General features: G+C 45.4%; 2 protein-coding genes and 1 non-coding gene across 3 annotated transcripts; 2 read left to right on the top strand and 1 right to left on the bottom strand.

Annotated features, from left to right (window-relative positions):
• Positions 1–23682: 23682 nt before the first annotated feature.
• LOC138774622 (U2 spliceosomal RNA) lies at positions 23683–23880 on the top strand. The gene has a single exon (XR_011360346.1). It is a non-coding gene; the product is annotated as a U2 spliceosomal RNA (small nuclear RNA).
• Positions 23881–30142: 6262 nt separating this feature from the next.
• On the top strand, positions 30143–60097 carry LOC138774454 (calpain-8-like). The gene is made up of 20 exons (XM_069955343.1): positions 30143–30379; positions 32942–33011; positions 34041–34159; positions 36999–37132; positions 40920–41085; positions 42768–42851; positions 42929–43014; positions 43930–44004; positions 44310–44467; positions 44563–44720; positions 47058–47263; positions 47891–47927; positions 48980–49042; positions 49252–49309; positions 50450–50514; positions 51158–51226; positions 52065–52143; positions 52471–52587; positions 59040–59098; positions 59809–60097. Exons 1-20 carry the CDS (start codon positions 30143–30145, stop codon positions 59830–59832), a joined length of 2064 nt encoding a protein of 687 aa, XP_069811444.1. The 3' UTR covers positions 59833–60097.
• Positions 60098–66237: 6140 nt separating this feature from the next.
• On the bottom strand, positions 66238–117024 carry LOC138773957 (calpain-2 catalytic subunit-like). Its single transcript, XM_069954465.1, has 13 exons — positions 116742–117024; positions 115669–115738; positions 111194–111312; positions 109569–109702; positions 102406–102571; positions 99233–99298; positions 99067–99152; positions 88985–89059; positions 85305–85462; positions 78909–79051; positions 70854–71065; positions 67923–67959; positions 66238–66473 (listed from the first exon to the last, which is right to left on the bottom strand). Exons 1-12 carry the CDS (start codon positions 116976–116978, stop codon positions 67950–67952), a joined length of 1476 nt encoding a protein of 491 aa, XP_069810566.1. The 5' UTR covers positions 116979–117024; the 3' UTR covers positions 66238–66473; positions 67923–67949.
• Between the last annotated feature and the right edge of the window lie 22665 nt (positions 117025–139689).

Genomic DNA, 139689 nt, shown 5'->3' with positions numbered 1-139689 from the left:
GAAAGGATTGTGGGCTGCTTGGGGGGGATTTGATCGGTCGCAGGGAGTTCCTTTTGTTTGTTGGCTTTTGTGGGCTTTTTTCGGGGTTTGAGAGTGGGTGAGTGGGGTCTCGCGGGGGTAGTCGGCGGGAGGCTGTTACGGAGGACGTGGTGCTGAGGATGGTAGGGTGTTTTTCGGATTCGTTCGCTCAAGGAGGATCAGGACGGACGGGGGCGTCGGGTTGCGCTCTAGGGGCAAGTGGCTGGTTCGCGGTGGCGGTGCGGTGCTGGCGGGGAGTTTTGGAGGGTAGAGGTTTGCAGGAGTGGCCCATTGCTGACGCCATGGGGGGTGGGGGTACATTCCTGTCGAGTCAGTTTTCGGACATTTTCCGGAAGCAGTGTTTGATTCTTTGGGTTGGACGGGTCGGCGTTGCTCTCATTCGTTCAGGATCGGGGCGGGCGACCGAGGCAGCCGAGTGGGGCCTCAGTGCTGAAGTGGTAGGCAGGAACTTGGCGGGTGGGATGTCGGGGCGCTATAGATCATTGTGCGCCAGCAGTTGTTTAGGTGGTCTGGGCTTAGATTCTAGTGGGTGACGCAGCATGTTGTTGTTTTTTTCCGTTCAGGTCCCCTTTTTAGTGTGGATTTTGGGCCATTCTATGTGGTTCGGGGAGCGAGCAGAGGAGCGGAGGTCAGGCCGGATGGTCGACAGCTCGGTTTTTCCGCAATGTTGCGGTGCTCCGATGGTTGGGGAAAGGGGGGAATGCTGTGGAACCAGGGCGTTGCAGAATTTCCAGCGGTATGTGCGGGTTGGATAGGGCCTGATGTGTTGTGTTGAATTTGGGGGGAACGATTTGGAAGCGCTTCAGGGAATTGATCGGGATATACGTTATGATATCCTGCGTTATGGGTGGCATGGAGCACGTGCGGGTGTCTGTGGTCGGATATGTCCCGAGGCAGTCTGGCGGACGGAACTCGGTCGGTTTTTGAACGTCTCTGAACAAGGCACGAGTTAAGGTGAACAGAGCAATTGGAGGTTTTTTGGCCCGGACTGGCGGTGTGGTGGTGCGGCATCTGGATTTTGAGGCCGGGGCAGGGCAACTATGGCTGGGGGATGTGTTCACCTCAATGCGGGGGCTCCGATTTGTGGGGCTGAGAGTTCAGGAAGGGATTGAGCGGGCCATGGTCTGGTGGGGGGCTCACATACTTGAGGTTTCAAGGTATGTTCTGTGGTGGCGGGTGTAGAGGGTCCTTGGGGTTGGTCTTGGATTCTGATTTGGGGGTACATGGGTAGCAATCCTCTGATGTACTGGTATCATCAGGGGAAGTCTGGGCTCCTGCCAGTGTGGTGTCACGGGGAGCGGAGTTATAGTTATGGTCAATACAGCCATCTGCTGAGCTTATATAGAGGGTGTGGGGCCTTGAGCCGGTAGCGGGCGGCTGGAGGTTAAATTGATGGGGAGCAGATTGGTTGGGAAATTGGAGCCCCAAGGACCCCCTGCACATAAGAAGGCTCGATGAGATATATACGTATCTAACATTACTTGTTTGGCCGTTGGATACGTATATATGTATATTTATTTCTATATATTTAGTTTTAATATTTGGAGTTAATATTTGGTGCATATTTTTGTATGTTGTTTTTGTTAATAAAATGGCTGCTGTGGCCAATTTTTTCAAGCAGGTTTCCGTGTCTTATTCGGGGACGAGAGGGTTGGTCCAGCCGAAATGGGTGGAAGGGAAGTTTACTGTAAGTTAAAGGAATGGTCTGGGCTACACCCCCCTGTCAAGAAAGGCTGCACGCGACCCCCGTGAGCGGTAAGCCGCCATGACGGGGTGTCCAGCCATGAAGGGGTTAACAAGTGGTGGAAAGGAAGAAAACGCGGGGGAGTTGCTAGGGGAGGGGTAGGGGAGGGGACCAGGGAGGGGACAGAGGTTATTTAAGGGAATGGCTCTTCCTCATGGTAACACTCGGGAGGGAGAGAGCAGGGTGAAGAGTCCCGCCCACCCTCCCTTGTTAATTGAGCGTGGGTGCTTGTACGTTTGGGTATGGGGGAGGGGGGATTTGTTCTCTTGTCATGGCAGCTGTGGCGGGTGTAGAGGGTCCTTGGGGTTGGTCTTGGATTCTGATTTGGGGTACATGGGTAGCAATCCTCTGATGTACTGGGTATCATCAGGGGAAGTTCGGCTCCTGCCAGTGTGGTGTCACGGGGAGCGGAGTTATAGTTATGGTCAATACAGCCATCTGCTGAGCTTTATATAGAGGGTGTGGGGCCTTTGAGCCGGTAGCGGGCGGCTGGAGGTTTAAATTGATGGGGAGCAGATTGGTTGGGAAAATTGGAGCCCCAAGGACCCCCTGCACATTAAGAAGGCTCGATGTAGATATATACGTATCTAACATTACTTGTTGGCCGTTGGATACGTATATATGTATATTTATTTCTATATATTTAGTTTTAATATTGGAGTTAATATTGGCTGCAATATTTTTGTATGTTGTTTGTTAATAAAATGGCTGCTGTGGCCAATTTTTCCAAGCAGGTTTCCGTGTCTTATTCGGGGACGAGAGGGTTGGTCCAGCAGAATGGGTGGAAGGGAAGTTTTACTGTAAGTTAAAGGAATGGTCTGGGCTACCCCCCCTGTCATGTATGACATCCGCACTTGCACTACATACCTACCCATACCCTGCATGCTACCTTCCCCCAACACTACATCATACCTGCCCCTACATGACACCTGCCCCCGCAACTACATCATCTACTCCCTGCACTACATCATACCTGCCCCTACATGACACCTGCCCCTACATGACACCTGCCCCCACACTCCATCATACCTGCCCCCCGCATACATCATAACTGCCCCTACATGACACCTGCCCTAAATGATACCTGCCCCCCCACACTACATCATACCTCCCTACATGACACCTGCCCCTATATGATATCTGCCCCACACTACATCATACCTACCCCTACATTACTATCAGTCCCCAGCTAGTGACTACTTTAGCAGCTTTGATCCAGGGTCCTCGGAACCGATCGCCTATGTTTGGGGGTCAAGAAGGAAATTTCCCCCTGCGACAAAGATTGACCCCGATGTCCAGAGGTTTTCGCCTTCTTTTGGATCAATAGCTTAGGGATCCCATAACAATAACATAATACATTTCCAATAAAATTTTCATTTTACCCCTATCTTATGTGTCGTTCGTTTTTTGTTTCCTCAAAAATTATTTCATTTTCGCACACTGACATGTTTCCTATAGGGGGAGATTTATCAAAGGTGTAAAATTTAGAATGGTGCAAACTTGCCACAGCAACAATCACAGCCTCCTCTTTCTTTCACCAGAGCTGGAAGCTGAGCAGTGATGGTTGCTGTGGGCAGTTTGCACCAGTCTAAATTTTACACCTTTGATAAATCTCCCCAATAGAGTTTGGGGAATTGTTAAAGGGGCAAAACAGGATTAGAAGAAATGGCTGCTCTCTCACAAAACGACGCCGCACCTATCTTGGCCTCATGACTTTAATACGGCTCGAACCCAAAGACTGGGGTTGTTTATTTCTCGAAGAAAGCCGCCACGTCTTCTAATCCTGTACAGCCCCTTAACAATTCACATTTGGTCTATGGGATCCATCAGAGTTTCCAATATTTTTGATGGGAACGTCGGCCCAATGTGCGGTTCTGTTCTTTCCATCAAAAATACTGAATTTCAAACACTCCCCGTGATTCTTCCTGTAGGGTGTTAGCCGCTCCGGACCCCTACTGAAATAATCATGGATGGATATATGGTGGAGCTGGGAGGACTGTGGGGTTTATGAGCGGTGACCGGCATTTCATGATGCGTGTGGCGGGCGTAAAGGGGGATTCCCATCTCAGCTTGTTGTCCTTTACCCATAGGATAGGGGATAACAAGCTGATCGCTGGGGATCCAATCTAAAAATGGAGACGCAATCATCCCTGCAGTGAATGGAGCGCTGACCGTGCCTGAGCGGCTTGTGCTCCATCCATTCTCTACAGGGCCACTAAACGCTTCCAAGCACTGAACTCAGAAGTGTTATGTGTCCCCATAGAGAATGGATGGAGCGAAGGACACGGTGAGAGCTTCATTCACTGCAGGTCCAGCAATCAGCCTGCTCTCCTCTATCCTAGAGATAGCGCATAACAAGCTGACATGGGACACCCCATTAAAGGCAGATCTCTGATTGGCTGATCCACTTGAATGCGGATGAGCTGTAATACCAGATACAGCCTCTGGATAGATGTGGCGCTGGAGCAAAAAAAAAACAAAAACAAAAAAACATAAGGATAAAGGATAAATATAGTCACAGCAGTCACAGACATTGATCACCGGGGTGGGGCCGGCGCTGGACTTATTGGCCCGATGTCGGGTTACAAGAACTCAATCCCATAGTCCAGCTCTACATCCAGACTCCGGCACTATTCATGGGGATCAAGGAAATCATCTCGGCATCAAGAAAGATTCTCGGGGCCCTATTACAGGGAGCCATAATCTCTCCAATCAGGCCGATTGGGCAGATTATCGCTCTGTGCAAGGCTAGGTTCACACTGCGTTTTTGCAATCCGTTTTTCTTCATCCGTTTTTTGCAAAAACGGATGAAAAAAACGGATGCATTTGTGTGCATCCGTTTTGATCGGTTTTCCCATTGACTCCCATTATAAAAAAAAAAACGGATCAGAACGGATCCGTTTTTTTTTTTAACAGACACAAAAACGTAGCTGACCCTACTTCTGTGTCAGTCAAAAAAAAAAAAAAAAAGACGGATCCGTTCTGATGCGTTTTTTTTTTTTTTTTTTTTTTATAATGGAATTCAATGGAAAAACAGATTAAAAACTGATGCACACAAATGTATCAGTTTTTTCATCTGTTTTTCATCCGTTCTTGCAAAGAACGGATGAAAGAAACTGATTGCAAAAACGCAGTGTGGAACCTAGCCTTATAAAGACAACCATCGGCCGGGGGCAATGATCATCTGCTGATCGTCTCTTTTGGGTCCGACCTAAAATCACCGTCTGCCGAATGATGGACGTGTACAGAAAGAATAAAGTATCTACGTACCTGTCCACGCTCCCCGGAGGGCTTCTGCCCCCTCCGGGTGTCTCCTGGCTTCTACCGCAGCCGCCGGTGGAACTTCAGAGCCGGACTCTGAAGTAACAGGCCGCTCACCAATCACTGTCCGACGGAGCCGCGAGCAGTGATTGCTGAGCGGCCTTTCACTTCAGAAGCTGTCCTTGCAGTTTTCCTGGCTGCTGCGGGCAGTGAGCAGAAGCCAGGAAGACACTGGGGAAAAGTGGCTCTTAAAGGGACGGTACCAAAGTCGCTCTAAAGTAACTGGACCAAAAAGAGTGACTTGGTGTAGTCCCTTTAAGACTGTTGGTGCCGTCCATTTGAGAGCGACTTTGGTACTGGTTTTTCAAGAGAAAATTTGTTGCCTCCACTTGATGAGCAACTTTGTCTTGTCCCTTTTAGTGCAACTTGGTCCTTCCCTTTAAGTGCGATTTTGGTGCCGTCCATTTAGGAGCAACCTCTTAAAGGGACAGTCGCTCTTAAAGGGACAGTACTAAAGTCGCTCTTAAATCGACAGTACCACAATTCACTCTTGCAGGGCTGTGGCAAAAAATCCTCTTAAAGGGACGTGTGCCAAATACGCTCTTAATGGTAAAGGGCCAAATTCGCTCTTAAAGTTATGGGTGTGAGTGAATGTACCAAAGTGAGTGTAACAAAGTTTCTTTTCAAGGGACTGGGACCACAGTTGCTCTTAAAGGGATGGGACCACTTAAAGTGATTGCACCAAAAATTCTCTTAAAGGGCTGGCAACAGGTCGCTCTTTAATAATTGGTAGCTATCTATACATAGCTAGATAGACACATAAACACATAGATAGATAGATAGATAGATAGATAGATAGATAGACAGACAGATAGACAGACAGACAGATAGATAGATAGATAGATAGATAGACCCCCCCCCCCCCCCTAGGTGCGTAGCAGACTTTTCATACCACCCTGCGCGTGTTGTAAGCACCTTGGCCGGTGAGTGCACATATAAGGCTTTACATTTACCATGTGTGAATGGAGCAAAAGTTGTTTACATCTAGCATACACAGAGAAAACATCCTTGATGATGTCATCAAGGCTGTGATGTCACATATAACTGCCAGGCAGACAGACAGACCCTGTAGTTGCAGCCAGGCAGCCAACCAACCACCCAGGTAGGGAGGTAGCAAGGAAAATGCAGGTAGGTGCCGTTCAAACCATTTAATTGGATTTTTTTTTTTGGGGGGGGGGGGGGGGGTAGGCATAAAAGGGACTGGACAAAAGTTGCTCTTAAAAGGATGGGACAACTTGACTGCGCCAAATTTTCTTTTTAAGGGCCGGCACCGAAGTCGTTCCTAAAGGGGCAGCACCAAAGTCGCTCTTAAAGGGGTGGCACCAGTGCTTACGCGTACAGCACCAAAACTAGCCGTTAAAGGGGCGGCACCAAATTGCTCTTAAAGGGACGACAAATTTGCTCTTCAAGGGGCGGTACTAAAGTCGTTCTTAAAGGGATGGTACATAAGTCGCTCTTTAAAGGAACAGTACATAAGTTGCTCTTAACCCTTAAGGACAGAGCCTGAAATGACCTTAAGGACCGGGCCAATTGTCACTTTTGCGTTTCCGCTTTTTCCTCCTCGCCTTCTAAGACCCATTACACTTTTATTTTTCATTACTAAGGGCCACGTGAGGGCTTGTTTTTTTCAGGAGTAGGTGTACTTTGTAATGGCGTCTTTCAATCTGCCATAAAATGAATGACGGAACCCAAAATATCATTTATGGGTGAACTTGGGTCAAAGAATGCGATTCCGCAAATTTTGGGGGGGCTTCCATGTTTACGTAATGCACTTTACGGTAAAACTGGCATTTTTCCTTTATTCTATAGGTCGGTCTGAACACAGCGATATGCAGGTTTACTAGGTTTTTTTACGTTTTACTATTTTTTATTAGCAGTAATACTTTTTTTTTTTTTGCAAATAGGCATATTTAAAATGCTCCTATTGTGACTCCTATAGCGCACTTACTTTTTCACCTACGAGGTCGTATGGGGTGTCATTTTTTGCGTCATGATCTCTAGTTTTTATTAGCAAAATTTTTTTCTACATCAAACGTATTGATCGCTTTTTATAAAAAATTTTATACATAAAGTGTCATAAAAAAAAAAGCAATCTATACGGTATATAATATGTTAATTAACTTTATTAGTTTTTATGTGTTTTATGTATGAAATGGAAGGGGGGGGGGGTGATTTTCACTTTTATTGGGGGCGGGGCTTTGGGGCATTGTGTAAAACATTTATTTATTTTTTTACACTTTTATAGTCCCCTTAGGGAACTATCCTGTACATACAATAGATCAGTAACACTGATCCCTGCTATGCCATAGCATTGCAGGGATCAGTGTTATCTGCGATCTTCTGATTCAGCCCGCTGTGGCAGGCTGAATCAGAGGACCGAGCAGAAGACTGCACGGAGGTAAGGAGAAGACCTCCGGCAGTCAGAAAATGCGATCGGGACCCCTGCAGACATGGGATTTATAGGGGAGTGATTGGTGCAACTAACCAATTAAGGGCGGACTGGCCCTTAAATCTGAGACAGCCGGCGCTGCCGCGCGCCCTAGGAGGCGGGGACGCGCGCGCCGGCCGGCACAGCGACAGACCGGAACGTGGAGAGGTGAGGCGCCCCCGGGGCCTGAAGTAACAGCAGCGCCGGGTCCCTGACTATGGACACCGGCTGCTGCATGGGGCAGGAGGCGGTCGCGGCGGCGGCCCGGAACGCGGGACGCCGCCGCGGCCGTGACAGTACCCCCCCCCCTTTGGCCTCCCCCTCTTTCTTGCCTGCAGATGGCACAGGAAGCCACAAAGTCTTTGACATCTTGGAACAGACTGGACCACCAGTAGTGACGGGAGATCCGTGGCCGGTCTTACGGACTCCAGAGTGCCGGCCTCAATGAGGAATGTCCCACTTCAAAATACCTCTTCGAAGCGCAGGGTGAACATGGGTCTTTCCGGGGGGAATTCTCTGAAGAGTAGAGGTGACGACTGGTACTAGGCGATCAGGATATACTGTGGCGAGGGGATGTGGGTTTGTGGATGAGATCCTTCTCGGCAGAGAAGGCATCCGCCAAGTCTTGGTCTTCTGCCGGTAGGCCGGATAGAGGCTTGGCGGGGTCAGGTGACGACACCGAGTACTTGGTCTGAGGTGACTTGAGACATGGTTGGAACAGTCCTGTCCCCAACTGATAATCTCCCCGGTTCTCCAGTCCAGCTTAGGAGCATGCAATTGCAGCCAAGGGAGTCCCAGGAGGATGGCGGGGGATGAATGGGGCAGGACGTAGAAGGATATCTTTTCCTGATGTAAAGGACCCACCTGGAGGACTAGAGGTGCAGTCTGGAAATATATCTGGTCGGTAAGAATCTCGCCCGTGACCGAGGAGATAGTCAAGGGCCTGGCTAGTTGGATCACGGGTAGCCGCCATTTGGACCAACGTTGCCGCAATAAAACTGCCTGCTGACCCAGAATCGAGAAAGGCAGTAGTCTGGTGATTTTGTCCAGGGTGACTGGATGGAACCGGCATAGACAAACTTGGAAAGGTAGCGTTCACGCCTAGGGACACCTGTCCCACCGGACCTAGGTGCGAGCATTTTCCGGACGTTTGGGGACGTAGGGGACATCTCAGCCGAAAGTGATCCGAACCACCGCAGTAGAGGCAGAGATTCAGCTCCAGACGACGGATTCTTTCATCAGGCGTCAGGTGAGCCCGTTCCACCTGCATGGGAATCTCAGGAGAGGGCTGGGACATCGGAAAGTCAGGATTCTGGAAAACCGGCGCCAGCTGGGGATAGCGACGGAAACGGCTTAGTAGATGTTCATGCCGAACCTCCTCCTCCTCTCCGAAAAACGAGTATCAACTCTGGCGGCCAGTAGGATGAGTTCGTTCAGGGAGGTAGGTAGGTCTCGGGCGGAAAGCACGTCTTTCACTTGACTGGATAGGCCCTTCTTGAAGGTGGCTGTTAGAGCGGCTTCATTCCAGTCCAATTCAGCCGCCAGGGTACGGAATGGATGGCGTAATCGCCAACAGAAGAGCTCCCTTGAGAGAGGTTGAGGAGAGCAGTCTCGGCTGAAGAAGCACGGGCAGGTTCCTCAAAGACGGAGCGAAACTCGAATAGGAAGGCCCGGAGATTGGCAGCAACAGGATCATCATGGTCCCACAGTGGCGTGGCCCAGGCCAGGGCTCTACCCTCCAATAGGCTGATGATGAAAGCCACTTTAGAGCACTCGGTGGAAAACTGACTACTTAAAAAGTTCAATATGCATGGTGCACTGAGTCAGGAATCCTCTGCACAACTTGGAGTCACCAGAGTATTTGCTTGGAAGAGCAAGTCGGAGTGTAGAAACAGCGTCAGGGGGTGGTGTGCGCTGTAAGGCGGCAGTGAGTTGCTGGATCTGCTGCAACTGTTTCTGGATTTGTTGCGCCTGTTGAGCGACCACTCTGGCGACGTCACGGAGATCAGGCACCTCGCCGGGATCCATGGTTGGAGCCTACTGTAACGCCTGGAGTAGTGGATCCACTGGACCGTCACCAGCGATGGCACTAACCTCACCAGGGAGCGGAGTCTAAGGGGCCGCTGGTTTTCACCAGAGCCCGCCGCAAGGCGGGATGGACTTGCTGTGGCAGGTGACCCCCAGGTCGCTACCCCTGGCTTGGTTGCTGGTGATGGCAGGCGAGGCGTGGCAGGAGCAGTAGGCAGGAGATGGTAGTGGCAGAGGTCTGTAGTCGTGACCGCAGGAGACAGGCTGAAGACAGGAGCAATGGAGTAACGGGGAAGCAGGAACCAGGAACAAGGGTGGGGACCAGGTAGCGGACAGGGATCAGGAACAATGGGAAGGCAGCGGGCAAGGATAGGGACAAGGACTAAGGACAGGAACAAGGGACAAGGACTATGGTCAGGAACAACAGGGAGCTGGGCCCAAACGCTATGGGAAGCATGTAGAGGCTCCAACACAAGGGACAGGGCATGCTGGGATTTATAGGGGAGTGATTGGTGCAACTAACCAATTAAGGGCGGACTGGCCTTTAAATCTGAGACAGCCGGCGCGCGCGCGCCCTAGGAGGCGGGGACGCGCGCGCCGGCCGGCACAGCAGACAGGACAGGAACGTGGAGAGGTGAGGCGCCCCCCGAGGCCGAAGTAACAGCAGCGCCGGGTCCTGACTATGGACACCGGCTGCTGCATGGGCAGGAGGCGGTCGCGGCGGCGGCCCGGAACGCGGGCCGCCGCCGCGGCCGTGACAATAATATTGTTTTATTTTAATAGATCGGACGATTACGCACGCTACGATATATAATATGTTAATTAACTTTATTAGTTTTTATGTGTTTTATGTATGAAATGGGAAGGGGGGTGATTTTCACTTTATTGGGGGAGGGGCTTTGGGGCATTGTGTAAAACATTTATTTATTTATTTTTTTACACTTTTATAGTCCCCTTAGGGAACTATCCTGTACATACAATAGATCAGTAACACTGATCCCTGCTATGCCATAGCATTGCAGGGATCAGTGTTATCTGCGATCTTCTGATTCAGCCCGCCTGTGGCAGGCTGAATCAGAGGACCGAGCAGAAGACTGCACGGAGGTAAGGAGAAGACCTCCGGCAGTCAGAAAATGCGATCGGGACCCCTGCAGACATGCTGCGTGGGTCCCGATCGCTAAGTGACCGGAGATGCTCCGGTCACTTATACTTAAATGCCGCGCGATCGCTGCGTTTAAGGGGTTAAAGGCGGGCGGCCGCGAGATCGCGGTCGTCCGCCATTGAGGATGAGGGCCTGGCTGCATATAGCAGCCGGTCCTCACCCGCTATGGGGCGGGCTCAGCTCGTGAGCCCGCTCCGTAGCACGGGTCCGCGCCAGGGCGTACATTTACGCCTCTTGCCTTAAAGCCCAGGCAGGGGGGGCGTAAATGTACGCCCGCGGTCCTTAAGGGTTAAAGGGAGGGTATCAAGGCTTAAAGTTCAACTTAAAGGGAAGTCACTGTTAACGGGGCGCTCTTTTTTCAAGCACTATGGGGGAGATTTATCAAAACTGTGTGAAGTAGAATTGTCTTAGTTGCCCCTAGCAACCCATCAGATTCCACCTTTCATTTTCTAAAGAATCTGTGAGGAATGAAAGGTGGAATCTGAATTGGTTGCTAGGGCAACTAAGACAATTCTACCTTTACACCAGTTGGATGAATCTCCCCCTAAGTATTTTTTCTGGAAATGCTCGTCTAATTAATATTTCATAGTTGAGCTGTGATTGGTTGCCGTGGGCAACAGGGAACATTGTTACTATATATATTAGAGGATAAATCAGTATGTGGTAACATAACATTGTACCTAAAGTTAAAAAAAAAAAAAAAGCATAGTGTGAAGGGGGCTATACATGTCAGTGTCATCAAAGCCATGGTCAGTGATCAGCCAATAGGATTGCAGGAGACAAACACGCAACACAATGAAAGCCAACGCGTCGCTAGGCAACCTTGTCTGTTGGATCTCCTCTGTGGGTTGAAGACAGACTTCTCTCTGCGACTGCTGCTCTTTTGCTCTTTTTGGACCGCTCTCTTGGTGATTTTTTTGGTTGGATTACTCGGCATACGACTTTTTGGCTTCGGATTCTTGGACTACGATTTTTGGATTTCGATTTTTGGACATGGACTTCCTGGACCTGCATCTGCGAGACATGAAGGCGACACCTGAGGACTACTGGAGGATGGCCGGCGCCCGGGCTTTCCTGCCGGTCAGTGTATTTATGGGATGGAGCCAGAGACCGAGGGCCCCAGGTGGCACTGCTAATGGAGGAGACCGGGGAACCAGTCATAGGGAACCTCCACCATCCCCAGGGTCACACTCCTCCGGTTCCTTGGAAGCCATGGCATCATTACCACTATGTATTGCCATATGTAGGGATAGTAATGGGGTTTTTTTTAAAGGTGTTGGTCGCCCCCTGCCCACCCGCCCTCCCATAGGACCCCTATGTAACTGTCCGGGGTTACATGTATAATATGTCTGCCCTTATTCCTGCTATAGGAAAGTTTACATTCACTGTATTGTTTTCTCTTTAGATCTTCTATCAACGCCTCCCGATCTTCTATGGACCCGCCCGTCGATCTGAAGACCATGGATATGAAGGCCCTCCAGACGCTCGCCTACGCCGCCAAGTTCCTGCCTTCTCCCATCTTCCAGAAGGACGTAAGTCACCGCATTGGCTGCTAGGATCCCTGTAACAATAATATCTAGATCGTTTCAAAGAATCTCTGACTGACTTCAATTATTTTTTCTGTTTTTAGAGATGTATGCCGACCAACGAGGAGGCCCAGCGGAGGTATCGATCAGCGCCCAAGGCCGAAGAAAGGACTCTGCCCAGAAGATCGGAAAGAGCCAGGATTCTCTGCGCCTGCATGGATGAAGATTTCGTCATTCCACCTCACCCTCCGAAGGAGACTCATCCTGAAGAGGAGCCGACGCTAGGAAGCATCCGCTGGGTAATGTATGACATCCGCACTTGCCACTACATACCTACCCATACACTGCATGCTACCTTCCCCCAAACACTACATCATACCTGCCCCTACATGACACCTGCCCCCCGCACTACATCATACCTACCCCCTGCACTACATCATACCTGCCCCTACATGACACCTGCCCCTACATGACACCTGCCCCCGCACTACATCATACCTACCCCCTGCACTACATCATACCTGCCCCTACATGACACCTGCCCCTACATGACACCTGCCCCCACACTCCATCATACCTGCCCCCCGCACTACATCATACCTGCCCCTACATGACACCTGCCCCTAAATGGATACCTGCCCCCCACACTACATCATACCTACCCCTACATGACACCTGCCCCTATATGATATCTGCCCCCCACACTACATCAATACCTACCCCTACATTACTATCAGTCCCCCAGCTAGTGACATACTTTAGCAGCTTTGATCCCGGGTCCTCGGACCGATCGCCTATGTTTGGGGTCAAGAAGGAATTTCCCCCCCTGCCGACAAAGATTGGACCCCCGATGTCCAGAGGTTTTCGCCTTCTTTTGGATCAATAGCTTAGGGATCCCATAACAATAACATAATACATTTGCCAATAAAATTCTTCATTTTACCCCCTATCTTATGTGTCGTCTCGTTTTTTTTGTTTCCTCAAACATTATTTCATTTTCGCACACTGACATGTTTCCTACTAGGGGGAGATTTCTCAAAGGGTGTAAAATTTAGACTGGTGCAAACTTGCCACAGCAACCAATCACAGCTCCTCTTTTCTTTCACCAGAGCTGGACGCTGAGCAGTGATTGGTTGCTGTGGGCAGTTTGCACCAGTCTAAATTTTACACCCTTTGATAAATCTCCCCCATAAGAGTTTGGGGAATTGTTAAAGGGGCAAACAGGATTAGAAGAAATGGCTGCTCTCTCCCAAAAACGACGCCGCACCTATCTTGGCCTCATTGACTTTAATACGGCTCGCAACCCAAAGACTGGGGTTGTTTTATTTCTGGAAGAAAGCCGCCACGTCTTCTAATCCTGTACAGCCCCCTTAACAATTCACATTTGTGTCTATGGGATCCATCAGAGTTTCCAATATTTTTGATGGGAACGTCGGCCCAATGTGCGGTTCTGTTCTTTCCATCAAAAATACTGAATTTCAAACACTCCCCGTGATTCTTCCTGTAGGGTGTTAGCCGCTCCGGACCCCTACTGAAATAATCATGGATGGATATATGGTGGAGCTGGGAGGACTGTGGGGTTTATGAGCGGTGACCGGCATTTCATGATGCGTGTGGCTGGCGTAAAGGGGGATTCCCATCTCAGCTTGTTGTCCTTTACCCATAGGATAGGGGATAACAAGCTGATCGCTGGGGATCCAATCCTAAAAATGGAGACGCAATCATCCCTGCAGTGAATGGAGCGCTGACCGTGCCTGAGCGGCTTGTGCTCCATCCATTCTCTACAGGGCCACTAAACGCTTCCAAGCACTGAACTCAGAAGTGTTATGTGTCCCCATAGAGAATGGATGGAGCGAAGGACACGGTGAGAGCTTCATTCACTGCAGGTCCCAGCAATCAGCCTGCTCTCCTCTATCCTAGAGATAGGGCATAACAAGCTGACATGGGAACACCCCATTAAAGGCAGATCTCTGATTGGCTGATCACTTGAATGCGGCTGAGCTGTAAAACCAGATACAGCCTCTGGATAGATGTGGCGCTGGAGCAAAAAAAAACAAAAAAAACCCCATAAGGATAAAGGATAAACTATAGTCACAGCAGTCACAGACATTGATCACCGTGGTGGGGGCGGCGCTGGACTTATTGGCCCGATGTCGGGTTACAAGAACTCAGTCCTATAGTCCAGCTCTACATCCAGACTCCGGCACTATTCATGGGGATCAAGAAAATCATCTCAGCATCAAGAAAGATTCTCGGGGGCGTGGCCTGGACATGGAACGGGCCGGATGTACTGTGTGAGAGCTCCGGCATATGCAGCACCCCGAGCACCGACGCTGACTGCCCACGGCCTCCCAGAGAACCCCAGAGACCTCCCAAGAGATGTCAAGGAGATCTAGCCACCCTTCAGCAACGCCTGGCTCCTCCATCACCCGGTACCTGACAGCTGCCGGCGGCTCTGCAGCATCAGCGCCCGCATGAAAGATGGCGGCGCCGCGCGCTTCACAGAGGCAGACACAGAGGGGACTGATGGGGTCCCTCCGTCTCACTGCAGACAAGCGATCCGGTGAGTCTCCTACCACCCGATTGCCCACAGCAGCGGGCACTAGCGCTACCAGACTCGGTAGCCCACAACAGGCCCTCATGGAGACAACCCCTAGCCCACGCCGCTCAGACCAGCAGGGAGAGGCAGCTATAGAGAAGGGTCAGGGGAGAGCTGCTGAGGTGGCACATGCAGCACATAAAGCCCCCCTTCATGGACTCAGTGACATGACCCATGGTCCCGGTGATCAGGGAACCCCTCTGCCTGGGGGGGTCCCACAACGACAGAGGGGGCGCTGCAGAGACTTTTTTCTCAGGGTCAGTCGCCCATCTCCTCACAGGAGGGAGACACAGCCATTCTGCCTGCACTGCAAAACCAAACACACATTCCTGAGGCAGAATATGCATTGAACCCTGCTCTAGATGACTCAGAGAGGGCTTTTTCCAGCACCCCAATGATATTTCACACTCAAATGCAAAGGGACTCCTCCAGTGATGCTTGTTCCCTGTCAGGGGGATCAGACAGACCATCGGGTAGATAAAGAATGAAACTCAGGGACCTCTATTCCATCTAAGTGATCTGCCTACAAAGAAGGACCTTTCTGCTCTAATCCAACAAGTAGAATCTCGTCATGAGAAAGTGCTAAAGGAACTGAAAGTAGACATCGGGTCCCTTTCTCAACGATTGTCCTCACAAGAATCTGGTGCTAGTGCCTTAGACAAACGCATCACCAAGATAGAGGACACCCTTGCCTTGCAAACGTTCCCTTAATCGTACTTTACTGCTCCAAGTGGATGATCAAGAAAACAGGGGACGCAGGAACAACGTTAAACTAAGGGGTGTCCCAGACTCGGTCCAAGCCAAAGATTTGCAGCTTGCAGTCACAACTATATTTAACACGGTCCTGGGTAGACCACTGGACACTGAGATTAACATAGACAGAGTACACAGGATTTCTGGTCCGAGGGTCCCGGGTCGACTAGATGTTCTCTGCAGAATTCATTTCTACAAGGAGCGGAAAGTTATCCTGCAAAAGGCCTGGCAGAAGGGCTCGGTCCCCTTCCAGGACTCCTCGATCCAACTTCTTCCGGATGTGTCCAGACGCACACTAGCTATGAGACGCTTGCTCAAGCCCCTATTGCAGAAGATACAGGAGGCTGGTGCATCTTATCGTTGGGGCCATCCATTTCATGTGATAATATGTTGTGGCAATGATGCCTTTACGCAGCACTCCCCGGATCAAGCAGAGGACTTAGCAAGGTTCCTGGAGCTTTCATCTCTTTCTCTCCCTGAATGGCTGGACTTTCCATTGCCGCAATCTGCCTCTGCCCCTCTACCTCGGAGGAAGAATCGACGTGCTGGGGGATCACGGCCCGGTGGAGAAGTCGCCCTCCCAGGCAGAAGATGGCTGATGAGGATATGCAGACTTTGTTCGTCTCGCTCCATTTGATGTCTCTTTGTTCTTGAGAAGGCCCTGTTATCTATTTGCCCATAGCGAGCTAGTTATTTATTTATTTCTTTTTTCTTCGTGGTTGTTTCTCTCTCGGGCTTAGTGTATGGTTCTTGACACTACCTCTCTCTCATATTCTCTCTGGTGGTTGGGGCTCACTGGGTAGAAGGCCCGTGGGTTGCCTTCAAGTTTTATACATGTTGTTTCTCCATAGGTGCATTGGGGTGTTTATTAGCCGTTCCTGGTTTCTGTTCCAGTCCCTCATGACCCCACGTTAGTCTGACCTCGGCGGGTGCATTCTGTGCGTCCCCAAAGAGGTTCCAACATAGTATTTTCTATACCATCCCTGGATTAGCCAGGTTTGGCAAATAGTGTTCCTACACTAGATCTTTCTTCTCTGTAACTTTCTTCTTTTTCTTACTTTCCTTCTTCCTCTACTTCCTGCTATTAGATATCTCTATTATTATCTCTACTTACTGCTATTAGTTATCTCGGAGTTTGGATCACCAGGATCTTTCAGAATTGTATGTCCATAATTTCCTTACTTTGTATAAGACTCTCCATGAGGACTTAGCCAGGTGGTCTAAAGGCCTCTACACATGGTTCGGTAGATGTTCCATTTATAAAATGAATGTGTTGTCCAGACTCCTATATCTTCTGCAGACCCTCCCAATTAAACTTCCTAACCACTTCTTTCGTCTTCTCTCCAAGGACTGACCAAGTTTATTTAGGCAGGAAAGGCGCCCAGAATCTTACGCTCTCTTCTGTTCATACCGAAGTAAAGGGGTGGCATAGGGCTACCGAATGTAGGGCTTATTATGAGGCCTCTGTGATGCAGAGAGTCCTGGATTGGCATCGTCATGCCGGTCTTAAGCAATGGGTACACTTGGAACAAACTTTCACCCCAGTGCCTCTCACGTCTCTCCCCTGGATCCACCCTGCGCACCTGGGGAATTTGTCTAGGCATCCCTCTATAGGCCCAACCCTAACTACCTGCCAACGAGTGTTCCCTAGAGTGGATGTTTCCCCTAGACCTTCTCCGCTTTTTCCGGTTCTGGGGAACCCTCAGTTTGACCCAGGGCTGTCAGGACCATTCCGGTCATGGCGGACTGCAGGGAAATACAGAGCACAGGATTTTCTTCACCATGATAGGTGGCTTACAGCTCAGGAACTTTTGGAGGTGCGGGACCCGATTAGTCTCGGTGCCTGGCGAGTACAACAATTATCGCACTTTTTGGGGGCTCTTCCAACACCGTCAGGGTTCGCCCGCCCCCTTACTTCTTTTGAGACAATCTGCTTGGGGTCTAACCCATTGCGCCATTCCCTCTCAGTATTCTATTCCCTTCTGGTCTCGCCCCCGGGTGATTTTCGTCCTCCCTTTGTAGCTAAGTGGGAAGAGGACCTCAACATCACACTCACTGACAAACAATTAGAAAGGGTGTTCCAATTCACACATAAATCATCCATTGCTAGTAAATTTCAGGAAGCGGGCTATAAATTGTTAGCCAGATGGTATTATGTCCCTGTTAGATTACATAGAATCTTCCCAGAGGTGCCCTCTGCGTGCTGGCGGTGTGGAGTGGAGGAAGGCACGTTACTCCATGTCTTTTGGCCGTGCCCAGTGCTACGTCCCTTCTGGGAGGGAGTCCATAGTGTCATCAGTACCAAACTGCAACTTCAAATTCCAAACACTCCTGCCTTTTTTTACTACACCTGTCAAACATCCCCATTAAACGGTACAAAAAAATCTATCCTGAAAATTGTGGTTAATGCAGCTAGAGCCTGCATACCAGCTCATTGGAAGTCCAGAATCCCGCCTACAGTGGGTCATTGGATTCGCAGGGTGGAGGACATACAGAGGATGGAGGAGTTGACAACATCTTTGCAGGAACGGTCAGACAAATTTGCCTCTGCCTGGACGGCTTGGACTGTCTTTGAGAGTTCTCCCGACTACAAGCAGCTTTTAACCATCTGAGGGCGTTAGTGTGCGGTCCGGGAGTCCTGAGCCTTCTTCTCTCTTCCCATTCCCTGCCCCTCCCCCCCCCTTTTGTTTTTTGTTTTCTCTTCTTCTTATTTTCTTCTTCCCCGTCTTTCCCCTTTCCCTCCTCCCCGTTTCTCTCCACTTCTTCTCTTTTTACAACTAAAAATGGTTTAAGAGCTACGCCTGCTTTGCGGCGTTTATTATTTCTTTGCTGATGTTTGTTGGCTTTCAGCGGTTGCTACAATGTTATACGTTGATGTACAATTTATCCTTATTTGTCTGTAACCGCTTGGCTGATCTTCTTATTAAAAATTTGATAAATAAAGAATTTTAAAAAAAAGAAAGATTCTCGGGGCCCTATTACAAGGAGCCATAATCTGCCGAATCAGGCCGATTGGGCAGATTATCGCTCTGTGCAAGGCTAGGTTCACACTGCGTTTTTGCAATCCGTTTGTTTTTTTTCATCCGCTTTTTGCAAAAACGGATGAAAAAAACGGATGCATTTGTGTGCATCCGTTTTGATCCGTTTTCCCATTGACTTCCATTATTTAAAAAAACGGATCAAACGGATCCGTTTTGATCCGTTTTTTTTTTTTTATAATGGAAGTCAATGGAAAAACGGATTAAAACTGATGCACACAAATGTATCCGTTTTTTTCATCTGTTTTTGCACAGAACGGATGAAAGAAACTGATTGCAAAAATGCAGTGTGAACCTAGCCTTATAAAGACAACCATCGGCCGGGGGCAATGATCATCTGCTGATCGTCTCTTTTGGTCCTGACCTAAAATCACCGTCCGCTGGCTGATGGACGTGTACAGAAAAGAATAAAGTATCTACGTACCTGTCCACGCTCCCCGGAGGGCTTCTGCCCCCTCCCAGGTGTCTTCCTGGCTTCTGCCCGCAGCCGCCGGTGGAACTTCAGAGCCGGACTCTGAAGTAACAGGCCGCTCAACCAATCACTGTCCGACGGAGCCACGAGCAGTGATTGGCTGAGTGGCCTGTCACTTCAGAGGCTGTCCTTGCAGTTTTCCTGGCGGCTGCGGGCAGTGAGCAGAAGCCAGGAAGACACTGGGGAAAAGTCGCTCTTAAACTGACTGGACCAAAAAGAGTGACTTTGGTGTAGTCCCTTTAAGAGCGACTTTGGTGCCGTCCCCTGTGATAGCGACTTTGGTGCCGTCCATTTGAGAGCGACTTTGGTACTGGTTTCTCAAGAGAAAATTTGTTGCCTCCACTTGATGAGCAACTTTTGTCTTGTCCCTTTTAGTGCAACTTTGGTCCTTCCCTTTAAGTGCGATTTTGTGCCGTCCGTTTAGGAGCAACTTCTTAAAGGGGCGGCGTTAAAGTCACTCTTAAAGGGACAGTACTAAAGTCGCTCTTAAATCGACAGTACCACAATTCACTCTTGCAGGGCTGTTGCATAAGTCCCTCTTAAAGGGACCAAGTATAATTCCAAACAGAAGTAGTCACAGCGCCTGCACAGATATACACCAGTGAAAATTGGAGGGAAATGGAGTGGAAGCGGGATTAGTATGGTGGATCAGGGGATCGTGGTGCTGCTCACAATAACCACAGTTAATGTTATACAACTGGGATAGAAGAAAAAAGGAGCGCACTCACCCCGTAAAATCAGGTACTTCTTTATTCCTTAATCAAAGATTAAAAGCCATCCATGTGAACATCGGGTGGTAGGAACGCCAGAGCACTAGAATCACTGATGATGTGACAGCTGCTTCGCGCCTTGCTGGCGCTTCTATCAGACGTCGCTACCCCATGCACGTACACAGGTGTATTATAACCGAGTGACGTAGATGGGGGGCGTTACACAAGTAATTAAAAACAACATGTGATTTAACCCTGTGTTACAGAAACATACTGAGGTCTATTCTATCGTTCAGACCACTTGCTCCCTGCGCATTAGTGGCCAATATTAAACGTGCTTCTTTTTGTAGGAGTATCTTATTTACATCTTGCCCAGAACTTCCTTGTATCTTTTCTAGACCCATGAACTTAATTTGTTTTATGTCGTTGTTATGTACGTCTTTCATATGTTTGATGAAACAAGTCGCTCCTATGCCTGTGCGGAGTGATCGTATATGCTCACTGAACCTGTGGTTAAGGCATCTGATGGTTTTGCCTATATAGTATAAACCGCAGGTACAGGTCATTGCATAAACAACATTTTTACTTCGGCAACATATTAGATCTTTTATTTTCTGTGTCACGCCTCCTAATGTAACCATTTTGTTTTCCCCATAATATGGGCACCAAGAACATGATCCGCATTTATAATTACCTTTCGGGGTACTTTTTGTAAGACAATTTTCTTTATTTTTGTCTTCTTGTAGCTTACTATGGACTAAAAAATCTTTCAAATTTTTACATCTCTTAAATGTGACCATAGGGGTGTCAGGTATTTGCGTGGCAAGAACCGGATCCTCTTTTATCAAGTACCAGTTGTCATGAATGGATTTTTTTTATTATGTTGGCTAATGGAGAATATTTAAATGTGAATGCAAAATGAGAATTCTTCTTGTTAATGTCTATTTGATTTTTTGAACTGTTGCTCTTAAAGGGACGGTGCCAAATTCGTTTTTTAATGGTAAAGGGCCAAATTCACTCTTAAAGTTATGGTGTGAGTGAATGTACCAAAGTGAGTGTAACAAAGTTTCTTTTCAAGGGACTGGACCACAGTTGCTCTTAAAGGGATGGGACCACTTAAAGTGATTGCACCAAAAATTCTCTTGAAGGGCTGGCAACAAAGTTGCTCTTTAATAATTGGTAGCTATCTATACATAGCTAGATAGACGCATAAACACATAGATAGATAGATAGATAGATAGTAGCAAGGAATTGCAGCACTTCCAAAGTAGTGAAAACAACTGGTGGTTTATTTGGTGAAGCAAATAACAAAAAATCAGCAACGTTTCTGTCTCATCACGAGACCTTTCTCAAGCACAAAAATCAGTGACTCATATCCTTTTATATACTTAGTGAAATACAAAACAGGTGAATAATCACAGTGAAATCATGTGACTCAAAATACACAAGTGTTGTGAAAATTTTTTACAAAATAGGGTTCCAATCAGGAACACTGTGTAGTTACAAATTGCGTATACAATACATTTCATACAGTGATGTATATACAGCGTGTTACCAATGTTAAAATATATTAAATTAAATCGGCGGGGATAGCTTCCACTCACCACTGCTCAGAGAAGAAAAAGGTAAAATGTAGTTGTCTCCATGCTTGTTCGCCCTCGTTGTGAATGGTTTGTAAACAACATCATCCCGCATGCGCGGGTCCGTGGGTGTGTGTCAACTGGCTTACGTCATTGTAAGGAAGACATAACAACAAACACAATGTCACTACAGTCAAGTATGTACTTAATGTCCAGCCATAGGAACTTCTGCAGCTTCTGACGTATCTTCACACTGGTCATAGTGTTAGAAATGCTCAGTAAAATTGTGGCCCCTCGATCCATGAAAAACGCAGGTGTTAACAAAATCTCATGTGAACACTGACTATAATGGGGCACACAGGGAAGGAGCTGAGAATGGGTCTAAAGACGTAAAGGGATAGGAACTCATTCCAGTGTATCAGGGTTATCCGGTGGAGAGGAGAGCATTCCCGCATAGCGGAATCGCTTCTCCAGTCAAAAACCTGGGGGTCAACCGGGATCCACGATGTGGACCACGGGACTCCCAGACGGTCACCCAAACCCCTATGCAAACTTTTCCCTCATCTAACCCAAAGCCCCAGCACATACTGGTATGTCGCATTCCACACTGCAGTGTGACTGTGTCCATTGAAGACTGTGCAGTCATCAAAATCCGGGCAGTGTATGGAGAACAAAAAAACAACAATCAATCAGAGCAGTGATTGGTGGGCAGCCCTCCTCGCCGTTCCAAAAAGAAATCTACAAAAAAGAAAGGAGAAAGGATATAAGTAACAACAAAATACAGAGTGAAACAAGACAAAAAAATCTAGATGAGCTTTCGGACAAACCACTTCCCTGCAAAATTCATCTGTACATTTTAGTTGTAATAACAAATTCCGCATTTAACCCTTTAGGTTGCAATGTGTCAAGTCTGTGGATCCACATAAGTTCACGTTTTTTAAGCAATGTGGTCCGGTCACCTCCCCTTTTGAGGGGTGGTATATGATCCAAAATTTTTAACTTTAGATCACTTTCCCTGTGTCCCAGGTCCAAAAAATGTTTGGAAACTGGTAAGTCTTCCCTTTTTGTTCTAATCGAATACCTGTGTTGATTCAATCTGGTTCTCATGTCTCGGGTTGTTTCTCCAATGTATAAAAGTTTACATGGACACCAGAGGACATAAATTATCCAGCTGGATGTACATGTAAGGTAGAAATTGATGTTATACACTTTGCCAGTAGATGGATGTGTAAAGTTAGTCCCTTTGTTCATGTATGTGCAACTGACGCACTGTCTACATGGGAATGACCCTTTATTCTTCACCATAAGAAATTTTTGTCCACTGCCGGTTTCTTTTCTAGTCACTTCCCCTTTAACTAAACTGTCTCTTAAGTTCTTATTCCTTCTATAGGACATCAGGGGTGGTGTCTGTAGTTCCGGTACATTTTTATAACTCTCTTTCATGATACTCCAATGCTGTCTAACCACCTTTGCTATTTTAGGGGAAAGATCACTATACGTGGTGACACAAGGTATTCTCTTGTCCGTGCTCGCCATGTTGGATACCGGCTCTACTGAAGCTGTTTTTCTTTGTGTTCCCTCAGGAGACCCCGCGGGTACCCTCTCTCAACAAACTCCTCTGTCATGGTGTTGAGTGCTACCTCCAACTTTCTAGGGGAGTCTGTGATCCTGCGCGCCCTAAGCATCTGGCTAAAGGGTAAGGCTGTATATACATCACTGTATGAAATGTATTGTATACGCAATTTGTAACTACACAGTGTTCCTGATTTTGTAAAAAATTTTCACAACACTTGTGTATTTTGAGTCACATGATTTCACTGTGATTATTCACCTGTTTTGTATTTCACTAAGTATATAAAAGGATATGAGTCACTGATTTTTGTGCTTGAGAAAGGTCTCGTGATGAGACAGAAACGTTGCTGATTTTTTGTTATTTGCTTCACCAAATAAACCACCAGTTGTTTTCACTACTTTGGAAGTGCTGCAATTCCTTGCTACTATTTGAAGAGGAGACGTGGATCCAGTCTCCATTGCTGGCACTCCGAGCACCTGTTCCTGTGAGTGCACTCCGTTCTGCTGTTTAGATAGATAGATAGATAGATAGATAGATAGATAGATAGATAGATAGATAGACAGACAGACAGACAGACAGACAGATAGACAGATAGTGACAGAGAGAGATAAATGCTTCTATGTTGTCCATGGTAAAGCCGCCGCCAAAACTGAGACATGTATGCCATGTGTTGTCTGATTTGGCTTTTGTGGCGTCCCCTCAGAGGCCGCTCCCTTATAGCCTTTTGGCTTAGACCAGAGGTGTATGTATATATATATATATATATATATATATATATATATATATATATACTGTATATATGTACATGAGATGGATTTTTAGAACAGTGAGACGGAAAAAGACCGTGCTCTGTCCTCTCCAGGCCTTGACCTTGTACTGCAGTACTTCCAGGTTCAGTGCCCTCCCGAGTGCGTTTCCAAAAATCCGACATTAGTCACCCCCCCACAGGGTGCACAGCTGCACCCCGAATGCATTCTCAAAAAATAAACCGCCATATGGTGCACAGCTGCACCCCAAGTGCCTTTCCAAAAAATACACCCCCCACAGGGTGCGCAGCTGCCCCCCAAGTGCCTTTCCAAAAAATACACCCCCCACAGGGTGCTCAGCTGCACCCCAAGTGCGTTTCTAAAAAATAAACCGCCATTTGGTGCACCACTGCACCCCAAGTGCCTTTCCAAAAAATTAAATCCCCACCGGTTGCACAGCTGCAACCCAAGTTCCTTTCCAAAAAATACAACCCCCTCCCCCAGGGTGCGCAGCTGCACCCCAAGTGCGTTTCCAAAAAAATAAACCGCCATATGGTGCACCACTGCACCCCAAGTGCCTTTCCGAAAAATACACCTCCCCCCAACAGGGTGCGCAGCTGCACCCCAAGTGTGTTTCCAAAAAATACAACCCCCCACAGGGTGCGTAGCTGCACCCCAGGTGCCTTTCCAAAAAATGCACCCCCCCCCCCAGGGTGCGTAGCAGACTTTTCATACCACCCTGCGTGTTGTAAGCACCTTGGCCGGTGAGTGCACATATAAGGCTTTACATTTACCATGTGTGAATGGAGCAAAAGTTGTTTACATCTAGCATACACAGAGAAACATTCCGTGATGATGTCATCAAGGCTGTGATGTCACATATAACTGCCAGGCAGACAGACAGACACTGTAGTTGCAGCTCCAAGTGCCTTTCCATTTTTTGCAGTTTTTATAACTTATTTTATATCATACGTCATGGTGCTTGTTCCAGTAAAAAGTAATCTTTTATCATCTGCGGATTAGGAGACCTGGGCGGGACTTCATTGCCGAAGCGCCACTTAGCCCCGCCCCAGCATCACTTAGCCATGCCCCCGCTGTGACGTCATTGGCACATAGGCCCCGCTCCTTAGCGGCCATTAGAAGGGCTGGCCTAAAGGTCTAAGCCCCACCCCCACTAGATTGATCCCCACCACCAGGCTAAGTGGCGTTTCAGCGGAGCTTAGTGGCGCCTTTTTTTGTGTTTTATGTTTTCTCACATCCATATGGCTTTTTACATAATAGTTTTTATTTATGTAGATCCCATGTATGTGTTTTATATGACATATGTATGAGCTGATTGCCCTTTGACCTACAACAGGGGGGGGGATGGGCTTTTCAGCTCATGTAGGGTATTTAAGGAATGAAATGTCTTGTATTGTTATGCTTCAGGAAATGAGAGCCCGAATGCGTTTGATTTTTCAAATAAGTTTTATTATTTGGAACCTACCCCTCTGGATATCCTGTCTACACTCTGTGATATTGGAGCGACTTCTGATGCAGTGTCAGACTGCAGTATCTGGGGCCCACCAGAGGAAATGATCCTGGGGGCCCACCAATGAAGAACCAGTGAGAAACAACATGTCAGTCAGTGTCAGTGCAGGGTCTAAAGCTGGGGGCACACCGGAGGATTCTCCGGTCCTCTGGTGGGCCAGTCGGGCACTGTTCTGATTTTCTGTTGTGGTTTTATACACAAGGTTGTCCTTGTTGTGGGTCTGGTCCTCTGTGAGCTGCATAGATCTAACCCTGCAAAAGGGATCTGTAGTGTTGTGCCTATATTTGCACATACTGGATTAGTATTCCTCTCAAGTTTATAATTAGTCTACCGCGCCTATGTGAATAATGAAGAGAAGAGGCACGCGGCCTGTGATATCATTAGCAAACGGTCAGGATGGCACGCACGGCCCTTGACAGCATCGCCACATGTGTGAATATGGAGGTTGGCGCAAGCCTGCAGGAGGCCATCTGGCGCAGAATATTCATGGAGCTAAGGCTAGGTTCACACTGCGTTTTTTGCAAAAAATGGATGAAAAAAACTCATGCATCGGTGTGCATTCGTTTTGATCCGTTTTTCCTTTGACTTCCATTTTAAAAAAAAAAACGGATCAAACGGATACTTTTTTTTAACGGACACAAAAACGTAGCTGACACTACTTTTGTGTTCGTCCAAAAAAAAACGGATCCGTTAAACGTAAGCTGAAAACGCAATGTGAACCTAGCCTAACTAGAAAGCTGTCACTTTAGCACACTGTCAGGACCTCAGGTCGGCTCTAGGTGCTGACAGATTCCCTTTAAGAAAAAACAGAGGCCAAACAGGATGAAACAAGACAGCCATCCCCGGCATCCTGCTGACATAGACTCAGATTGCACAATAAACACATCTATCAGGGTCCAGTTTTTTGACAGGAGAGAAACATAAGTCTTATGGAAACTCGTCAAACAGATAGTTTTAACCATAACGGACGTCCCACTAAAAACCTATGGATCAGATAACAGCTCCTTTGAATATAAGCAATATAGATCAGAGAGGTCGCCCTCAGCTGTTGCAAAACTTCAATTCCCATCATGCCTGGAGCTAAAACTTAGGACAGGGATTGCAGTTTTGCAGCAGCTGGAGGGCAGTGGTTTCCCCATCCCTGCTGTAAATAATATATAATAGAATATCATTGTGGCGATGACATCTGGAAGTGATTTTATTTATTTTATGAGATCCTGATATAATGTATATGAGGAGAAGATCTTGTAGAGATGTTATAAGACCAACCCAGATGCTTGAACAACTTAAACAACTTGGTCTATTCTAATATAATACTAGTGACACATTGCACCCAATCAGCTATACAACAGGGTTATACAGTGTTCTCTCCTACTATGTGTATGTCAGTTCTCCGGCCGCTATTCATTGAATAGCGGGTGCAGAAAACCCTGTCAGTGCACACAGTGGAGCGAGCGGCTCCGGAGGCACGCTCCATAGTGTGCTGTGGGGAGTTCTGATGCGAGCGCGCACAGATGCGCCCGCATCAAAACTCTGCAGCGTTAAAGATCATCCAGCCGGTACTGCAGTACCGGCCGGGATGATCTTTTCAGAGACCGGCCATTCCATGACCCGGATGGGTCAAGGAACGGATGGTCTCTTACGTTGTGTGAACATAGTCTTATAATGATTGCAATTGGCGTACTCTGACCACTGAGCTTTATTGGAGTTGCACTATAATGTGTAGTTTTACTATATAAATCAGTACCATGTTTTCATAGATCCATTTTGATCACTTTATTTCATGTTTTGTGGGATAAGATGGAATCTAAAAAAAACAGCAGTCATGGCATTTTTTATTTTTTTTTTTACATTTATGCCAATCGTCGAGTGGTTTTGATAACATTATATTTTAACAGTTTGTACTTTTCCACACATTATCATACTGATCTAATGGAGCAATGCAGAACATAGGTATTACATTGATATGTATAAGTGACTGTTCATACAAGTATCTGAGGGCACGGATAAAATAAATAAAATTAGTGGAATTGCTTTTCTCTGCGTATTTGTCAAAATACTAAATATATATGAGATTAAAAAAAAACTGTAAAGAAATATATATATATTTTCCCCTCAAAAATACATAAAAACACATAAAACCCTCTAAAATAGATTAAACAACAGAGATTTGCACTGCTATTTTGAACAACAAAGAAATGGTTGTGATCAGGAAGTCAAGACCCTTTTACACAGGTTAACTATCGCAAGGAGTGTAGCCAGTAGCGGTCCTTTGGCTGATAATCGCCCTGTGAAAAAGTGTCAATGATCGGCCGAGGAGCAGGGAATTTGATTGCAACTTTTGCACAGCTTTCAAAATTTGTTCCAATTATCGTGGCAAAATAGCTAACTGGCCATACAAACGATACATTGATTGTTTGTGTGGCCCAGTAGCACTATTGATTCTGCTTTCTAAAGGCAATGCAAATGAGCGCTGATCTCGCCGATTGGTACTCTCTTGCATCCTTGCATGGTCCCATATCGGGCTGTGTAAAAGGACCCTCAGGCTGGGGTTACATGGCAATTTTTGCAAGGTCAGGACTATTTGTGGGTCGCCATTCATGGCAGCGAAACACTGTGGTTTTTGACCACAGACTGAACCCACATTAAAGGAGCACCGATCTGCTAGATCTGTGCTCGCTTACAGAGCTTATCACACAGCTTGATAAACAGGGCTTCACAGACATTGTTTGCAATATCCGCGTATCCCTTGCTGTAATTGGCTTTTGGCAGATGATTTTTTAAACCTGTTTAAAGTGACTCTGTACCCACAATCTGACCCCCCCAAACCCCTTGTACCTTTGGATAGCTGCTTTTAATCCAAGATCTGTCCTGGGGTCCGTTCGGCAGGTGATGCAATCAGGCTGGGTTCACACTGGGTTTTGCAAAAAACGGATGCATTTGTGTGCATCTGTTTTGATCTGTTTTTCCATTGACTTCCATTATTAAAAAAAAAAGGATCAAAATGGATCCGTTTTTTTTTTACGGACACAAAAACACTGCTGACACTATTTTTTGTCCGTTAAAAAAACGGATCCGTTAAACGTATGCTGAAAACGCAGTGTGAACCCAGCCTTATTGTCCTAAAAAACAACTTTTAAACTTGCAGCCCTGCGCCAAACTGGCATGGCCTAGAGTATCTGTGCCCTAACTTTGCACCACCCCTCCGTCCCTCCTCCCCTCCCTCCTCATTATTAGAAATGCCACTGGCAGGATATTTTCTATTCCTCTGCAGTGAACACTACACAGGTGCCTTAACGATCCAGCCCATGTGCCGTGTTCTCACAGCTGATGAATAGGAGAAAATGGAGCATTCCTAATGATGAGGATGGCGGGGAGGAGGGACAGAGGTTGTGCCAGCCTAATGCATACACACTCTAGGCCACGCCAGTTTGGCACAGGGCTGCAAGTTTAAAAGTTGTTTTTAGGACAATAACTGCATCACCTGCCGAACGGACCCCGGGACAGATCTTGGATTAGAAGCAGCTATCCGAAGGTACAAGCGGTTTGGGGGGTCAGATTGTGGGTACAGAGTCAGTAAAGACAGTGATCAGCTGATGATCGGCTCCTCGGCTGATTGCTGTCTGTATTACACAGGGCGATATCTGCCCAGTTTGGCAGGTAATGGCTCTGTGTAATAGTCCCGTAGCTGACATTGACTGGGTGAGGACAATGTTGCAATAGAATTAAGCATATTCTGTACCAACTATACTGTATACATATACTGTTCTCCAACATAGCGGAGCATGTTTTTGCCCTGGGCAATAGAGGTTGCCCCCTTTACTACCTAAATATATAGTGGAAAGTTACTCCCCCTTCAGACCCTTCATCTTTATGACCCTTTTGAAGTGACTGCTCCATAAACTCCTACACCAAGAGGAATTCTCCTCCAGACTCACATTCTCCTCTCAGCAGTCTCACTGCCAGATACTAGTTTATAGATAACAATAAAATCTAGAAAGATCCGGCTCAGACCTCCCCTGTATCAGCTGGGAAGGTCGTGTTTATGTATATGTATATAACTGATATCATGTATTATCTTATTGTGTGGGGGTGGGGTAGTCCTATATACTATACTATATTATACAATACTGTTCTATATTAAACAATGATATAATACACAGTTTTGCTAAACTCTTGCACAGATATAATGTAAATTATAGGTGGGTGCACGGCCTACACATACTAGCAAATTATATCTATATCCGAACAAGAAAGAAGTATGAAAGACACAAGACACTGCCACACTTCACCCAGTTTCCCAGAACTGGATCCATCTTTTCCCAGCACCCGGGGAGGAGCGGCAGGAAGCGGAGCGGACTTCAAAGCCCACAGCCTGATGAGCAGAATGCAGATAGGAAGGAAGCGCTCTACTTGGTTCCTACTGTGAATTTGTTCATCTTTAATCTTCACTGATGGTTTAAGTCTAGAGTTCCGTTTTGCGGGAGCTGCAGTTCCTCCACAACCACTTAATGGAGACAACATGTAGCTGCAGAGCTGACACTACATTCTTTAGATGTCTCCTACAGATGTCATAACTGCAGCTCTAGTCTCAATGGACACAACATAATAGCCTCCATATATCACTAGGTCTCCTTGACCCTTGAAGTACGACCCCCTTGGCAAGAAACAAGAGGAAGGTAATATGTAAGGGCAGCTTTGCTTTTGTTTTTCTGTATCTGGGTGACCTGACCTTTGCTTTAGGTGACAACCTTGCTCACACCCCTCAGCTATTATCTATCTCCTCCCTTGTGTCTTTGGATATTTCCTCACATCTGGTTCTCTGACTATATATTCACATATAGGGCTCCTTACTGTCGCACTTCAGCCCCTGCACACAGAAGGACGGCACTATGGCAAGTGTAGCTGCTAAACTAGCCAAGGACAAAGCCACCGCCTTGGGTATTGGGAGCTACCAGAACCCAAGGAAATACTTAAACCAAGACCATGAGGAGCTGAAGGCACAGTGCTTTGCCTCTAAGACCCTATTTCAGGACCCCGCATTTCCCGCTGCCCAGTCGTCTCTTGGAGTCAAAGATCTGGGTCCAAACTCCGAGAAGGTGCAAGGACTTGTCTGGAAAAGACCCTCGGTGAGGAAACATTTCATACATTCTTATTCTTTATACATACTCGAAGATTTTATGTTTTATTGTGTTCTATATGATCCCATTTTATGTTGTGTATTGTATCTATTGTGTTTCTCTAGTTAGTTACTTAGGGCCCTATTCCACCCGACGATTATTGTTCAGATTATCGTTAAATTGTTCAAATCTAAACGATAATTGTTCGGTTGAAATGCAGTTAATGATTAACGACCGAACGAGAAATCGTTGATCGCTTTATAAGACCTGGACCTATTTTTATCGTTGCTCGTTCGCAAAACGTTCGCATTGAATAAGACGTCGTTCGGTCGTTTGCAGTAGATACGAATGCAATAGCGAAGAAATAGCGAAGAAAAAACGATCGCAAATACGATCATAAGTAACGATTATCGTTCCATGGAGATGAGTGAACGTTTTCAGGTCTTTCGCAATAGCGGTCGTTTGAGATCGTTAATCGTTAACGATTATGCGAACGATAATCGTCTGGTGGAATAGGGCCCTTAGTTTTACATCTAGAGAAAGTATTTATCATGATGTTACTGAAGATGGTTATCTGAGGATCCAGCTATCACCTTCCATGTACATGCTTTAGATCACACATTGCATAACACATATACATTGGATACATTACACAGATGTAACTGCATAGTGCCAAGTCTGTATCTAATGATCTCATTTATACAACCAGTGACTTTCCACCAACTACAACTTTTAGCAGGATGAGGAATGTTAGTTTTGCTGGAACTTGTAGCCACACATTGGACTCACATGTAGCCATACCAGCTGCCTACAGCTGACCAGTGGCTCCAGAGCAGCAATCCAAACCTACAGCGGGATGTCAGGGCATACTGGGTGGTGTCCACTTATAGACCACAACTATAAATACATATACAGTGGTACCTTGGTTTAAGAGTAACTTGGTTTAAGAGCGTTTTGGTTTAAGACCTCAGTTTTTCAAAATTGTGACTTGGTTTTAAAGCATTGCTTTGGTTTAAGAGCTTCCTGTACTGGGTGGGAGAGAGCGGGGGAGGGGTATGGTCTGCATAGCGGGGCCTACAGCACTGTACTCTGAGCCAGGAAGTCTCCTTCACCTTCCAAATCATAACAGATCCACTTCAGGCTGGGGCTTACATCAGGGGACAGGACTATAGAGGTAATGTGACCACACTGACCTCTGACAGCAGCTGTCTGGTGGTGTTAGTGCATGGGCAGAATTTATTAAAGGGGTTTTCCAACGTGAGGTATAAAAAATAAAAATGCTGCATAAGCATACAACATTATTTACCTGTCTCCAAAATGTAATTGTTTTGTTGGTCTATACCTCTTGTATTATTTTCTGGTTGTGCAATAGTACAATCCCCAGAATGCATTGCTTCCCTTTAGCTCTTCATCAGAGTACCCTCTCCTCACCTACTTTCCTGCCAGGTCCACGCCCAGAGCTGTGACTTCAGCGCCCCACCCACCTCTGCTACAAATAGTTTGTTTGGGGTATGGTCACTTCAGATTTTCTGCCACTGACATCACTCGGGGGAGGTGGGGCTTAAGCTGAGAGACTAGATCCAGCCATGACTCCTGAGACAGCAGAGAATGAGAGAGGGAGGAGCTGGGAAACTGGAGACAACACCACCATGAAAATGGAAGGACTACACAACTTCCTGTCAGGCGTCTATCATGCATAAACACTCTGAAGCCAGTACTGTTAGTGATAACACTGTATTAGTAAGTTTTATGTCTTAGGCTATGTTCATACACTGTCATTTTTTTTAGTAAAATAATGGCTGTTATTTTCAGTCTTCGGTGATTTCCATTGAAGTGTATGGAAACAAGGACAATAGTTCACACAATGCATAGAATAAATGAATGTTCTGGACATTTATTGGCAGACATTATTTAGCGAACAACCAATGGTATTTTACGTTGTTCACACACATTTTTTTTTTTTTTTTTGCTATCCCTTCACCATCTTTTCAACAAAATTCAAAACAACATTTTTTCAATAATGGAATACCCCTTTAACCAATGTTTCAGATAGTCATTCTTGAGAAGGCTACATATACATTTATTACAGAGTTTGGTGGCTTATAAATCATTATTATTGAGTTTCACAGTAAATGTCTCCCTGTGGGTGTCCAGATCTAAAAGAAACTTCTAAAACAAGCTTAAAGGGGTTGTCCAGCAAAAATCAACTGGTGTCAGAAAGTTATATAGATTTGTAATTTACTTCTGTTTTAAAATCTCAAGTCTTCCAATACTTATCAGCTGCTATATGTCCTGCAGAAATGTTTTGTTTACATTCAGAAACAGTGCTCTCTGCTGCTACCTCTGTCCACGTCAGGAACTGTCCAGAGCCCATAGAACACCACTTCCTGCAGGACATACAGTAGCTTATAAGTATGGGGAAGACTTGATATTTTTAAATAGAAGTAAAATACAAATCTATAAAACTTTCTGACACCAGTTGATAGGTCATAGGGGAACGTCAGGAGCAGAGATTGCCATGGCCTGGAGATAAATTAACAATTTAACAATGTTATTCTTCATCTCTAACAGGAAATTAAAACCAATCCTCAATTTATCAATGAAGGGGCAAGTCGTGCAGATGTCCGTCAGGGATTGCTGGGTAAGTGGTGACATCTACACTAAACAGAAGGCATCTTCTTCCTACACTCAGATTGGTGTTTTATGGTGCGGCTGTACTGGTAACTGGTAACAATTCCCTTCATATGGGTTTCACATGAATGTAATACAGAAGAAAGTCTCAGCCCAGAACCTTTCCTGTCTCGGCCTTACTAGGGCCCTTATTCCAGCAACTAATGGCGCCATCTTTAAATAGTAAAAATAGTAAAAAAAGGTGTCACAAATTGTAAAAAATTGCTATAGATTTTCACCAAAGCCTACAAAAAATGATTAATAAATCCCTCCTGTGTTTTAATATATTTGGACTCCACCGGACCCAATGGGTTACATTGCTTGGGGTAAAAGATTATTAGTGATGATAATACTAAAGTGTACTAATAATGTAAATGAGCGCCGATCTGCTAGAAGGAGGACAGTGTGGTGCAAGGCCGGATTGTCAGTGGGTCCAGTGGCCGGTGGCAGACGATGGCAGCGGCAGGAGTGAGTATCGGGGTACCAGGCTAGCGGCTGGGGGGGGGGGGGGAGATGTACGGCCAGGCTACAGGCCATCAATCATTGGCTGATCGTTGTCTCTATTCTACGGAGCGATAATCGGCTGAATACGGCCGATTCGGCCGATTATCGCTCCGTGGAATAGGCCCCTAAGGTGTATGGGTACTGTCTGACTCTCCACCAAGAGATAATGTGTATGGAGAAAACAGTCAGAGATAAGCTAAGGCCAGAGATGTCTGGCAGCAGCCCACCTCTCCCTTGTCTTATAAGGAACACATGAAGGATCCCCAATGCCACGTTCATGTGTATAAAGAGAACGGATGAGAAGATATTGTTGGTATATAGGCATCTTAAGTCTACATACATCTACAGAAGATGGTGGTCAATGGATTTTCCCAATGCTATGGGCAAATGAATTATCCCAGATACCAGGAGCCTGTGAATCACATAGATCTGATATCTGTGATGTTCTGATCATATATACTGACAGTCTGATAACAATAGATTATTCTTTATACAGGTGACTGCTGGTTTCTCTGTTCTATCGCATCTCTGACTCTAAATGAACAATGTCTCTGCAAGGTTATCCCCATGGACCAAAGCTTTGACACCAACTATGCTGGGATCTTTCACTTTAAGGTAGCACACAAAAAAAATAATAAAGGACTGTGTTTCCACATTGGCATTTGAAATGCATTTCAATCATGGACAAAACCAGGCCCCCCATTTCTTTCTCAATAGCCGCACTATGTTGCCAGGATTATCGGTAAAAACGTGTATCGATTGGGTAAGAAATTGGGGCAGGCATTAGACACATTCTAAACACAAAGGTGAAAACATGCAAGCAAAGCATTTCTCTGTATGTTCTATTTAGTTCTTGTTCACTTCACCTTAACCCTTTAAGGACGGGGCCCATTTTTGTTTTTGCGTTTTCGGTTTTTCCTCCTTGTGTTTAAAAGGCCATAGCACTTGCATTTTTCCACCTAGAAACCCACATGAGCCCTTATTTTTTGCGTCACTAATTGTACTTTGCAATTACAGGCTGAATTTTGGCATTTGGTACACTACGAAACCAGAAAAAAATTCAATGTGTGGTGAAATTGACAAAAAAAAAAACGCATTTCTTTTATTTGGGGGAACTGTGTTTTTACGCCATTCGCCCTGGGGTAAAACTTGTTATGCATGTTCCTCAAGTTGTTACGATTAAAACGATATATAACATGTATAACTTATATTGTATCTGATGGCCTATAAAAAATTCAAACCATTGTTAACAAATATACGTTCCTTAAAATCGCTCCATTCCAAGGCTTATAACGCTTTTATTCTTGGGTCTATGGGGCTGTGTCATTTTTTGCACCATGACATGTTCTTTCTATTGGTACCTTGATTGCGCATATACGAATTTTTGATCGCTTTTTATTACAATTTTTCTGGATTTGATGCGACCAAAAATGCGCAATTTTGCACTTTGGGATTTTTTTGCGCTGACGCCGTTTACCGTGTGAGATCAGGAATGTGATTAATTAATAGTTCGGGCGATTACGCACGCGGCGATAGCAAACATGTTTATTTATTTGTTTACTTTTATTTAAAACCTGGGAAAAGGGGGGTGATTCAGACTTTTATTGGGGGAGGGGGCTTTTTACTATAAACAACACTTTTTTTTTTTTACACATATACTAGAAGCCCCCCTGGGGTTAGGGTTATTCCCCCTGGGGTTAGGGTTATTCCCCCTAGGGGACTTCTAGTATATATACTTTGATCTCTCATTGAGATCTTTGCTGTATAGATATACAGCAAAGATCAATGAGATCGGCACTCATTTGCTTTCGGCTGCTGTAGCCGAAAACAAACGAGTGCTGAGCCGGGGACGGCGCCATCTTGGATGAGTCCCCGGCCGGCATCAGACAGGGAGATCGCTCCTCCGGGACAACGTCCCGGAGGGGCGATCTCCCCCACTAGACCCCAGGGAAAGGTTGCCTCCGGTAATCAGAGGCAGCTGTCAACTTTGACAGCTGCCTCCGATTAGCTAATTAGCGGGCACGGCGATCAGACCGTGCCCGCTAATAGTGGCGGTCCCGGGCTACACACAGCACCCGGGACCGCGGCACTTCAAAGCGGGGTCGCTTTGAAGTACTAATGAGGACATATGACGTACGGGTACGTCATATGTCCTTAAGAGGGGTTGTCCAGCGGAAAACTTTTTTTCTTTGAAATGAACTGGCATCAGAAAGTTATATAAATTTGTAATTTACTTCTATTAAAAAAAAATCTCAAGTCTTCCCATACTTATTAGCTACTGTATGTCCTGCAGGAAGTGTTGTTTTATTTTCAGTCACAGTGCTCTCTGCTGACATCTCTAGCTGAGACAGGAACTCTGTCTCGGTTTTCTATGAATCCCCATAGAAAATCTCTCCTGCTCTGGACAGTTCCTGTCTCGGCCAGAGATGTCAGCAGAGAGCACTGTGTCAGACTGAAAATAAAACAACATTTCCTGCATGACATACAGCAGCTAATAAATATGTGAAGTCTTGAGATTTTTTAATAGTAGTAAATTACAAATCTGTATAACTTTCTGATACCAGTTGATTTGAAAGAAAAAGTTTTTTGCTGGACAACTCCTTTAAAAAAACTGTGTCAGTGCTTAAAGGGGTTATCCAGCGCTACAAAAACATGGCCACTTTTCCCCCTACTGTTGTCTCCAGTTCAGGTGCAGTTTGCAGGTCAGGTGCAGGTCCATTTACTTCAATGGAACAGAGTTTCAAAACCCCACCCAAACTGGAGACAAAAGTAGGGGGAAAGTGTCCATGTTTTTGTAGCGCTGGATAACCCCTTTAAAAGGGGGGGGGGGGGGGGATTTTGTGCAAACTCCAATTTTATGCTAAATCTTTGGTGCAAAAATTGATCTTAGAACAACATTCAATTGGTTTAGGTCTGGGTGCTGAGACCCCCGCTGATCACTACAATGAGCAGGGAGAAGCGCTTCTCTCCATCTCTCTCTGCACTGCAGAAGGTCTAGAAGAGAGATGTGGAGAGAAGCGTTTCTCCTTGATCAGTGTAGTGATTGGTGGGGGTCTCACCACCCTGACCCAAACCAATCAAAGTTTTTGATATGTCTCTATGATATGTCAAATGTTGTTTTTTTTTAAACCACGGTAATTGTTTTCAGAGGCATTCCCTTATTTATTTATTTTTGGATTATTTTTAAGAATGAGGTCAGGGTGTGCGTTGGGTTTGTCTAACACAATTGTTCTGTAGCAGCTGGTTGTCACTTATTTCTGCGGCCCTGCGGCTTGCTGGGAGCGGTGCTTTTCTAATAGCTTCAGGTTGGGGAACACTGGATGCAAATCCTTGTAACCATAACAAGACAAAATCTAACCTTAATGTTCTCTGTGTGACGATGTGCATGAGTCAGATGTCAGGTGAAACAATGTCCCATTCTCTTCTACAATAACCTATAACCTGTTTCCACCAGTTCTGGCAGTACGGTGAGTGGGTGGACGTTGTGGTGGATGATCAGCTGCCTACAAAGAAATCTAAGCTGGTGTTTGTTAAGTCCACCACTGCCAATGAGTTCTGGAGCGCCCTCCTGGAGAAAGCCTATGCCAAGTAAGAACCGAATATAACAACGTGACTAGATATCCATCATGTATATGTCCATGTATCAAGGCAAATACCAGATGGCCCGCTGTGTTAAATGGGCCAGTCCATTAACAGATTGATGCCTGGTTTTTCCCAGCACAGCACCCTCCCTGCACTTTGCAAGACATTGGTTATACATCCTTCATCTACTAGTTCCCAGCAGGTCCAACCTTCTCATGGTTGCTGCAGGTTTGACAGTGGAGGAAAAGGAGACTCCTTATCAGTACTGGTCGAGGCAGGGGTGACAATCAGAAGTGCAATTTAGTTTAAAGTGTCACTTTCATTAAAAAAATTTTTTGCAGAAATCAATAGTACAGGCGATTTTAAGAAACTTGGTAGTTGGGTTTATTAGCCGAAAAAGGCATTTTTATCATGAAAAAGCAGTTTGAAGCTCTCCCCCCTGTCTTCATTGTTCTCTATGAAGAGGGGAGGGGTGGAGGGAGATGAGGCACCAAAACAGGACAACAAAGAGTTAAGTTACAGCTACATCACCGTCTATCTCATCTGACAGTCAGCACTGACCTCTCTGACCTTTAAATACCTCTTTCACACAGTTGGGAGATGTGTAATCCTTTGTTCTCGGCTCTCTGGTGGCGACTAATCTCCCTCCTTCCTCCTCCCCCCCCTCCCCTCTCCATAGCACAGACAGCATCCGACTGATGTAAAACAGTGGAGATTTCCTGATAATGAGCAGTGGATGACAGAAAGGAGAGGGGGGGCTGGGAAAAGTCTTTTTGAATGGAGATAATGGCATATTTGCCTAATAAACACAATTACAAAGTTTCTTAAAATCTATTGATTTAAACTATTTGAACTATTGATTTCTGCAAAAAAAAAAAAAAAAACATTAACAACAGTGACACTTTAAAACCCAAGGGCTTAATGCAAAGGTGGGTGGGGGCTTAGCAAAGGGGTGAGGCTTAGCAGGAATGCAGACAGAGCTTAGGTGTGGACAGGAATCTTAGGTGCAGGGGTTCTGCCATCTCCTGCTTTCCTATTACAAGGTTCATCAGTCACCAACAACAAAAGCAGGTGAAAATAGCAATGTGTGTCCTGTGTCCTGCTGACTGATATGTGTAGTAAGAGTGCTAGATGTATTGTAAATAGTATATGTGTATAGTATTTATTTTTTTATATCATTGCTAGAATACCAGCCCTTTCTTCCGGGTGCCTTACTCAGTCTGGCCTTTCCCCTTTGACCCCCAGGGAGAATTACTCCTGCCAGCTCAGCTCATTGGATCACCAAGGCATGTAAGCTCCCTCACCACATCAAGGTGAAAGCCCCATGAGGGAGCCCCTCCACCCCAACGCGATTACTCAACCCAAACCTTAATTTACCTGTACTTTGCTATAATGTGGAGCCCCCCATGGCACCCTTTCAAGCCCCATTTGGCCCCCTAAAGGCTCCCAGCAGCCTTTGCAGCCTAGGCCTGCCCCAGCCCCCTAATGCGGACCCTCCCAGTGCCCTTCCCAGCCCAGTCCCACCCCAGGCCCCTAACTTGCACCTTCCCGGCACCTCTCCCAGCCCTGACCCACCCCTGCCCACTAACGTGGACCCTCCCATCGCCCTTTCCAGTCATTATAGTCTAGACCCTTCATTCCCGCTGTGCATTTTCCGCCGCGAGAATGTAGTAACAGTCATGGTTAACTACTTAGCTGCCGTGCCTGTTACAATAATTAACAACCAATGCTTACCCGCCTGCGTTCCCCCCCCTCCCGTGCTTGAGGCTGAGCCAATCGGGCTGTCCTGCAGTAGCCTCTGAGTGGCAGAGCGTGCCCTCAGTGAGCGGGGAACGCGCTGGGGAGGAACGCATCAGAGTCAGCATTGACTTATTATTTTTACCGGAATGGCAGCTAAATAGTTAAAGAAGCAGTTCACAAAAAATTATTATTAGCCCCCCCAGTAAGCGCTGGCACGTATACTCACCGCAGCTGATTGCCGCAGCCTTTCAAATCCGGCACGGGCTGACGTCGGCCTCTGCTGTGACTTCTCTTCTGTGTCCTGTGATTGAACGCCAGAAGCCACACGCTTCTATAGAGAATGCATTGAAGCGCGTGAGTTCCGGCGTACAAGTCGGCTTGTGACTTGCAGCTCCATTCATTCTCTGTGGAGCAGCCGTAGAGAGCCCAGCTCAGCACTCGACTCTTTTCAGTGGCTCCATAGAGAATGAATAGAGCTGCAGGTCACACACCAACCCACAACTCCATTCATAACAGAGGAGCAGGTGCGTCGATCTAGAGATCTTTTGGATAGGGGACAAGTAAGGTTAAATCTGAAAACTCCTTTAAACATGTTTAACATTAACCAGACAGCAAGTGGGCTTCTATGCTCTCCAATGCCAGGGCTGAATTATATTCCCAGTCCAGCCCTGATCTGTACTTGTGGTGTTTTGGGGTAGTTTGTCACGGTTGCCAGGAGTGGCGATACTCACCCGCAGACACACGGGCACTGCGGTTAGTACTATGTGTGGTTGCAGTGGCTGTGTAGGGGCCCTTGTCTAATGAGTGCAGTACTCTGCTGGGATTGTAGTGTAGATACTTGAAACTTGAAAGAGGAAATCCTTGTACTTGTGTATATATATATATATATATATATATATATATATATATATACATATGAGTTCAGTATATATGACCGCCTTCTGCCTAACCAGCTCGGAGAACGCCAGGTTGGGTAGCATGAGTCCTAGGTCTTTGTCTCTAGGTAGAAAAAACTCCTGAAGGTTTCCCCAGGTAGTTCAGCATAGCCAGTAGATAACTTTGGCTATCAGCAACTTTGTTCTACTTGGGATTAGTCCTTTCCTTTATGACTGTCCTCACATTAAGAAGGATCCCAAGCCCTAAGCCAGGCCCACTTAGTCACTGCAGCACTTTTGTCTGTCTCCCATACACAGGTGTTTTTGTCTCTCCTGTGCACCTGTCAAAAAGCCTTTTCTTTCAGGTTAAAGTGGTGATGTGGTATTCTGAAGTTTTGCCACTAGGTGTTAGTGTTTTCTATGTCCTTGTTTATATGCACAGCTGAAGTCAGTATTGGGTTGATGTTTTATGTGTGCCATGTGTTTATTATCGACCAATAGGAGATGCTCTTTTCTTCTAGCCTATCTCTTTTCTCCTTTCTCCTGCACACACTCATCCCCACCACTCATAGGCTGGCATACAGGCATACAAGCCCAGAGGTTACCGCCATTTGGGGATATAGACAGGTACCAACATCACACCTGTGCATTACTACAGTGCTGGCGTCACGACAAAGCAACATAACAATCACTGGCCGAGTACCACAACTAAAGATTGTTTGGACAGAGTTCTTCTTTTGGGTGTGTTCACACATACAGGATGAGCAGCAGATTTGATGGCCCAGATTTCATTTGCTTTAAATCTGCAACTTGAAATCTGCGCCATCAAATCGGCTGCAGATCCTTTGTAAGAGACTGGCTGTTCTGTGACCCAGCCGGTCTCAGAAAAGATCATCCCGTGATCTGTACTGAATTCAGGATTCCCCACTGCATGCAATGGAGCGTGTGGCCAGAGCCGCACGCTCCATTGTGTGAACTGACAGCGTTTTCATTGAATAGAGGCCGCAGAAAAACTAATATGTAAGTTTTTTGCGGAGCTTCTAGGGATCCCGACCGGAGTGTATATTTTGTGTATACACTCCGGCCGGGTTTCCCTCAGTACAAAGTAAGTTCCGTGATTAGTATGGAACTTACGTTGTGTGAACGTTGTGTGAACGTTAATATGTATTTCTTCACAGGTTAAATGGATCATATGAAGCACTTAAAGGAGGTATGCCAATAGAAGCTCTGGAGGACTTCACTGGCGGAATCGGTGAACTGTATAGTTTGAATAAAGCTCCAGACGATTTGTTTCAGATCATCCGGAGAGCCTTAAGCCTGAGATCACTGCTCACATGCAGCACAGTAAGTCTACCGGGAGGGTGAATGGAAGGCCAAATACCAATCACCTAACCAAAACAGAGGTTAACCGTGAAGTGGCCAGAATAAACTTAGCAGAGGATGCACAGATAGGGCAAGAGAAAACAATTAGCAGAACAGAAGGAGTAAGGGTGCGTTTACACAGTGAGATTTATCTGACAGGTTTTTGAAGCCAAAGCCAAGAACAGACTATAAGCGGAGAACAGGTCATAAAGAAAAGACTGAGATTTCTCCTCTTTTCAAATCCATTCCTGGTTTTGGCTTCAAAAATCTGTCAGATAAATCTGTCTGTGTAAAGGCACCCTAAGGCCCCTATTACACACACAGATATCTGACAGATTTTTAAAGCCAAAGCCAGGAATGGATTTAAAAAGAGGAGAAATCTCAGTCTTTTCTTTATGACCTGTTCCCTGGTTATAGTCTGTTCCTGGCTTTGGCTGCAAAAATCTGTCAGTTATCTATTGGTGTAATAGGGCCCTAAGGGTCTATTCACACGTCAGTATATTTTTCCCTGTGCAAATTTGAGTCCGCTATTTTTCATTAGCACTTTGCAAGTTTCCATCCGTATTCCATCCATATTTTTAGCTGATCTGCAAAAATTTAAATTTGTGGTTAATAATAATCTAGTCATTATTTGCGGATTAAGGATCTGTATTTTTACGAATCACATCCTCAAAAATACGGATCCCATAGGGTTCTATTGGTGTGTCTTGGGGGAATTTCAGTCAGCACTAGGGCTTGTCCTTTCTTTTTGCAGTACGGATCACAGTCCTGTACACAACTACTGATGTGTGAATGGAGCCATTGAAATACATTGGTCTTATTTTCTTTCCGCAATTGCGAACAGAATAGCGGACATGTGAATAGGGCCTAATACCGTGTTCAGACAGCGCTAAAAATGCAAAAAAATACAAAATAAACACAAATTCAAGGCCAAAAGCGCAGCCTCGTCGTATCTTACGAATCACGAACTGCGCCAAGGTTCCAACAGGTGCCATCATAAGAGGGGGAGAGTTTGTTACTGATGATTATACAGTGCCTGTCACACAGTTCTAATGGGTTTGATGAGAGTTTATTCACCCTGACTGTATACTTATAGTCTCTTAGAGTATATAAATATATATTGAGATGAGAATTATTACCTTGTCCTTCCAGCAGACAGAGATGGTACTGGTTTTAGCTGCCTGTGTAAGGCTGTGCTGATGCATCATGGGATTAGTAGCAGATTTCAGAGGTAGAGAAAGCACTTTGAAATCTGAAAGTGAAAACAGTGGTTTAGAAATAGAAGTTAGATGTGCTGTATGTCTGCCAGAACCCCCCCGAATGAACTACTATGGGAGGAGGCTGGCCCTGGATGCAGCAGAGCTGGGATGAAACAGATGACACTGCAGGGATAATGATACTAAGTGTGCATTATATGTGAAAAAATTCCCCCTAAACTCAGAGTGCTTCTGTAAACTAGTTTTGTGGGATTTGCAGCCTTATTTTTTGTAAGAATTCTGGGTCTAATATGGATAACGGTAGTAACCCCTTTTAGATCCCCAGGAGTAAAGGTGTACAGTGAGAAAAATTACACATTTGGAAAGAGCCCTCCTGCATTTGCCCATGTACTTAATAACAAAAAATACTGCAAGAAAATGATATACTGTATGAATAATCTATTACAGCAATCTAGCGCTGGGGAAGGAGAAATAGTTGTCAGCACCAATGTGGTCAAGAACCATGCGTATTCCCTGACCGGAGCTGAAGAGGTAATGTATAGATATGTACATAGGACTGATCCTGACCCTAAACAAAAGACTAATGGATTGTCACTTATCATGAACAGGTCTCCTATGGGGGTGATACTGTGCAGATTGTTAGAGTAAGAAATCCATGGGGTTATAAAGAATGGAACGGAGCCTGGAGTGATAGGTAAGTGGTGTCTGTTTAATTTATTACCATATCTTTCCAGGGACGTCATATACAGGTTGGATACAGAGAGTACTAACTGTGCAGGAAGAGACAGGGAGGTAGTAATATCTGTACATAGAGCATTTATGGGGAATGACAGAGAAATATTGCTGTCTGTACCTGCAACATTTATAGGGAGTTATAGGGAGGCAGTACTTTCGGTACCTATATAACTTATAGGCAGAGACAGGAAGGCAGTACTATCTGTACCTATATAACTTATAGGGAGAGACAGGGAGGCAGTAATATCTGTATCTATATAACTTATAGGGAGAGACAGGGAGGCAGTACTATCTGTACCTATATAACTTAGAGGGAGAGACAGGGAGGCAGTAATATCTGAACCTATATAACTCATAGGGAGAGACATGGAGGCAGTACTATCTGTACCTATATAACTTAGAGGGAGAAACAGGGAGGCAGTAATATCTGAATCTAAATAACTCATAGGGAGAGACATGAAGGCAGTACTATCTGTACCTATATAACTTATAGAGAGAGACAGGGAGGCAGTACTATCTGAACCTATATAACTCATAGGGAGAGACAGGGAGGCAGTACTATCTGAACCTATATAACTCATAGGGAGAGACAGGGAGGCAGTACTATCTGTACCTATATAACTTAGAGGGAGAGACAGGGAGGCAGTAATATCTGTACCTATATAACAGAGGGAGAGACAGGGAAGCAGTTTTATCTGTACCTACATAACTTAGAGGGAGAAACAGGGAGGCAGTTATATCTGTAACTATATAACTTAGAGGGAGAGACAGGGAGGCAGTAATATCAGTACCTATATAACTTATGGGGATATGAAGCTATCTGAACCTTCTTAATCTACTATACCTGCATACACTGTTATATTTTCTCTTGCAGTGCACCAGAATGGGATGAAGTTGACCCAAAAGTGAAAGATAATCTTAGAACTGAATGTGATGATGGTGAAGCCTGGTGAGTACGTTGCTTTGGGTTATACGGTACCTGTCATTATGCTGCTATCTCCCGATTGGAGTGCAGTTGCAGCTGATTCCAGAACATTGGCGTGGATGTGCCCCTTGCCAGCTGAGTTCCGTGCAAAAGTCTTATTTTAATTAATAGAACTAGTGCATGGAGTTTGGCCACCATGGGATGCGCCCCTGGCCCCTGTGACTACTGCAAGACTGCTGAGTGGGGGTATAAATAGCCATGGGACTACTGTGAGCGATACTTGGGGTGATAGCAGGTAGTTTTTGATATTCCCCCCCCCCCTCTTTCAGGATGCCATTTTCTTCCTTTCTGGTGGAATTTAGTCGCGTGGACCTCTGTCACCTCGGTCTGGAAAATACTTGTTGTAATGCAAAGCATAAGTGGTGCCTGACAGAATACAGCGGGAGCTGGGTCAATGGGTGCACCGCCGGAGGGTGCAAGAAGAACCGTAAGATACACCATACACAACTGATAGGAATTCTGGGTTCCCACATGCTCCTCTCTACTGCTTAACTTATAAAATCTTTTTTTTTTCACTAATAGCGAATTATTGGACCAATCCTCAGTTCCAGATCACATTGGAGGAACCTGACGAGGGTGGGTCCTTCTGTACAGTCATTGTGAGCCTCATGCAGAAGGAACGAAGAAAGAAGAAGCCTGAAGGAGGAGAATTGTTTAAGATTGGCTTCGATATATACAAGGTCAGTGCACTTAGGCTATGTTCACACTACGTAAATTCCATGAAAATCACGGCCATTGTTACAACGGCCGTGATTTCCACGGAACTTATGTAGTGCTGGAGGCTGAAGGGATCCCGGCCAGAGTGTATACACATCATATACGCTCCGGCCGGGATCTCTCGCGGCGCCATAAAAAACCTGACATGTCAGTTTTCCGCAGCCGCTATTCACTAAATAGCGGCTGCAGAAAAACCCTGTCAGTGCACACTATGCAGTGAGCAGATCTGGCCGCACGCTTCACAGTGTGCTGTGGGGAGTTCTGATGCGCCCAAATCAGACCTCTGTGGCGCTGAAGATCATCCGGGATGAACCTTTCAGAGACCGGCCGCTCCGTGTCCCAGCCGGGTATATGGCAGCCTCCCAACTGTCCAACAGCAGATAAAGTAGGTAGAGATAAGGGTTGGGTGTGCTGGATTTTGCCACCCACTATTTTAGATAGATAGATAGATAGATAGATAGATAGATAGATAGATAGATAGATAGATAGATAGATAGATATGCAGGAACCCGCCCTCTTTTTGGACTATGTTCCTTGGCCACTATGATTCCAACAGTGTGATTGAAGAAATGCCGTTTACTTACAAGGGGTTAATCCCCTGCATAGTCCGGCTTGAGCGTCTGGTTTCCATGGATATCCGCGAAGCCACCCTGCTGAATTACGTAGAGGGTTACGTCACATGGCACATGATGCCTCTGCGCCTATCCGACCCTGCCACGTTCTTCCATCTGGTCGGTCCCAATTGGCGCATGCGCTATTATTTTCATTACAAGCCAAGGCTGTGAGACCTCCATACGCCTCGTGCATATGTTTACATCTTTCTTGTGGCCGTCTGACGTCATCCGGTGAGCGATCATCCCACCTGTCTCCAATTGTACATTTTTAAAGACAATTTTTGAGATTTATGGACACTTTATTCCACACTATATTTATGACAGAAAATGCTGTCTCATTTCACATTTATTATGTTTGTCATATATATCATTACGAGATGCAATTCTTTGATGTTTTCATTATTCACTATTTTATTGATTGATCACGTGACGTGTTTTGTAATCACTTTGGAACTATTTAAAGCCTGTTGATACACATGTATGTTGCACAGCTTGAGAAAGGCTCATACCGATTGAGCTGAAACGTTGCTAAATGCACTTTGTGGGAGCAATAAACTTCACGGTTTGAAAACAACCTACCGAGTGCTGCGGTAATTTTGCTGGCTTAGATAGATAGATAGATAGATAGATAGATAGATAGATAGATAGATAGATAGATAGATAGATAGATAGATAGGAGATAGATAAATAAGATAGATAGATAGATAGATAGATAGATAGATAGATAGATAGATAGATAGATAGATAGATAGATAGATAATAGATAGATAGATAGATAGATAGATAGATAGATAGATAGGAGATAGATAGATAGATAGATAGATAGATAGATAGATAGATAGATAGGAGATAAATAGATAGATAGGATAGATAGATGGATACAGTAGAAAGATAGGAGATAGATAGATAGATAGATAGATAGATAGGAGATAGATAGATAGATAGATAGATAGATAGATAGATAGATAGATAGATAGATAGATAGGAGATAGATAGGAGATAGGTAGTTTTGCCATTTCTGGAAGAAAGCAGCTGTGTTTTTCTAACCTTAGATAACCGTTTTAATTTTTAGATGGTTCTATATGTGAAATGTAGAAGCTACTATAACTTCTCTCAATCCTTATTCACTAATGTAGTAGAATATAGCCTTTGTTATTCAGAAAACATTGTCGTCTGCCAAGGTTCCCTATGGGTAACATAATCGGTTAGGGGCCCACTCAGACTCACTCGCCCCCCCTAGGCTGAACCCCTAGCTACGCCCCTGAGCACAGTATAGGCACACTATTACTGTACAACACTATAGGCACACTATTACTGTACAACACTATAGGCACACTATTACTGTACAACACTATAGGCACACTATTACTGTACAACACTATAGGCACACTACTATTGTATCGCACAATAGGCACACTATTATTGTACCACACTATAGGCACAGATAGAGTGATGCAATGTTCTCATTGTGAAACCTGTGACCTTTAAGGATAAATGATATACCCCTGTAATAAAGGGATTGTCTAACATTTATTGATCAGTTGGTCCAGTATGAGGCAATTAGTTACTTAATGTGACAATAGGCTTCTACTATAGGATGTGGCTTCAGTTTCCATTGAGATGGGTCTTAGCCCTTATATAACCAGTATATGTACAATTATTTATATTATCACCTGTCTCTTTAAGGCTCCATCTAATGGACAACTGAGCAAAGATTTCTTTAAGAAAAACAAAGAAGTTGCTCGCACAGACAACTACACCAACCTTCGCGATGTGTCCAAACGTTTCCAGCTCCCAGTTGGAAACTACGTGGTTGTCCCCACAACTTATTATCCCTCTCAGGAAGCCGATTTCTGTCTACGAGTCTTCACAGAGAGAGAAGCTGAAACTCTGTAAGTAAAGGGGTTATGTGGTTTAACCCATAGTGTATAGTCAGAGATGTAAGGGAATATTTTGTAGATATTACTGTGATCCGTTCCTTTGCATTGTTCTTATGGGTGCTAACTTTGGTGCCTAGTGTAGACTTAGGGAAAGCCAAGGGTGCACTGAGTTACCCCCATAAAGGTGTATACCCCTGTAATGGTGGATAAAAACAAGTGTATGTGTAGCATTTGCCAACAGCTACCACTAGGGAGCGCTCACTACTTTCTGATTATAACAGCTCTGGCAGCTGCAGGCTTCACTTTCCAGTTGGTCACCTGATCAGTTCAATTACAGGAATGAGGATCCATACAACATCACTAGCATGGCTGGACACGTTGTGGCCGTGGACAGAGCGTCTAAGCCTCTCCGAATCCACCAGCCAGGCTAGTGACGTTATAATACGGAGTACTTACTTTACCTGCAGTGAGCGCAGGAACTTTATTTTCTTTTATACTTATTCATCCACTTGTCCACCAGGGATGTTGTCGTTTTTATTAATGATAAAGTCCTAACTAAATAGAACGCCAAAGTTTTTATAATGTGTTAATTTTTACTAATATATATATATATATATATATGTATGTTTTTTATTCTAGTGAAATTGGGAACATAGTGGATGCCAATGTTTATGAGGTAATACTGAACATTGTGAGTTTTTTTTTATTTTGTTCATATAGGTTTAGGGGTGTCAAACTCAGGCCCTCCAACTGTTGCCAAACTACAACTCCCATCAAAGCTTTAGCGGTCCAGGCATGATGGGAATTGTAGTTTTGTAACAGCTGGAGGACCTGAGTTTGCCACCTGTGATATAGGTGTATTCACCCTAAATACCATCAAAGATATCTGCTGATCAGCTGCAGTTACGGATTATAATAGGTCCGTTTTGGGCGGTAGCCCGGGGTCCTGAGCTCCTAAAGGGCCCATGGCCCCCCAAACAGACTTATACTTTCAGTGGTGTATTATCTCGAGACTACAGTTCTGCCATGATTTGCATTAAAATCACTGCTTTTTACTGCAATTTTGCACAAATCAGGGCAAAACTGCAGCCAGGAGACAGGCTGCACTATGGAGACTTAAAGAGGATGTACCACCAGGCACATCCTCTTGAATTTAACACACCAATAGAACGGCACCATCATGGGGAAGCCGGTGCCGCGGTCCGCCACCACAGGAACAATAAGGCATTACATAGGGCCTATTGAAATCAATGTGTTGTCTGTGTAACACAGGACAGGCCAAGTCCTCCGAAGTGAGAAATGCCCTTGGTAAACAAGAGAAGTAGATCCTAAAACGCCCCGCCCCCCCAAACTGTACAACTCCTTTAAGGCTATATAAAATAATAGGATAACAAGCAGCAAACGTGGTAAGGAAGGAATACAAGGTTACAGAGAGAAACTAGAGACATAATAGGTAAGGATGGAACGCAAAGTGGGAGGCAACAATGGTTCCTGGGTCTCAGCACCAAACTCTGTAAAGGGGTCCTGTAACTACCATATATAATATATGTTATAATACTGACTTCTTATATAGCAGAGCAGCCCACCGGCCCTCACATCAGGGGTCTGGGTGCAGTCACTGCCTCTGAATCCTCTATAGCTACATGCCTCAGTATTGTTTTTTACTATTTTGATTTATACAAATAATGTAGTCTCCTTTTAATTCCTCTTCTTCATCATCCCTTGAAGCCTTTACTGAATTCAACCCCTGATACAGAAGCACAGAACGGAGCAGAGGAGAAGGATGAGGAGGTAAAGTGATGGATGTTTGTTACATGAGGTTGCGGTCACATGGTCGTTCTATGAAAGCATCTGATATCATACAGTTCTACTAGATCGGACCTAGAACAGCACGGGGTCCTGTATATTATCAATGTCTTTAGTGTTATGTCACTTCTCCCCTCAGTCACAGAAATGTCACTATTATTCACTGTGATACTAAAACCGTTTTTCATTTTCAGAAAACAGAATACAATGCCGAGGACCTAAAGCACGTGCTAAACAAGTTACTATCCAAACGTATGTTATATTATACAATTATCAGTTATATCTTTCTATTTATCTATCTATCTATCTATCTATCTATCTATCTATCTATCTATCTATCTAATATTTCAAATCTCTAAACAGCACTACTTCGATGTAAAGTCTAGGGTGCCTGCAGGTAGTCTTGACCAGGACTCTTCACAATATTCAAAAGGATCGGTTAGGACTGGTTAGGACCAGTGTAGTGTGTATTTGCCAGGTGAAGTGACCACTGTTCTCAGTCCACCTTCAGGTCTGGGAATTAGAAGAGAAGCAAAGCAGCATCTTTACTCCCAGAACTACTAGATCCCTTTGGTAGAGGAGCCTGGATCATCTGGGATCAGTGTAAGAGTAAGTGATCTACTGGATAGAATCCCCAAATGCCAGAGGACTTCTCTGAACTTACCAGTATACCAAAGTGTCCCACTCCAGTTCAAGCTACTGAGATATCTTCCTCTAATTTCTGCAATTCAGAAAACTTCAGTCATTAGGTCCACCCTGCTACAGAGACCTTCTGCACAGACCCCAGTGTATGTGATACCCCCAGCTCTGCCTAACCTGTTCCTCAGTAAGCTGCTCATAAAGATAGAAGAACTGAGAGGACCAGAGTTATAGCTGCCTCAGAACCCCATTTCATCACTAAACTGAAAGCTACCACAGATCTCACCATTACCTCCTAATGTTGGATCATCCTGACTGCATATTGCCACCTTATGCAACTGTATGAACTGTACCAAAGTTTTACCTCAAGTAAAGTGCCTTATTGCTTCCATCCTACAAGTGTGTGGACATTGCTTACTTCAAGGTACATATTACTTTGCATCTCCTGTGTGTGCTGAGAGGCCGGGCCACCATAACACCCTCGGACCCCACCGTGACAAGTAGGTTCCAGTTAGGCCCCAGTTGCACCATAACACCCAGCAACCCCTCACAGTTACACCGGGATACCGCATATCTATCTCCTATCTATCTATCTATCTATCTATCTATCTATCTATCTATCTATCTATCAATCAATCATATTTATCTATCTACCTATTATCTATCTCATATCTGTCTGTATGTCTCTCTGTCTGTCTATCAATCAAATCTATTATCTATCTATCTATTTATCTATCTATCTATTTATTGCAGGTAATGGGATCAAGTCAGATGGATTCACCATAAAAACCTGTAAAGAAATGATAAATCTCATGGATGTATCCTTTTGTAAATTATAACGTCACCTCTGTGCATTTCAGCTGTTTAATTCCCCCTTTAGTGATTGAATTTTTCCTTTAAAAAAAATTCCACATTACTTAGCATGAGTGGAAGCTCCCTGCATATCTCTATATTTGGCTGTATTTATAGCAAAGCTTTGGTAGGATATGGTATATAGGTAGGGTATGGGGGGGCGGAACTTTGCTGTCTTGTAATAGTACAGTGTCAGGTTTCAGTGGGACTGCTATAGTATAACGTGGCTACTAGAGATGAGCGAACTGAGTTCGAGTCGATCCGAACCCGAACGTTCGGCATTTGATTAGCTGGGGCTGCTGAACTTGGATAAAGCTCTAAGGTTGTCTGGAAAACATGGATACAGCCAATGACTATATCCATGTTTTCCACATAGCCTTAGGGCTTTATCCAACTTCAGCAGCCACCGCTAATCAAATGCCGAAAGTTCTGGCTCGGATCGACTCGAGCATGCTCCAGGTTCGCTCATCTCTAGTGGCTACCAAAGGCGAAAACTTTTCTGGAAGACAAAAAACTTTTAGGAAACTTCATACCATTCTGATTGGCTCTGTGCATACATCACTGGGGAGACCTAAGAACGTAACATCTGCCTTAACTATAAAACCACAGGTGGACAATACGGGGACACTAAGCACTGAAGAATTTAACGTTCTCTGGAAGAAGTTGGAACACTACGTGGTAGGCTATGCTTAAAGTTAAAGAGGAAGTCCCACAAAACTTAAAAATGACAGACAGGCAGGGGGGCGCTGGAAAATAAAGAAGTATACTTACCAGTCCCTGTGCCCTGTTGTGCTGCTGTCAGATCTTTCTGACATCTGCCTGATGTCATTAGTGGCTGGCATCCGGGTCTGTCACTGATTGGCAATCCATCAATGGGGTATGTGACATTTCGGCAGCAGGGGGCATGGGGATGGGTAAGTATACTTTCTCTATTATGTTCCCACACACCCCTGCCTTTCAGTAATTTTCCATGGGACTTTTCTTTTTACTCTTTGTGTGACTTAAAATGACAAGTAGTCATCAAGACAACCCCTTATCAACAAGGCAGACATCAAAGGTTTTGCTGGGCAAGCATGTTGTATACTGTACAAACTATGTATACTTTCTGTTCTGGTTTATGGGACCAACCTCACCCCCCCTTCCCCTTTCCCAGCCTTCTGTGATGATCATATGTCATAACAGACAGGGGTTGTCACAATAAGAACCATCTATTTCCCCCGCCTCCCCCCCCTTCCCCTGCCTTGTGAAAGGGACATCAGCATGCTTAAAGGGGTTGTACAAGATCACAAAACATGTCTGCCTTCTTCTAGGAGTGTCACCCTAACGTGCATGGATTGTATTTAAAATTGTAGCATCTGAAGTGAATGAGCTGCAATATCACATACAACTCAGGACAGGTGTGGCGCTCTTTTGGAAAGAAATCAGCCATGTTTTCACCACTTTAACATTAATAGAGCCAATATCTATTTATTCTTAGCATGATGCGATATCTCATTTTACCGTCATTTTACCGCAGGAAATCTTCCTGGAATCCGACAGTAACTCCTCCGGGACCATTGAAGCCCATGAAATGCGGATAGCCCTACAAAAAGCAGGTGACTGAATTCATGTCATTTTCATAACTAATGTGTGCTTCTATTTAAAAAAATTGAAGTAGTAGTTAAAAAAAACCCTACAACAAAAGTAATAAAATGTTAAAAAAAACTTCTAAAATTTATCTCAACATTAAAGGAAGATTCCTAACAAAGCCGAGAGAGAAGGTCAGATTTACACAGAGGCTTGTACCATCACCTCAGGATGTTAGTGCTGGTCCTACCCCCAACATTGATGATTCATGTACTGTCTGGAAAATAGTCAGGATAGAGAAATCTTCTATTCTATCCCTCTGGAACTCCAGACACATTGATGATCCTTTCTTTCAGGTTTTAATCTAAATAACAGAATTCAAGAAGTCCTCGTCCAGCGATACGTCTCCGGTGAACTGACAGTTAACTTTGAAAACTTCATCGCATGTATGATACGCTTGGAGACCTTGTTCAGTAAGTAGTGAGGCCTCTTTAGACCTGTATATTTAGAGCTGTATATATGAGCCTTGACCTGGGTAAGGCCGATTTCGGGGTAGGGAGTTACCCATCCCATCTGGTAGAACCCTTACTTTAATACTCCCCTTTTCCCAATAAGGACACAACGCTGAGTGACATTTGGAAATACTGGCCACAGCAGCCTTTTATTAAACAGTAAACATAAATAAAACATAAATAAAACACTCTGTAAACATTGTCCCCATAACAACTTTAAATGACACTCGTAACCTTTCGTAAACATTTAACTATACCCATAGTCATAATTCCCAGGGGAGGTGACAGATGGCCCAAAAGAGCAGTACCAATTTAGACTCTAATCCCCAGTCGCACCGCGCCGGCTCGGGGCTGACAAATATGCCATGTACTGCTTTTTTTACTTTTTTCCCCCTGGTTCCTATGGAACCTCAGAATAACCAGTCAAACAGGGGTTCCCCATTACTTTAAATGGGCCCCCGAACCACCTCACTCAGGGCCATCGGTGACCACCCCTCCGCGGGCTGCCGCGACAATGAAGCAACGCAACCTCTAACTCCACCGGCCAGGCGATAGCTATAGGGCGGGCGGGCGGGCTGCTCCTCGTCAGACGCGTGGAGAATGAGGTAAGCCCTCCCCCCCAAGCCTTTTCTACTAACTGGTGGGCCCCCCCCCCCCACGCTCCATCTGACCCTTCCATTGGCCCATTCACACTGCGCCGCACTCCCATTGGCCAGTGCTCCACGCCTGAAACCTAAACCTGCCGACCCTAACCTAGCCAGTTAACCCCTTACTGCCCCCCCTGTCACGTACGGGCTGCACTAGCTGTGCCCGTTTTGCCCTCCCTTGACCTGGGTAAGGCCGATTTCGGGGTAGGGAGTTACCCATGGAACCTCAGAATAACCAGTCAAACAGGGGTTCCCCATTACTTTAAATGGGCCCCCGAACCACCTCACTCAGGGCCATCGGTGACCACCCCTCCGCCACCGCGAGCAAGCACGACTCCTTGGGCTTGGGAGTCCCTCCACACCCGTAATGCCATCTCAATACCATCCTGTAAATTAGATGCCCAAAGGTCCATGCCCACCTCGTTGAGGTGCACCCCATCACTGTCCATGTATCCCCAGCCGGGAACTTCAAACTCACGGTGCCGAACCACAATCCCCCCATTGCGCACCACAAAGCGCGACACTTCCCGATTAACCCGCCCCCTTGCACTATTTATCCGGTCAACAGAGCGGGCATGCCGCCAAACAAAGCGGGCTGCAATCTCAGACCACACCACTATGATCCCGGGAAACAGCGACCAGAGCCGGAGCAAATCAAATTTAATATCCCGGATTAGGTCCCTGGAGGAGCGGGCACCCATGTCATTCCCACCCACATGCAAAACTAAAATATCCGGGGGCCGATCCAGCCTTGTATAAAAATGAAGCTCAGGCAGCATGCCTGGCATCCCGATCCACCGTACATGCACCGAGCTCCGTGGAAAGCCCAATTGCCGTCCCTCAGCCCTAAGTGCCGCTCGCCGGGCGCCACGACGGACATATGAGTGCCCGAAAATCCAAACCAAGCAGGCCCTACCTAGAAAACAAAAGCACACAAACAAAACAAAAAGGGGGGGTGAAAACAGTTACAGCAAGCCCAAACGCACGTATGAACGGAACCGTGCGGATTCCCATCTCCCAATCTGGCGCACCACACTCTCATCCAAGCCACATCTAACGGCTTCGGTAGCCGCCCCGATCCGAAAGGAGTGGGAAGCAAACTCCCGGGGCGGCAAACCCAAACGCTCCAGGCCTTTGCGGAACACCGCTATGAACTGAAAACGGGACAGCGCCCTCCCATCCTGATGGACAAGGAAGGAGCTGCCCCGCCCCACCGGCCTCAACACCAAGTAGTCACCCACACACCTCACCGGGCAGGCTGGCGAGCCAGCCACCGGGTACAACACCACACTCTTTCCCCTCCCCATCCGGTCGGTCTTCGACCGGCGTAGCAAGCAAGACACCCGATCAACAGACCAACACACATCCCCGCACAACATACCATCATCCGACAAACAGGACCGACTAATGAGCTCGCTAATTCTAAAGGCTCCAAAGAAGGCCAAAGAAAAGGCAGCTCGGAATAATGCGCATTCAAAACCATCCGTACAGAGACCGTCCAACACACCCACCAGTCTGGACAACATCCCAAAAGACAACGGCCGGCGACCATCCTTGGATACTCTCAACTTCCTATATCCCGCAACAGACTGACGAACCAAAAACTCTTTCGTGGCATCATGCACACCCAGCACTCGCAACCAGTATGAGATCCCGGCCAATTTCCGGACCAACCCAGCTGCTGAAACACCACCATTGAAGGCATCTCCCACAAACAGAAGCAGAAGCGGAACGAGGTCCCCACTCAAACCATCCGACCCTACATTACCACAGAAGCACAACCACTCCTGCCAAGCAGCCGCCCGGCCCCTCCAAGTTGCGCTATTCACAGCGCCCTCCATCAGGCGGAAGGCTGTTCGGAGACCAGGTTCCACAGACTGGCCGGGCAGGTCCTCCCTTTGCCGATCCGCTTCCGGGGCCAACTCTCGAAAACGATCCCACTGTAAACGAGAAAGCGAATCAGCAATGGAGTTCCGCACACCCGGCAGGTGTCGCGCAGACAGCCACGCATTGAGCTCAAGCCCACGCAAAACCAGGTGTCGTAGCAAATTGACGACCGGGGGTGAGGAAGCAGACAAGCTATTAATCGCCTGCACCACCGATAGGTTGTCGCAGCAAAAACGAACCTTCTTACAGCGAAACCGGGACCCCCACACTTCCACAGCCCCTACTATAGGGAAAAGCTCAAGCAACGTCAAATTCCGCACCAGGCCATTCACCCGCCAACATTCCGGCCACTCCCCTGCAAACCATTCACCTGCAAAATACGCACCAAAACCGACAGAACCTGAAGCATCGGTAAACAGCTCGATGTCCACGTTCTCCACCCAATCCTCTAGCCACAATGACCGGCCATTATACCGCCCCAGGAACTCGGCCCACACCCTAAGGTCAGCCCGATGTTCAGCGGTCAGCCTGATGAAATGAAGAGGGGAACGGACGCCCGCCGTCGCGGAAGCAAGGCGGCGACAAAAAATTCGCCCCATCGGCATGATGCGGCAGGCAAAGTTAAATTTGCCCAACAATGACTGAAGCTGACGCAGCCGCACCTTGCGCAGACCCAAAAAACAACCCACCAATGACCGTAAATCCTGCAACTTGTCCGGGGGGAGTCGGCACTCCATTGCCACCGAGTCGATTTCGATGCCCAGGAAGCGAACTAACGTCGCCGGGCCCTCCGTCTTATCCGGTGCCAACGGAATTCCGAGCCTATCCGCCACCCGTTCAACCGTATGTAACAAAACAGAACAGACAGCAGACCGTGCCGGGCCAACACACAAGAAATCATCCAGGTAGTGCAGAATCGACTGCAAACCTGATTCCTCACGCACGACCCACTCGATAAATGTGCTAAAAGTTTCAAAATAGGCACATGAAATCGAGCAGCCCATGGGCAAGCAACAGTCCACATAATACTGGCCGTCCCACACACAGCCCAACAGATGGAAACACTCCGGGTGTACCGGTAGCAACCGAAAGGCCGCCTCGATGTCCGTCTTGGCCATCAGCGCCCCCGGTCCACACCTCCGAACCCAGTCAACCGCCCGATCAAAGGAAACGTATGAAACCGAACAAGTCTCAGGATCTATGCCATCATTAACCGACCCACCCGCCGGGTAGGACAGATGATGGATTAACCGAAACTTGTTGGGTTCTTTTTTGGGGACCAAACCCAGAGGAGAGACCCGTAGGTGAGGCCACGGTGGGTCCGCAAAGGGACCCACCATGCGCCCCAGAGCCACCTCCTTCATCAATTTTTCGCCAACCAACTCCGGTCGAACCCTGGCCGACTTCAGATTAAGTGGGCGAAATATTGGGGCCTCAGGGGAAAAAGGAATATGGAAGCCGAACTGAAAACCCTCACGCAAGAGCCGGGCCGCCTCTTGATCAGGGTACCTACTTAGGAGAGGTAACATCGCCTCGAGTTTCACCGGCGTCCGGCCCTTTGCGTGCAGACTCAGTGGGGCGCCCCTTTGACTTCCTAAAGCAGCGAGATTGGGGGTGAGTGCCGCCGCAGGTGCTGCACTCGTGCTTAAATTTACAATCCGAGCCGAATCGACAACGTCCCTCATTGAACTGCCAACAACATCCGGGGCGCTGGGAGGCCGAGTTCCCGGCTGATGCAGCCGATCCCCTGGCCCCCGAGCGAAACGGCTGCGACGGCGCTCGTGCCGCCGCCATCAGCCGCATCCATAAAGCAATGTCTTTATGGTCCCAGCGCAGCGACGGCCTCAACGCCTTTCGCTGCCGAAATTGCTCATCATACCTGAGCCAAGCAGTACCTCCATAGACTCGATAGGCCTCACCTATCGAGTCCATGTAACAAAAAAGGGCCGAGCAATTCTGAGGGGCTTTTTCACCAACGACACTGGCAAGGATGGCGAAAGCCTGCAACCAATTAGAGAACGTACGGGGTATCAACCGATACCGCCGCTTCTCCTCCTCTTCTTTCTTGCTTTCGTCAGCCTTGCCCTTGTCGATATTAAATTTTTCCAGCGGCAGGAGGGAAAATATCTCGACGTATTCGTCGCGCCAGATCTTATCACGCACCTCCTGCTTCAAATGGGCTCCCAATGGGCCATCGAAGCAGACATACACTTCACCCCTGGCTGAATCATCCAGCCAGACCGAAGTGTCCCCCACTGCAGCACCAGCTGTAGGAGCAGCTGAAACTACCGGAGCCTGCACAGCGCTACTCCCTACCCATGCTGCGATCGGCAAACCCTGACCTACCTGCGCACCCGAACCCGCCGGTGCCTGCACAACAGACCCTAGAACTGCTTGCCCCCCAGCACTCGCCTGCGCACCAGCACTCGCCTGCGCACCAGCACTCGCCTGCGCACCAGCACTCGCCTGCACACCAGCACTCGCCTGCACACCGGAACCCGCCTGCACACCGGAACTCGCCTGCACACCAGAACTAACCTGGGACACCAAATCACGCATGCATGCCAAGAACTGCACAACAGCCTCACTCATACCAGGCAACATCGCACCCCCCACAACAGTCGGACCACTCGCAACATCCCCAGCACTCATACCAGAAGCAGGAGCAAACAAGACAGAGGGGGACACAGACACAGAAGCGGACTTACCGGGCTGACTCTGGGCGGACGCCGGAACAGCCGTGACTGCAGAATCCAGTAGTGGAGCAGGTATAGCTGGGATTTCACCCTCTTCCGGGCTCCCTGAAGCATCGTCGTCCGAATAGGGCCCCACGATGTCCTCGTTGTCAAGCGCGCCAAAGGAAGGAGTAGAACTCCCCCCTTGCGCCTGTACCGCTGCTGGGCGCACGTCGTCATCAGAGCGGGCTGCATCGGGCTGGTTCTGGACTGTCTGGGAAGTAGCCCGCCTAACCCCCCCTCGAGCAGGACCAGTTGATAAGGGCCGGGTGGAACCCCCCCTGGAGTCAGATGCCAGCACAGGGGAGACAGCAGCAGCTGCAGGTGTCCGGCCCCTGCCCCATCTCCCCTGCCTGTGCTGCTTCCGGGAGGCCGCCTCCCCACGAGTCACATGACGGGCTGCCCCCTGGTGGTGCCGACGGGAGGGGCCAGCCGTTACAGGTCCGGAAGGAGAAGCCGGCTCAGAGGAGGAGGGGGGAGCAGAGAGAGCCTCCTCCTGCAGACCGGAGCCCGGACGCGCTGCGGGATTCCTCCCAGCTCTCCCCTGGGACCCGGAAGCTGTGGGTCGTGCAGAGGAGGCTGGAGGGTCCTGCTGGGGGCTCCCTACACGCCGGGCGCGGCGGGGCACTTCCGGGCTGAGCCGCTCCGGCGGGCGCCGGCGGCGTGCGGGGGGACGGCTCCCAGGGGGGGCAGAGCCTCCCCCCGCTTCCCTCATTACCTTACTGAACTGCTCCTGCAGCCAGTCGGCCCCATGGCGCGCCGCAGCTTCCCTGAGGGAGGCCATCATGGTCTGTGCAGCGTCGGACGGCTGTGACATGCTGCTCCTCGTCAGACGCGTGGAGAATGAGGTAAGCCCTCCCCCCAAGCCTTTTCTACTAACTGGTGGCCCCCCCCCCCCCACGCTCCATCTGACCCTTCCATTGGCCCATTCACACTGCGCCGCACTCCCATTGGCCAGTGCTCCCCGCCTGAAACCTAAACCTGCCGACCCTAACCTAGCCAGTTAACCCCTTACTGCCCCCCCTGTCACGTACGGGCTGCACTAGCTGTGCCCGTTTTGCCCTCCCTATTCTATAAAATCCCTCTATACATTTTATATCCCTTGTTACCATGTGTCGCTTTAATCCTTTTCTTTTTGTTGCAGAAATGTTTAAAATTCTGGATACTGATAAGGACGGAATGATCAGCCTCTCATTATCTGAGGTAATCAGTTTTCCTTTTTTCACATATATATATTTTTTTACACCTTTTGGCAATGTTCACACTACGTAAAACTACGTCCGTTATTGCCGATGGCAACAACGGCCGTAGTTTTTGCGGGGTGGAACAATGCCTTAGTTTTAATGGGATCCCGGCCAGAGTGCATACACATCGTATACGCTCCGGCCGGGATCCCATGCGGCCCCGCAAATAACTGACATGTCAGTTTTCTGCAGCCGCAATTCAATGAATTGCGGCCGTAGGAAACCCTGTCAGTTCACACTATGAAGCGAGCGGCCCCGGCCGCTCACTCCATAGTGTGCATGGGGAAGCTCTGATGCAGGAGCGCGCTCATGCGCCCGCATCAGAGCTCTACTTCTAAAAAAAAAACAAATCATCAATTCTGGCTTTTTTTGTTTACTCCATTCAAAGGATTAATAACATTACAGCAGATTTCCAAACTTTGGACAATTCTGCATGGAGTAATACCAAACTGGTTTATTTTTCATTACTGATCAGCCAACTACCAGGCTCCACCCTGTCACTGAACCTCATTAAATATCACAATAAATTATCAATCATTGACAATGAGCTCAGCTCATCAATAATGTAACATCAGGGATGAGCCACAGCTACTTTAGCTATGTCTTTTTAAAGAAATGGCTACTAGTTATCCCCCTAAAATTTGACATGATCTTCTGTTCTCTCCACAGTGGCTTTGTGCTGGATTGATTTAAAAAGAAAAAAGAAAAACATAAAAAGCATGGGGCCATCCCTATGAGGAAAACTACAGAAAAGCCCTGCCTACACATAGGCCATACCCCTACATTGACAGCCAATTACAGTATCAGAGCACTCCATTTTACACAGTCAGTAGATTGCCTCCTCTTTTCCTTATCAGTCTGTCTCAGTTCACTGGTAAAATCTTTCTTCATGATGCGTTCACACATACAGGATCTGCAGCAGATTTCATTTAAATAACTGAACACAGCATCAAATCTGCACCATCAAATCTGCTGCAGATCTGCTGCAGATCTTGTAGGTGTGAACGCACCCTCAGAGAGGAAATTGTCTTCATTAAGGGTGGTATTACACGGGCCGAGCAGGGCCCGATAATACCTGTAAACGAGCAGCGATCTGCTAGATCGTTGCTCGTTTACTGGACCTAATACACGGCCCGATAATCGTTTGACAAGAGCTGCAAGGACATCGTTACCGATGTCCTTGCAGCCCTTGCTAAACTGGCATACATTACCCATCCACGTTCCAGGGCTGCTCCTGCGTCAGCTTCTCCGGGGGGTCCCGCGCGCTCTCTAGCGTCACAGCAGCCTGTCAGCTGGTAGGCCGCTCAGACAATCACAGGCCGGGACCGCCGCGGCCTGTGATTGGCTGAGCGGCCTATCAGCTGACAGGCCTCTGTGACGCTAGAGCGCGCGCGGGACGCAGGGAGAAGCGGACGGCAGGAGCAGCCCTGGAACGTGGATGGGTAATGTATATCGTTAGTCGCCGGCCACGCACCGCTATTACACGCAGCGGTGCGCGGTCGGCGCCCGGCGAAAATAGGTTCTAACCTATATCAACGATCAGCCGATGATCGTTGTCATCGGCTGATCGTTGCATTTATTACACGGAGCGATAATCGGCCGAATCGGGCCAATTCGGCCGATTATCGTTCCGTGTAATACCACCCTAAGAGATGCGGTTTCATCTTTTGCCCATAGAAATATATAGAGAGGGAAATGAGAAGAGAGAGTGAGAGATATACAGACACTTCCAGAAATTTTTGCTGCTTCTAGTGGGCTTTCTACTGTATGTTACATTTACAGCTACACTAATAATTGCTGCATAACTTCCTTCATTGTTCTGCTGCTGCTTCATAGGTATGCTATAGAGGCCCCCCCTACTTTGTTGGAGCAGTGTATGGGAACTAGTCTCCACTCACTCAGGGTATAAACTCAGTGAAAACTGACATTAAGGGTACGTGCACACTACGGAATTGCGGCGGAAAACCCGTCTCGTACTCTGCAGCTTGCACCCTCTTGCGGACTGTGGCGGCCGGGCACATTTCCGCCAGTGCTATAGACACCATTCTATGGCTGGGCTGATTCTGCTGCCCGCCGAAAAAATTGACATGTCATTTCTTTTGGTGAAAGGCGGAATCCGCCCGTGCATAGAATGGAGTCTATGGCACGGGCGGAAATGCGCATGGCCACCAGAGTCTGCGAATGGGTGCGAGCTGCGGAATCCACAATGGGTTTTCAGTTGCTATTCCGTAGTGTGCACGTACCCTAAGAGGGAAAACTGCTGATAAACATAGGGAACTAGTCCTATAAGGAACATATTTTGAAACCACAGTTATACTTGAAGTCAGTATACATGCACACAAGCATAGTGACACAAAAAACGGTCCACATACATACATGATGCACAAAATTTTAACGTGTTAATGTTACTCATTTGTACCCTATAAACGAGTCCTGATATTTCAATGAAAACTTTTCAATAAAAACTATAACGTAATGTGTATTGTGAGTCTATATATCCGTTATGAAGATGAACAATTCCTGCAACAATGAGTTTTTATTATTGAATATCGAATTAAAGGGACAGTACTGTGAGAAAATATTCTGTTGCCATTTTAGTTAAATCCCTTGACTCCTGTTAAATTTGGTTTAAGAAGAAGTGGAGAAGAGATAAAGAAGAGTATGACTGCAGTGTTTGTAGTCTGTTACCATGGAGACATACTGGGGTCTAACAACAGATGAAGAGGCCTAACTATTGAATATGGACAGAGAGAGAGAGCCTAACTTCACATTAAGGGCCTTAATGTAGGTTGAGACAGAAAGAGGAAACCTAACTTCATATGGGAGCACAATTGGGGCCTAATTACAGATGGGGTACAATTGGGGGATAGCTATAGATGGGGTCACAGTGGGGCCTAACTAAAGAGAAGGGACAAAGTGGAAACCTATGTTGGGAGGCACAATGGTGTTAGCTATAATGTGAGGCCACCAAGGGGGCTTGCTACAGTGTGGGGTAGAAAGAGCTCAATTAGGAGTTAGTTTAGAGGTAAGAAGGGTGCTAAAGTGGGGGGCATAAAAAGATTCATGGTATATTCTGCAGATACAATTCATATCCAAAAGAAGTCGTCGTGGTGGTTTGGACAGAAGGGAAAAGACAGCAAAGTGAACAATTATAATCAGAGAAGATGCCCCCTGTGAGTCACTGGATATAAATGCAGAGGCTGTGTAGTGCTATTATCTACCAATATATGGATACTGTGTAATCACTTATTTGGTGTATGATGTATATCCTTTGTAGTGTTGGTATCTACAACTGTATCATCACTAAATGAAATCTCTAATCTGGTCTATAATTCATGTATAGAGTTGGTATCTACATTAATATGGTCACCGTATACAATCACTTATATGATGTGTACAGTAACCATCATAAGTCTGCAACTGCAGTTTCAGTCGAAGTTGTGGGCAAAACCACCATGATGGATAGATACATCATGATGGTGGAATTAACACTCCCTTATAATACAAATATCAGTTTTAATAGTCATAGATTGTATTGTTCTACTTTTAGAAGAAGGCAGCCATATTTTTCTAGTTCTGTGCAACTTTTAGTATTTCAGTAATTGGCTTTCAGTATGAGGGGTGAAATATATTGACCCCCTGTAGTGAAGAGGCAAGAGACAAGCCATGAATATAATGTTCCAGTACCCATTTCACAGCTGCTGAATGTTAAATATTGTTGGACGGCTGATGAATACTTTGCTTTGTACTCAATACTAGGTTTCATATTGTTAGGAGGACTAGGGAACTGAAGGACATTGGACAGATGATGCCCTTGCACTGACACCCGTCCAGCTGTCCCTGCCTAATTGCCTTGACTGTCCTAAGCGGCAGCAGACAACTGGTTGACAGTCCCTATCCTATGCAGGTGCGCCACTGAACAAGGACAAGACAAACAAACACAAAAATACAAATACTCGTGATCAGAGGTCCAGGTCGGTTACTAGCGGTCTGCGAAGCACAAAAATGAAATCCAAAAGAGTAGTTAGAAGTCAAAAGCCAGAGGTCACTAGGAACCAGACAATAACAATCAGTAAGGAACGCTAGGTCAAGAGTTAACTCGGGTATGAGGCGGAGGATGGGGAGGATACTTATGAGGCCTGGAGTCCCAGCCCCAGGAGTGATTGGGGTTGAGACTCCAGCCCCAGGACATATTTGACAGCTGACTGCCATTGCCGGTTGCTACATGAAAAAGCCATGACGGCTGGAGCTCCAGCGATAAGGGGCTCCAGCGATGCGGCGAGTTGGCCGGCTACTGACACATATTCTCCTGGTCGGGCCATCGGGAATTGCTGTGTAATCCCAGCCTTAAAGTAGGCATTGGAAACAATCTTATAAGTCTAAAGGAAATATTTTTTCTCATGGCTATTTTTAGAGGAAAATTGAGGAGGCTTGCTACTTTGGCTTTTCACCTTTTCTCTGACTTGTCCCTATGTCCGACTTGTCCTTTTCTCTGAGATGTCTCTATTGCACAGGAGATGCCAAAAAGGAAAGTATGTCTCTTACCTTCTTCCTTGGCACCATTCCGATGTGGTTAGTTTTTTGCTCTGCTCTCCGGTAAGACAGGAGCACTGGGTCACCCGTTAGGAGTACTGGCTTTCCCCCATAGCACCAATCCGGCAGTGCTCCTAACGGGTGCCCCAGTGCTCCTAACGGTGTCACTAGACCGCGGAGCAAAAGGCTAACTGCACTAGAACGGCGCCGAGGATGAAGGTAAGACACATACCCGTCTTCTCAGCATTTTCTGCACAATATTGACATATCAGCAGATTAGCTTCATCTAACCTGCTGATAGTTCCCTATGTTTTCTTTCCCTGTGATGTCACGTTCCCTTTCTGTTTCCTGTTCCTGCCAGTGAGGGAACAGTCATCAGGTGGGTAGGGTTATACATTCACATTCATTTAGCCCCACCCATGTAGGAGGAGCTAACATGTGAGTCCAGTAGAATCTGCAGCAGTAAGGGCGGCATGACATGGAGAAGAGCAGGTTCTGAAAGCTATGTTGTGGGGGGCACAGAGGTTAGCCATGTTGTGAAGGGCACAGAGGTTAGCCATGTTGCTTTGTAGTGTTGGGGTCCTGGGATAATAGCTGCATGTATGTGTGGTATCCCAATACTAGTGTTCTCTTGTGCACCTGTCTTAAAGTTCTCACTGAAGTTAAAAAAAAATGGTGGATGAAGTATTTCGTTTCCACACTAGGTGTCACTGTTTTTTATATGTCTTACTTCTATGCACAGCTGAAGCAAGGTAATGGGTTAAGTTTTCTATGTTATGTGTTCACCATTAGGAGGTGCTCTCTCTTCTCTGCCCTATCCTGTCTGTCCTCTCTTACACTCACAGCCCTGTAGGAGGAGTGAGGAAGTGAGTTCAGTTCAGACTCAGTATCCAGTGTGAACAGATGCAGGAGAGACTAGCTCTCATAAAGAGTTCTTCTAGTCAAGCAACTACTTTTATTATGCAGTGCTAAGTCTACAGTAGGGGAGAGCAGCCACCAAGGAACACCCTAGCCTGTGCCAGAGTAGCTGATCCCAGTAGGAAAAAGCTACCATAAAAAAGGTCTACGTATCCTACTGCGCAGTGCAGGTAACTGGAAAATCTTGGACACCCAGATAACAGACGACTGGGGCTCATGCTACTAACCTGGGATAGGTTCTAAGATACCAGTGGGCAGAAGGTGGTCACACTTAGTCTAAACGTGAGTATGAATATCACTTCACTGCTTACAGATCTCCACTGTAGTTCTGGCAGAGTATAAGGGCTACATTCGGCATAGGGCTCCTCTGGCAAAGTCCTCTCCTCTTCTCTCTACCTCTACAAAGCACTACTACTACTTCTACTCTCTCCAAGCACCTACCTCAAGCACTACGTCAGCACTCAAGTCTGTGTGAAGATCACTACTGTTTGCCAAACATGTACTGTTATCCTACCAAAGTTTTACAGTAAAACTATATTTTCATATATATATCAAACACACTGGACTCTATCTCTGTCTATCTCTGCTTGAACCTGCACCTATACACACACCAACACACACCTTGGGTTATTTTTCCCCTCTTCTGTGGGTGGCGATACCGACATCCTGGGTGGGTTAGGTGCCGCTCCAGGTTGCTGTGACAAGAGCCCAAGGGACCCAAAACAAACCTGGAAGGTTCCTGACCATTTTATTGGACATAAACCGGCCATACACTTAACAGGTACCAACATCACACCTGTGTGCTGGACTAGCACTGGCGTCACCACATGTCCCCCCAATGTCTGCATGGATTTTATCACACTCTACAAAACATTGTGAGCTCCATTGGGGACAGGAACCAAGATGAGTGACTACAATCTCTGTACAGCACTGCAGAATAGGTTGGAGCTAAATAAATAAAGGCAAATTGTATTTCTAGGTGACCTGGTAAGTTCAGAAAATTATGGCAGGAAGCTAGAGAAAAGTTTCACTCTGCTTTAAAAGCTTAAATATTGTTCTATGTTCTATTCAGAATATTGTTATTAACCTTAAAGTGACACTGTCACCTCCTTTGTGCATTCTGACATCTCTACACAGGTGTAAAGGGTAAATTTAGCGGTTTTCATACCTTATTTTATGTCATACGTTATGGTGCTTGTTCAAGTAAAAAGTAATCTTTTATTAACTGCAGATTATATTAAGTGGGCGGGGCCTCACAGCATTAGCGCCACTTAGCCCCGCCCACATATGCACAGTTGGCCCCGCCCCCTCAGCAACCATTGGAACAGGATGGCCTAAAAGGTCTAGGCCCCACCCCTTCTAGGTCAGCCCACCAATGGCCGCCGAGGGGGCGGGGCAAACTGTGAGCTTGTGGGCGGGGCTATGTGGCGCTACTGCCGCGAGGTCCCGCCCACTTAACACAATCTGCAGTTTATAAAAGATTACTTTTTACTTAAACAAGCACCATGACGTATGATATAAAATAAGGTGTGAAAACCGCTAAATTTAACCATTACCCCTGTGTAGAGATGTCAGAATGCACAAAAGGGAGTGACAGTGTCACTTTAAGCCAAAGAGGTGTAGCTATTAAGGTAATACACATAGTCCTTTTGGTGGTAATGAAATGTTTATTAGGTAATTGGTTGTAACAATAAGTACCAAGCTTGTGAGAAATCAGATAGAATTAAACAGATTATAATGGATACTAATGATACTGAAAGACAATCAGAGAAGGAAGTGTATAGAACATTCTCTAACAAGTGAAGCATATAGGGCATAATGGAGTCCTCAAGAGATACCACCTGGTATAGTAGTGGGAGCCTGAGAGAGTGACATTGGGAGACCTGGAATTAAAAAAGAAGGTCACATATTAGAACTTTCTATTGTCAGTTTTTATGCTCGTGGTTTGTTTTTTAGTTTTTATTCTTTCTTCTATGGACATGCTGTACTGTGGGCTTTTTATGTGTCTCCTGAAATGTACACATTCTGTGCTGTACACATTCTGAAATGTTACTTTATGTTAATTTCGTCAACTGTGAAATCTCTTGAAATCAATTTTAACTAAAAAATATCGATATATATAAACAATATAAGTGGGCAAGAATGGGATGAGGTTCAAATGTTCATATCATATATCTCAGGTATTTCAGGTTTTAGAAGCACCCCATGATTTTTAAAGGGTATATTTAAAGGGTGTCCACAGTTTTATTTAATTGTAATTCTTTATAAGACTCAGAGCTCCCCATAGTGGCTGCACAAGGAAATATAATTTAAAAGGGTTGGATCATAAACAATATTTAAAGGGGTACTCCAGTCATTTTTCTATATTGCTGCAATTACAGATGCAGCCTGTACTGACATAATCACGATGATGTGTTTAACTCAATGAGGGAGATTTGTCAAACTGGTGTAAAGTAGAATTGTCTTAGTTGCCCCTAGCAACCAATCAGATTCCACTTTTCATTCCTCACAGATTCTTTGAAAAATGAAAGGTGAAGTCTGATTGGTAGCTAGAAGCAACTAAGACAATTCTATTTTACACCAGTTTGATATATTTAGCCCAATGTTATAACTAATCAAACTGATCTCCCTGGCACAATTATTGACTATTGAATAATGAATAGCCTATTCTTACCTTACCATGTTCCCTGGGGTCCTCCTTTGGTGCCTTTGGTTCCCCTACTGAATGATCCCACTGGCACTTTCCTGATGGACTCGTCATGGCAGTGACAGCCTGCTCAGCCAATCACTGACTGAGATAGGACAGCACCACGACTAGTGATTGGCAGAGCAGGCTGTCACTGGGACAAGTCTGTGAGGTATGAATAGGCTCCTTATTAGCTTTATTTTATAAAGTGCAGCAAAAAATGTAAAGGGCCGGAGTACCCCTTTGATGGCTATCCTTAAGATAGCAAGATAGGTGTTCAGTTGCTATTTCTAAAGGTCTAACTCCCACCTCAATGTCCTGAAAACAGTACTTGGCTACCATCACTGGTTCCATAAAGTTGAGCGGAGCAGCAGTCCGCATGATTGTCCGCTTGACCACAGCTCCATTAAATGGGGAACTTGTGATTGGTTGGGGTCCCAGAGGTTGGACCCCAGAGGTCATACACTAGATAGAGTAAAAGTATTGTTGATGGTCCAGTCCCTTTAAATAAGTATCATCTCCAGACATCTGGGGGAGGGGCTCAAGATACCCCACCCATGTGCACCCTAAGCCTCTTGTGTGACTATCTCAGAATAAGTAAGAACAAAATTAAGGCCCATATGCAAAAATCCAGCAACCAATTTACCTCTGATGGAGTCCTCAGTGGGTCAGCCTAGGCACTCCTAGAACACAGAGAACAGTGAGAATGATCAACCAGAGAAATATTGTAATATTATTTTTGCTCTAAAGTGGATGCCCACCTGGGCAAGTGCCCTACTGAGGCAAACAGTACGGCCGGTACGTGCCGCGGCTGCTGCAGGGGCTGTATACAGCAGTCTAGGGAACCATATCAGCTTGATTGGGCTGATTGTTTCCCTTTAAGCTTACCGCATGGGCAACCACAGATGCATTAGATTCATATTATGATAGGTCAGCACCTCTAGATAGATCTGCCAGTCTTAGTAAATTACTTCCAATGGATCTGATTTAAAGAGTCTGGCTGCCAAAGTACCATGTACTGTATATTATATGTCACTCATGAGTACTATCTCATGTATGACAAATTAGAAGCAGATGAAGCCAGTTTGCACGTTTTCATACTTATCTGAATAAGGACTAGAGGCTAAACATGGTGGAGGTTTAGTGAATGGGAGTGCCAATGTTGCTGTAATTGGCCACAGGAGTGCTGGTTATAGTTCTGTTTCCTGCCTGGACTTTTGCCATGTTCGTGATCCCCTTAGTGGGGGTTAAACCTCATTTACATATTAGTAAAAAGGCTTATATCTTTGTGCTGGAAAGGACTATGGAGATAAAAAAAAAGGATTGCCTGGAATCTTCATGAAAAGCCCTATCGAGCTATAGGAGTATTTTTTACATTTTGTTTTCCTGCTGATACGTGCGCTATAAGGAGACAATTTCACGGTGAATTAAAGGGGTATTCCCTTCAAACATAATTTTTCAGATGTTGCTGCCCATGGTAAGACGAACAATTCATTCCATACTTGTTATTATCTATTCAGTCTCCTTTCCCCAGTTCTGAGCTGCTGCTTTCTGCTGAAAACACAAAAATCTGTATGTGAGCCTTTCTATCTGTCTCCCCCTTCCAAGATGACTGATGTTAACAAGTCCCTATCTGCAACTTTGTAGCAGCTTTGTAATGCCAGGAGGGATAATCACAGTGAGTTCATTAGCAGCCTGACCTCAGAATAACCCTCCCAGCATTACAAAGAAGCTACAATGTTGCAGATAAAGCCTGCCAGGGTCTTGTTTACATGAGCCGTCTTGGAAGGGAGGAAGGAGAGACAGAGAGAAAAGCTCACACCCAGTTTTCTGTGTCTTCAGCAGAAAGCAGAACTGTGAGAAGAAGACTAAACAGATAAGTATGGAACGTATTGTTAATCTCGTTATTGGCGGGAACATATGAAAAGTTATGTTTAAGCAGAATACCGCTTTAATGTACACTAAGGTCTTCAGCAACGCTTTTATGGCCTAATCCATCTCCGTGCATGTGTATTAAAGGTCTTCTGAAAGTTGTTTGCATTGAGAAATGGTTCACACTAATCAATCTTTCTTGGGAAAAACAGATTTAAAAGATTTGTTAATAGCCAGGTTTTGGTTTTTCTTCAATGGGGACCTATCCAGGGCCGTATCAACAGCTGCTGCCCTAGGCACTAAACCTGAAGACGCCCCATCTTGCGGAGCGTGGGGGAGAGTGGTTTCGGCTACATGCATCTCTCTACATGTAGAAACATTTTATGAATCACATTTTCATGGTTTTTAACTGCTTAAAACATAAATGTTCACATTGAATCAATGATTAGAGCCATCTGCACATTGTCTAAAGGAATTCTCACCACAGGATTGGTAGGTAATAGCTCCAGGCGTCACAGCCATACCAGACCTGAACAACACCTCCACACCAGACCTGATCATACCTCCCCCTTACCCCCTCAAAAAGACACCAGATTTACTGGCAAGCCTGAGTGGGAAGTGGAAGACTAAAAAAATTAAAAAGTTGTTTCCTTCCCCCCGCAAGGTGCTGCCCTAGGCACTGGACCACGAGTGCCTAGTGGTAAATACGGCCCTGGACCTATCATTTGAGCGGGTGGCAGGATAAGCCATAAAAGTCCTGCTGACAGGCTCTCCATTCAGGCACATGCAGGAGACAGATTTCTTCCAGCTTGGCATTTGCCTGCTTTGTAAGTGTATGCAGCCAAAGGCTGAGCGAGAAGAAGTCCTTCCCCTGCACGGGCCCCAGTGGACAGCCCGTTGACAAGATTTTTGCGGCATACCCTGCCACCCTGCCAATGATAGGTACCCTTTGAATGGCAAAGCCCTGGTGAAAGCCACACGTTCAATTTCATCTTTAACATTGAACTACTCTCTGGAGTTTGGAAGTAATTAACACAGAGGTTTACATACTTTTTCCCCCCTGCACTGTGGAGGTTTACTAATTTTTCTCAAATAAGAATGTTATAATTTTGAATTAGATTTTGTGTATCCATAATTATAACAATCAGACCACATTTTAATAGTAAAAGTGCAGAAATCAAGGTATTTCTAAGAGGTTCACTTACTTTTCCTGGCAAATGTATATCTGTTATCATGCATAAGTGGAGAGGGCGAGACATGTATGCCAGTGTATACCAATCATGCACAACCAACAGTTTTCATCAATTGATGACTCCCTTAAAACTTATAGTGTCCCTAAAGGGAAACTGAGGCAAAGTAATGGGGGAGATTAATAAAACGTATTGTAACTGATAATGGGATCGGCTCCTCATAGAACCAATAAGGTGTTTCCAGAAGTTGGAGCAGTAACCAATGTTTTTTGTTTATTTTTTTAAATTGTGGTGGCAATGTTTACAAGATTGACAATAGGAAGCACCTTAGATTTCTAGGCACTAATGCCATGCGATACCATATAGTTTTACCATCAGGTTTCTGAGGAGCCAATACAGAGGTGACAACCGATATGGCTGTAATTCCTTTCACCAATTTTGCAAAAATGGCTGACAAATTTACCATTACAGCTGAAAAATAATAGGAGGATTTCATCTTTGCATACAATACTTACTGTGCTCCAGGTGCGATCTCAAAGAAGACACGGAGGTAAAAATCTGTTTCTTCAAACGGATTCAGAGTTGTTACCACAATAACATATTTCCCCGGAAGGAGCACAAATCGACCCGATACATCACGGTAATCTCTAAAATCATCTTTTCGCACTACAGGCTCACTTGTGTCAAAGAACTCCTTCCCCAGCGGAACTGTATCCTCAGGGTTAACCTGTCATATAGACCACATGGTAAATATATAATAACAAAGTAGCGGTAGTAGTTATCATTCTCTCTGTACATAGTGCTATAAAAATAGAGAACAGAAAAGTACATGAGAAATATTCTGTAGTATGGTAAAAAGAGAGTCCATTATATATTTTGGATATTATCTACAATAATTTTCTATTAGCGCGAGAGGAAAATGTATAAGCTAGAAAAGTGCAGTGAAAAGGGCACAAATGATAAATTCTCCCCAGATTTTTTGTTTTTGTGGTTTTGTTTTTTATTCATTTTCTTCTGCCAAGACCAGAAGTGGATTAAAGTGTCACTGTTGTTTAAATTCTTTTTGCAGAAATCAATAATACAGATGATTTTAAGGAACTTTGTAATTGGGTTTATAAGACGAAAAATGCATTTTTATCATGAAAAAGCAGTTTGAAGCTCTCCCCCCTTTCTTCATGGTTCTCTTATGGAGAGGGGAGGGGTGGAGGGAGATGAGGCACCAAAACAGGACAACAAAGAGTTAATTTACAGCTACATCAACAAGCTATCTCCTCTGAAGTCAGCACTGACCTCTCTGACCTCTGAATACCAGCTCTCACACAGGACCCATTGTGTAATCCTTTGTTCTCTGCTGGCGACTATTCTCCCTCCTCCCCCTCTCCATAGAACAGACAGGGCTCGACTGATGTAAAAGAGTTGAGATTTCCTGATAATGAGCAGTGGATGAGAGAGAGTAGGGGGGGGGGGGTCCTGGGAAAGTCTTTTTGAATGCAGATAATGGCATATTTGCCTAATAAACCCAATTACAAAGTTTCTTCAAATCACCTGTACTATTGATTTCTGCAACAACAACAAAAAAAAATTCTTGCACTGGTCCAGGGTAGAGATGAGTGAAGCTGCCGATTCCCGCTGTCTGCAGCCTCCGTGGAGAGAGTGGATACAGCCGGAGGACCGCCTGGAAAACTGGGATACAGCCATAGCCATAGGCTGCATCCAAGTTTTCCAGGCGGTCATCAGGCTGCAGACAGCGGGAATCAGACGCCGAGAGTTCAGGTTCATACAAACCCAAACCTCGGCAGGTTCGCTCATCTCTAGTCCAGGGTTGGGGAACCTTTTGCCCTCCAGCTGTTGCAAAACTACAAATCCCATCATGTCTTGCTTCGACTGTCCAGGTATGATGGGATGATAGTTTTGCAACAGCTAGAGAGCCGAAGATTCCCCATCCCTGCCCCTAGTCCTTCACATTCTAAATCAGTGCTTCTCCACCACAGTCCTCATGGCCCACCAACAGGTGATATAATTATACTCAGTGCATAAGGTATTATCACAGGTGTACTTTGTATGGGATATCCTCAAAACACGACCTGTAGGTGAGCCATGAGGACTGGAATTAAGAAGCATTGCTAAAAATTAATCTTCAAGTATATTTTTAAGTGTGAGCAGAAATCAGAGCACCTAGAGGAAGGTCACACAAGCAGGGAGAGAACATAAAAACTTCTTACACATATGCTGATCTTGGTGGGATTTGATCCCAACCCCCTAGTAATTAAAAGGGAATTTGTAAACACCCGGCCCTACCTGAGGCAGTCCCCCTAGTGAGAAGTCCCCATGCTCACTAGGGGACTGCTGACTACAACACCCTGAGTAGTCCCCAGGTGCTGACAAATGTCCTTTAAGGCCACAGTACTAACCATTGAGCTATACTATTTTGTCTTGCTGACATCTCTGTGGCTTTAAACCAGGCCCGGATTGGTAATCTGGCAGGCCGGGCAAATGCCCGCTGGGCCGCCAAGATTACCAGTCTGTGGGACTGCTGGTCCTGCTGTAAACTTGCATCGGCCCTCTGCAGTGGCTGAGAGAACAGTGTGGCCGGCCGCGGCGCTGTTCTCTCAGCCTCTGCCAGTGTGACTGGGCCGGAATCTTCCTCCCCTGCTCCCCCCTCCCCTCTGCCTATTTCCCTATACCTCGCATAACGGAGGTGCCGCACAGGCCGTCTGCTACAACTTCCTCTCTCACAGCTGATGTCATTTCCTGCAGAGGATCAGCTTCCTGGAGGACAGAGAAGAAGTTGCCCCATGGAGAGCCTGCTGCTGATTGATGTGTCAGTCAGAGGGGGCCCGGGCACTGCTTGGTGATCAGACAGGACCCGTTCTCCCCACCAAGCTACAGCCCGAGCCTGTCATCTGCCCCCTGCTGTGCTGTGTGAGGGGGCAACCAAGTCTCCCTCCCCCTCACAGTGATTTCATCATCTCCTCCCTGCTCTGCAGTCGGAGGGGCAGGGGAGCTCCATGCTGGCGGTGAGGGAGGAGGACCTGTCAGGACCAGAGATCTAAGGAGCTTAGTGATGAGAAGTAAGTGATTGTATCATGTGTAAGTGTGTTACTATATGGAGTGTGTTCAAGTGTGTAATGTACACAGTATGTGTGTGTACAGTATATAGTGTATGCATGCCTCTAGTATGTTTATGATGTATGTATATGTGTGTACAGTATATAGTATATGCATGCCTCTAGTATGTTTATGATGTATGCATATATGTATGTGAAGTGTGTGTGGGTTTGTATGTGATGTATGTACTAAGTATATATGTGTGTATACATGATATATGTATGTACAGTATGTGTGTATATATATGTATGTACAGTATATGTGTGTGTATATATGTATGTACAGTATATGTGTGTGTGTATATATATGTGTGTACAGTATATAGTGTATACATGCCTCTGTAGTATGTTTATGATGTATGAATATATGTATAGTGTGTGTGTGTGCGTGTAGATGTGTGTATAGTGTATACATGCTTCTGTAGTATGCTTATGATATATGTATGTGCAGTAGGCATATGTGTATATAATTTTATGTTTGTACAGAATGTTCTCATATATGATATGCATGTGTTAAACAAAATCCAGAGGACCGCATCTACCTAATGCAAAAATTGTGCCTTCTTATTCTGACATATTGCACATACAGTATTACATATATTTTGTATATGCAATATGGCAGAATATGAAAACACTTTTTTTTTATGAAGGAGATGTTGTCCTAGTTTTTAGTCTCCATTGTATGACAGGGACGCAATGCGTTGGTTGTAGTGTGCCCATCCCAGGGTATCGGCAGTACACAGCACCACAGAAAGTGTATACTGCCAGTGTTAGACACATTGCGCTGACATGTGACCATACCTGAACTGTAGCGTCAGCACAATCTGTTTAATGCCAGCTACATGTATATGTAAGTATGTATATATATATATATATATATATATATATATATATGGATGGATGCACAGTGTGTGCTGGGTGTTTACACCACTGGAATAATCTGTAGTTAAATATGACTGTAAATATATGTAGGATTCCATAGACAAAAGTCCAGCACTTTCTTCCTATGTAATTATATTCACTTCTTTATTGTAAATCCCTGATACAAGACGCCATCACCATCACATGATGCAGTTGTAGGTAACAATGGTGTCTTACATTACGGATCTGTTATAAAGCTGTGAATTCTAATACACCAGAACGAGGTGCTGGACTTTTGTCTGTCAGGCTATGTTCACACACACACTTTTTTGAGCCATAGGCCGCATTCACACGTTCCCTGTCTGCAAGGAACACGGACGTGAAATGCCTGTAACGGACTCTCCCCCGCTCGGACAGCATCTGTGATAAGATGCTGGGAGCGGGGGAACAGTACAGATATGCGCCCCACTGTAATGACAGAGCCGCACGGCTGCTTCAATACAGCATATCTGTACAGTTCCCCCGCTCCCAGCATCTTATCACAGATGCTGTCCGGGCGGGGGAGAGTCTGTTACAGGCATTTCACGTCCGTGTTCTGTATACTCCTATATAGACCAAAAAAATCGGCCTGTCCTCCAGCCAACTGTGCAACTCCTACAGTAAAGGACAACAAGTATAATCAATAATAATCTTTATTCATGAATTTGTATAAAATCATTAGACAAACAACAATAAAAGAGCCATAATAGCCATGCACATGGGGCATATCGGGGAAATATCGAACAGTATTGCACAAGATCCAGTAAACAAGTTATGTAGCAGTCTATTAGTATTGGTTCATTGCACAATTCCCTTCATAAAAATTGCATATATATTACACAAGGCCCAATGGCAGCAGGAGAAATAAATATAGAAGGGTAAGATCACAAAAAATTATATTACCTGTGGTCAAGGTGTGTGCACGCTCCCCTCCAACGCACGTTTCGCGCAAAGCTTTCTCTAGGAGGTCAGAATAGACTGCTACATAACTTGTTTACTGGTCCGTGTTCTGTGCAGATATATTGAAATGGCTGTTTGCGCACACATGTAGTGACTTTATGGTCATAATCATCACTACAGAATTTAAAAGGATAATCCAGAATTAGAAAAACATGGTTGTTTTCTTCCAAAAACAGCGCCACCCTGTCCTCAGGTTGTGTGTGTTATTGTATTAGAACTCAGCTCCATTCACTTCCCTGGAAATAAGCTGCAGTACCGCTCCCTCTTTGCAAAGTGACACTAGTTCAGGGGCTATGCAGCTTTTAAAGGGGTAGTGCGGCGGTAAAGAATTATTCACAGACTAACACACATTACAAAGTTATACAACTTTGTAATGTATGTTATGTCTGTGAATGGCCCCCTTCCCCGTGTCCCACCACCCCCACCCGTGTACCCGGAAGTGTGGTGCGCTATACTCACCTGTCACGTGCCGACACCAGTCTCCGATCTTCAGCGAGTCACGTCTTCTTCGGGCGGCCGACGAACAGCTCCGACTGTCCCGAATGCCGGCCGCCCTCTGCAGCTTCATCAGCCACTCAGCCGCGATTGGCTGAGCATAACTGTGCTCAGCCAATCGCGGCTGAGCACAGTTGTGACGTGGCGGAGGGGGGACGGCTGTCCGTCCGAAGATGACGTTTGGCACAAGATGGCGGACGGCCCTCGACACGGATCAGGTAATGTATAATGCACCAACACTTCCCGGTACGCGGGTGGGGGTGGGGGGACACGGGGAACGGGGCGATTCACAGACATAACATACATTACAAAGTTGTATAACTTTGTAATGTGTGTTATTCTGTGAATAATTTCTGAGCGCCGCACTACCCCTTTAATATATCATCCGGTCATCAGTATTGTTCTTTGGATAGTAGTCTGCAGCTACTACAGAATAGGCAGGGCCTGTGTGGCCGCCATATCCATACACTTCATATACTGGTGACCTGGAGTGTATTTTTAATAGTGTCACCTTCATCTTCATGTTAAATTTATTATTTTATTGGGTATTAACAAACACTAAGTTTTAATAATAGGGCCAAGTCCAAGGTGTGAGTGGGGCCTTGGCCCTTTTGTTAGGGAGGCCCCAGACACTTTGGCAAAGGTTACTGTTTGAAGCAATACACTTGGGTATGATGCTGGAGCAAGGATCCTAAAATGTTTGTCTGGTAGATCCTACAGCGGGGAGTCACGGCCGGAGAAGTCTTCATGATAGGCGAGCAAGAAAAAGAGAACAACTTTAGCAAAAACGTCACTTGGAATTCATGCAGAGAAGACGCCTCCTGTAAGTCACTGGACGTAATTGCACTATAAGCACTCCTTTTATAATCTTCCCTTTTATTACCAGCTGAAGTGTCACAGTGACAGCCGCAGCACCGCCATGTATGTAAATCAGTCAGAGCAGGAAGGCTCCGCCTCTGTGACACTTCAGCTGGTAAAGAAAAAGGATGATTATGAAAGTTTACACTCGACTAAAAGTCCTGTTACTTATACTGTATCTCCCCACTTGACGTATTTGCTGCGTGAATCAGTCTTAAAAATAAGCAGGCAAAATGCAGGTTGGCTTTATACAATTGTTCTGCGTTAAAATACGCAATTGCGTATTTTTGAAGCGTGAAGCTACATGCGTTTTTCGCACAGGTTGTTAACAACTGATGCTTTGCTAACAACAAGCTTTACGCTTCAAAAATACGCAATTGTGTATTTTAACGCAGAACAATCGTATAAAGCCAACCTGCGTTTTGCCTGCTTATTTTTAAGACTGATTCACGCAGCAAATACGTCAAGTGGGTTTGTACCCTTAAGGAAGTAGTGAGTAGTGAGTAGAATTCGCTACAGCATGTATAGTACAACGCTATCTCTAAAATATCAGGGAGGATATGGTATGTGGGCTGCTGAGGTTTGAGTGCCAGGGCTGATTTTAAGTCCCAGTCCGGCCCTGCTTTAACCCTTTGAGGACCAGGCCCAAAATGACCCAGTGGACCGCGCAAATTTTGATCTTAGTGTTTCCGTTTTTCCCTCCTCCCCTTCTAAGAGCTCTAGCACTCTCAGTTTTTTATCTACAGGCCATGTAATGGCTTGTTTGTTACAGGAATAGTTGTACGGGGTAATGGCGTCATTCATTTTACCATAACATGTATGATGGAATTCCAAATATATTATTTATGAAGATATAAATTGGTGAAATTGCAAAAAAGAATGCAATATGGTAACGTTTGGGGGGTTCCTGTGTCTACGTAATGCACTATATGGTAAAAGTGACATGATACTATTATTCTATAGGTCAGTCCGAACACAACCATATGCAGGTTACACAGATTCTCTAATGTTAGAAATTTTTTTAAATGAAATCCTTTTTTTTGGCAATTAATTATAAATAAAATGGGCCTATTGTGACACTTATAACGGTTTTATTTTTTCACCTACGGGGCTGTATGGGGTGTCATTTTTTCCGCCATGATCTCTAGTTTTTATTAATACCATATTTGTGAAGATCGGACGTTTTGATCACTTTTTATTAATTTTTTTTTATATATAATGTAACATAAAATCGGTAATCCGCTCACTTTTTTCCCTCTTTTCGTGTACGCCGTTTACCGTTCGCAATGACGCTTGTTATATTTTAATAGATCGGACAATTACGCACGCTACGGTATATTATATGTTTATCTATTTATTCATTTTTATATGTTTTATTTATATAATGGGAAAGGGGGGTGATTTCAACTTTTATTGGGGGAGGGGTTTTGGGGTAGTGTATTAGTGTTTTTAACCTTTTTTTTTTTTTTTACACATTTGAAGTCCCTTTGGGGGACTTTTACATACAGTACTTTGATTTCTACACTGATGAATGCTATGCCATAGGCATAGCATTGATCAGTGTTATCAGCGATCTGCTCATTGAGCCTGCCTGTGCAGGCTCAGTGTAGCAGATCGCCGATCGGACCGCACGGAGGCAGGTGAGAGACCTCCGGCAGTCCGTTTTACCGATGGGACTCCCCCTGTCACTTACACTTAAACGCCGCGGTCGCGGCGTTTAAGGAGTTAGTGACACGCGGCAGCGCGATCGCTGCAGCGTGTCATTACCGGTGAGGTCCCGGCTGCTGATTGCAGCCGGCCCCCACCTGCTATGAAGCACGCTCCGCTCCGGAGCACGCTTCATAGCGGGAGAAAAACCCAGGGCGTACAGTTACGCCCTAGGTCGTCTGGGGACAGACTTCCATGGCGTAACTATACGCCCTGGGTCGTCTAGGGGTTAAACACTGCATTTTCCCTCTCAAAACATGCTTTGTATAAAACCACCCTTAAAGGGGTTGTCCAGTTTAAAAAAAAAAAAACATGGTTATTCTCTTTATAAACAGCGACACTCTAGTCCTCAGCCTTTGTGTGATATTGAAGCTCAGTTCCACTGAAATGAATGCAGTTAAATTGCAATATCATGCACAACCTGAAGACAGGGGTGGGGCTGTTTTTGCAAGAAAGTAGGTGTGTTTTTTCTGTATTCCCTGTATTGTTCCTATAAGAAAAGGGAAACTAAGATGTTTAATAATGCACAAAAATCACTCCCACCTTAAAAATATAGAAGCCAATTCTGAATTTGTTCTTCCTGTACTCCTTCTGCATCAGGGACACAGTAATAGGACTCTTCTTGCTGGTGTCACCGTCTGGAGCTGTCAATGTGACCCGGAACTGAGGATTCATCCAGAATGTATCTGCATATATTTAAAAACACACCTATTAGTAGCATGTAGGTAATGCTTATACTATCATTAGTGGATGGACAGTTTCACACTAGATGGATTTCTGCCATATCTAATCCGCAGTGAATTAAATCCCCAGACATGTCCTAATTCTTTGGTGTATGTACACATCGTTCGTTCGTTATTATGATCGTTAGTAACTGTAATGTTCAAACAATCGTAACTGAAATTGTAACTGACGGTCATCTCTCTATGTATTATGGTGAATGGCTTCAGGTCTTTAGCAAAAGTATTAGCTTGCAATCGCTTATCGTTAATTGGTCAAAGCGAAAATTGCTTTATCTAAGGCGCCCTTCACACACCAGAGAAATATACCATTGGCCCCAACTCTGTCAATTACTATTGTGCACGGAGACAGCATTATACCTCCGGCCATGAGAAGCCGCTACCTCTACCGCTACCTAACCTTGGTAATTCTTATTATTTCACAAAGGGCTTCATTGCCAACCTCTGTTCCCACCTCTGCTTATTATTTCCTATCCTAGGGATCAAGACAACAAGCTGATCACTGGCGGTCCTACTGATCCTGAGAGTGGGGTCACACTCACTTCTCAAATGGAGCACTCACTCAATGGAGCACTCACTGTGCCTTTGTGGCCTCCATGGCCTGCACTCCTGACTTCAACGCTTGGAAGCATTCAGCACCCCCATAGAGAAAAAATGGAGTGCAAGCCATGATGGGCATACAGGTGCTACAATGTGTCTCCATTCTTGGCATCAGTGGGGATCCTGGTGTAACAGGCTAAATTAACCCCCATCAAGATTATACCCAGGTATAGTTTGGCCTAGGCCAAAGTATACCCCGGTGTGTAAAATAGCCTAGGCCAAACTATACCCATCCAGGCCAGAATATATCCATCTAATGTCAAACCTTGATATAGTCTGGCCCAGGCCTCAGTATACCCTGGGGGGGAAACTTTATACTTGGGTTTTTAAAACAGCCTAGGCCAGATTATATCCCTCCAGGTCATTATGTTATTTCTTTACTGGTTTTCTCACCTCTGACCCAGGCCACAGTAAACCCCAGGGGATTAATTTTCATACCCAGGCTCATAAAATAGCTTAGGCCAGACTATAAACTTGGGTATAGTCTGGCTTAGGCCACAGTAAAACTCGGGGCATTAACTCTATACTTGGAGGTGTTAAAGGGATTATCCAGCGCTACAAAAACATGGCCACTTTCTTCCAGAGACAGCCCCACTCTTCTCTCCAGCTTGGGCAGGTTTTTGCTGCTCAGTTCCATTGAAGTGAATGGAGCTTAATTGCAAACCACATTAGAACTGGAGAAAAGAGTGGTGCTCTAAAAGAAAGTGCCCATGTTTTTGTAGCACTGGATAACCCCTTTAAAGCAACTCTTTACCCACAGTCTGACTCCCCCCCCCCCCCCCCCCTCCCAAAGCACTTGTACCTTTGGATAGCTGCTTTTTACCCAAGATCTGTCCATGGGTCCGTTTGGCAGGTAATGCAGTTATTGTCCTATGCCCAACGGCCGTAGCCTAGAGTCAGGGGCATAGCTAATGTCTCCTGGGCCCTGGTACGAGAGGTCAACTTGCCCCCCCCCCCTTTCATGACCAAGTGATGCTACTGGTAGGTGTATGTGTGTGTGTGTGTGTATATATCTATACTCCAAGACAGATATTACCAATAAGAGAAAAAGAGAAAATATTATCACTATATATTACCGCCATACTGTTACTGTATACTGAGACCAATATTGCCAATAACACAAGTATACAAGGGGGAAATATTACCGCCACACCACAACCACTACCATCACCACCATATTGTGACTGACCAAATCCAGTATACTAAGACCAATAAAACACAGTACCGGATAACACGTAACAAATATTACCACCACATACCGACTAACACCGCCACATACCGACTAACACCGCCACATACTGACTAATACCACCACATACTGACTAACACCACCACTGCTACTGAATAAGATCCACTGTACACATATCACTATCACCTCATACAGTTATATAGAGGTGGATGCAGCTCCACACAGGTTGTATACACCATATAAATTACAGTGCAGTTATATCAGGTGACTCACAGGGGATGTCTTCTCCGATCGGAGTTCTTCCCTTTTCATCTTCTTCTCCATCTGCCCTGGGCCATTATGAGAACTTCTCTGAGCCACGAATCCACAGAATCTGCCAGACAGACATATTAGGCTCCTCACACTGGCACCATCATCATCTCTCTACACACTGCACATCTGTATTGGCCCCTTTACACCCTCATTTAGTGGGTAGCCTTGACACTATGTGCCCCCCCCTTATAGTATATATAGATGGCCCCCACTGCATGTTGCCCCCCCTTATAGATGGCCCCCTCTCTCCCCCACCCCTTATAGATGGCCCCCTCCCCCCCTTAAAAAATGGCCCCCACTGCATGTTGCCCCCCTTATAGATGGCCCCCTCTCCTCCCTCCCCTTATAGATGACCCCCTCTCTCCCCCCATTATAGATGCCCTCTCCCCCCCTTATAGATGCCCCTCTCCCCCCATTATAGATGGCCCCCTCTTCTCCCCCTTATAGATGTCCCCCCCCTTTCCTCTATGCTAAGCAGAATTAATTAAAAAAAAAAAACAACAACACACAAACTCACCTAACAACCCGTTCCCCCGGCGATCCTCTCCTTCTTCAGGCTCATCCGGGCAGCCGTGCATCAGCCGGGGGTGTCCCGTCCTATCCCCGGCAGTGCCGCGCATCAGTGAACTCCCTGTACGCCGGGGCTGGGACTTCCGGCACAGGAAACGTCTCTGACGTGCGCTTCCTGTGCCGGAAGTCAGGGCCCCAGGCGGCACAGGGAGTTCACTGATGCGCGGCACTGCCGGGGATAGGACGGGACACCCCCGGCAGCCGTGCATCAGCCGGGGGCCCGGACGAGCCTGCTCTTGTGACCGCAAGCATATGCAATGCTTGCAGCTTTCTGAAGGTACAAGGGGTTTGGGGGGTCAGCAGTGGCGTAGCCACCGTGGTCGCGGGGGTCGCCGCTGCGACCGGGCCTGCCACAAAGGGCCCTCAGGGCCCCGCAAAGGCCCTCCCTTTCAATCACTCTTGTGACCGCAAGCATTGTTTTGCTTGCGGTCACAAGAGTCCGACTCTGTCTTCCCCCGGCTGCTGCGCAGCTGTCGGGGATGTCGCGTCTTATCCCCGGCAGCGCACGCATCCTAGAGCTCCCTGCGCGCCTTGGGCCCTGACTTCCGGTTCCGGCGCGCAGGGAGCTCTGGGATGCGCGCGCTGCCGGGGATAAGACGCGACACCCCCGGCAGCCGCGCAGCAGCCGGGGACAGACCTAAGGAGTGAGGATCAACGTGGGAGCGCGTTGTCAGGTGAGTTAAGTTTTGTTTTTTATCAGCCTGTACGAGTGGGGGGGAAAGAGGGGGTCATCTATGAGGGTGGGGGGGAAAGAGGGGGGCATCTATGAGGGTGGGGGGGAAAGAGGGTGGGGGGGAAAGAGGGGGGCATCTATGAGGGTGGGGGGGAAAGGGGGGCATCTATGAGGGTGGGGGGGAAAGGGGACCATCTATAAGGGAGGAGGGGGGGGTGAAGGGGACCATCTATAAGGGAGGAGGGGGGGTGAAGGGGACCATCTATAAGGGAGGAGGGGGGGTGAAGGGGACCATCTATAAGGGAGGAGGGGGGGGGGTGAAGGGGACCATCTATAAGGGAGGAGGGGGGGTGAAGGGGACCATCTATAAGGGAGGAGGGGGGGGTGAAGGGGACCATCTATAAGGGAGGAGGGGGGGTGAAGGGGACCATCTATAAGGGAGGAGGGGGGGTGAAGGGGACCATCTATAAGGGAGGAGGGGGGGTGAAGGGGACCATCTATAAGGGAGGAGGGGGGGTGAAGGGGACCATCTATAAGGGAGGAGGAGGGGGGGGGGTGAAGGGGACCATCTATAAGGGAGGAGGGGGGGGGGGGTGAAGGGGACCATCTATAAGGGAGGAGGGGGGGTGAAGGGGACCATCTATAAGGGAGGAGGAGGGGGGGTGAAGGGGACCATCTATAAGGGAGGAGGGGGGGTGAAGGGGACCATCTATAAGGGAGGAGGGGGGGGTGAAGGGGACCATCTATAAGGGAGGAGGAGGGGGGGGTGAAGGGGACCATCTATAAGGGAGGAGGGGGGGGGGTGAAGGGGACCATCTATAAGGGAGGAGGGGGGGTGAAGGGGACCATCTATAAGGGAGGAGGGGGGGTGAAGGGGACCATCTATAAGGGAGGAGGGGGGGTGAAGGGGACCATCTATAAGGGAGGAGGGGGGGGTGAAGGGGACCATCTATAAGGGAGGAGGGGGGGTGAAAGGGACCATCTATAAGGGAGGGGGGGGTGAAGGGGACCATCTATAAGGGAGGAGGGGGGGTGAAGGGGACCATCTATAAGGGAGGAGGGGGGGTTAAGGGGATCATCTATAAGGGAGGAGGGGGGGGTGAAGGGGACCATCTATAAGGGAGGAGGGGGGGGGGTGAAGGGGACCATCTATAAGGGAGGAGGGGGGGGTGAAGGGGACCATCTATAAGGGAGGGGGGGGGTGAAGGGGACCATCTATAAGGGAGGGGGGGGGGTGAAGGGGACCATCTATAAGGCAGGGGGGGTGAAGGGGACCATCTATAAGGGAGGGGGGTGAAGGGGACCATCTATAAGGGAGGGGGGGGTGAAGGGGACCATCTATAAGGGGGGGGGGGTGAAGGGGACCATCTATAAGGGAGGGGGGGAGGGGACCATCTATAAGGGAGGGGGGGAAGGGGACCATCTATAAGGGAGGGTGGGCGGAGAGGGGGCCATCCATAAGGGAGGGTGGGGGGAGAGGGGGCCATCCATAAGGGAGGGGGGGTGAAGGGGACCATCTATAAGGGAGGGGGTAAAGGGGGCCATCTATATGGAGGGGGGAGAGGGGGCCATCTATAAGGGAGGGGGGGTGAAGGGGACCATCTATAAGGGAGGGGGGGAAGGGGACCATCTATAAGGGAGGGGGGGGAAGGGGACTATCTATAAGGGAGGGTGGGGGGAGAGGGGGCCATCCATAAGGGAGGGTGGGGGGAGAGGGGGCCATCCATAAGGGAGGGTGAGGAGAGAGGGGGCCATCTATAAGGGAGGGGGTAAAGGGGGCCATCTATATGGAGGGGGGAGAGGAGGCCATCTATAAGGGAGGGTGGGAGGAGAGGGGGCCATCTATAAGGAGGGCAACATGGGGGGAGAGGGGCCATCTATTTGGGGGGAGGCAACATAGGGGGAGAGGGAATACACAGAGGGGGGCATATATTATTAGGGGGTCACATAGAGTCAGGCTACCCACTAAAGGAGTGTGTAAAGGGGACAATACAGATGTGCAGTGTGTATATAGATGAGGATGGTGCCAGAGTGAGGAGACTAATATGTCTGTCTGGCAGATTCTGTGGATTCGTGGCTCGGAGAAGTTCTCATAACGGCCCAGGGCAAATGGAGAAGAAGATGAAAAGGGAAGAACTCCGATCAGAGAAGACGTCCCCTGTGAGTCACCTGATATATCTGCACTGTAATGTATATGGTGTATAGAGCCTGTGTAGAGCTGGGGCCACCTCTATATGACTGGATGAGGTGATTTAGTGTACTGGATTTGGTCAGTAACAATATGGTGGTGATGGTAGTGGTTGTGGTGTGGCGGTAATGTTTCCTTCCTATATACTGGTATTACTGGTAATATAGGTCTCAGTATACAGGATTTGGTCGGTAACAGTATGGCAGTAATATGTACGGTGATAATACTTTCTCTTCCAATATGCTGGTGTTAGTGGTAATATCTGTCTTGGTGTGTATATATATATATATATATATATATATATATATATATACATATATATATATATATATATATATACACACACCAATAGCATCACTTGGTCGTGAAAGGAGGGGGGGGGGGGCCCAAGTTGGCCTCTCGCACCAGGGCCCAGGAGACATTAGCTACGCCCCTGGGGGTCAGATTGTGGGTACAGAGTCACTTTAAACAGTCTAGGCCAGATTATATACCTCCAGGCCATAATGTTTCTTGCCACTGGTTTTCTCACTTCTGGCCTTGGCCACAGTATACCCCAGGGGATACTTTCTGTATCGGGAGGGGAGGGGCTTGCTAAATTGTGTGACTGTGGACATCCGTATAATGCATGATGGTGATAGTCATGATTTATGAGTATACACATTCTCACCTGACATATATCTTCCTCCGGCAGTTTCTCCCTTTTTCCAGCTGCCGTTAAATTCGGTCAGGCAATACTTGTAGTTGTCACTGCAGCACACCTCACTCAGGGTGATGTCACATATCTGCACTTTTGGAAATTGCTTTTGAAAGTCAGGGAAGGCTATCCTGCAATCAATAGTTTACAGATTTCCAAAACTCCCCAAATACAAAATCAAGATATTTACTTTTATGAGGTAGTCACATTATCGCATGTCATGTAAAAAGGTTTTAAAAGGGTATTCTGGGGAAAAAATATTTTAAAATCAACCGGTGTCACAAAGTTATACAGATTTGTAAATGACTTCCATTTAAAAAAATGCAAGTCTTCCAGTACTTATGAGCTGCTGTATGTCCTGCAGGAAGCTGTGTATTCTTTCTAGTCTGACACAGTGCTCTCTGCTGCCACCTCTGTCCATGTCATTAAGTGTCCAGAGTAGTAGAGTTTTTTAATGCAATTTGCTACTGCTCTGGACAGTTCCTGTCAGGGACAGAGGTGTCAGCAGAGATCACTGTGTCAGACTGGAAAGAATACACCACTCAAGGCAGTTTCTAAGGCATTTTGGCAACAGGGCGAATCTTGATAAAAGCGCCCCTCCCCTCGCTCAGTTCAGCCCTGGGGAAGGAACGGGGGCTATTATCAAGTTTCGGGTTACCAGGAAGAAGCAGTGTGTGTATTACGGAATAGAGTGGTGTTGCACCCCTTACAAAAACATCATTCAGTGACTCACAGGTGACGTCTTCTTTAATCTGAGGGGTCACTTTCCTTTTCCTCTCCATCTGGCCCAGACCACTAGGAAGATGTTTTTGCAGCTACAATTCATCTCTTCAGAACCTGCCAGACATTTCCAGCAACTTCCTTGCCTTTTCCTCTCCTATAGGCTCCAAAACAGTTTTAATTCTTCTGTTTGGTGCACTAAAGTCAGTAGGTATGTGGGTTGACCCCTGCTGTCCCTCCCATATAAGAATAATGTCCCCCTGCATTGCCCCACATATACTAATAATGCTCCCCTGCATTGCCCCCATATAGTAAAAATAATGTACCCTGCATTGTCCCCATATACGTATAATGTCCCCAGCATTGTCCCATATACGTATAATAATGTCCCCTGCATTGCCCCCATATAGTAATAATAATGTCCCCTGCATTGTCCCCCATATACATATAATAATGTCCCCTGCATTGTCCCCCATATACATATAATAATGTCCCCTGCATTGTCCCATATACGTATAATAATGTCCCCTGCATTGCCCCATAAACTTAGAATAATGTCCCCTGCATTGTCGCCCCCCCCAAAAAATATATATATATGTTGTCCCCTTATAGATGGCCCCCCTCTCCTCTATGCTGCCCCCCTTATAGATGGCCCCTCTCCCCCCTTTCTTATACACCCTTGTAGATGACTTCCTCCCCCCCCTCCCTTATAGATGGCCCCTTCTCCCCCTTTACCTATACCCCCGTCCCCCTTATAGATGGACCCTTCTCCCCCTTTACCTATACCCCCTTATAGATGACCCCTTCTCCCCCCTTTCTTATACCCCCTTATAGATGGCCCCTCCCCCCCTTATAGATGGCCCCCTCTTCTCCCCCTTATAGATGGCCCCCTCTCCCCCTCCTTATAAATGGTCCCCTCTTCCCCCCCTCCCTTATAGATGGCCCCTTTTTCTCCCCCTTATAGATGGATTCCTCTCCCCCCTCCCTTATAGATGGCTCCTTCTCCACCCCCTTATACATGGCCCCTCTCCCTTGCTTGCATATAAATAGCCCCCTCTCCCCCCCCCCTTATAGATGGCCCCCTCTCCCCGCCTCCCTTATATATGGCCCCCTCCCCCCTCCCTTATAGATTGCCCCCTCTCCCCCCCTCCCTTATAAATGGCTCCTTCTCCCCCCTGCTCCCTTGTAAATAGCCCCATCTTTCCCCCCCTTATAGATAGCCCCCTCTCCCCCCCTTATAGATGGCCCCCTCTCCCCCTCTTATAGATGGCCCCTCCCCCCTCCTTTATAGATGGCCCCTCCCTCATAGATGGCCCCTCACTTATAGATGGGCCCCTCCCCCCTTACTTATACCCCCTTATAGATGGCCCCTTCTTCCCCTTACTTATACCCCCTTATAGATGGTCCCCTCCCCCCTCTTATAGATGGCCCTCTCACCCCCTATAGATAGCCACCTCTTCTCCCCCCCCCCCCTCTTACAGATGGCCCCCTCTTCCCCCCTCCCTTATAGATGGCCCCTTCCCCCGCCCTATAGATTGCTCTCTCTCCCCCTTATAGATGGCCCCTCCCCCCTCTTATAGATGGCACCCTCTCCCCCCTTGTAGATGGCCCCCTCTTTGCCCCTGTTATAGTTGCCCCCCTCTCCCCTCTGTGCACAGCAGGTAATAAAAAAAACACAACTCACCTGTCAACCCGCTCCTCCTTTGAGTCTCTCTCCTCCTGGTCTGGCCCCGGCTGATGTGCAGCTGTCGGGGGTGTCCCATCCTATCCCTGGCAGCGGCGCATCAGAGACCTCCCTGTGCGTCGGGGCTGGGACCTCCGGCACAGGGAGCGTCTTTAATAAACACTCCCTGTGCTAGAAGTCACAGCCACAGGCGCACAGGTAGCTCTCTGATGCCTGTATAGGACGGGAAACCCCGGCAGCCGAGTATCAGCCGGGGGCCAGTAAGAGCCGGCCTCTTGTGACCTCAAGCAAAACAATGCTTGCAGTCACAAGAGAATGCGGTGAGTGCGCTGGGGCTGGGCACTGTCAGGCGCCCCCTAGCTGTCAGCTTGCCCCCTAGCTGTCATGTGGTCTCCTGGCCTACCCAGTCCTAGAAACGGCCCTGACACCACTTTCTGCAAGACATACAGCAGTTTTTTTTTTTATATATATATATATATATATATAAGTGATTTACTAAATTTATGTAACTTTCTGATACCAGTTTTTTTCAGCGGCGCTTGAGATCGACTGCATAGACTGCAACGTAACGTATATTTTTGTATTAAGCACGGCCGTTGTTGCAATCGGCAACAACGGCTGTACTTGTACCTGTACGCACTTGTGTACGTTGTGTGAACATGGCCTTAGGCTGTATTCCCACATGCCTGCAAACACATCTGTCTAAAACAAAGCCTCCTAATGTTCGTCAATAGCCAAGCAATGCTGTCAGGAGTTTTGTCAGTACCAAGTAGTGACTGCAGAACAAAAAACAAAAGGTGCAACAGCAACCCACAGGTGCAAGGGCCTACCGTATATACTCCCCCCAGCGTACACACGGCAAACACCTGCTCTGTAGATATTAAAAATTAAAATATAAATATATATATATATTTTTTTTTTTTAGAAAAATGAGGATCTTGGCAAACTATTTGATCAAACAGAGTGTACCATGTCGCCACGTTAAGGCGTCCTCAGAGACATGGTCCCTACTCTAGCATTTTCACATTAGCAATAGCCTGCAATGACTGTAGAACACATGGGGATGTGGTTTTAGACAGATATGTTTGCATGCATGTGGGGACACAGTCTATACACTGATAGCAGGTGTGTCATATTGTATTGACTTAATTTCTCAACAAATCCTGATATCCTTAACTAAACTAAAGGAAATGTGAAGGGGCATGGGGCAGGTAATAAGGGGGCAGGCTGGCGCAAGATGGAAACTCACCAAAATTCACCATCATCTGGATTATATTTCAGCTTTTTCTTGTCTTCCTCATTCACTTTCTTCCACTCTTCAGAACTGAGAGGACAAGAAAAAGGATAATGAAAAAATAGCAAGGGAACTTTTCTATATAGAATTGCCGGTGTGCCCAAACAGTTCATTGGCTAAAGCTGCCATACACATTAAAGGGAATCTGTTCGCTCTAAATCATGATCAGAGATCTAGTGTCAAGGAAGCTGTGCACATCATGATAGTCAGGAAAAGGAAGGGGTGGGGGAGCGGGGAGGCCTGCTGTCCCCAGTGTGCCGAAACCCCCTCTGTGACGTGACATGGAATCAATGGAGCTGCGTCACAAAGGGAAGGAAGATACCACCTTCGAGCCATGCTGGTGTCGAGGAATAGACCAGGAGAGAAAACTTGATCACCTTTACTTTTCAATGTACTTTACACTAAGGGGTGATTCATCGACATACCCTTAGTATTTTCTGGGATCCACACTATTGTAGCTTATGGCTTGGCCCAGATAACTTGGCAAAAGCCTCTTTACTCCAAGATAAGTGGTGATGAAGGTAGTCCATTATTTCACCACTAGATGCCAGTGCTTTGTATGTAAGCTTTTATCTATTGCACAGCGGTAGTAAGCAAAGGGTTACTGTTCCTTATATATTATGTACTTTATTGACAAATAGAGATACTCTTCTTTTATACCCTATCATTCTTCCTCTTTTCTTTATACACACACTTCTCCACCAATCCCAGGGAAGCACATTAGAAAACCCCTGTAGGAGAAGTTTTACACTGGTGGGAGGAGGTGGAAGTAGCTCATTCTTACTCAGATTCTCGTGGAAGGAGGACACACAGATCAGACGACCCTGCTGTAGTCAAGCCAGGGCCCCTGTCCGGGACAGTCCAGTCATGTTAGTGAGTCGAGACACACATGTACGAAGCAGCCAGAGACACTTAGTTCTTACTGTCTATCTATTTTTACTATGCAGTGCTAGACACTACAAGGAGGACAAGTCAGGGATAAACCCAGTCCACGCCGAGAACCACTCTACAAAGTTCTAGGCAGTATCCTAAGCTACAAGAGGAACTAGCCTGGATAGAATAAAGCAACCAGAGGGTCTTCCTATCCTAACTTGCAGTGCAGGTGAAACCAGGAAGGCTCAGACACTTAGCTTCACCCAGGTAACCACGGCTGGGGCTTGTGTCACCCTATTAGGACGGGTAACTCGACACTGTAGGGCAGAAGGTTGTCAGACAGCAGTCTAAACATGGGCACAAGTAACTTCTCACTCTCAAGTATTCTTCTCAAGTTCCGGCAGAGGACATTGTGGTATCCCACCATGGGGGTTGCTATCTTTACACCCCTCGTAAAAGTCTGTACTTGTTTGTGGGCTTGTTATAACTAGAGTATTACCAAAGATGACCACTGGATATCACTGTATAGTATAACTGAGCGCCAGAAGTTGCACGGACGAAGTATTTCAAGGGTTATTTGTATGTGTGTATACCAGATTCTGTTATCCAGTAGGATTTATCCTTTCTTCTCTTTGATCTTCCCTTTTCTGTCCCCTTTCTCTATTGCACTCTTTCCACCCAACCACAACACACTTTGCACGCACGTTAGACGGGAAGGGGAGGAGTTCACAAGTAGTGCCAATTCCTAGTCAGTACTCTGCAGGGGTAAAACGCAGAACAGTGAGCTCTGACGAACCTTTTTCTTGAAGCACCACACAAGCTCTGCGATGCATTGTTTAGCCCTTTCAGAGAGGACTAGCAAACAGATAACCTTAACCAACGCCGAGGACAAGGAGCAACTACAGTGCAGGACAGTATCCAATAAAGGGCTATGAACTGATCTGGGTGGAGCAAAATTACGTAAAGTCTATGAACTCCATCTTGCAGCGCGGGTGTACTTAGGAAATCCTAACCATTCCGCTCAACCCAGGTTACAGGGTCTGGGGCTTGTGTCACCCATTGGTACGGTTCCGCCAAAGCTAGTGGGCATCAGCTGGTGTGAGGACTATAGGAAAGGTCAAAACACATTCACAGGTTGTTTCTTCTTCTACTTCTACAAAGTATTCTTCTCTACACTCCAACATCCCGGCAGAGCACATTACTAATTGGGTTGAGACTCTAACAGCACTCTCCTCTCTACTACCTCAGTACAACTTTATCAACTTTACTACGTCCTACTCAGCACTTCTCATACAGATCTGGTGGTTCTATGTATGTGTATTTATTGGAACTGTGTCACGTGTATTTCAAGATTCGTTGTATTACCTGCTGCACATTAACAACTAGTAAACCAAGTCAACGTTATCACCTGAGTCTGTGAATACTCGCTACCACCTGCACAGCACTTATACCGCAACCTTGGGACATTTCCCCTTTCTGTGGGTGGGTCCTACCACTATTCGGGAGGGTTACTACACCACTTTGGCCACCGGTAGAATAATCCGAAGGGACCCTGCAGCAGCCCAACAGGACACCGACCACAGGGAAGAAGGGTACAACCAACCATACACTGCAAAAGCAAGCGTGCCAACACACTTGTGTGCCCACCAGGCACTGGTGTCACATGACGAAACCCTTAAAGGACAAAGGCCATGAAAAACTTTTTCCCAGTAATTGAAGCACATTACAAAGTTATATAACTATGTAATGTGCTTCAATCACCTATCTGCCTCCCTTCCCTGTCTTTCCCCCCCTCCACCCCCCACCAGGAAGTGTCCTAACTCACACAGACCTAATTACTGTCAAAACCGTCACCAAGCTCTTCTCTCAGCTCCTTCTCCTGTTACAGCAGCCCCCCCTCCCCTGCCTTGTCAGGTGACTCAGCTTGCTCAGCTCCCATTGGCTAAACAACTGCAAGCCATCCTGTTACAGCAGGGGGGGGCTGCTGTAACAGGACCTAGAGCAGCCCTCCTGCTGATGACTCATCCTCACAAAAAGGAGCTGCCTGGTGACGGTGACGACAGTCATTAGGTCTGTGTGAGTTAGGACACTTTCTGGTGGGGGGTGGAGGGGGGAAAAGACAGGGAAGGGAGGCAGATAGGTGATTGAAGCATATTACAGAGTTATATAACTTTGTAATGTGCTTCAATTACTGGGAAAAAGTTTTTCACGGCACTTGTCCCTTAAGGTCCGGCTGTATCTCGGCCATCCGCCACAAGTAGTGGCGTCACACTTCCACCTAGCAAGTGACCGGCCGCCCCACCGCTACAGCATCATCTGGGGGCTCACCACAACCATACTACTTTGGGTTGGGACTCCCTTGACAAACTCCTCTCCTCTACACTGCTCCACTCTACTCAAAACTATCTAAGCACCACTACAATTACCTCTATCATATTCAGCACTTATTCAGCACATGTATTTCTCAGTACAGATCCAGTGAAGCACTAAAGTTTGTAACAAGATTATTGTTTTGCTGCCAAAGTGTTCTGTATTCTCAAGAGACTGTACAGTAAAGCTGTTCTATTTATTGCACTGGGAGACCTTCTTACATCAGCACCAGCACCTTTACACATCTTCTACACACCTTGGGTCATTTTCCCCTTTCTGTGGGTGGCGGTACTGATAGTCTGGGTGGGTCATTTGCCACTAACTTGATAGGAGCCCAAGGGACCCATCATGACCTGGCAGGTCACCGACCATTGGGGAACACTACAAATGGGCCATATATATAAAACAGGTACCAACATCACCCCCATGTGCTGGACTAGCACTGGTGTCATGACAATTCCATCATCACTGGCCGTGTACTACATTGTAACAAGCACAAGTGACTTAGCTCTGGCTTGGTCATCTTGGAAGTTACTGTGCAGATATATTTTATACCTCACATTCTAGTAAAGCATATTTGCCAACATTTGAAAAATTCCAAGAACACTTTATCATTGACAACAAGGGGTGTGGCATATTGAGGGTATGGTCTCGTAGGGTGTGGCCTATCGTGAGTGTGATTTGCGGGGTGTGGCTTGAGACCAGTGTTGTTGTTTTTTTTTCTGGAATTTCACAATTAGAACAATACAAAAGAAGCATTACACACCCCAGTATCAGGTCCCCAATATATTACACACCCCACCTCAGAGCAGCTTACAGGCTGTGGCCCAGAGATAGCACTCTACTGACTGATTGTATATATTGGTAGTTTGTGCCCATATGATGCAGCTCCATCCCATATCATCACTGACCCCTTCATCATCCTCCTGCCCCTTCATCATTATAATACGACCTCCTTCATCCTCCTGCTCCTCCATCATCATCATAATACTACCCCTTCATCCTCCTTCTCCTCCATCACCATACTACTTTCTTCATCCTCCTGCTCCTCCATCATCATACTACTTCCACCTTCATCCTCCTGCTCCTCGATCATCATACTACTACCCCCTTTATCATCCTCCTGTCCCTTCATCATTATACCATCCCTTCATCTGTAATTAAAACAAAAAGCTGTACTCACCAGTATGGTTCTCTAGTCCCCCAGCGACTCCTCTCTCTGCTCTGAATTAATGATGAAACTCGCATCGGTTGCAGGGAGGAGAGAGTGGCCCCTTGTGGCTGGAGGCAGATACTGCCTGCAGCCACAAGAGATACTGTCACAGTGGGAGCTTATGGTCCCCTGCTGTGGTGTCCCACCACGGGTGTTGCTATTAATTACACCCTTCATAAAAGCCTGTACTTTTTGAGTGTGAGTGGTGATTCAGTAGTACCAGAGTTTCGCCACAAGATGCCGCTATTGTAAGTGTGTGTGTTCAGTTATTGCACAGCTGTAGTACTTAAGGGGTTATTGTTTATTTGTTTGTCACATGGATCTGTAAGCCGATGAGAGTACTTTCTTCTTCTATCCTATCATCTCCCTCTTTACTTCAAACATACACTCTCCTCACCCACTAACAGCACACCTTACAGGGGCTGTAGGTAGGAAGTCACATGGGTAGAGAAAGTGTTGGGTCTTTTGTCTTTGGGCTCTGTAGAGAAAGGACTCTAGCCAGAACGCTCTCTACAGCAGTCCAGTTGGGCCCTGGCCCCTGCCAGGTCCCCAGTCTCAGTGTGCAGTCTAGAAGCAGACCTAGGCACATGCAACCTACAGTTTCTTCTCAAATAACTCCACTCAACACTTTGCAGTGTTAAACCTTCACTAGAGAGTCAGAGATCACAAGTCAGAGATCATCCTAACCCATGCCGTGGACAAGGAGAGACACAGTGCAGCACAGTATCCATAAGCAAGTAAATTTATCTTCAACGGAGAAGTGAAAGATGAGGCACTCGTGTATCCTTGAACAATCCGTAACTTTATTCCACCATTAGTTACAACAGGTGCTCATGGACGCGGTCAGGTGAGTGAACGGGCGACAGCCTGTTTCGCGTGATGACGTTCACGCTTCCTCTCGGCCCTGACGTCACTCCGTGACCTTGCCCCTTTTAACTTCGTGCTAATTAAAAAAGCTTCTAATTTACAAAAAAGTTAAAAACAATACAAAAAAGGAACAAAGTGCATTTTATTAACTTTGCTGTAGCAACATTGCCTGTATATACACATACATCTTGTATCTCTTCTATTTATCTATAGCCATGTACATCAGAGCGGACTCAAATGAAAGTACGATGGATGATGTATTGAGCGATGTGACCGCGAATATGCTTACCATAGATGACTCGGTAATAAGTACAGGTCGTGAGGACGCGGCAGATTTCTTTGCTGCTTGCAACACAAGAGATGAGATGCAGCTGTTGGGCACTAAAGCCCTTGAATTTAGAGCGATATCCCTAGCTGAGAAGGAGGTCAAACTATTTTGGACTGTTAACTCTCTAACATCTTATATCCAAAGTAACAGGGCACCACGAGGATTACGATCTTATAAAGATATTTCCCAGTTCCATGGAGATGAGGAATTTAAAACTGAATGGCAACGCTTACACCAAGAGCATTGCATGAATTTAACCAAGTTGGCGCAACAAAGGACGTTAAAAGAGCACCTGATGATTATTGAACAGCTGACAAAATCCAAAATGGAACTAAAATCACGGCTCACTGAAGCACAATTTGTGGCGTTTAATAAACGGATGGAGAAGAGGATTATACCTATACAGCAGGAGATCAAAGAGAGAAAGAGAAATAAATTTCTAAGAGATAAGCAGGACTATGATTCAGGAAAGATGTTTCAATGGAACCCACGCAAAATGAGACGAAATAGAAAACCAACATCTCAAAGAAAAAAGACGGAGTATTGGACTACGGACTCCAGTTCGGATTCAAGTGGAGATCCAGTTGAAGCTACCCACGACCCTAACAGCTCTGTAGCTGTAGAGGGTAATCTCCCTTAAGAGGCGCATACGGAGGGGGCGCCAGAGGCAAAAGCAGCATGAAAGGAGGTGTAAAAAGGAAGCAGGTTTCCTGGCGGAGATAGGATCTTCTGCTCCTGAGATAAACACCACAGGTACATCAGCAGGGGCTAAGAGGGATGTGGGAGTGGTGAACCTTACTAACCTAGTATTAACCCAGGAATGTTTATCTGTGTTGTCCAAGGGTCTGAATTTTTGCATAGCATCTGATTTTGATTACACTGAATTCTTACTTGATTTGCACAATGGTATTAGAAAACTAAATTTAAGAAAATTCTTTCATAATAAACCGCAGGGTACAAGAGCAGAAAATTTGATAGCTGAAAAACCAGTCAGTATCAGCCCTTTGGGATTTAGCATGAGTCCACACTTTGATGAACAAGACAGAGTGATATTACAAACCTTGATGGAATTACAGGGAGTCACATTGGGTGGTCAGATGAGAGAGGAGGAATTCTTCAGGGGTCCTGTTGAATCCACTTTTAACCCCCCCTTGTCTGCTGGTTCATCTCTGGACCTTTTTGAACAAAATGTTATACGTGAAGTTAAAAGTTTGATATATCCCAAGGCTGAAAGAAATTTATCTCAGTCTGAATAGGATGCACTAAAATGGTTAGGGTCCAGAAAAAAAGTAATCATAAAACCAGCAGACAAGGGGGGCAATGTGGTGCTATTAACCGAAGAGTACTATGTAGAGGAGGCAATGCGACAATTGCAAGATGTCCAAACTTATGAGAAATTAAGTAAAGATCCCACACAGGTTTATCTTAATAAACTGAGGTCCTTATTACGCAGGGGCGTAGAGCAGGGATTAATGTCCAAAAGATTTGAAGAAAAATTGGTAGTTGAGTTTCCTTGTAAACCCTACTGGTACTGGATCCCCAAGATCCACAAATCTATCGAGCACCCTCCAGGACGCCCGATAGTCGCTGGGAGGGGATCAGTAACGGAAGCAGTGTCTAAATATTTGGACTGGGTCCTGCGCCCGCTGTTAGAAAATTTACCCTCATATCTTCGTGATACAAAAGATCTACTCAAAGTATTGGATGAGTTTGTATGGGTGGAAGGTATGACATTGGCGAGTATTGACGTCGAGAGCCTATACACCCGCATCCCACAGGATGCGGGTGTACAGGCTGTACGGCGTCAACTCAATAAAAGTGGAAATTGTGACGATAAGTTTTCCACCTTTATCTGTGAGCTGCTAGAGTTCGTGCTCCATCATAATGCCTTCCAGTTCGCTGACCAATGGTATTGTCAGCGGGCTGAAACGGCGATGGGCACGCCGGTAGCACCAACTTTTGCAAATTTGTACCTGGCGGAGCTAGAGGATGAGATCATCTTTAATGTGCAAAATTTATATGTGTCCAAAATTGCTCTCTATATGAGGTACATAGACGATGTGCTAATTGTGTGGACCGGGACAAGTGAAGAGTTTAGTCAGTTTGTGACATACATGAATGGGAATCATTACGGTATGTCATTCACTGCAAATTATGGTAAAATTGAATTAGATTTTTTGGATGTTCATTTACAGTTGGATGGAGAAGAATTATTGGTTAGTGGGTATCGGAAGGAAACAGCCACGAACACACTGTTGGAATATAATAGCTACCGTCCACTATCTGTCAAAAAAGCGGTGCCGTACCGACAGTTTGTCCGTTTACGGCGCATTAATAATTCTGAGGACATGTTTGAACAACAGGCTGACGACCTAAGTAAGAGATTACTAGACCGGGGATATCCCAAAGAAATTATAGACAAAGCAAGAAATAAAGCTAGGACACTAAATAGAGATACCCTAGTTCATAGAGATAAGTTCAGACAGAAAAAATCTGAAAGGTTTGCGTTTGTGTTCAGACATGGCCCCATGAATGATGTGATACGATCTGCGATTAATAAAAGTTGGAGAATGTTGGAGAACGATGAAGCTCTAAGGGACATAGTGGAGAAAAAACCTATACTTGCGTTTAGAAAATGTAAAAGAATCCGTGATGAACTGGTAAGAGGACGTTTTAGACCACACAGGGACAGGAGTGCTATGTGGCTAAGTAAAAGCGATGTAAAAGGCAACCATAAATGTGGTAGATGTAAATACTGTAACCAGTTCAAAGATGGTGATCAGATTAAGTTGGGAGGTATACAGTGGCAGATTAGGGATTTCCTTACCTGCCGATCCTCGTATGTAGTTTATGCACTTCTGTGTAGCTGTGGGTACTATTATATTGGAAAGACCATCAGGCCCCACTGCCGGCGGTTCTCTGAACATGTACGTTCGGTGCGCACAGGTAAAGGATGCCCGAAGGTAATAGAACATATGTGTAAGTTTCATGGCGGTGATACAACACAATTGTGCTTTATGGGGTTGCTACAAGTTAAAAATCCCGTGAGGGGAGGGAATAGACATGATAATCTGATGAAAAGAGAAACGGAGTTAATTCTCAAGATGGATGCCCTAGGACCTCTAGGGTTAAACGATCGCTCTGATGTACATGGCTATAGATAAATAGAAGAGATACAAAATGTATGTGTATATACAGGCAATGTTGCTACAGCAAAGTTAATGAAATGCACTTTGTTCCTTTTTTGTATTGTTTTTAACTTTTTTGTAAATTAGAAGCTTTTTTAATTAGCACGAAGTCAAAAGGGGCAAGGTCACGGAGTGACGTCAGGGCCGAGAGGAAGTGTGAACGTCATCACGCGAAACAGGCTGTTGCCCGTTCACTCACCTGACCGCGTCCATGAGCACCTGTTGTAACTACTGATGGAATAAAGTTACGGATTGTTCAAGGATACACGAGTGCCTCATCTTTCACTTCTCCGTTGAAGATAAGTTTCAAAGTAAGTCTTCTACCTGTTTTGGATGATAGAGCACCGTGAGAGTCCTAGAGTCAACTACTAGCGGTACACGCCACAAGCGTACTGGGACCTGTAGTGCCGAGGTAAAAATCTTTTGTATGAATCATAAGCAAGTAAAGCAAGTAAACCAGATTTTATTTATGATAAAGAGACTCTGTGATTCCTCATCAAGCACTGACACAGTACACACACACTCCTTGGGTCATCTCCCCTTTCTGTAGGTGTCAGTGCCAATAGTCCCGGTGGGTCACTATTCCACTCCGGACCACCGTGATAAGTACTCAAAGGACCCAGCAACAACTTGACAAGACACTGTCCACATGGGAACAAGGTATAGCCGGCCCTTTAAAATAAAAGCAGTTGTGCCACCATACCTGTGTACCCAACCGGCACTGGCGTCACGACATAACATCACTGGGCCCGGCTATATCTTGGCCAACCACTATAGAACTGGTGTCACACTTCACCATCTGGCAAGTGACCGGCCTTGTCGCCTCCACACCAAGGGTGTACCCCACCACATTGCTGTCTCAGTACACTTTTAGCTATAAGCACTCATTAGTGCTTATAGCTAAAGGCGTGGGGGGCGGCAAGGAGCGGGGCTTCCCACGGTGGGGGCCGAACTTCCAGAGACATACTGGGGACATGGTTTTACCGGGATTGTCTCCTCAAAATTATGACAGTCCCTGCAAAACCGGGGCTGTTGGCAACTATGGTAGAGTCACAGTTGCACCTAGTACCCAGTACCCCTGTTTATTGCATAGGTTTGGCAGGTGCAATCGCTTTCCATTGAATTCTATGGGATTTATTCTTCATAGTTTATTGCTTTGTCTAATTAGAATACTTATTAAAAATAACCTAGAACATACTTATCACTCCAGGCTCCTTTCCATTCTTTAAAACCCCAGGGATTCCTCGCTCTGATGAGCTGGACCTTGGCTCCATTATAAGTGACCTTCAGAATATAAAGAGCCAGATATAAGTAATTATACAGTGCTCAGATCATCATCAACAAGATGGAAAGGGTTTCCTCACCTCCTCTGCTCCGGTTATAGTGTAGGCATGGCCTCCAACAATACTCTCATCCCCTGCGTCCCGAATCTGCAGAAAAAAAGAGTAAAAGAAATATTTTCTTTTTTTTAATCTGTTTCTATTTTCTGATTGTAATTCTTTTATTTATTTTTCTGTACATGATTATGGAGGCAGCCATTTTGCTTGAGCTGTTTTAACAGCATTTATTGATGTGCTTTACAGCAAGCTCAAGGACCTAGATGACAATATATAGGAGCCGTGCCATGTTGATGAACAACAGGGCACTGGGCATACTCTGTGACCTGAAGAGGTTATTTTACTGGGACAGAAGCTGTGAACATCATCTATTACATAGTTACATAGTAAGTATGGTTGAAAAAAAAATGTTCATCAAGTTTAACCAAGGAGAGGATGGATGAGAGGAAGGGGGATGGATGATGGGTAGATTCTATACATATGCATTAATGTTATTTTGATCTAAGAACGTGCTTGTTGTGAAGCCCTCTACTGTTTTTGCTGTTACCAAATCCTGGGGTAGACTGTTCCACAGATTCACTTTTCTCATGGTAAAGAAGGCTTGTCACCTCCGGAGACTAAACTTTTTTTTTCTCCAGGCAGAGGCAATGCCCCCTTATCTTTTGGGGTAGGTTTTATCTGGAACATCTTTCCCCCATAATTCTTGTAGGAGCCATTTATATATTTAAATAATTCTACCATATCTCCCCTTATATGTCTCTTCTTAAGACTAAAAAAATCTAAGGTGCTTAAAGGAGAAGTCTGGTGAAAATTTTTAGAAGAATTGTATTGTCCCCCAAAAGTTATACAAATCACCAATATACACTTATTACGGGAAATGCCCATAAAGTGTTTTTTTTCCCTGCAGCTACTACTGCATTAAGGCTTCACTTCCTGGATAACATGGTGATGTCACTTCCTAGATAACATGGTGAGGTCACTTCCTGGATAACATGGTGAGGTCACTTCCTGGATAACATGGTGAGGTCACTTCCTGGATAACATGGTGATGTCACTTCCTGGATAACATGGTGAGGTCACTTCCTGGATAACATGGTGATGTCACTTCCTTGATAAAATGGTAATGTGACGACCCGACTCCCACAGCTGTGTGGGCTGTGGCTGCTGGAGAGGATCATAGCAGAGGGAAGGGTCAGTGTCCCTCCAGTTCCCTGTTTCCCTCAGTGTCTCCCTGCCATCATCCTCTCCAGGAGCCATCGTGTTGTGACCACTTCCTTCTCATCACAGATAGGACAGGAGAGGTAAAATAGTAAAATGATTAAAGAAAAAAAATCACCAAAAACTGATTCAAATCACTGTACAATAACTAATATTTTTTATAATTCCTCTATAAAGACTAATTTAAAATAACAATATTGCTATACACAGACTAATATTACTAATAATAATTTATTAGTATTTCAATAAAGGTGTATATAATTTTTACACTACGACTCCTTCCATCCATCGGACTACTACCCATGGCAAAGCCGCTCTGCGCCTGAACTCCGGAGACATCACACATCGTGCCTCAGATGAGTGAGATTTTGCTCTATTACTAATAATAAGTAATACGTCTATAAAGGTTTAGTGGAAAGGCATAAAAAACGAAAAATTGGGGAGCGATCTATTCTCTAGAAACAAACATTTATCCTTGATATCGTTGAAGTAAGTGGGTTACTCACGTCTCGGAGGGGAGTTTGGTCAAACTCCCCCCCCCCCCCCCGCAAGGAAATCTCGTAGCCACAATACAGCCAGTGAGTGTTGCACTTCTCAGTGAAAGACAGGATTTCTCCCCAGACGTGCAGTCCCAGTTGGCCAGATCTTCTATGCGCAGCCTATTGAGTCTTCTGGCGTGCTTTACAGCTTGGACGGGAGCAAATTCCTTGATCGCAGTGATTTGAAGATAAGTGCATTGATAATATTAAAACAACAACTTTATTCCTTGTCCAACGTGTATCGGAATACGCACTTCTTTCATCAGGGACATAGTAGTTATTTGGTACAATGACCCTGATGAAGGACACTGCGATCAAGGAATTTGCTTCCTTCCACGCCAGAAGACTCAATAGGCTGCGCATAGAAGATCTGGCCAACTGGGACTGCACGTCTGGGGAGAAATCCTGTCCTTCACTGAGAATTGCAACACCGACTGGCTGTATTGCGGCTACGAGATTTCCTGGCGGCGTGGGGGGGGGGGGTAGTTTGACCAATCTTCCCTTCGAGACGTGAGTAACCCACTTACTTCAATGATATCAAGGATAAATGTTGGTTGCTAGAGAATAGGTCGCTCCCCAATTTTTCATTTTTTATGTCTTTCGATGTTCCAGATTTAGGCTATGTTCACACTACGTATATTTCCGCACGTGGTGCGAACCGCGAATATACGCATGTAGTATTGAGGTTGATGCGTTCGCTGGGAAGTATACGATGTACGCCCGCACAGTTCACACTACGTATGAACTTACGACCGGATTGTATACGCCGCCGTGAAAAATGAACAAGACCATTGTTTGAGGATGGAAATGTTCCAACTCACGGACGTGGATTTCCACGCAGTCCCGTACGGAGTACTTATTTCAGCCAAATTGAACTTGATTTTTCGATCCAAAAGGTTCTGTGTGTTTTACTGGGCTGGGCGAAGATTTCCAAGTAAATGACCTGCCTCAGATCGCTTCGAAACAAGCTAGGGAAGCAGAACTGTACTGCGGGCGTATGTTCACGGTGCGTACGCATCCGGCCGCATGTCGATTTTTCCCACGGCCGTAGTTTCAGCCGCACACATACGGCGGCGTAAGAACTGCGGACGGAACTGTACGCAGTGTGAACATAGCCTTACATTGACTTAATTAGTCACAATGGACATATGGTCAGAGAGTGGATCGCATGCTGACTTGTGCTTTTCCCAGCTATATCACCTGATCACATCCGGTCTCATCCCAATGACAAGTCATTTCTAATGACAGCTACTCTATAATGGTCATTAATAGAACAATTACTTACAATTACAGGGACACCACCTCCAGTAGGTGGCACCAGAGAGCAATTTCTTTTTCCTGTGGAACAGATCTACTTTGCATATTTTTCCCTCACCTCCTTGATGCCTGCACCAGGAATATCACATTGATTTTTATAAAACAATGATTAATGTTAAGACTTACTGATGTGCAGCCAGCCAAGCACTTGTCCCTTAGAGTTCTTTGGATTATCTGGAAATAATCATTGGGAGCAGACTGTGACTTATATTTCACACAAACCCCACCAGTGAAATCTGCCAGTGATTCCGCCATATAACCTCCAATGAGGGCTTCATACGATCTATGGATCCTGTAGAGAATATATTTAGCTTATTACTCTGTTCTCCTTCTTCATTGAGACATTAGCCCACAATTCCATGTTCACACCATAGTAAACATGCTACTCATTCCCCTGGTGTCCTCCTGCTTTGTCTCTGGGTCCCCCGCTGAATTCTGACATCTCTCCGGCAGCATGTTTATTTTTTATATAATTAGTGATGAGCGAACATGCTCCTCCGAGCTTGGTACTTGTACGAGTATTAGGGTACTTGATGGTACTCATTACTCAGATGAGCATCTCGCGATACTCGAGAAACTCTCATCATCCGTTTCCTGTAAGTTTGGGCGCTTTTTCTCAGCCAATAAACATGCAGGAGACTCTTTGGTACATCCTGCGATCAGGTGGGACCCATACATGTCGATAGCAGCGATTGGTTGGGCAGATCAGATGACCCTGCCGTATAAAAATCTCGGCCGCGGATGCTCGGCTCACATGCATGCTGGAAGAGATTAGGGACAGAGCTGCTGCTTGTCAGGAAGAGTGTTAGGGAGGTATTTAGCGTTCCAGTAGGCAGGGAAGAATAGCAAAAGAACCAAACAGCCCTTGTAAGGGCTTAAAATCGTTTTTTATTTGTATCAGGCTAGGTTGCGTTTTTTGCAAAAAACTGATGCATTTGTGTGCATCAGTTTTGATCCGTTTTTCCATTGACTTTCATTGTAAAAAAAAAAAAAGGGATCAAAACGGATCTGTTTTTTTTTTTACGGACACAAAAACGTAGCTGACACTACTTTTCTGTCCATTAAAAATACCGGATCCGTTTTGATCCGTTTTTTTTTTACAATGGTCAATGAAAAAACGGATCGAAACGGATACAAACAAATGCATCAGTTTTTTTCATCCGTTTTTCATCAGTTTTTTGCAAAAAACAGATTAACGGATGAAAAAAACGCATTGTGAACCTAGCCTTACTCCAGACTGCTGACTGGGACTTGCAGTGCAGCTACCATGATTTCAGCAGCACACTGTGGTGATCGGCTGCTGGCAGAAAGGGGACATTAGGTGTTGCATACAGACCCCTAAGAAGTGCTCAGTACTATTATATTATTTTGTGGCTGGTGGTGCTGCTGTCACACAGTGTATAGGTGCAGCCACCAACAGATTGTATACCACCGCCTCCAAAGAATTTGTGGGACCACTAGTATATTTTCTGATTTCTGTATTTCTTACTCAATGCATATCTAAGCTCACTACTGATTGCCCAGAGTAAGGGGGTGTTACACAGTGTATAGCTGCAGCCACCAACAGATTGTATACCACAGCCTCCCAAAAACTAGTGGGACCACCAGTATATTTTCTGATTTCTATATTTCTTACTTAAGGCATATCCAAGCTCACTACTGATTGCCCTGTGTGAGAGGGTAGCAGACAGTATATAGCTGCACTAGCACACCCAGACTCTATAACACTACCTCCAATAGTAGTGTCAGTAATATATTTTCTTGTCTTGCTGTGATCTTTAGTGCAGCTATCTCAGTCTTGACTATGCAGTGTCCATAAAATGGTGAACCCCAGGGGTAAGGGTCAAGGACGAGGGCGTGGGGTTCCAAGTGATGCAGTGGGCAGAGGCTGTGTTTCAGGGCAGGGTGACACAGCAGCACCCGTTGAGGGAGCAGTGGCACACCTCAGACATTCACTCCCTAGCTTCTTCGCGCAACTTACGGCTGTCTCATGGTTGACAGTTATTGAAACCACAGCAGTGTGAACAGGTGATCACATGGATAGTGGATAATGTGTCCAGTAACTTATCCACCACCCAAGCTTCCACGCCGTCCGCCCACGCTAGCAAAGGGAGTGGAACACTTGCTCCAGCAGCTCAGCCTCCTTGCCCACAGCCTGGCCCCTCCAGGGAAAGAAGGGGTTCAGATCCACCACTATGCTCCCAGGAACTCTTTTCTGGACCCTTCCCTGAGCCTGAGCAAACAGAGCAGTTGATCTGTCCCGATGCCCAAACTATGCAGGTCACGCAGTCAGTGGGTGATGAGAGTGGGGACTTGCACGCAGGGTTTAAAGAGGTGTCTGATGATGACGACGATGAGACCCAGTTGTCAGACAGTGAGGTTGTTGTCATGGATGTAACTCAAAGTGGGGAGCAGAGTGATGTGGACGAGGTGACTGACCCAAGCTAGGTGGATAAGCCTAGTGAAGACCATGCTTCTGAGGGGGAGGCAAGTTCTGTCACAGGACCGGTTGGAAGAGGAAGAGGGGTAGGCAGAGGGAGAAGCAGGGCCAGAGCAAGTAGATCAGCAACTGTTTCATGGAGTCAAACTCTATTGGCCAGGCATAGATGTTCGCAAGTCTGGAGGTTATTTAAAGAAACTGCGGATGACCGAGGGACTGTAGTGTGCAACATGTGCCACGCCATGATCAGCAGGGGAGCCACCACTACCAGCCTAACCACTACCAGCATGCGCATGCATATGAGTGCTAAACACCCCAATCAGTGGAACCAAGGCTGTTCAGTGACTGCAAGTCACACCCCTGTTCCTTCCCCTCTGTCACGTGCTGACTCTGTCAGTCCCCCCGCCCAGGCCCCAGGCACGAGTGCCTCCCGCCCTACACCCACCCCTTCACCTCCACTATGCTCCACACCCTCCAGCAAGGTGTCCAAGCACAGCGTGCAACTGTCCCTACAACAGACCTTTGAACGGAAGCGCAAATACACTACCATTCACCCGCATGCACAAGCCTTAAATGTGTACATAGGCAAACTGCTGAGCCTGGAGATGCTGCTCTATCAGCTGGTAGAGACAGAGGCTTTTAGGAACCTCATGGCGGTGGCTGACCCTTGGTACTCTGTCCCCAGCGACCACTACTTTTCATGGTGTGCCGTTCCAGCCCTACACCAGCATGTGTCAGATATCATCCGTGCCCTTAACAATGCAGTCAGTGACAAGGTCCACCTAACCACGAACACGTGGACAAGTGCTGGCGGGCAGGGACACTATATCTTCCTGAAGGCACATTGGGTCAACTTGGTGGAGGCTGGGACAGAGTCTGACCCTGGTTCCGCTCTTGTGCTGCCCACAGCGAGGATTGCTGGGCATACCTCGGTCGCGTCGCGGTCTCTCATGATTTGTTTACCTTTTTCTCCTCCTCTTCTTCCTCCTCCTCTCTATTACCCTTCATGAGCACGTCACCTCCATTTTGTAGCACTAGCTGCATCAGCACTGGCGTTGTTGAAACTGCTGAACTTAGGCGACAAGAGGTACACCGCCCAGGAGCTGTTGCAGGGCATCACGGCGCAGACAGATCTTTGGCTCGCGCCATGGGACCTCAAACCAGGCATGGTTGTGTGTGACAACGGGCGGAACCTGGTGGCGGCTCTGCAACTCGGCAGCCTCACACATGTACCATGCCTGGCCCAGGTATTCAACCTAGTGGTGCAGCGGTTCCTTAAGACCTACCCCAATTTGGCTGACTTGCTCACCAAGGTGCGGCGCATCTGTGCGCATTTCTGCAAGTCAACCATGGATGCTGCCACCCTTAGGGCAGCGCAAAGGCGATTGCAACTACCAGCTCACAGACTGCTGTGCAACGTGCCCACGTGGTAGAATTCCACCTTCCAGATGGTAGCCAGGGTTTACCAGCAACACAGAGCCATTGTGGAATGCCAGATGTCAACCTTGGTAAGAAGCGGTAGTCAGGTCAGTCAACTTCCTTAAATCTACAATGAGGAGTGGACGTGGATGTCTGCTATCTGTCAGGTACTGGGCCCCTTTGAGGAGTCAACACAGATGGTCAACGGCGATGCCGCCATCATCAGCCTCACCATCCCGCTGCTGTGTCTGCTTCAAACCTCCCTGCTCAGCCTGAAGTCTGAGACTTTGCCTTCATCTCAGGAGATGGGGGAAGAACATCCAGACCACCCTGATGTCAGTTTCTCAGCACCAAGTAGAGGAAGAGGAGGAGGAAGAAGAGGAGGAAGAGGAGCAGACTGCTGGCGCCCATGCTCAATCCTTAGCTGTTGAGCATGTATGGTCTGAAGAGGAGGAATTGGTGAAGGAGGAGGAGGAAATTGAGAGTCAGCCTCAGAGGCGTAGCTAGGATTCACAGGGCCCCATAGCAAAAAATCTTAAGGGGCCCCCCTCCACTACGCACAACACAAAGCACTGCGCACTAAGCAGAGAGCCAATGTCTGCTTGCTGTGACAGTCCACTGTATTTACCTACAAGGGCCTGTTAGGAGCCCTCATGGTTAAATACATAGGTGTAGAAGCACACTTCCTTCTGCTTAACCCCTTATGTACTGCAGTGTGTAAGTGACCCAAAACTCAGAAGACAAGGAGATATCTGCCTTACTGCTCGTGCATTGATAAACCCTAAATCTACAGCTCTGCACAGTTTCCTACTTGATTGTGCAGCTGGAGAACAGAGATCAGGGGTTATCAGAGGAGATCTCTTTGGGCCACATGTATCATCCGGCGAACGGATGACTTTCGGCGGAAAGTGCCGATTTGCATATTTTTTTATTCGCAAATGGCCGATTTGCGAATAAAATATTCGCAAATCGGCACTTTCCGCCAAGTACACCAGGGGGGCGGAAAGGGGGCGTGTAGTGAGCGGAACGGAGGGCGCGGACTCAGAGTCCGCGCGATTTACCATCCGTTCCGCCCAAATGTACGCCGAAAACCTACCCCAGTCCTCAGCTGGCGTAGGTTTTTGGCGGTGCGCACCGGCGCGCACGGGATTTATGTAGAGGCAGTCCGCCTCTACATAAATCTCCGTAGCGCCGGAGCTGCGGGTGCATTTATAAGTCCGGCATAAAAACCGCCGGACTTAATAAATGCCACCCTTTGTCTTCTGCCTGTTAACCCTTTTTTGTGTGTTGCAGCATGTAAGTAAACATTGTGTCACTTACACACTGCAGTACATACGGGGTTAAGCAGAAGGACACACGCTTTTACCTTCTCCCCTTGGCCCCCCTCCTGCACGGGCCCCATAGCAGCTGCCTACCCTGCCTCTATGGTAGCTACGCCACTGGTCAGCCTATTGAGGAGAGGGAATTCTTGCGTGTTGGGACCCTGGCCCACATGGCTGACTTTATGTTAGGCTGTCTTTCCTGTGACCCTTGGGGTTAAAAATGTTTTTGACAACACCGATTACTGGGTGTTCACCCTCCTGGACCCTCGGTACAAACAGAACTTTTCAACTCTCATTCCTGCCAAGGAACGCAGTATGAGAGTAAATCAATATTAACAGGCCCTGGTGCAGAAGCTGAAAATTTACTTCCAGTCGGACATCACTAGCGCCAGAGAATTGAGTTCTGTGGGCTACACAGCGGGGGAGAGGAGGGGTGGAGCAGGCAGCTTTTCAAGGGGCAGAAGAACACTCTTCATGGCCTTTACCAGATTCATGGCACCCTAGCAAGAATATGTCACCCGTCCCCAGTCTAGACAGAGTAGGGGGGAGGCCTTCAGAAAGATGAGGGAGTACCTTGCTGACCATACCAACGTTCTTCCCGATCACTCTGCTACATACAACTACTGGGTTGCAAAGCTGGATACGTGGCCCAAACTGGCGCTTTACGCCTTTGAGGTGCTGGGCTGCCCTGCCGGTAGCGTGTTGTCAGAGCGGGTCTTCAGTGCAGCTGGTGCCATCATTACTGATAAGCGCACCCGCCTGTCAACTGACAGCGCTGACAGGCTGACGTTTATAAAAATGAACAAAGCCTGGATTTCACCTGAATTCAACTGTCCACCCGGGAAAAGCAGCTTAACATGAAGATGGCCAACAGCCAATTCATCCTCCGCCATGCTGTGTCTGGCAAAATTTTTGGAACTCTCACCTGCTACCGCTTCTAACTTGGTCAGTCTGTCATCACCGCCATGCTATGTGTGGCATAATTTTTGGGAGGCTCACCTGCTACCGCTTCTACCTTGGTGACTCTGTCATCACCACCATGCTGTGTGTGGCATAATTTTTGGGAGGCTCACCTGCTACCGATTCTACCTTGGTCAGTCTGTCATCACCTCCATGCTGTGTCTGGCATAATTTTTGGGAGGTTCGCTTGCTACCTCACCAACTTTTATTGGTTCTCTGTGTCCTCACTGCCATGCTGTGTCAGGCCTAATTTTTGGGAGGCTCACTTGCTACCTTACTAACTTTTATTGGTTCTCTATGTCCTTACTGCCATGCTCTGTCAGACTAAGTTTCTGGATGGTTCATATGCTACCTCTATTTTAATGGTGCACTGTGTTGTCACCACCATGCTGTCTCAGGCTAAATTTTGGGGTGGTTCACATGCTACCTCTGTTTTAATGGTTCACTGTGTTCTCATCGCCATGCTGTCTCAGGCTAAATTTTGGGGTGCTTCATATGCTACCTCTATTTTAATGGTTCCCTGTGTTCTCAACGCCATGCTGTGTCAGGCTAAATTTTGGGGTGCTTCATATGCTAACTCTGTTTTAATGGTTCCCTGGGTTCTCACTGCCATGCTGTGATAGGCTAAGTTTTTGGTGGTTCATATGCCTACCTCTGTTGTAACCAGGCTGTTGCCCATAATTTGGCATAATGGTGCAATTAGGCAGCCTCAAAGGCATCCATTCATGCTGCCCCTGTTTTTTCCTGTCCATTTCTGTGATGTTGCCATCATTTTCTGAAGTTGACAGGTTTTCACACGACCTTCCCTCTACCAAACTTTGGTCCCCTGCAAAAATGCTTGAGTTTCCTATTGACCTCAATGGGGTTCGTTACTTGAAACGAACTCGAGTATCGGGAAATATTCATCTAGATTAATGAGCAGCTGAGCATTTTAGTACTCGCTGATTACTATATATAATGGTATCACGGTATAAAAAGTTTACCATGGCCCGAGTACACCTTTAATGATAAAATGAATAATGGATACAGTAAGTCCACACGAGAAGGAGTTTATTACAAAGCAATGTTTTAGCACAAAAAAAGTTCTCTCTGGAGTATCCCTCTCTATGATTCATATTATTTATAAGATTAATATTTCTTGCACTTACTTAGCGTAGGCTTTTTCCAAGAGGGCGGTCCAGAACTCATTACTCGTTTCAGACTTTACAAAGAGGAGCTTATTTTCCTTGGTTGGCAGCCTGTCATCGATGACCACGTCCACCCACTTTCCATACTGCCAAAACTACAAGAAACCAGAACCGTCTAGTGACATACAGTGTTGTGCAAATATCCTAGACAGGTGTGTAAAAAGTGTACTTTCCCAGGTGACCAGAGAGAGGAAGTGGAGCACCGGGGAGAAGTACAGTTGAGATCTTTTATGCTCCCGGAAAGCCCCTTTAATTTGGTTATGTAGCATTAAATTTTCCCCCCTTTCTCTTTTTTACTTTTTTTGGTAAGAACATTTACCAAATAACCTCTGTTAAAACCATGGATACAGCCCTGAAAAACAGGGATAGTCATCTTGGATCAAGAGCAAGAAGACCAGAATTGTCTCCGAAATGGACTGCCACAACCAGATCTGCAATATCTCTTGTGGTTCAAAAGTTATCACTAAAAGTTGTCATGCGGGTTCATAATGATCAGATCCAGCGGCTTTGTTCAGCACCATGGACAGCACCTTAAACACATGGTCGCATGAAATGTTCCCGATTGTTGTTGCAACTTTCTGTAATAATTTTTGAACCACAAGAAATATTCTAAATATGATTGTGCAAACTATTTCTGAGACAATTCTGGTCGTCCTTGAAGTGCTACAAATGCAGAGATGATAGCCACATCCAGGCTCTGAACCCTAAAGGGCGCCTAAAGCACCACTGGCACCAAAACCATGAATGGTCAGTGCTATAAACAGAAAAGAGAAAGCCCTATGGATCAAAATGGGCCCCTGTTGTAGTGTCAGAGTTTCACAATACTAACAAAAATATATTTGCTCCCTCCACATCCTTTTCCATACCCCTTGCTTGGTATGAACCTAGAATCCTTTATAATTTCCTCTGACTCAGTATCACGGGGGACATTATTAAAAGGGTAGTCCCATTTTATTAAAGGGGTACTCCAGAGGGAAAAAAAAAAGCTTTTAAAAGAACTGGTATCAGAAAGTTATACAAATTTGTAATTGACTCCTACAGGGGAATATTCTTTCCAGTCTGACACAGTGCTCTCTGCTGCCACCTCTGTCCATGTCAGAAACTGTCCAGAGCAGCAGCAAATCTTCATAGAAAACCTCTCCTGCTCTGGAAGGTTCCTGACATAGAGAGAGGTGGCAACAGAGATCACTGTGTCAGACAGGAAAGAATACACAACGTCCTGCAGGATACACAGCAGCTGATAAGTACTGGAAGACTGAAGTTTTTTAAATAGAAGTTGTTTACAGATCTATAAAACTTTATGACAACATTTGATTAAAAAAAAAAATCTCCACAGTACCCCTTTTAAGTTATTCCCTTGAAAATGTTTGACAATGTTTGACTGGAGTGGTGGCTAGTGGTGAACCCCATTAATTCTTGAGACCGTTATGTCCCCATTCTCGTAATCGGTGAGAGTCCTTGTAATCGGTTCTATACCATTCTCCTTGTTATAAGGGATAACTCACTGAGCTGGGAATTGACCCTATTGCAGACTATCCACTGGGGCCCAGCAGCTTTAAGTGTTAATATAAAAAAAAAAAAGTTACCAAGAAATGGAAGATCCCGGCATAGTCCTTGTCAAAAGATTGGTCTTGTGGAACTACACGAAACAGGCAATCTTTATTCATTGAGAGAGATGCAATGGAGGAGAGGAACCAGCAGTCACCTGTGTGAAGAAGAAACCAAAGGTTAAAGGGAACGTCTCATGTATTTAATCTTAATTTTTTTAATTTTTGTATGGGCCCTATTACACAGAGCGATGGTCAGCCGAATCAGGCCTATTCGACAGATTATCCCTCCGTGTAATAAAGATATATGGGCTCAGTTAGCAAGTGCAGATCTAGCTTACACCAAGTCATTGGGTCACATAGTACGAACCCTAGATCTATAGAAGAGAAATAATGAATTAGATCCGGTTCTTCTACCCCTTGAAGACCTGCCTATTTTTGCTCATTTTGTTTTTATGCCGTGTTTTTTTTGTGCTTTTTCCCCTTTTGCAATGTGCTAAAAATAATATTTTCTAGTGGGTTGTTACTGGTACAAATGTTTAGATTTTTGCACAATAAAAATATGTTAACTGATGATTAGGTGATTACAAATTGGAAAATGCCATGTTTGGCCATTTTTGGTGTTTTTTTTTTTTTTTATGTGTTAGAACGTTTCCTTTTTTTGTTTTAAAAAGTAACTATTTTTACCAAGAGACGATGCGATCTTCTACATTTATACACGCTATAATACTCTGCATCTCAAACCATTACTGCCTGTCATTGTTACATTGACAGTAACCTAACAGGTCATGCCTCCTGCACAATCTTATAAGTATACAGCCATGGTGACTAGCAGCACCTGCAGTTGTATTTGCCAATGCTGATGGGTAACTAAGAGAGCTTACTGTGGCCCCAGCTAAGTGGTTGAAAGGGGTTATCCAACGCTACAAAAACATGGCCACTTTCCCCCTACTGTTGTCTCCAGATTGGGCGGGTTTTGAACCTCAGTTCCATTGAAGTGAATAGAGCTTAATTGCAAACCACACCTGAACTGGAGACAACAGTAGGGGGAAAAGTGGCCATGTTTTTGTAGAGCTGGATAACCCCTTTAAAGTGTGTAGCAGGTTGAATGGGTTAATCTCCCCACAGGTGCAGGGGGATTAAAACCCTAGCTAGTATGATGGGCAGTTGGACTTGGAAGCAGCATGGTGTGGACACTGCTCTGCTGCTGCTGATCCTGGAGCTGTGTTCCCAGGAGAGACTGCTGAGTTACAGATGGGTGAGAGATTATCCTGTATCTGAAATGACTGTACTCCAGGAGACTGTACAGGACTGTATGATTTCTGTGAACTTACCTTTTGAAAGACTTATTTCTGCTGCAGAAAGCTGTATTTTGTTTGTGGAGCTTCTATGTTTAGAGTGTCTCTTTACCTGAGCTCACACACCAAACTGCTACAAGTGTTACTGTCATTTGTAGTAATTTATGACATCATCAGACATCTCAAAAGTTACTGAATGCACCAGTATGGGGTCTGGTTACTTTTATGGGTTTGATCTGGGGTCTGATTACTTTTAGGGGTCTGATCTGGGGTATGGTTACTTTAAGGGGCCAATTTTAAATAAGATTTAATGTCTGATCTGGGATAATTTTTAGAGCGCTGATCTGGGTTCTGGTTACTTTTTGGGGTCTCATCTGGGGTGTAATTAATTTTAGGGGTCTAACGACTTCTAGGGGCTTTAGTTACTTTTAGGGGTCAATACTAATTCGATGCCCGATGTAGGGTCTGATTATTTTTAAAGATCTGATCTGTGTGCTTCTGCTTAACCCCTTATCTACTGCAGTGACTCAGTGTTCACTTACATGCTGCCTGCAACATAAAAAAGGGTTAAAAGGCACAAGACAAGTAGATCTCTGCTTCACTGCTCACTTAAAGTTTTGATCTGGGGTCTGATTACTTTAAGGGGTGTTTACTAAATGAGTTCAAATGTCTGTTCTGGAGTTTGGATGAGAAGTACTATATCTTGATCCTATCATTGATCCTGAGCTATTTCTGCGATATTAGGAGTTGTAGTGCACTAGGGTCTGATTACTGAGTTTTGATGTCTAATCTGCTATGTGGTTACTTTTAGGGGTTTGATCTGGGGTCTTAATAATTTTAGGGGTCTTATCTGGGGCCTGATTACTTTTAGGGGCCAGTACTAAATAGGATTTGAGGTCTGGTTACTTTTAGGGGGCAATAATAAATAAGGTTTGATATCTAATCTGGGATCAGATTTCTTTTAAAAATCTGATCTGTGGTCTGGTTATTTTTAAGGGGCCACTACTAAATACGATTCATTGTCTGATCCAGGGTCTGATTATTTTTAGAGGTCTGATCTGGAGTCTGGTTACTTTTAGGGGTCTAATCTGAAGTCTAATTAATTTTAGGGGTCTTATCTGGGATATGATCTGATGTCTGATTACTTTTAGGGGCCAATCCGGAATAAGATTTATTGTCTAATCTGGGATCTTAAACATTGAAAAGTGTCGGCAGAAAATGACCTCTTGCTCCATCTAGTCTAGGCTTTTTAGTATTTTCCTTCTTATTATTGTAGGATAGAGATATGTTTATCCCAGGCAGGTTTACATCCTGTTATTGATATATACCTGGTTTACATCCTGTTATAGATTTACCAACCACTGCTGGAAGTTTGTTTCAAGCATCTACTACTCTTTCAGTAAAATAATATTTTCTCAAGGTACTTCTGATCTTTCCCCAACTAACCTCTCACTGTGTCTTCTTGTTCTTGAGTTCTACTTTTATGGTTTTGATCTGGGGTCTGATCTGTGGCAGACTCAGTGAGCAGATCGCCGATGGGACTGCACGGAGGAAGGTAAGAGCCCTTCTGCGGTCCGAACGGTAAGTGACAGGGGACTCCCCGTGACTTACACTTAAATGTCGCGTTTAAGGGGTTAATGACACGTTGCAGTGCGATCGCTGCAGCCTGTCATTAACAGTGAGGGGGGGTGCTCACTGCAGCCGGCCCCCACCTCCTATGAAGCTCACTTCGCTCCGGAGCGCGCTTCGTCTGGGGACAGACTAACAAGGAGTATCGGTACGTCCTTAGTTGTCTAGGTTTTAACCCTTTAACCCAATTTCAATTTTAGCGTTTTTGTACACAGCAAAACCAGAAAAAAAAAATCAATTTGTGGTGAAATTGAAAAAAAAAACAAAAAAAAAACGCATTTCTGTTATTTTATTTGGAGGGTATTTTTTATGCCGTTTGCCCTGGGGTAAAAATGACTTGTTATATATGTTCCTCAAGTTGTTACGATTACAACAATATGTAACATGTATAACTTATATTGTATCTGATGGCCTGTAAAATATTCAAACCATTATTAACAAATATATGTTCCTTAAAATCGCTCTATTCCCAGGCTTATAACTCTTTTATCCTTTGGTCTATGGGGCTGTGTGAGGTGTCATTTTTTGCGCCATGATGTGTTCTTTCTAATGGTACCTTGATTGCGCATATATGACTTTTTGATCCCTTTTTATTACAATTTTTCTGGATTTGATGTGACCAAAAATGCACAATTTTGCACTTTGGGATTTTTTTTCCGCTTACGCCGTTTACCGTGCGAGATTGAGAATGTGATAAATTAATAGTTTGGGCCATTACACACGGCGATACCAAACATGTTTATTTATTTATTTATAACATGGGAAAAGGGGGGTGATTCAAACTTTTATAAGGGGAGGGGTTGTTTTTTAATTATTAATGACACTTTTTTTTTTCTTTTACACATATACTAGAAGCCCCCCTGGGGTTAGGGTTATTCCCCCCTGGGGTTAGGGTTATTCCCCCCTGGGGTTAGGGTTATTCCCCCTGGGGGACTTCTAGTATAAGTACACTGATCTCTCATTGAGATCTATGGTGTATACAGTAATACAGCATAGATCAATGAGATAGGCACTGGATTGCTTCCGGCTGCCAAGGCGCTGAGGATAAAAATAAGTTTCTTATCTTGCTCCTCTGTTATTTCCTTGATAATAGGCGTTTAATCCCTATGCTAATAAGTCATTCTAGTGCACTGGGGCTGGAACTACCACCCTCGGCTGTACTGCCCCCCGGGCCGGCCTGCTTTGCTCATATTCATTAGAAGGGGCGGTGCAGCTGGGGGAAGATTGGTGCAATTGGCTTTAGTAGTCCCGCCCCCAGTGCACCAGAATGACTTATTAGCTTACTGATTAAACTCCTAATATCACGGAAATGGTGTTGAGGATCAATGTAAGACACGTACCTTCATCCTCAGCGCCCCATGTCTTATAGGGACAAATCAGCAGCTTAGATACTTCTCTTTAACTACAAAAAAATACACATTAACAAGATGACATTTTTACTGTCAGCTCTGAATCTCCCATAACTACAAGCTCAGGATATGCGTCCTTTACCAAACCTAGCTGAGATCCTCTAGTATCACCATCTATATGTATATGGAAACGCATATGTATCTTAAATTATACATTATATATCACAGCTCCACTCACCTAGACGCCCCTGGCAGACATCTCCTCGTTCAGCCCCTGTTACAATAAACGCCGGATTTTTCTTTATTTCCTGCAACATTAAACTTTTTTTTTATTTTTTATGTCAGCAGTCATTAACCAAGTCACTCTCCAGTATGCTTCACCTCCATCCACAGTAAGTGCTATACCAAAATAGGGGTTGCCCAAAAACAAAAATATGGGATATCTGGAATGATCTAGTGCTCGTGGGGTAGCCGGAAGCGCTACCTGCAACTATGTGTACCTTTTTTTTCTGTTATGGTTAACTGTTTAATTACTGTTATTTTAAGACTGTGCCTCTGTACTGGCAGAATGTTTATATGATCTTTATAAAGCATCTCTTGGACATTCTATGGACTTTTTGCCATATACTTTATTTTGTTGTACTTACTTACAGGCAACAGTTTCCAATAATACAAGTTAAAAAAACAAAAAACAACAAAAAGTAACTCACATTATTGTCTAAACATTTTATAGTGATTGTAAAAGAAACAGTTCATGAGATCTGAACGTTTGCTGACACTTGGTATCTTGAGGGGAGCCACCACCAACGTTCCCCTTAAGCTGTGCGGTGTGCGGCCGCTCAGCTGACAGGGAGGCCCCACTCACTGTCTCCAGCCACCCACTCAGCCCGAGATCTGCCCCCCTTCCCCTCCTCTCCCTCTTGTGACCGCAAGAGGCTGAAGCTTAGAGGGAACATTGGCCACCACCCACACACAGCAAAAGGCCTGCGCTTTCTACTGTGTAGTGGTGATGTGGGTTACTGCAGCTCAGCTCCTGTTCACTTCAATAGGACACTAGGCAGCAGATGGTGAAGGGCTTCTGGCACCATTCCCTATGTATAGGTGTTGGTGCAGCAGCTCCCCGAACAATTAATCTAAGGGGGTGCCAGGTGTCAGCACCCCACCCATCACACTTTGAAAGGGAATAAAAAAACTCCTAATAGTCATGTCCTCAGCCCCTCACTCCATGCAGTAGGTATAACTAGGTATCAGTTTTGCTCAGACTGTTCCTCAGAGAATATACATACACATTAGTCTCCAACATATTCTTACCTTGGGTCTCTTCCACACAAGCCCCTTCGCCTCCTTTGACCATGGACCCAACTTGTCTTTGCCCAGTGAGGACTGAGCAGCGGGAAATTTTGGATCTTCAAATAATTTGCCTGATTTCAAGCATTCTTCCTTCAGTTTCTTGAAGTCTTGACCTGCAAATTTTACTGGGTTGTCGATGGAGCCAAGGCACACAGCACTGACCTGCTCTTGGCCAACCTTGGAGGCAACTCCAGCCATGATGTAAAGTTCTCTAGTTCTCTGTACTGTAGAGGATGATTATAGAACAGTAATAGGCAGGCTTTATACACAGTTACATGCATAATGATACCCTGGAGATACTAAGGACTGTAGCAAGGTAAGCAAAAGCTGTGTTCACATGTCTATGTAGATATGGGATAATTCCATCACAAGGCCAACTACTAAAATATCTGGCATAGGGCCAAACTAAGTAGTAGATTCTAAGGATTTGTGCGCTTCAACCTTGAAACTCACCAGCTGTAACATCCACACCCATTTAGATGGAGAGTTTTTTATTTTTTTATTAAATGGTGACAAGGGTTTTTACATGGAATGTGAAATAGGGTGAAGAGAAGGGCTATGTTCGACTTGGTGGGAAGACTTCTCCCGGCAATTGTTTGTCTCTTAGGCTGGCTTCACACTGCATTTTTAGCATACATTAAAACGGATCAGTTTTTTTAACGGACAAAAAAAATAGTGTCAGCAACGTTTTTTTTGTCTCCATCAAAAAAAGGATCCGTTTTGATCAGTTTTTTTTATAATGGAAGTCAATGGAAAAACGGATGCACACAAATGCATCCGTTTTTGCAATGCGTTTTTCATCCGTTTAAAAAAAAAAAAAAAAACGGATGAAAAAAAACCAGCCTTAGAGACTCATCCTACTCCTGATTTGAGTTATAGATGGGCCTCACACCATGCTTTTTTTCAAGATACTCCTCACGTATTTCTGTATATGTGCAGAATAAAATCCAATTTCAAGTAATACAGCATTGAGTATTGACTCTATAAGCAGATTTAGTTTTCTACACTGTAATGTAGCCAGGCAAACAGGGGTCCTCACCCTCCCCTATCTCCCACCCCCTTTTAATGCCAAAGGCACCATTGAACGATGTAAAGCAAGACTTATTGCCTAGGGATACTCACAAAAATGTGGAGAAGACTACGACAAGACATTTGCTCCAGTGGTTAAACACGTAGCAGCTGCCAATAATGCATTTTGATGTAAAAACAGTTTTCTTTTCTTTTTTTATTCTTTATGTATCATCAACACAAAATCAACACAATGTTCAATCATCTCATAACACAGCGATACAATATTCCAATACGTGGCAGAGGAAGGTATTAGAACACACGAGGATGTGTCTGCCGACACCGTTCGATCCTTTTCACATTTTCCAGTGACAGAACAAATAGTAGAGTCCTACCACAACAAAGAGAATAAGAAGATACAGAGAGAAAAAGACCAAACATAAAGGAAAAAAGAGGAGAAGAGTAGGGAGGGGAGGGAAGGAAGGAAGGGTGGTGTGTACCTTCAGAAGCCCCAGCAGCAAAGATCAGTGGTTCTATCGACCAGTCAAAGGAAACCCACAAGCGATCCCCCCGAAAAGCTAGGTCAGGGATCTCAGCAGGTCTCTGCACTCGGCTGAATCTTCAAACTGCGTCCAAGGTAGCCACGTAGAGCGGAGTGTAAGTCTTATTTCTGGAGTGTAAGTCAGAGGTTAAGTCCTCTATCTACAACTGATATCAGGTATAGGGTATGCCGGATAGGTTCCTTAGCTGCACAAATAGTCTCAAAGGGAGTGTGTGAACCGTTAAATTGGCTAGGGGAGGATAATGAAGTCAAATAGTGACAAAGTTGTGCCACCCGCCAGGGATAACTGAAGAGATTTACATGAAACAAAGAGGAGCAAAGACCAAACCCACTAATGTAAACTTCAGAAAAGTATATATGATCTAAAACAGTCAGCCAGAGCATGGAATTTAAAATAAAGGAGGTACTTAACAATGAGGACTTTCAGCAGAGTAAGGTAGACCCCTGCCTGCACACAAAGAGACTGACAGACAGATGGATTTTTGTGCTCATTTATGTGTATGATCTTTTGATCTGTTCTGCGTGAGAAGGGGATGAACAAGGAATACTACAAACCTTGAATTTGAGCTTTGAGACCAAAGATCTTAAAAACATAACCAACTACCTTAGCATTACAAGCTAACCCTGCACTCTAAACTACAAAACAGCTAAAAAACAGCTGTCTCCTAAAACTTTCATCAACAGAAGCAGAGTATGTTGCAGCAAACAACAGTTAGAACCGACAAAGGTCTTTGAAGATAATCAAGGATGTCTTGCACTTCTACAGGTGGAAAGAGTCAACCCAAGAAGCAAGCATATCAATGTTAAAGTGGCACTATCATCATAACTTTCGAAATCTAAATCAACAGTAGATGTGATATAAAGCAAGTTTGCAATATACAGTAAAACAAAAGCTGAACTTACCAAAAAATCCAGGTCCAGTCTCCTGAAGGCAGATTTTCTGACTTGTGCTGGTTGAAAAAAACAGACTAAACACAGGAATTCAGTCCAGTACAGAGAGTCAAGGCTCAATGTGTCCATCAGTCACATGACTGCCTTCTCTGTGTAAGCTCTCAGATGACCTGGGATACACAGGACTTCCTGTTTTCTGACTGTTTCCTGTTTTTGAGAAAAAAAAGAGTCAGAAAACAGGAAGTGCCGTGTTCTCCATGTTAACTAAAAAATAAATAATGAATGTAAATTGCAAACTTGTTTTATATCACATCTACTGTTGATTTAAATTTTAAAAGTTATAACGACAGTGACGACAGTGACGACAGTGGCAACAGTGGCAACTTCAAGAACAAGAAGTTCTAGAATTGTAATGCTGCCCAAGTGAGTAGATGCTCAAGGATATGCTTGCAAAACCAGAATGATGTAAAATATTAAAAAGCGACACAACGCGTTTCTAAACCGATCTGGTTTCTTTCTCAAGTGTCATCAAGACACTTGAGAAAGAAACCAGATCGGTTTAGAAACGCGTTGTGTCGCTTTTTAATATTTTAATAAATAATAATTTTATTTATTATCCTGTCTCCTTTTGGACCTGCACCTCTGGACATCCCTAGGCGGAGAGGAGGTGTTTTTTGCATATCCACAGCACCCACACACTGGGTTAATAATGGGTTAACTTCACCCACAACACCCACACACTGGGTTCACAATGGGTTAACTGAATCTATGGCACCCACAGACACCCACAATGGACTCCTCTCTGTCTCTCTCTTTGTCTACCTCCTATACCTAACTCTTCCTTCTCCCTGCCTTTCACTAACATATCTGCTGCAATTCCTCTCTCCCCTACAGACACTGCCCGCCTCCAGGAAGTGTTTTACTATAAATAGAGTGTGAGGAGTGCGTGCTGACATCACAGTTAGACATGCACATGATTGGATGTCTGCAAGGGATTAATGGAGAATCCTTTGCACCTGCCCAGTGACTGTACTCTATTGAAACAATGTGCAACCACCATTGCAGCCGTCATGTTTTGTTCATCACTATTGATGACAACTATGAGCATGTGGCATTTTATTACTTGTGTCTGCAGAAGTTAGATGCAGCTCCAAGATTGGAGAACATGGATACAGCTTTGGGGCTGCATCTAACTCCTGCAACCACTGGTAACCAAATGATGCACACTTGGGTTTATTTGGATTCGTGCTCGAGGTTCGCATCTCATCTCATTTGTCTCTTTCTTTAGGAAAAAGAGGAAGATTTGTTTTCAATAAAATATCCTTTATGCATTCTGGGAATGATTTCCCACTTCAAATGTCAAATGTGGCTGAGGTAACGATATTCCCTTTAGTTGGAACTTGGGTTCCTTGTCTGGCCTGGTTCATTCAGGGGGTTACCCAGTGTTAGAAAAAGATGGCCGCTTTCTTTCAGAGACAGCACCAGTCTTGTCTCCAGGTTGGGTGACGTTTTGTCACAAGTTTCATTGAAGTCAATAGAGCTTAATTGCAAACCACACCTGAACTAGAAACAAGAGTCATGTTATCTCTGGAAGAAAGGGGCCATGTTTTTCTAATGCTGGATAACCCCTTTAATGTTGTTTGGGAAGAGTGACAGCCATGTTACATTTACCACGGCCCCCACCCTATGAGGCCTATTGCAGTTCTGTACAGTATGTCCATTGGTTCTATAATGGCAGTTCATGCCACACATCTACTACACACAAAAAACTGGTGTGAAAATACAATGTTCTTGATGCTATGGAAAGCGCCACTGGACAAGATGTACACCAAACTACAGATTAGAGATGAGCAAACCGGGTTCGAGTCGATCCGAACCCGAACGTTCGGTATTTGATTAGCTGGGGCTGCTGAACTTGGATAAAGCTCTAAGGTTGTCTGGAAAACATGGATACAGCCAATGACTATATCCATGATTTCCACATAGCCTTAGGGCTTTATCCAACTTCAGCAGCCACCGCTAATCGAATGCCGAAAGTTCGGGTTCGGATCGACACGAGCATGCTCGAGGTTCGCTCATCTCTATTACAGATCCATACCATATGTTACTGGTATATCTCTGTAACATGGTTTTGGTTCATGTCATGTCTTTTCCCACACTAGAGTTCTGCAAAGATAGTTACGAGCAAAGAAGTAGAAACAACAAATTTTTATTCAATTTGAAAGCCTGGAGCTCCTATAGTTGTGCCCAGGGCCCCGATCTTGTGAAGACGCCGTCATTGTATCAGACACTTGTGATAGGATTTTTAGCATTCAAGTAAATATTAAAATCTTTAAGAAAACAACTGGTATAAGTATAACTTTACTTATGATGAACCTCTCCATGTAGATTATTTAACTGAACACACATCAGGTTTTTCAGTATTTTTATATTATCATTGTCCCCATCATATGAGTCGGGAGACAAAAGACATGAGATTTATCGCAATCATAGTGAAGGCTCATCGCTACAATACAAAGGGTTGTACAAGATTAGAAAATCCTGGCTGCCTTCTTCCTATGCAAGTCACAGCCCATGGATGTGGAAGAAAGAATCATTGTTTCTGCATATTACTACTTATATTTCAAACCAACACACATGGTGGGGGGATTCTTCTAAATAGAACAATTATTTAAATAGACAAATTTATTACAAGAAATAAAAGAACCCTGTGAAAATACCCAAATTTTGTATTGATTACTAATAAATTGTGGTCTGATTGTTACAATTATAAACAAAAGGACTGGGTTGGACTGGTCCACTGGGGAGGCAAGGAATTTTCTTATGGGACCAAACGTGGATAAACCTGGTAAACAGTTCACAATAGAAATCTCCAGGTCCCAGGCTGTTCCACTTAGTCAGATCTTAGATAGTCTCACCCTCTGTGACATAGGTGGTTCTCAGTTCAGAAAGTAGTCTATGAAAATAGTGTTCAGAAGAAATTGAATTCATTCTGTCAAGCGCTTTCTCAAGGCATTATGGGTAGAGGGGCGTTCTTTTCTCTACTTATATATGTAATAACATAAATTTGCATAATTACAATAAAAACGTGTAACAAAAAACCTTTAAAGAAATATGCTGTAGTCGATAATAGCGTATAGATTATAGTTTTCTATGGATATTCTCATTGCCATTTGATTTAATCTTTTTCAAAAAAGTGTTTTTATCAGAATTATGAAAATTCCTCATATGAGATATTAGTCTAGATCAGTGCTTCTCAATTCCAGTCCTCAGGCCTCACTAACAGGGCATGTTTTGAGGATATCCCATACAAACAACACCTGTGATAATACCTGATGCACTGAGTATAATTATATCACCTGTGACATACTAAGGAAATCCTCAAAACATGACCTGTTGGTGAGGCCTGAGGACTGGAATTGAGAAGCACTGGTCTAGGGCAACCCTCTCCAGTAGAAAGTGAATGCATATATTCTTTCACTCGTACTTGTAACTTTCTTATAGTCTTTCCAATATAGTAAAAATGATAGGGACAAAACATAACATATACCACATTTTCTTCCCTCCAACATGTATGCATGCTTAGTCAACCCAACCCTCTGATTACAAATGTTACAAGTTCTGCATTTATGATTCATCTAGCCATGTACGTAGGTGACTTCTTTCTTTTATCACTCCTTCCACTAACTCATCTCTGAGATTCCGGGTCCTTTGAAAAGATATCAGAGGGGGCACTTGCGTTTTTTCTCTTAATTGTTCATCTTCTCTCAGAATATGGCAATTTTGATGAATGTTTTTAATATATTCTGACATAGGGTTAAATTTTAATGAAAACACAAACCTATTCTGCTCTTTTTTCATTTTTCTTCCTGAAAATAATCTCATTTCTATCCATTCTAACTGCTTTCTCTAATGCTCCTGCAATCACTTCTTCGAGATATCTCCTTTCCCTTAATCTCTCAATTAATTCTTCGGACTGTAACAAAAATTCATTACAGTCACTATTTATCCTGCGAAGACGTATGAATTGGCCATATGGGGCTGAATTCCTAGCATAATGGGGGTGAAAACTCTCATAATGTAACAATGAATTTGTTGCTGTTTTCTCGTGACATATTGTACTTCACATTTCTTGTAAATTGGAGTCGATACTTATAACGAATCTTTAAGAAAAAAACTAAAATAACGTGAAAAATTGTAAAAAAATGCATTTTTCCAACTTTAAACCTTTTCTGCTTATACAGAAAATGGTTATGCCACATAAATTATATATTAAATAGCATTAGCAACATGTCTACTTTATGTTGGCAGCATTTATAAAACTATATTTCATTTTTTTTAGACAATAGAAAGCGTAAAACATTAGCAGCAAATTTTCAAATTTTCAGTAAAATTTCAAAATCAGATATTTTTAGGGACCTGTTCATTTAAAGTGTATTTGAGGGGACTGTATGTTAGAAAGCCCCACAAAGCACCCCATTTCAGAAACTGCACCCCCCAAACTCTGCAAAAGCACATCCAGAAAGTTTTTTAACCCTTTAGGGGAGTCACAGAAATAAAAGCTAAGTGTGTAAGAAATTAGAAAATTTTAATTTTCTGTGCAGAGATTTTATTGTAATCCAATATTTTTCATAATTATGAACCTATTACCAGAGAAATGCACCCAAATATTTATTGCCCCGTTTCTGCAGTTTATAGAAATACCCCATATGTGGCCCTATTGCTCTATTTGACGCAACCACAAGCCTCAGATATAAGGGAGCGTCTAGTGCATTTCAATGGCTCCGTTATATTTGGTCATTTCTGACTGTACCACTTCAGCTTGGCAGAGGCTCTGGGGTGCCAAAACCTAAAAAACAAAACTAAAGGGACACCATTCAGAAAACTACACCCCTCAAGGAATGTAACAAGGGGTGCGGTGAGCATCTGGACCCCACAGGTGCTTCACAGATTTTCCCAACAGTATGGTGTGAAAAAAGACAAAAGTTTTTTTTACACTAAAACTTTGTTCTAGACTTCAATTTTTCATTTTCACAAAGGGATAAAAGGAAAAAAAAAACAAAAAACATGTAGCGCAGTTTCTCCCGAGTACAGAAATACCCCACATGTGGACATAAAGTGCCAAGCGGGCGCAGGACGAGCCTCCAAAGGGAAGGAGCGCCAATTGGCTTTTGGAAGCTGGATTTCACTGGAATGGATTTCAAGGGCCACGTTGCATTTACAGAGCCCTCGTGCTGCCAAAACACTGGAAACCCCACAAGTGACCCCATTCTGGAAACTACACCCCTCAAGGAATCTAACAAGGGGCACAGTGAGCATATGGACCCCACTGGTGACGGGCACAAATGTGGAACAATGTGACGTGAAAGTGAAAAATTTCATTTTTTCACTTTCACGGCACAAATGTGCCCGTCATCAAGGGGTCCATATCCTCATTGCACCCCTTGTTAGATTCCTTAAGGGGTGTAGTTTCCAGAATGGGGTCACTTGTGGTGGGTTTCCACTGTCTTGGCAGCACGAGGGCCCTTGTTACATTTCTTGAGGGGTGTAGTTTCCATAATGGGGTCACTTGTGGAGGGTTTCAACTGTCTTGGCAACACAGGGGCCTTTTAAATGCAACATGGCCCCTCGAAATCCATTCCAGCCAAATCCAGCCTCAAAAAACCAAATGGCGCTCCTTCCCTTTGGAGGCTTACCCTGCACCCGCATGGCGCTTTATGTCCACATGTGGGGTATTTCCGTACTCACACATTTTGTGTTTTTTTTATTTTTTAGCCCCTTGTAAAAATGAAAAAATCAAGACAAGATTAATGATTTAGAGTAAAAAATTTTAAACAAATTACACTAAATGTTGGTCTAGCCTTGATTTTTTTCCAGTTCCACAAGGGGTTAAAAAAGAAAATAAACGCAAAGAGTGTAGGGTAATTTCCCCTGCGTATGAAAATACCCCACATGTGGACATAATGTGCCATATGGGCACAGGGCAAGCCACCAAAGGGACAGAGCGCCATTTAGAGGCTGGAATGGAGGATGGAGGCCATGGTGCAATTACAAAGCTCCTGTGCTGCCAGGGCAGTAGAACCCCCCCACAAGTGACCCCATTCTGGAAACTACACCCCATAAGGAATCTAACAAGGGGTGCAGTGAGCATATGGACCCCACTGGTAACAGGCACATATGTAGAACATGTGCCGTGAAAATAAAAAATAATTTTTTTTTCATTTTCACGTCCAAAATGTGTCCGTCACCAGGGGGCCATATCCCCGCTGCCCCCCTTGTTAGATTCCTTATGGGGTGTAGTTTCCAGAATGGGGTCACTTGTGGGGGGTTTCTACTGTCCTGGCCGCACAGAGGCTTTGTAATTGCATCATGGCATCCTCTAATGTGAATGGCGGCCATACCTATTTAGCTGGGGAAAAGGGACAATTATTAATTTATTTGGGGTATTAGGCCAATTATTAGTTTATAAGGTTGAAAATGACAGGTGTCCATCAAATTCAACCTGTGTTGATCCAGAGGAAGGCAAAAAACCCTTGTGAGGCAGATGACAGTAGCCTCATCACAGGGAAAAATTCCTTCCCGACTCCATAATAGCAATCAGAATAATCCCCAGATCAATGTGACCCCTGAAATAGCAATAAGGGACAGAATTTAGATAATGTAGAACCCCAATGACGTGTGATACGCCTTGAAGCGATCCAGTATGCAGAGGCCGGGGTGATCAGGACAGGCGTCACACTGGAAAATGGTGTCCTTCCTGATCCCCCTGTTACACCACACTCTGCACTTCTTCTGGGGTCTCCTGTTTTCCAGTGTGGGGGACATCACCTGGAAAATGTTGTCCTGGTGCGATACGGGGTCCCTCATATCCAGAAGCGCTGGGTCAGCTCCATGGCTGCTAAATATAAGGGCTTTATTACTGCTTCTGATCTTTTCGGATCGTGCCGCAAGCTACAGTAGCTCAGGCAGCGAGGGAGCGGAAGAGGGGGTGCTGGTATAAAAGTTATCCCTGTACAGGTGGTAACCTTTATCCAGCAGTGGGAAGATCAGTTCCCCAACGATCTCCCCACTAACTCCGAGGATGGGGGGGGGGGAGGCATTTGGGGGCTGGATTTGGGTGTCTCTTCCATCATACACTCTAAGTGCACGTGCACACTGCGGAATGGCAAAGGATAACCCTTTGTGCATTCCGCAGCTGGCACCCACCGGCAGACTGATGCGGGCGCACGTCTCCGTCCGTGTCATAGACTCCATTCTATGCACGAGCGGATTCCGCTCTCCGTCAAATGTGTTCATTCTTTGGAGGGACGATGGAATCCGCCCATGCATAGCATGGAGTCTATGACACGGGTGGAGACGCGCGCCTGCATCAGTCCGCCGGCGGGTTATCAGTTCACAAAGGGTTATCCTTCGCCATTCCGCAGTGTGCACGTACCCTGGATCTGTAAGTGTACCCTGAGGTACTCTCACAGAGTTTGTAGAATTTCGCGTCATAACGTCATCTCTTATTGGGACGGTACTGGCGGAAAAGACGTGTCTGGGGGGCAGCGTACGCTACGCTACCCCCAGACACATCACTGGATGATGAGGATGAATGGAGGAACAAAGGACCCCCCATTCATCCTCACTGGCTGTTTCGGTGTTGGAGGCAATAATAGCGAATGCATCCGACACCGAAAACACCCTGGGGGCCATCTTTATACGGGGATTGGTATATGGGGTATGTAAATGTGTAGTGGTGTAGTGTAAAACTTTATTCGGTGTAGTGTAATGGTGTTTTTTACATGTTTTTTTAACATTAAGTATAAAAAAAAAAAAACTACGCCAAGAAAGGAGTTGCTGATAAATGCCGCTTTTATGTGCGGCACTTATAAGCAGACCGTGGCTGTAGGATATAGGGAAAAAAAACACTCTACGCCAAAAAGGAGGAGTTGCTGATCAGCGGCGCACTTACGTGCGATGCTGATCAGCACTCAGCGGCGATAGGGTGCGGAAAATAAAAAAATGGGGAAAAAAAAAAAAACAACCTTTCTTCAACCCTATAGCTACTTATATGTGTATTATATACACTTATCAGCCGCTAGGGGCCAGTAGAACGCAAATTCCGGAAAAAGCCGAAGTTTGACGACGCTGGAGCCGATGATTGCCGATGGGGACCGCCGGAAAAAGACGAGGACGCGTTCAGAACCCGGAAGACGCGATTGGGACGCTGGATCCGGTGAGTATGGGTCAATACCTGCTCTGGACACCTCAGCTACCTAGCTGAGGTGTCCACAGCAGGTATTTAACCTTTCATGGGATACTTATATCGCCGGCCGGTCACGGCGATCGGGACGTGGCACCGTGGCCACCATTACTTTTAACAGTAATGGCGGTCGGTGCCGTCCTCGGACAGCAGCGACCGTCATTGCTTTCCGGGCTATCGGGTCACCGATGACCCGGAAAGCTGCAGATCGCCGCCATATGCTGATCTGAATTGATCAGCCAATAGCGGCGATCGTCAGCAAGGGAGGGGTTAATCACCCCCCGTGCCGACAAGCAGGGATGGCCTGCTATACATTATAGCAGGCCATCTTCCCCGATCGCTGAGTGTGTACACGCAGCGATCGGGGAAACCGCGGGCGTAAATGTACGCCCGTTTGCGTTAAGGCACGGGTTTTGGGGGCGTACACTTACGCCCGCAGTCGTTAAGGGGTTAAATAATCTGTGAATTCCAGGAATTCCTCTTTAGATCCCTCCCACACATTGTATTGTCAATGTATCGTCCAAGAATGTACCCCCATATTTAATATGTTTCACATATGGGTTATTGATAGAGTAGACATATTCTTCCTTCCAAAGAGCTAAAAATAAATTAGCTAAAGTTGGAGCTACGGGAGTCCCCATAGCCACTCCTGTATATTGGGTAAACCATTTATTGTTGAACTAACGGCGTTATTCATCAAAAAAATTCAATGGCTTGACAAATGAACTCAGCACATTCTCTGTCTTTATCTGTAGGGGCCATTTTCCTCCTAATAGCAGTGATGGCATCCTCATGTCTAATATGGTAGTATAAATTAACAACATCAATAGATTCTAGAACTACATTATCACCAATATATAGGGATTCTGATTCTTGCAATAACATCTTTGTGTCCCGCAAATAGGAGGGGATGCTAGATAGCAAAGGGCGTAGAAACCAGTCTGTAAATTGGGACAAGTATGCACAGAGGGGTTCAAAATACTATAGGGGAGCACAGAGAGGCTGAATCAGTGCTGGGACAAAGGGTGGGCGATGGCCTAGGGCACCATCTGGTGGTTAATTGCAGGAAACATACAAATCTAATAGAGCAACATCTAGTGGTAAAACTTTAGTACTACTTTCATCACCACACAAGTACAATAAGTACATGTTTTTACAAAGGGTGTATAGAACGGTAACACCTGTGGTAGGACACCACACTAAGCCCACAGCAGGGGAGAGCAGCCACCAAGGAACACCCTAGCTCACACCAGGAACGTGTCTAAAAAGTGCAGGACAGACTCCAGAAACAAGAGGAGCTGATCCCAGTAGGACAAAGCTACAGTATTAAGAAGGTCTACGTATCCTACTGCCCAGTGCAGGTAACTGGGAGATCTCTGATACCTAGCTACACCCAGATAACCAATGACTGGGGCTTGTGCTACCCACCTGGGACAGGTTCTACGATACCAGGGGGCAAAAGGAGGTCAGACTTAGTCTAAACATTAAACTAAACACCAATCAACACATTCGGCACAGAAGAATGAGATGAAAATTTGAATATAAATATATAGAGCTTTATTGAAAACATCGCAGAAAAAAGAGGGGGGGGGGGGAACATAAAAAACCAAGAGCTGGGAGGTGGGAGACCATACAAGAGGGCAGGTATATGTTGACAATAAAGTGCAAGTGCAAATATTAGGTATAAATGCAGTAACTCATTACAGCCAGGTTGTAAACAAAGTGAACAGAACAATAAAGTGCAAGTGCTAAAGTATGTAAACCACAGGCTGTATAAGCTAAATATTCACCACATGTCAGCAAATGCACATAAACAAAATTACCCGGAAATTAAATCCCAAAAGCCTTAGGCCTCCCACCTCACACTCCAACATCATTTCGCTATCCGCTTCCTCAGGGAGTCTAAACATGAGTACAAGTATCACTTTACTACTTACAGATCTTCACTATAGTTCCGGCAGAGTACAAGGGCTACAATGAGCATAGGGCTCCTCTGGCAAACTCCTCTCCTCTTCTATCTACCTCTACAAAGCACTACTACTTCTACTCTCTCCAAGCACCTAACTCAAGCACTACATCAGCATTCAAGTCAAGATTACTATGGTTTGCTAAATGTGGACTGTTATTCTGCCAAAGTTTTACAGTAAAGTGTTACATTTTTATATATATCAAACGCACGGGACTCTGTCTATCTTTGCTTGCACCTGCAACTATACACACACCACCGCACAGCTTTGGTTATTTTTCCCCTCTCCTGTGCGGGGCAGTATCGACATCCCGAGTGGGTCAGTTGCCACTCCAGGTTGCTGTGACAAGAGCCCAAGGGTCCAACAACAAACCCAGATGGTTACCGACCATTTTGGAGACATAAACCAGCCATACACTAAACGGGTACCAACATCAAACCTGTGTGCTGGACTAGCACTGATGTCATGACAAATAACATCAATGGCCAAGGGACCACCACATATGTCCCCCCAATGTCTGCATGGATTTTATCACACTCTCCAAAACATTTTGCGCTCCACTGGGGACAGGGACCAAGATGAATGACTACAATCTCTGTACAGCACAACAGAATAGGCTGGAGCTATATAAAAAGAGGAACTATGGGGGCTATTTTTCAGGGAAAAGGGAAACTGTTGCCCCTAGCAACCAGTCACATTCTAGGTTTTATTTTTAAAACTTTGCTTTAAAGGGGTAGTGCGGCGCTCAGAAATTATTCACAGAATAACACACATTACAAAGTTATACAACTTTGTAATGTATGTTATGTCTGTGAATCGCCCCGTTCCCCGTGTCCCACCACCCCCACCCATGTACCCGGAAGTGTGGTGCATTATACATTACCTGATCCGTGTCGAGTCGCTGCCGCCCGTCCCCCCTCCGCAGCATCACAACTGTGCTCAGCCGCGATTGGCTGAGCACAGTTATGCTCAGCCAATCGCGGCTGAGCATCGGATGACGCTGCAGAGGGCGGCCGGCATTCGGGACAGTCGGAGCTGTTCGCCATCCACCCGAAGAAGACGTCACTCGCTGAAGATCGGAGACAAGTCGGCACATGACAGGTGAGTATAGCGCACCACACTTCCGGGTACACGGGTGGGGGTGGTGGGACACGGGGAAGGGGGCCATTCACAGACATAACATACATTACAAAGTTGTATAACTTTGTAATGTGTGTTAGTCTGTGAATAATTTTTTACCGCCGCACTACCCCTTTAAGCAAACTTGTAACAGAATCCTGGCTCATTAGAACCCCTGCTAAAACCCCACCCACCATGCTGCTTAAAAGGCACTTGTAGGAAGACATACATTTCCTGCCTATGGGTAGAGTGGGAGGCGGTAGATTCAGAGAGTAGGGGGAGGAGTTATAAGGTTGCAGAGCTGTGATTTCATGGCTGACCCCTGTGACCTGATGCCTGAGGACACAGAGGCGAAAAAAAGTTAAAGAAAACAAGTAAGAGAAAGCACAGAGCCGTTCTAACAGTATTATGGGCCCCTGGGCAGAGCCGGGAAATGGGCCCCTACTTACCAACCCCCCTAATCGTGCGATGCCTCCCGCCTTCCCAGCTACATCCGAAGGCACCTTTAGTTAATAGTAGCCTTGCTGTGCCCCCTATAGTAATAATGACCTCTGTTGTGCCTCATAGTAATAATGTCTCCTGCTGTGCTCCCATAGCAATAATGTCCCTGCTGTGCCTCATAGTAATAATGCCCCCTGCTGTTCCCCCATAGTAATGTTTCCTGCTTTGTCTCCATAGTAATAATGCCCCCTGATTTGCTCCCAATAGTAATAATGTTTTCTGCTGTGCCCCCATAGTAATAATATCCCCTGCTGTGCCCCCATAGTAATAATGCTCTCCGTCTCCACCTGCAATTAACCCCCACTGCCAGTTATTAACCCTCTTTGACCCACCACTGCCTGCAGTTAATCCCCCCTCGGTACCGCATGCTACAATTGCCAACCACTTGGCATTACCTATATCTATAGTGGGGTCGATCCTGCCTAGCATATTCTGGTGCTCCCTGGCCTTCAGCTGATCTGGCATATCTCTTTGTGGTCAGTTCTCTTGGGGAGACACTTATCTGCCTGCTGTTAAGTGTACCTACAGTGTCACCAGCAGTGCTTCAAGAAGTGAAGTTTTTTTTGTTTGTTTTTTTACTTAGGATTTACTCAGGATTTTTTTTCTTTAATATGGTTTTTCTTTAAACCTTGTATGTGTGTCTTTTTTCCTTATCTTTGGGCATAGTAGTGGATGCTGCCTAATAGTTTGTATTACTAAATACAGCTAGGCCCCAATATTACCCAAGGTGTACTGGTAATTCTGGTAATGCCAGACTGCTACTGCTTCTGCTACTGCTTGCAAGAGTACTTACACCACCTGGGTGGGACAGGTGGAGTGCAAGACCAAGTAGAGGTAGCCCCTCCCCCATCTGGAACACAGAAAAAGGAAAAAAAAAAAGGACAAATTTGGTCAGCTCTCCTAGAACACCATTCACACTAGGCAGGAGCACGTTGCTATGGCTGAAGTTGCAAACACACAAAAACACAAAAAAATGCAACAGCTCACCGCAATGGCAAGATACCGACCCACTACAGACATGAAAATAGTTAAAAGCAGCCCCCCCAACTGCAAAAAAAACCTTCCATAAAAATAATGAGGCTCTTGGTTACCACTTGAAAATGGTATAAAATGCCCCACCATGTCTCTATAACATGTCAAAGATTATTATTATTATTATTTCACTTTAATGACAGGGAGTACATAGAGGTAACGACAGGGCACATAGAGAGAATAAGTACATTTGATGGGCACAAAGGGCAGGGGCGACTCACTATCAGATATGTTACACCGAAATAATCAAGAAGCGGCAAGTGCAGTATATATATATATATATATATATATATATATACATATTGTGTCCCACCAAGTGTTGCTATTAGTTACACCCTTCTTAAAAATCTGAACTTATTGTACACAAGTAGTGATGACATTTCGCCACTAGATGTCACTATTATAGGTACATGTACTTAGATGCTGCACGGCTGAAGTATGGAGTTATTGTTTAATTATATGTCACATGGATCTGTGAACCTATGGGAATGTTTTCTTTTATCCTATTATCTCTCTCTTTACTTCTTCTGTTTCACTCTTCACCCACTCACAGCCCACCTTAGATACGCTGGGGAAGGAAGTCACATGGGTAGAGGAAGTGTGTGAGTCTTTTGTGTTGGACGTTGTAGAGGAAGGACGCAAGCTAGAAAGCTCTCTACAGTGGTCCTCTCTGGGCCCTGGCCCTCTGCCAGGTCCCCTTACTATGAAAAGTTCAGTCTTTGTCAGGTCCCCATATGGGCAGGAAGCAAGACAAGACACAGCTCACAGTTTCTCCTCAGTTTACTCTACACAACACTAAGCAGTGTTAAGCCCTTACAGGAGCCCTTTAGAGATCATCTTAACCCATGTTATGGACTAGGAGAGTCACCGTGCAGGACAGTCTCCACAAAAGCGAAAAGAAGCTAGGAACTGATCCGGATAAAGCAAAGTTGCTTGGAGCCTAGGAACTCTATCTTGCAGCATGGGTGTCAGCAGGAAATCCTCAGCATTCCGCTCATCCCAGGTAACAAGGTCCAGGGCCTTGTGTCACCCACTAGGACGGGTCCCCCGACACTGGTAGGGCATTAGGAGGTGCAAAGACCCAAAGGTCAAAACACGGGCACAAGTATTCTCTTCTTCTTCTTCTAAGTATTCTTCTACCTCATCCTCCAACACAGAGCAGAGCACAGTACTACTTGGGTTGGGACTCTCACGACATCCTCCTCTCTGCTCCTCTGATTCTTTGTATCTCTCAACATGCTACTCAGTCAGCACGATTGTACTCTTCACTGTATTCCTATCTCAGATCTAGTTGCTGTATTATCAAGTGTACTACCAAGTGTATTATCAAGTTTATTTTTAAGTGCTTTCTCAAAAGAAACGTACCCTGTTAAGGGAAAACTGTATTACCTGCTGCACACAAGTACTTTTAAAGTAAACAAGAGATTATTTATGATAAAGAGACTCTGTGATTCTTCGCCCCACACCGACAGAGTGTATACCACATCCTTGGGATATTTCCCCTTTCTGTGGGTGGCAGTTCCAATAGTCCGGGAGGGTCACTACACCACTCTGGCCCACCGTGATAACATCCCAAGGGACCCTGTAGCAACCTGGCAGGACACTGTTCACAGGGGAACAAGGTACCACCGGCCCTTTAAAATAAAAGCAGGTGTGCCACCATACCTGTTTGCCCAACCGGCAGTGGCGTCACGACATAACATCACTGGGCCCGGCTGTATCTCGGCCAACCACCATAGAACTGGCGTCACACCTCACCACCTAGCAAGTGAACGGCCGTACCTCCACACCATGGGTCACTATATATATGGAAGGACTTTGCCCCTCTGCCATTTTGTCTCGCACCCCCTCCTAATAGTCTGTAAGCTCATGCATGCGAGCAGGGCCCTCACTCCTCATGTATACATAATTATATGTTGATCTCTGTAATGTCTGATTTTTGTCTAATGTAAGTACCCCCAGAATTGTAAAGTGCTGCGGAATCTGTTGGCGCTATATAAATAAAAAATTATTATAATATTATTATTATTATTATTATTATTATTATATGTTATATTCAGAATGTTGATATTAAGCTCAAGCCAAAGAGGTGTAGCTATTAAGGTAATACACATAGTCCTTTTGGTGGTAATGAAATTTTTATTAGGTAATTGGTTGTAACAATAAGTACCAAGCTTGTGAGAAATCAGATAGGATTAAACAGATTATAATGGGTACGAATGATACTAAAAGACAATCAGAGGAGAAAGTGTACAGAACATTCTCTAACAAGTGAAGCATATAGGGCATAATGGAGTCCTCAAGAGATACCACCTGGTATAGTAGTGGGAGCCTGAGAGAGTGACATTGGGAGACCTGGAATTAGAAAAGAAGGTCACATACTAGAACCTTCTATTCTCAGTTTTTATGCTTGTGGTTTTTTTTTATACTTTGCATATTTGACATACTATATTGTATGCTTTCTATGTGTCTCCTGAAATGTATGAGTGCTGTAAATACATTACTTTATTTTAATATCATCTACAGTTAAATTCCTTGAAATCAATTTTCACTAAAATATGTTTATTTATAAACAATATAAGTGAGCAAAAATGGGAGGAGGTTCAAATGCTCATATCATATATCTTATTCATATATTATAACAAATTTCAGAAGCACCCCATTGTTTTTCAAGGGTTTTTACAGTTTTATTTAATTGTAATTCTTTATAAGACTCAGAGCTCCCCATATTGGCTGCACAAGGAAATATAATTTAAAAGGGATGGATCACAAACAATATTTAAAGGAGTACTCCAGTCATTTTTATATATTGCTGCACTTACAGATGCAGTGTCAGGTAGGTTTTTGGGAAGACACAGACGAGTGCAGCCCTGAAACTGGCACCCGCCCCAGCTGGCCCTACCTACTTGCCGGGACAGCTCTAAACAACTGCGGACAACTGGGCGACGTTCCCTATGCTGTAACAAGTGAAACACAAAACAAGACAAGACTCACATAAAAATAGAATGGTCAACGGTCAGGGTCAGCAACAATCGGGCAGCAAAGGCACAATATCAGAATCCTAAAGCGAGGTCGAGGTCACAAATCCAAAAGGTCAGAATTACTAAACAAACACAGTCAGGGAATTGCCAGGTAAAGGCACAAGGCTCTATCACAGGCAAGGAATGAACACATGGGGCTGAAACTTATAGTACTAGAAGTCCCAGCCCAGATACTGACAGCTAACTGGGCGAGCCAGTTGTCAGTCAAATCACTGTGATTGCACACAACTGGTGCTGATCAGCAGGTGGAGTGCAACACTGGACTCTGCTACAACCAGGAGCAGAAGAACATAGTATGTTAAAAACATAAGCATTCTGGTTGCTATGGCCGCCAAGCCGAACACATTACCCGATTCCTGACATGCAGCCTGTATTGACATAATCACGATCCTCCTTTGGTGCCTTTGGTTCCCCTACTGAATGATCCCACCGCCACTTCCTTGATGGACTCGTCATGGCAGTGACAGCCTGCTCAGCCAATCACTGACTGAGATGGGACAGCACCACGACTAGTGATTGGCAGAGCAGGCTGTCACTGGGACAAGTCTGTGAGGTATGAATAGGCTCCTTATTAGCTTTATTTTATAAAGTGCTGCAAAAAATGTTTAAAAGGGCCGGAGTACCCCTTTGATGGCTATCTATGAGATAGCAATTGAACACCTATCTTGCTATCTCTAAAGGTTGAGCGGAGCAGCAGTCTGCATGCTTGACCACAGCTCCATTAAATAGAGAACTTGTGATTGGTTGGGGTCCCAGAAATTGGACCCCAAAGGTCATACACTCGATAGGGTGAAAAGTATTGTTGATGGTCCAGTCCCTTTAAATAAGTATCATCTCCCGACACCTTGGGGGGGGGGGGGGGGCTCAAGATACCCTACCCATGTTCACCCTAAGCCTCTTGTTTGACTATCTCAGAGAAAGTAAGAGCAAAATCAAGGCCCATATGCAAAAATCCAGCAACCAATTTACCTCTGATGGAGTCACCAATGGGTCGGCCTAGGCACTCCTAGAACACAGAAAACAGTGGGAACGATCAGCCAGAGGAATACTGTAATATTATTTTTGCTCTAAACCTGGGCATGTGCCCTACTGAGGCAAGCAGTTGTATTTTCTGCATAAAATGTGGTTGAATTGTTATATAAGTCAGAGTTATAGACAAACACAATGGTGGGAATTTATCATTCAATGTACGTCAGTTCATAGTGTAGGATGGTTGTACATTGTTGCCCAGCACATTTACTATAATTTTTAGTAAGAGGCATTATGCATTATAGTAGATATTTAAAGCGACTCTGTACCCACAATCTGACCCCCCCCAAACCACTTGTACCTTCAGATAGCTGCTTTTAATCCAAGATCTGTCCTGTGGTCCGTTTGGCAGGTGATGGAGTTATTGTCCAAAAAACAACTTTTAAACGTACAACCCCATGCCCTACGGGAGTATCTGTGCCCTAACTTTTCACCACCCCTCCGTCCCTCCTCCCCACCCTCTTCATCATTAGGAATGCCACTGGAACATTTTCTCCATGCTGAACATTGCATAGGTGTCTTAACAATCCAGCCCATGTGCCGGGCTCTCACAGCTGATAAATAGGAGGCAATCTGCCTGGAGCATTCCTAATGATGAGGAGGGTGGGGAGGAGGGACAGAGAGGTGGTGCCAGCCTAAAGCATACACAATCTAGGCCACTCCCGTAGGGCACAGGGCTGCCAGTTTAAAAGTCGTTTTTTAGCACAATAACTGCATCACCTGCCAAACGGACCACAGGACAGATCTTGGACTAAAAGCAGCTATCCGAAGGTACAAGCGGTTTGGGGGGGGGACAGATTGTGGGTACAAAGTCGCTTTAAGCTTACCGCTTGGGCATCCACAGATGCATTAGATTCATATCATGATAGGTCAACTCCTCTTGATAGATCTGCCAGTCTTATGCTGTGTTTACACGGAACGATTATCGTTCAAATTTTTGCAATAACTATCGCATTTGAGTGATAATCGTTCCTTGTAAACACAGCAAACGATCAAGCGAGAAATCGTTCATTTTGATCTTTCAACATGCTCTCAAATCGTTGTTGGACGTTTGCTAAAAATTCGCAGATTGCTTTGTGTAAACAGTCTTTCAAAGATTCACCCTATGTGAAAGATGGGCTTAAGCGATCTTAAAAACAATCGCAATAACGATTTTTCTTACGAATTTTCTAACGATTTTTCCAACGATTTATTTGTCTAAATCTGATCATTATAAAAACCAAATCATTGCTTCAAAATCGTTAAGCGATCAATTGGGCGAATTAGCGCTCCGTGTAAACGTAGCATTAGTAAATTACCTCCAATGAATCTGATTTAAAAGAGTCTGGCTGCCAAAGTACCATGTACAGTGGTTTGCAATAAATTAGAATATCAACAAAAAGTTTTTTTTTCAGTAATTCAATTCAAAAAGTGACCTCATATTTCCTACAGAGTTATTTCATACAAAGTGAACTTTTTCAAGTGTTTATTTCTGTTAAAGTTCATGATTATGGATTACAGCCAAGAAAAACCCAAAAGTCAGTATTTCAGAAAAATAGAATAATGAACCCAAAACACCTGCAGTGGCTTCCTACTGTAAGTGTTATAAAAGGTCCCGTAGTCTGGTTCAGTATGCAACACAATCATGGGGAAGACTATTGACTTAACAGATGTCCAGAAGGCAGTCATTCACACACTCCACAAGGAGGGTAAGCCACAAAAGTTTAGTGCTAAAGAAGCTGGCTGTTCTCAGAGTTCTGTATCAAAGCATATTAATGGAAAGTGGAGGGAAAGGAAAAAGTGTGGTAGAAAAAGGAGCACAAGCAACCGGGAGAACCGCAGTCTTAACAGGATTGTAAAGAAAATGCCATTCAAAAATTTGGGAGAGATTCACAAAGAGTGGACTGCTGCTGGAGTCAGTGCTTCAACCACATCCAGACGTCCACCACATCCAGACGTCTGCAGGACATGGGCTACAATTGTTGCATTCCATGTGTCAAGCCACTCCTGACCAATAAACAACGCCAGAAGAGTCTTATCTGAGCCAAGGAAAAGAAGAACTGGCCTGTTGATCCGTGGTCCAAGGGGGTGATTTCCGATTGAAGTAAATTTTGCATTTCATTTGGAAATCAAGGTCCCAAAGTCTAGAGGAAGAGTGGAGAGGCACAATCCAAGCTGCTTGAGGTCTAGTGTGAAGTTTCCACAATCAGTGATGGTTTGGGGAGCCATGTCACCTGCTGTTGTAGGTTCACTGTGTTTCATCAACACCAAAGTCAATGCTGCCGTCTACCAGGAAATTTTAGAGCACTTCATGCTTCCCTGTGCTGAAAAGATTTTTAGAGATGGAATTTTCATCTTCCAGCAGGATTTGGCACCTGTCCACACGGCCAAAAGTATCAATCCCTGGTTTACTAACCACAGCATTACTGTATTTGATTTGCCAGCAAACTCACCAGACCTTAACCCCATAGAGAATTTATGGGGTATTGTCAACAGGGAGATGAAAGACACCAGACCCAACAATGCAGACAAGCTGAAGGCCGCTATCAAAGCAACCTGGGCTTCAATAACATCTCTGCAGTGCCATCAGCTGAACGCCTCCATGCCACATTGCTGCATTGATGCCGTCATTTATGCAAAAGGTGCCCCGACCAAGTATTGAGGGCATTTACTGTACAGACTTTTCATTTGGTCGACATTTTGTGTTAAAAACATTTTTTTCAGTTGGTTTTATATAATATTCTAATTTTCTGAAATACTGACTTTTGTTTTTTCCTTGGCTGTAATCCATAATCATTAACTTTAACAGAAATAAACGCTTTAAAAAGTTAATTCTGTATGTAATGACTCTATAGAATATATGAGGTTAAATTGCTTACTGAAAAAAATAATAACTTTTTGTTGATATTCTAATATATTGCAAACTACTGTATATTATATGTCACTCGTGAGTACTATTTTTTATGTATGACAAATTAGAGGCAGATGAAGTCAGTTTGCACCTTTCCATACATATTTGAATATGGACTAGAGACTAGAGATGAGCGAACCGGGTATGGGTTCGAGTTCCTTTCGAACTCGAACTTTCGGCATTTGATTAGCGGGGGCTGCTGAAGTTGGATAAAGCTCTAAGGTTGTCTGGAAAACATGGATACAGCCAATGACTATATCCATGTTTTCCACATAGCCTTAGGGCTTTATCCAACTTCAGCAGCCTCCGCTAATCAAATGCTGAAAGTTCGGGTTCGGATGGACTCGAGCATGCTCCAGGTTCGCTCATCTCTACTAGAAACTAAACATGGTGGAGGTTTAGTGAATGGGAGTGCCAATGTTGCTGTAATTGGCCACAGGAGTGCTGCTTATAGTTCTGTTTCTGGCCTGGACTTGTTCGGGAACCCGCTTAGTGGGGGTTAAACCTCATTTGTATATTAGCAAAAAGGCTTATATCTTTGTGCTGGAAAGGACTATGGAGATATAAAAAAAATCCTGGAATACTCATGAAAAGCCCAATTGAGCTATAGGAGTATTTTTTACA

Source organism: Dendropsophus ebraccatus, chromosome 15, assembly GCF_027789765.1.
Source record: "Dendropsophus ebraccatus isolate aDenEbr1 chromosome 15, aDenEbr1.pat, whole genome shotgun sequence".
Classification (NCBI taxonomy): domain Eukaryota; kingdom Metazoa; phylum Chordata; class Amphibia; order Anura; family Hylidae; genus Dendropsophus; species Dendropsophus ebraccatus.
The sequence above is the reverse complement of the archived record's forward strand: the minus strand, read 5'-3'. Positions and strand labels throughout refer to the sequence as shown.

Excerpts from the sequence above, each read along its gene's own strand:
- LOC138773957 (XM_069954465.1), bottom strand. The coding sequence starts at position 116,978 with ATGGCTGGAGTTGCCTCCAAGGTTGGCCAAGAGCAGGTCAGTGCTGTG. Across the intron at positions 115,739-116,741 it reads TTGTGTGGAAGAGACCCAAG|GAAATAAAGAAAAATCCGGC; the intron begins GTAAGAATATGT and ends TTAATGTTGCAG. Across the intron at positions 102,572-109,568 it reads TTGGAAAAAGCCTACGCTAA|GATCCATAGATCGTATGAAG; the intron begins GTAAGTGCAAGA and ends TATTCTCTACAG.
- LOC138774454 (XM_069955343.1), top strand. The coding sequence starts at position 30,143 with ATGGCAAGTGTAGCTGCTAAACTAGCCAAGGACAAAGCCACCGCCTTG. Across the intron at positions 41,086-42,767 it reads CACTGCTCACATGCAGCACA|CAATCTAGCGCTGGGGAAGG; the intron begins GTAAGTCTACCG and ends AATCTATTACAG. Across the intron at positions 43,015-43,929 it reads AACGGAGCCTGGAGTGATAG|TGCACCAGAATGGGATGAAG; the intron begins GTAAGTGGTGTC and ends TTTCTCTTGCAG.